We start from the raw sequence: 139,610 nt of genomic DNA on the forward strand, positions 1-139,610 counted from the left end.
GTGCAAATATTTGTATTTTTTAAAAGATTGAACCTATTTATACTTTACGACATACTTTGAATATTCTTTTACTTGCATACACATTTGGTACATTTTTTAAATTAATTTATTCCATACACCTTTAAAGTTACCAAAACACCTCTCAGTTTGTTCTCTCCAAAACCAGAAAAATAAATTTCATACCAAGAACTTAATCAACAGTGCGATTCCTCGCAACTCTACCACTAGAGAATGCATCTCCTTTTAGTTATTGCTCCAACGGATGGGAGGATGCTAAGAGGGTGAAGCGACACAAAATTCTTAAATAGTTAAATGTAATATATATATTTATGCTTGAACATACTGCGAAAAGGGGAGCTACTAAAATTGGCTGCTATGCCAACTTGTGATAGAACTGGAATCTTGAGATATTTCTTATCATTGCAGATAAATGTCGTTGATTCAACATATTTTATCGGTTGCAAAATTATTAAAAATTTGGTGGCTTTAGAGACGTAAGCAGCAAGGAAGCCAATTTTCAAGATGACCAATATGGATGATGTAGATGCCTAGATGGTATCATGGCTTTGGCACCTGTCGTGTTTGAAAAAATGATGGGGTTTCTATATATAGTATAAAAAGTTTAAATTAGGCAATTAGCCCTTCACACTTAATTTATAATTTTTTATTTTGAATAAAAATGTTATTTTATAGTTCTCGCTAACATTAATGTCAAAGGATAATCATGAATGAATGAAATAATAATAATAATAATAATTGACCATGCACAATTAATCCATAACTTAAATATTTGAAGTTTGAACTTGGCTGTTATAGAATTTTACTCTGAGCTCCTTACTGGAAGAAACTGATCAAATAAAATTAGAAAAATTAAAATTTAGCTTTCTGTTTATATTACTTTACGTTGAATATGTGTTTTTTTGTTAAGGGTTAATTTTGGATTAATTCTCTTGAAATGATAATTTTTAAAATGCCGTTTAAGTATTGGAAACCTTAATTTACCTCTCATTTATATAAAGAAGATAAAAAAATTTCATTGACCCACCGTTGTCTCTTGAATAAAAAATAAAAATAATTTAAAGTTTACAATAATTAAGAGACATTTTAAAAATTTTTATTTCACGATGAAATAATTAAAAATTTATCATTTTATTTATCAAACAGATTGTCCAGAACAGTATATTAACTTATGAGTATTTTAATAAAATCAAATTTCTTAAACATATGAATGCTTAGAGTATAAATAACCGTTCCTTTTCTAAATGTGAAATTCAGCTAGAAAATTGATGCATGGCAAAACAAATATATATTCCATGACAATGTATATAAATAAAAAAGTCTATTTTAATCAAAAACAAAAAAAAAGTGCAAAATGACGAACTGCCAGCATTCCTCACCATTCTCTACTTTAAATTATAAAGTAATTATATTATTAAGAATAGTGACATGCTCATACAAAATTTTATATCTTAAATTAGAGTCCTGCTACTTTGCAACAGGTGTTTGGTACCCCTATTTTGTGATTTTGTGATTTAATCATTAAATCTAACCAAAGAGTTGCAAAGGCCTGCATGTGGGTTTGTATGGTTATTAACATTGTTATCCCTGATATTTTCTGAAAAATTAGAAAAGGCAAAAGTTTCTAAATGTTGACATATATGTCCAGTTTGTTTCAATTTTTTTTACAATTAAATCTATTGACCTAATTTGACTATTAGCATGAGTATAGTGTATGGAAAATAATGTAATCTCATATAAAAATTTTAAACTGCACGAAAAATTAACACGCCTTAATAAATATTTTGTTAACATAATATCTATTTAATATACAATAATTATTTGAATATGTCAATTAAAATAGAATACCTAATAAAAATATATTAATTTGTTAACAATAATAATATATGACCATAATGAACATGCATATGCCTAAATTAAATGTTTCCAATAATATTATTAATGAACAAGTTGCGTAATTCGTATGGTATATTTAATTAAATTTTTTATTTTGATATTATTATCGTCTTTGTGTACGATAACTGAATTTCATTTATGTTCTTTCTTTATTTCTAATTAGCAGTTTAGTACCCATGAACTCTATCCTCTATTTTCGTTTCCTTCTTTTCATAAACTCTAACCTAATAAAATAATTTTAATTAAAAACATCATATTTAGAAGTAGATTTTTTGATCGACAAAAATCATACTATTGATTCTCTGGTTTATGCAGTAGTGTGATTTAAAACTTGTTTCAACGGTATGGATGTATTCTATTTGGTTTTTAACATTGACATCTCTATTGTTTTTCAAAAAAGTAAAATAATCAAAAGTTTGACAAATAATTTTGGATAATTTTTAAATTTTAAATTTTATATTGTGATCAATTAATCTAATTTACTATTAAATTAATGACAATATAAGGCCAATAACTTAAAAAAATTAATACATAAAATCTTTTTTATTTTTTGAAAATAATATAATATTAATTTAATCTGTAATAAATAATTTAAATAAATAATAAAATATATTAATTTATCAATAATATTAAACAATTTTTAGAAACAGTATAAAATCTATTTAATCAATAATAAATAATTTTAATATATAATTAAATTTTAATTTATCAATAATAATATGACCAAATGACAATGTTTAAAAATTTGATAATAATCAATTATGGCTTAGTATTCAAATATAAATAATAGAAATATACTCTTAAGTGTAAATAGTAGAAATATTTTGGACTTATAATTAAAATTTCAAAACTTCTAATTTGTTCACTTTTCAACAAATAAGAGGGACTGCAAAGTAATTTACCAAAAATAAGGGGTACCATGCACCCACGGCACCGTAGCTTCGTCCGTTAAATTAAGCATCACTAATTAATGAGAGTCAATTAATAGAAGATATTTTATAGTATTAATAATGAGATAATTTTACAATATCCATAAAATTAATAACCAGTAAATGCCACGTCATTTCGTTAACTTCTCAACCCAATTTCAATTGGGCAAATTTGTCTAATTAATTAAATTTTTTATTTTGTTTAAAAATAAAGGAAAATTCACAGAAGTAGCCATAATATTTTTGTATTTTTTTTAAATTTAACCCCTCAATTTTTTTTTTAACATAACTAGCCAAATACTAATCTTTTGGACTAAATTGCCCTCATCAATTTCATCAATTTTTCAAACAATGTCACTTTCAACAAACCTCAACACCCTCAACAACCTCAACACTCAATAAATCTTAACACTCTCTACACTCTCAACATAACAAAAGTATAAAATCATCAATTGGGAGCATCTTAAATGTTAGTCCATGTTCTTACAAAAATATGAATTTTTAATGTATTAAGTTCAAAATTGATGTAGATTTTGCTATAAAGGTTGTTATTTTTCATTCATAAAGTAATGTAATTTGTTAAAGTAGTTAGATTTGAGTTGAGAAATTAAAAAAAAAATATTGGCAACAGTAGAAACTCAAGTTAGAAACAAAATTCAGGTTATGTACGACAAGTTGAATTATGTGTGACAAGCTAGGCGATATGTGCCTGTCGCACATAAATACCACTATATTTTTATGTGACAGCCACTTGTTGCCTAGTTTGTCACACATAATTCAGTCTATTGCACAAAATTATAGTACGTGTGACATGTATCTATTGGAGGTCATAACTTAAGCTACATGTGTCCTTTTTTGGCATGTAATATGTTGTTTCGAAGTTTACGATAAGACGAATCAAATACACAACTTTTTCACCAGTCTCCCCCATGGTCAAACAAAAAATTTACCTTAATTTAAGTGTGACAGACACCTGTTGCACGTAGAGTTGCTTGTTGCATATATTTTATTTTTGTTTACCATTCATGTAAAATATGTCGCATATTCACTTTATCATGTTATGTAGTGTGTAACCACACTTATTTTGCTTTTTTTACATTTTTCAAGTTTAATGGATTTAATTGTGTTTCAATTGTGTTTTATTGGTTGGTGGGAGACATCGGCGGATGGCCGCATGGAATACATCAATGATAATAATACAACTTTTTTTGTTCGAAAAGATTGTACATTTGATCAATTTCTGACAAAAGTTTATGAGGTTTTGTAGATAAATAATAGGGAATACAGTATCACGATGAATACAACTACGAGATCTAATAACACAATCTATCGTACATGTTCACTACTTAAGGACATATTTAATGACGAAATAATCAATTTTATGTTACATATTGCCTCTTATATAATCAATTATGGATGCATCCCAATATTTATTACTATATCTCCTCGAGTTTAGAATCGACATGTTGAAACACTAGTAGAAACTGAAACGTCTTCATATTTTTTGGTAGGACATCTGGACCATTGGAAAGCCCTGTAACTAGGCACCACTCTTCGATCGATAAACGTATCAAGTGCTCTCCAATTTGAAACCATAATTAATTTTCATCAGCTTCTTCATGTCCCACTTGCCTAAGTAATAGGTTGTGGATTATAACATCACTAAATACATAACTATCCAAGTCCATGAAGTGCCTAAAAGTATCACTTTTGAACAATAACAATTTTTTGTACGTTAGCTTACGTTCGATAGCTTCGATGACTTTTTTAAATTTTGGTGTCTCCGTAATATGGCCTGAGAAATGATCATCAAAGCATGTCTTCATCACACCTGACTCCTTCATAGATTTAGGTGGATTGCGTTTTACCAACTAAGTTTTCGTTATCTATCTAAACTAAAATCGAAATTTTATTCATTATTGTGCAATCTGTAAAATTATTATAATAATAATATAAAATCACAAGTTTAGCCGAAAAAGTACAAATGGTCTTATGTTTTAGAAACAAATTGTGCAAAAAAATTAGTGCAATGGGCATAATGTGCAACCTGAATGTTTGTGCGATGGATGCCATCACAACAATTTTTGTGAGGCGAGCACCTGTCCCACAATAAATCAGATTTGCTTTAGGTTAAACGGTGATTTGTTAGACAAAATTTGGTGTGACGAGTGTCCATCATACTAATTTTTGTGAGACGGGCACTCGTTGCACAACAAATCAAATTTGGTTTAGTTCAACGGCGAGTCGTCACACAAAATTTGGTGCGACATGCTCTCGTCGCACAAAAATTTAGATTATGTGTAATATGAGTTGTTGTGCGACGAGATAAATTTTGTGCGACGACTCACCTATCGCACAAAAAATCAGATTAAATTTAAATTACATACAATCTAAATTTTTGTGCGATGAGTTCCAAGCCATCACCTAAAATCATGAGATGGGTAATGGCCATCGCTCAAATTTCTTGTGATGGGTGCTGCCATCATTTGAATCTTTACGCAATGGCAGCACCTATCACAAGAAATTCCAGACAATGGGTGCCTCAGCAATGCACCAACGCCGGCAACACACCAACACCAACACCAACAAATACTCAACCCTCTATCACCACCAACAAATACTCAATCTACCACCACCACCACAACAACAACACACACAACCACAACACAACAGAAGAATAAAATAAAACATTTATTTGAAACTACTAACCTAGGATTTTTGAACTTTAAACATTTATTGGAATTGATTTCAGTAGGATTGATGTTGTTGGACGTGATTTCGATGAGATTGACCGTCAATGATGGACTTCGATATTACTCTACACTGTCGGTGATAGGTGAGAGATTTCGGTGAGTTTGGGTGAGAATGTCAGGGGTAGTTTGGTCCAAATTTTTAGTGTTTGGCTAATTTTGATAAATAAAACTTGTGTGGTTATTTTTGTAATTTACTTAACTTCTATGATTATTTTCGTAAATGTGCCAAAAATAAACACTTTTGAAACACAGAGGATCACGGTTCGTGGAGTAGAATATTCCAAATGGATAAAATAATGAAAAAGAAACGCTAACTCAACCGCTGCTACAATCTAACCATGGTCAATCTCAATCTAAACATCGAACGGTGCTGGATCAAACCTTAGAAACGAATCCAACCGCTTGCAATAGCTTACAATAAAGAACAGCGGCCTCACAAGCTTTTGCGACAAAGAAGAAAAATTCAATTGATCTCTTCCCGTAATTGATGAATCGATAAGTCAATCTGGGGTTAGGGTTTTGTATCAGATGGAAATGGACTACGTTACAGGGTTTGCTCACAGTCACATGGATCGTCGTCCCACGAAGAGACCTCGATTAGCTTGGGAAAACCCTCAAGCTCACTCTAAGGTACATTTTATTTTTTTAAAGAAAAAAATGATTTGAATAGTTATTGAGGATCTGTTTGTTTCCTTAGGATAAAATAAAATTAATTTTTTCTTTCCGCAAAGGCATATGAATTGGACCTTTGTTTATAATTGAAAGATTTGAATGGCTTGTTTAGATCAAAATTTCTTTTTTTTTTTTTAACTGTATCTGTATTAGTAGTATATTGTTTATCCCTTGTGCTTGGAAAAGACAAATGTTTAATGTTGGTTATTTAATAGTCTGATCTTGCAAAAATGACCAAGAATTTCTCTGTGTTGATCATGTTACTTGACGTGACTTTAGAATTTGTCAAATTGTATATGTCTTCCACTTTATTAGTATTATATCCTTAAAAATTGGGGGAAGATTTTGGAAGTGAATAAATGTGGAGGTGGGCAGAGTTTATGATTTCTTTGTGTATAGTGTAGTATGAATGAATGGCTGTGTGTAGGCTCAGTCAGGAATGTATTGTGGACAAGAGTTGGGGAATCTGACAAGCTTTGGGCCATCAAGGGTACATGCAGACCATGCTAGTATGTTTGTAAAGGGATTGGCTCAAAATGGCACTCCCCAATGGCGAAATGATGACAAAGATGGACATTACCTGTTTGCGCTTGGAGAGAATTTAACTTCTCGCTGTAATTACACTTGATCATTATTTTTGATGAGTTCTTTTTTTTTGTTTTTTTTAAAGTATCTTGCTAATATTTGCTTCTGCTTTATGTGGATGAAGTAGGGAATACCGTATTTTAAATGCATAATAATGATATCTTTCTATTTTTTTTTATTTTTTTTATCTTTTTCAATATTTTCTTTCTTTACTTGAGTGAATTGTGAGGATTTTTAGGGTCTCAAAAGCTTCTCTTATGTGTAGTACAGTATAGGCAGAAGCTTTAAAGAAAATTGAGGCTCAGAATATTAACTGTTTACATTAACCGTTGTGGATTTGGGAATTTTTTTTAAAAAATTTTTATTTGGAATTAGGTTATCTTCAGCAGTGGCATTAATTCTCTGCCATGTGCTAAAAATATAATCTCTCTCCCTCTTGTATATCCACCTCGTTTCCATATAAGAAAAAAAATATTTATAATAATATTTCCTTATAAATCTTATTGCTAATAAAATAAAACGTATCTTGTCCTTTCCCATGGTTTAGTTGCTGTTGAGTTTTTTTTTTTTTAATTACTTTATTATCAGTGTCTTTATTTACTGGGTTTCAATATATGGAAAACCTTTATTTTCAAGTTATTTGAATTATAAAAAAAAAGATTTGCTTATTTATTTGAATTTTTGATTAATCATTTATTAATTTTCCAAGAGTTACTTATTCTCATTTTATTGCCCTCTTGCTTGCAGATAAAATCCTCAGAAAAATTGGTGAAGGTTGGTTTCACTTCTCTAGATTCTGTCTACAGTTGTGTTATTGATTTTGTGGTTTACGTCCTCATATTACTTCTTCTTTTTTTTTCCCCCCCTTTTCCATTTATATGTTTTCTTCCAACAGGAACTTTTGGTCAGGTTTTGGATTGTTTAGATAGGGAAACAGGAGAGACGGTTGCCATAAAAGTTGTGCGAAGTATTAAGAAATACCGTGAAGCAGCAATGACAGAAATTGATGTGCTTGAGTTGCTCAAAAGATATGACAGAAGTGGCAGTCGGTGAGTTTACATTTCTTCCTTGTTATCATTTGTCGTTTTTTAAGGTTTTGAGGTGAATCTTGAGTTAGTTTTAAAGTGCATATATTCTTTGCAGTTGTGTTCAAATAAGGAACTGGTTTGACTATCGTAACCATATCTGTATCGTAAGTATACAACTGATTTACAATGACATGATTTCCCCAATTTGATAATATTTTGGGGTTAAGACTTGGTGGATTTAAATGATCTTCACAGGTGTTTGAGATGCTTGGACCTAGCCTATACGATTTTCTTCGGAAAAATAATTATCGCCCATTTCCGGTTGATCTTGTCCGTGAGATTGGCAGACAACTGTTGGAATGTGTAGCATGTGTGTAATCTGCTATTACTCTTCTTTTTTCCCCGTAGTTGGTAACCATTTTTCGGGAGTTATCTGAGCCAATTCATGCTCGCACAAAGGCACTAGTAGCTTTTCTGTTAAGTTTAATAAATTTTTATTTCTTTTTTGTATTTTTATTTTCGTGGGAGCTTTGATTTCTCTCAAGTGAATTGCTGAGATTTGAGGCTGGATTATAATAGTCATGCCATAAGTGCTTATATGCACACACTCATTTTCATTGTGCAGTCATGCATGATTTGCGCCTCATCCATACCGACTTGAAGCCTGAGAATATACTTTTTGTTTCTCCGGAATACTTGAAAATACCTGACTACAAGGTAGCTTTGCTTATTTTTCAGATGTTCTCAATTGGTGCGTGCCTTTGTTGTTATTAGAAGTCAAATGTTAATGATGCATCTTCTGGCTTTGCAATTGTACTATATTGTTTGTCTTTTGTACTATTTGCCCTTTGATGTTGGTTAATTAGTTTTTCTAACTTTTTAATTTGTAGGTTACGGCCCGATCACCAACTGATGTGAACTATTACAAGAGGTTGCCAAAGTCAAGTGCTATTAAGGTTATTGATTTTGGAAGCACAGCATATGAGCATCAAGAACACAACTATATTGTCTCCACCAGGCACTACCGTGCTCCTGAGGTTATTCTTGGTATGGTGTTGCTTTGTCCTCTTTAGAAATTTCTGTTGTCATTGGATCTCTGGAAGTTCATGCCTTTAATGCTTAACTAAATTTCAGGACTTGGATGGAGTTATCCATGTGACATGTGGAGTGTTGGATGTATTTTGATTGAGCTGTGCTCGGTATGTTAATGTCTTCAGAGTATGTTGGCATGCATTGACAGATATTGCATACAAAATAATCTTTAACATATACCTGTGGGAAAAAATATGTTTCTTTGTAGGGAGAAGCTTTGTTTCAGACACATGAAAACTTGGAGCACTTGGCTATGATGGAAAGGGTTCTTGGCCCGATACCTCAACACATGTTAAAAAGAGTCGAGTGCGTGCCCTTCAAAAAATTCCTGTTATTTTTATCCTTTCAATATACTATTTTTCAATTTGTTTGTCTATTCTTAATTGTTGGTTCAGCAAACCTGCTGAGAAGTTTGTTAGAAGAGGTAGATTGGACTGGCCAGAGGGTGCAACATCACGGGAAAGCATTAAAGCTGTTCTAAAGCTACCTCGTCTCCAGGTGTGTATGATAACATGTATCTTCAAGTTACATCGTCCTTTTGGTTCCAGGGACTTGTTTAGAGGTTCATTACTCATTGCAAGCCTATGCACATCATACTCATCCATTTTTATGGGATATTATCATTTTATCACTTAAGTTTTCTTGGAATATTATTTTACAATCAAAATTTTCTGACAATTATTTTATCATTTTATCTAACGTTTCAATTTTTATTATTTTATCAGCAAATTGTTAAAAATGACGGAATTTTTAACAGAACTCATAATAAAAGTCTATTTTACCCCTAAACTGTCAAGTACAAGTTAATCCTCTGAATTAAAAAAAAACAAAATTAATTATATACAAATAGATAATACTTTTATTAATTGATTTTTTTTATATATATATCTAAATGTGTCTAAAATAATCAATTGATAGAATTGCAAATATATATTAAGATTCTTGAAATATCCCTGTGACATCAGTAACTTGCTAATGGAGTTAGCGTTTGGTGGTAAAGTGATAAAAACTAAAACATTGAGTAGAAAAAAGTAATTATTAGAAAATTTTAATGGCAAAGTGATATTAAAAAAAAAAGAGTTCAGTGTAAAATGATAATATCTTTCTTTTATTTTTTTAAAAAAAAAAACTTCTGGCAAAAGAAAAAGATTACTCAACTGATTTATCATTTCGTTTGTCTTTTTGCTTTGCAGAACCTAGTAATGCAGCATGTAGATCACTCAGCTGGATACCTCATAGATCTCTTGCAAGGGCTTCTCAGGTATGACCCCTCCAGCAGACTAACGGCCCACGATGCCCTCAAGCATCCTTTCTTTACCAGAGATTATTACAGAAGATTTTAGATATAATTTTTTTTTTTTTTGTTGGGTCGCTGTTATTTTGTCTTCATTTCGAGGGCGCACAAGTGTTTTTCTTTGGAGTTGTGTGGCTCTAGTGAAATTGGCTGGTGCGGGTTTCTGTTGGGCTTAGTGAAGGGTGAAAGATTGGGCCAGAATAATTCCTGCTTATGGTAAAATCTCGTGTGTAGCTTTTGTAAATAATCCATTGTGAGCAATTCTTTCTACTGCGGAAGTGTCATACATTCATTATATATCGTCTTCCCATTGTATTGAAGTCTTTGCTCTTATCACATGAAACGAGATTTTGCTTAATCAGGTTTTCCCCGGCTTTCCCTTTATCTTTTAATTATAATTTGTTGTCTCGTAAGGAATCATCATGTGCGCACGGCGCAGAAGCATATATATTTGCATAATATTATTGGCTATCTAGAATTTTGATGCTAACTCACGATTTGAACCCAAGAGATAGGAAACGCCAAAGAACACGAGCAGAAACTGAAGAAAGGCAGGTGTTTGTGGTTGCTAATTAATTAATTATATGGTGCGTGAAAATATATTGTTATACAAAAGAACAAAAAAATGTTAAAAAAAAAAAAAAAGGCAAAATCACTGGTTAATGTGTACTTGAAAGCCAACGAATCGAAAACAATTTAGAGAAGTATAATTCCAAAAATGGTTCCCTCTCCTCTCAGCGTTTTGTCCTGCATTTGCTAGCTCTTAAGACTCCACTGGGAGGACCAGAGAGCACAATAGTGCAATGACTGTAGAGCCAATAAGAGTACCGTAAGAAAGTTCCCAAATCGGATCGTGCCCGGAACACTCCCTTGACTTGAAACATAACTGCGTTGCTGTCTATTTCCTTCTTAAGCTGTTCAGTTGCCGCGAAAGGAAGCCGAACTTGGCTTGTCACCAGATGAACATTTGTAAGCCAAGACGTGCGCCTTGCTGCCGAGAAAGGTTCGACATATTGAGAAGCAATGAGGGTCTTTCCGTAGTAAAGATCAAGGACTACGTAACTGAAGTCTACTTTGACTTTCTTGTTAGGATTTGTGAAGTTAGCAAGCACATTGAGATCGGCGTTTAGCAAAACTCCCACGTCTAGATAGGCTGCGTTTAAGCTGACACTAGACACATCAAACCGTGGGTTATGTGGGCGAAAGAGAAGATAAACTATGAGGACGACTATGCCTCCAAGAATTATGACAATCCAAAAGATTGCACAAAAGCCTGCAAAAAACCATTGGTAGAGCTTGGTTCGACGAGGAGATGGCGCCCGCAAACCTTGTGAATTACGTTGGTGGTACTGATCTTGATGCAGTGGTGGTATTGCTGCCTCTGGACCGTGCGGCTGGCCATGATGCTTTGGTTGTGTCGCTTGTGACCATTGAGGCTGCGGTTTCCATTGAGGTTCCGTCGCCTGATCAGGACCATGCGGTTGCTGCTGCCCACCCGGAGGTTGTGGCCGGACTTCCTGATCCATTGGTGTCATTGACCATGCACCTAGTGGCCAGTAACGCCGATCCTGGCGCTGCTTTTGTTTCTTTGCTCGTGGCACTGGTGAACGCGGTGGCTGGGTATATTGGTCTTGGTGATCTTGGTACCATGGTGTTGTCGTTGCCGCCCCCAGAATAGGTAACGGAGAATGTTGGCGTTCAAGTTGATTTGGTGGTGGGCGAAAATGAGGATTGGTTTCAATTTCACCGCGCCAAGACATGGTGATATGTGATGTGTTGCCAAAAAGAATTGCGACGGAACAACGAAGAGAAGTGAGGGTGATATGAATGAGTTGGTGCTAGGCCAGTGGGAAAGAGGATTACTTCATGGCAACTTCAGGGAGGATTCATGCATGGGGAAGGAATCAAACATTAGCTGAGTATGGGAGGCAAGTAATCTTACTTGATAATTCCCTTTTCCCAAGAGCTCCCTTACTGTTATTGTTAACTTCGGGTACGAGGCATGTCCAAGCAACTGCCTATCGGGCTTTTTCAACCCACATTGATGATAGGGTCCAGACTCCAGATCAGATTCTCGCATTATAGAATCGAGTCCGACCTCCTGAATAAATAAAATAAATACATAGATGTTGTCTCAAAAACTTCCTCTTAACTTACATTGTAGGCGAGTAAATGGCAATTTGCGGTAACTATCAGCCATTTACTAATACAATGTTAATTTAGATTGTTTTGTCATTAATTTTGTTTTAGAAACTTTTCAATTAACAAACTTGAAGGCACACGCGACCAAGTGAAAAGAATGAAGCTACCATTGCCATACTTATGTTTTACGATATTATTATTAAATATAATACACAGCCCTAACAAGTAACCTTTAGGCAACGATAAAGCTTGCCATAATGGCATCTATTACATCATAAATAGCTAAGAACAATTTTATTCATAACACATGTGTTTAGAGAATTAAATAGGATGACCACGATCTCCTCTAAATAAAAATGAGTAAAAGGTTGAGAAGATCACCTCGACCAGGTGCTATGAGCTTGAGGAAATCACCTCGACCAGGTGTTATGAGCTTGAGCAGACCACCTCGACCAGGTACTATGAGCTTGAGCAGATCACCTCAACTAGGTGGTATGAGCTTGAGCAGATGACCTCGACCAGGAATCCAGACTTAGCTCAAATAAACCACCACAAAGCTCATCTGAAAAATCAAGACACGAATTTGATCAATTAATGGTTATTGTCACGATCTAAGGTCGTGAGTGTGGGGTGTTTATAAAAACCCCAAGAAAACCACGCCAAGGGGGGATCTTTTTCTCCTTGTCTCACTGAGAAATTCTTTCTTTTACACTCTATTTCATTTTTCTGTAAATTATTTTAAAAAAGCTTTTGGTTTTAAGGCAATGTTTATTAAGCCATATGAGAAATGACATACTTGGTTTTTTCTGTAAATCCGATAACTGACTTGAGCGTCGGAGGGTTTACGTAGGAAAAACTTCCAGCGCCTTTAAGCATTCTCTGTAATTTCAGGTACTTGTTGATCATTAGCTTAAAATTTATCTGCTCATAGTCGAAGGATCTTCTTGGAGATCAACCACTAGCTTCCCACCAAACAAATTTAATGCTGATGCAGGGATCTGAGATCGAGTCACTAACCAACTCATCCGGATTTTGACATCAACATTTGGCGCCGTCTGTAGGGATCGATACAAAAAGCCAATCTGCTAACTCTATCAATTTTCATCTAGCCAAAACGAAGGCAGAATATTATCATGCACAAATCGCAGCAAGCCCTCTTTTATTTCTGGATTCACGTGAAAAAAAAATGAATTGAATCAGTAAAAATTAAACCAATATTGACATTCATGAGCTTGAGATCAGTAAAATCTGTCTCACAAATTTCATTTTTGCTTGTATTTTCTATTAAATTGATGTGATTACTTTCAATTTACTCATCTCTATGTGTGATATATTGCATCTGAATGATCAATTACACATGCCACAGCCTCGGTATAGTTTGAATTTGTTTCCGTATTGGTAAATTTGTGTATTCACATGACACCGACTTGAGAAATTTAACTTTCATAATAATTAGAAATTAGTTGGTAAGCACGAATTTAAGAAATGCGGAATTCTAATGCTAGTTGCTTTATAGTCAAACTTCTCTCCAGATTAGGGATGGCAATGGGGAGGGGAGGGGAGGGGACCAATCTCTCCGTACCCATCCCCGATATTTTGCGTATGTCCTTGTCCCCTCCCCGTCCCCGTCAGAATTACTTGAGAGAATCCTCATCCCCTCCCCAAATAATAACAGGGGATCCCCGAAGGTCCCCGATCCCCGAATAACTAATATATTTTTTGTTTTCGATTTTGAGTTAATCATATTAAAATAAAAAATTCAAATAAAAGTAAAGTTCGAAATATATCTTACATTAATATCCATTACAAAAGTTATATACATTAAATTAGTAAGTAACGCAACATGCAAGGGATACAAACTTCTTTTACAAACTATCATGAACAAATTAATAGTTTAATATAAAATTGTTACAAATAAAATCGAATTTAGATTCAAAATTAACTTTTTCAATGGTGACATGGACACTTTATAAATGTGGACTATTGCCTTTACAACACAATAGTTAAATCAGAGCAAATCAAGAGCAAATATTAGATTAGATTAGATTAGATATTAAAATTGTGATTCGCTGTGGATAATTATAACATCTAAAAATAAATAAAAAATAGATTTAAGTTTAAAAAATTTAAAGAATATTAAAATTAAAATTTTGGGCTAATAGAATCTACTCGGTCTTTTTAATGTTCTAAATAAAAATTTAGGACTTTAATTAGTTAATTAGGCCTAAAAGTTTAATAATATAAATATTTTGATATTTTTTATTTTTACCAATATTTATAATTTTATAATTTAAATTTTATTATTTATTTACTAGTAATTTTAAAAAATTAAAATAAAATTAAAAATTAAAATGGGAAAATGGGTAGGGGATGGAGATTCCATCTCATTCTCGTCTCCTCCCCGAATAAAAAATTGGGTATGAAATTATCCTCATATTCTCCCCGAATGGGAAAAATCCCCAAGGGTACCCGTCCCCATGAAAATTTTTGCCATCCCTACTCCAGATCATGTGCTTGCTATAAAATTCTACACATATTTCAAGCTTAGAAAAATTAAGATCTTATTTACTTTAAACATGATGGCACATGCACATGATCTAATAACTTTATAAATGCAATACTCACAATTGGATTGTGCCACGGTTTTAGCATATTTGCTATAGATTAATTCTTTTAAAATAAAGATTTGACTACTAATTTGGTGCAGAGATATGGTGTTTTACGATTTTGGAAACATGTGTCAGAGGATATTTGTTAAAAGTGATGACACGAGATCACACACAATAAATGTTCGACAAAATAACTGACAGAATTGAAAAAATTTCGCAGCCTCAAATTGTAAGGAACAAGCTCAGGAATCTACAGAAGAACACTCACGATGGTGAGATTAATTGGATTGGAAAGCAAAGGTAGCAACTAAAATTGAAGGGAGTGACGCTCAAAAGAACATTGTCTAGGAGCAAGGATTAAAATCCAGGTTCTGATTCAGTTCATTCAATATACTCATCAAACTAATTGAGAGCATGAATTATTCTTAATCATAGCTCTATTATACCTTTGCATGAGAGAACATTAGAAATTATGCATACATAGCTGTATGTAAATAATGCTTGTCATCCACATTGCACAAATTCTCATAATTGTTAATGAGTGTTGGAAGAAGTATAATTAGCATAATTTGGATGAGGCCGAGTATTGGTTATTTTGGCTCACTTTAATAATGCTTTTAAAACAAAACAAATGTTTATTGATGATGAGAATTGAAAGGAATATTTTCAAGCCTCAAAGCATTGACAAAGTTGGATTTTTTTTTCCCGCAAATTTTATTCGTTTTATGCCCGAGTTATAATATTGCAAGAATGCAAAGTCAAGCTTGGAATTTGCTTGATGAAATGCCAATCAAATAATGCAGAGCACAATCTCAGGTGCACTTGTTCTTTAACCTCAATTCTATATTTATTCTTTAAAACTAATTATTGATTTAAGATATATGTTAGATCGAGTTTTGACTCACCGTCTTTACCCATTTTCTAGTACAAAAATTTTATGTTACCATATATAATTTAGTTCTATATTATCATAGCACTACATCCCCTTGATATAATGATATGATTTTGTTTAATGGTTTAAACTACCATCTCTTTTATGATTACATGTTCTAAAATGCTATGCTTTATTTTATGTTTAAATCTCAATGTTCATAGCAATAATAAATGAAACAATGAACCTTTAGTAGATGACTTTTATCATATTGATAAATGAATATGTTATTGATAATCATGGAGCATAAAGGATGTTATCCATTAAAAAACCCAAATGCATAAATAAATGACTAGAAGCGTGGCTAAAAGCCCACTTATGTGTTTGATTTTTTGAGCTACTTTTTGGGAAATTTATAAGTTACAGTTTGTTTTGAGATATTTCGTAACCATGATGACTTTAGACACCTGCACACTAGATTCGCTACTATTTAAGCTACGTTTTCGAATCATAATCCTAGTGAATGATATCACGTCTATAATTTGTGTTTGATACTTATTAATTTGACAAACTCTTATTTGACTGGCCAAGTCAATTTTAATACATTTGCGAATGAGGCAAGCTATGCACCCGAAAGGAGACATTGATGCCAAAAGTTGCATCCTAATTAGGTCATAAATTTTAACAAATTTATGTCTTGATGTCTACATGAAAACATGCATTTGTAGCATTTATTTGCGGGTATAGTATTTACCTACTAGTAATTTATTAAATGAGGATAGTTTGTACATGTCAAATTAATAGAGCTCATATTAAAGCTAGTGATATAACTCAATCAACTTGATTTCTCGAAAGTTGCTTAATATGAGAACGATTTATGAAAGGGCAAGCAGGCAGAATTTGCAAGAAATTTTCAAAGGCATAGGGTGCCGAATCCTGCTCAGCCACATGAAGGCGAGCAGGCAAAATTAGCAAGAAATTTTCTAAGGCACAGGGTGCCGAATCTTGCTTAGCCGCGTGAGGGCGAGCAGGCAAAGTTGGCAAGAAGCTTTCTAAGGCACAGGGTGTCGAATCCTGCTCAGCCGCGTGAGGGTGAGCAAGCAAAATTGGCAAGAAATTTTTTAAGGCATAGGGTGCCGAATCCAGCTCAGCCGCGTGAGGGCGAGCATGCAAAATTGGCAAGAAATTTTTTAAGGCACAGGGTGCCGAATCCTGCTCAGTCGCTTGAGGGCGAGCATGCAAAATTGGCAAGAAATTTTTTAAGGCACAGGGTGCCGAATCCTGCTCAACCGCGTGAGGGCGAGCATGCAAAATTGGCAAGAAATTTTTTAAGGCATAGGGTGCTGAATCCTACTAAGCCGCATGAGGGCCAGCAAGCAAAATTGGCAATAAACTTTTTAAGGCACAGGGTGCTGAATCCTGCTCAGCTGATTGAGGGCGAGCAGGCAAAATTGGCAAGAAACTTTTTAAGGCACATGGTGCCGAATCCTACTCAACCGTGTGAGGGCGAGCATGCAAAGTTGGCAAGAAACTTTCTAAAGCACAGGGTGCCGAATCCTACTCAGCCGCGTGAGGGCGAGCAAGCAAAATTGGCAAGAAATTTTCTAAGGCACATGGTGCCGAATCTTGCTCAGCCGCGTGAAGGCGAGCAGACAAAATTGACAAGAAATTTTCTAAGGCACATGGTGCCCAAACCTGCTCAATCGCGTGAGGATGAGCAGGCAAAATTCGCAAAAATATTTTTTTAAGGCAAAGGTTTACCCAAATCTGCTCAGTCGCAAAAGGACGAGCATGCAAAATTCACAAAAACATTTTCTAAGGCAAAGATTTACCCAAACTTGCTCAGTCGCGTGAGGACGATTGGGAAAAATTCGCAAAAAATATTCCTGAGGCATATGTTTGCCAAAACCTACTCTGTCGCATGAAGATGAGCAGGCAGAATTCTCATAAATACGCTAAGGAGAAAGTTTGCCAAAAACTTGATCCGTCAACTAAGGCCGAGCAGGCGAAATTCACAGGAATACACTAAGGCAAAGGTTTGCCAAAAATCTGCTCTGTCACATGAGGACAAGCAGGCAGAATTTGCATAAACTACGCCAAGGCAAAGGTTTGCCAAAAAATCTGCTCTGTCACATGAGGACGAGCAAGCATAATTTGCATAAATTATGCCAGGGCAAAGGTTTACCCAAATCCGCTATATCACATATATTTAAAAAAAAAAATTCATTCATGAGCGGATTAAGCAAGTGCAAGGTTAGAAGCCTTAAAACCTATTCTAGATAAGGCTTAAGACCTTAAAATTGCTTAAAACAGTAGAAGGTTAAAAGCCTTGAAACTTGCTATAGATAAGGCATAAAACCTTAAACTAACGATACCTACTCACCCATATATATATATATATATATATATATATATATATAAGCATGGTTAGCAGGGAAAGCAAAATGTTTTAAGTGTTTAAGGTTTTAAGTTTGTAAAATTATAAACTTTATAGTTTCCAGTGTTGATTCGTTTTACTCTCAACACTAGAAACTTGGGGACTGGTGTTTAGGGAATTAACCAGGGTGACCATGATCTCCTTTAAGTAAAAGTGAGTAAAAAGTTGAGGAGATCACCTCGACCAGGTGCTATGAGCTTGAGGAGATCACCTCGACCAAGTGGTATGAGCTTGAGCAGACCACCTCGACCAAGTGATATGAGCTTGAGCAGACCACCTCGACCAGGTGCTATGAACTTGAGCAGACCACCTCGACCAGGTGCTATGAGCTTGAGTAGACCACATCGACCAAGTATTATGAGGTTGAGCAAACCACCTTGACCAGGTACTACGAGGTTGAGCAGACCACTTTGATCATGTGCTATGAGCTTGAGCAGACCACCTCGATCATTTACTATGAGCTTGAGCAGATCACCTCGACCAGGTGGTATGAGCTTGAGCAAATGACCTCGACTAGGTGATGACCAAGAATCCAGACTCAGGTAAAATAAACCATCACAAAACCCTTCCGAAAAATCAGGGCACAAATTTAATCAATTAATGGTTATTGTCAGTGATGACCAAGAATCCAGACTCAGCTAAAATAAACCACCACAAAACTCCTCTAAAAAATCATAGCACAAATTTGATCAATTAATGGTTATCTTCACGATCTAAGGTCGTGGGTGTGGAGTATTTATAAAAACCCCGAGAAAACCACGCCAAAGGGGCTCTTTTTCTTCTTGTCTCACTGAGAAATTCTTTATTTTACACTCTATTTCATTTTTCTGTAAATTATTTTAAAAAAACTTTTGGTTTTAAAGCAGTGTTTATTAAGCCATATGAGAAATGACATATTTAGTTTTTCCTGTAAATCTGATAACTGACTTGAGCGTCGGAGAGTTTACGCCGGAAAAACTTCCGGCGCCTCTGAGCATTCTCTGTAATTTCAAGTACTTGCTGATCATTAGCTTAAAATTTATCTGCTCATGAATATTCTGCTCATAGTCGGAGGATCTTCTTAGAGATCAACCACCAGCTTCCCACCAAACAAATTTAATGTTGATGCAGGGATCTGAGATCTAGTCACTAACCAACTCATTCGGATTTTGACATCAACAACATGTACTCTTGGTGAACGCTAAATGCACTAGCACTTCTAAGTCTTCCTCATGAATAAAAAAGACAGGTGTCAAAATTTTGTTCAGTTTACATAGATGATATTTACTTTTAACTCCTCTCACGCCCAAAATGCATTTTCAAAACATCATATTATCGGCTAAACCGGACTAATAGAGGCTGTGTTTTTTTTTTTTTTAAAAAAAAAGAGTTTTCAGAAAAACAGCATAAACTTTTATTGAGTTCTTAATATTTTTGTCAAAACAAAAAAACCCATTTTTCAAAAACTCTTTTCCAAACTCGTTACCTCGAGAGTAAGTTCGAAGTCATCATTTCAACTTCACAACATCACTGAACTCGTAACATTGATCATCCAGAGATATGCACCCATGTTTTTGAGATGCATATTCAGTCCTCGACCCTCAGGACATAGGATCCCTGTATTCAGTCCTTAACTCTCAGGAATTGGAATTATTTTCTATTTTCAACACAGATGACTAAGGCAGCTAACTGAATTCAAATCGATGTGAAGAAGCCTCTGCTGCATTCCATGTAATCTGCATGTCTTCCACAATATGTGCTGAATTATTGTGATGCTTCATTCCTTTCCAGCCATATGATACATCTATATTCAAAATTTCTCTAGTTAGATTAATATCAGTGAATCCACAAGAAACAAGCATGAGCATTCAACTTTGGATGGACAACCAAAAAAACAAAGAGGGCACACACCTCCATCTCTGGATTCGAAGCTCAAGTTCAAGTATGAGCATTCTGCTTCCACTTCATCCAGAAACTAGGTTGTATTTTCTCTCAGATGACGGAGGTTCAAGCTGAACAAGAGTACGCAAAAGGGTTGGGGAATTGTTAATGTGAAATATTATATAAAACTCAATCTAGTGATAAGACGAGAATATGGAGGTTGATTAGAGAAAGAGGGGAGGGAGAGAGAGAGAGAGAGATATCCTAAAGAGATTTTAAACCCATGGGGAGAATAATAGAATTACAACTATTTACAGTAAAAGAAAGCTAGCAGCTCAAACCTGAGTGCCGCTCTTTTCAGAAGCTATTATGGTTTTGACGAGATGATGCCAGAGAAAAAGTACTTCCAATATAGTTCTCTGCAGCAGAATAGAGTTAACATACCACCAACAGCATAAACTTCAACCTGAAATAGGGAAATTCAATCATTAACAATGAAGCATGAAAAGACAAAGAGAATCACATTGTCCCCTATCAATACTGCAAATAAGAGAGTCACATAGGAACAATCAACCAAACATGCAATTGATAGATTGCACAGCAACAACGAACACCCCAACTAATTGCATTTTACTAGAAGGGGGTCCGAGGCCTAACATGTTCAAAGACAGTAGCTAAATGACTACCCTGTTTCCTTCATGTCAGAATGAAATCTCATACCAACCATACAGAGCATATAGTGGTCACACAGTCAATCATGGGAGGCTAAATACTTTTATATCATGAAAAAAGAGCATCAGAAAATGTAACGCCTAGAAAAAACAACTGCTGGCAGCATTGACACTTTAAGAAACCACAGTTTAGGTCACTTCCATCGACTTGTTGGCCACAGTGCAAAGTAAGCTCCATATTGTCCCACCGCCAAGCAAATAGACTAACATAAAAGACAGCCCTAATACGGTTCCTTCGATAGACCATCTAAACTTTCAGCTGATTCATACTTAATTCTGCATAAGTTAATTTAATTTAAAAAAAAAAGAAGAAGAGACATGGGTAAAGCTATAGCAGAAACAGAACACCAATGCTAGCATTTCTACAGCAAGGTTGGAGCTCCTATGGCATTTATAAATGGGATGGTGCTGACATCAGTGGTGGGAATGAACAGATATGAAATTATATAAATTTTTAGCCATTCATAAAAAGTGGCACATCCAAAAAAATACATATAGAGTTTAAGGAGTGTATTACCATGCCTCATTTATTTGCAGCATCTTGTAAGTGGATAGCTTCTATTAGTGCCGCTGAAACTGTCTTATCAAGAGTAAAACCCTTCTCCATCATCTGATCCCACAACCTACAAGCTAATTCAAGTTTCTTTTCTTGTACAAGCCCACCAATTAACAATTTGAAAGTTACTTCATCAGGATGTGCTCCTCTAATCTGCATTTCTTCATAGAGATGCATTGCTTCACTTACTCTAGAAGACTTACAGAGCCCATTTATGAGGGCATTGTATGAAATCACATCTGGGGTGATGCCTTGCTCTACCATGTCAAGAAAAACACCGTAAGCCGTCCCAATTTCTCTGCTCTTGCATAGACAATCAATAATGGTAGTATAAAGTATACGATCAGGTGACAGATTCATCCCTCTCATCTGATTAAGAAGCTTCTCTGCCATAGCAGAACTTCCTTCTCTAAGAAAAGCTTTTATAAGAATAGTAAATGTCACAACATCCAGTTCAATCCCCCTTCGTCTCATTTCTTCAAACAGTTTATAAGCCCTTCTAGTTTGACCTCCCTTGCAAAATGCTTCGATAACAGTATTATATGATACTTTATCACGGAGCCCTTTTGCTTCCATCTTTTTCACCATGAACATATAAGCTTTATCCAGCTGGTTAGAATTACAAAGACCCTTAAGAAGTTGATTATAACTATATACATCAGGTTCTATCCCACAACTCTCCATTTCCATCACCAGCTTCTCAGCCTCATCCAACATGACCTCATCACAATAATAATTTAAAATTGCATTATAAGTGACCAAATCTGGCTCACAGCCATTCCGCTTCATAAAACTCTTTATTGCCATAGCCCTACGAATCCTACCAGTTCTACAAAACCCACTAATCAATGCATTATAAATCAATACACCAAACTCAACCTTTCCTTTCATTGCACCAACTGTTCGTTCATATGCTAAATCAACTTTCCCATCCCCACACAGCCCAACAACAAGTGCTGCACATGCTTTATTATCAGGTTTAATCCCATTTTCAATCATATGTTCCCAAGCTTGTACTGCTTTATCAAACTTTTTAGCTTTGCACAACCCATCGATAACAATAGTATAAGTAACAAAATCAGGCTCTCTTCCTTTGCTAACCATTTTATGAAACACTTCCAGAGCTAAGTCAATCCGATTTTCGTGAAACAAAAGATTCAAATAAATATTAAAAGCCCAAATATCAGGCAAATAACCTAGCTTATCCATGTTATCTAAAAGTATGTTAATTAAAGTAAAATTCTTGACCTCACATAAACCTGAGATAAACCTCGAATAAGTGAAGGGTGTTAAAGAGAAACCAAGAGGGTGCATTTGTTGGTAATAGAATTGGACAAGGTCAAAACGAGAGTGGCGAATTAGAACGCCGATGAAACGATTGTAGTCAATGCTGAAAACGCGGCAGTTTGATTGAGTCATTTCGTCGAACACGTGGACGGCTTGGTCGATGAGGCCGGCTTTCACCAAGTTAGAGATCTGGGCGCGGTATATCAGGCGTTGGGCGCCCAGTTTCTGAATCATATCAGGGAGAAATGCATAATAGTGAGCTGATTGTGTTACAGCTTCTGGGTTTCGGCGACTGTGATTTGTGAGTGAGTGAGGAAGAGGCTGACGGTGTAGCTTGTTTCTGCGAGGAGGACGCTGCTGTGTGGTAGACCGATTCTGGCCCAAATGTCAAAATTTTATGCCAAATTGACTAAACAAGCCCAAATTGTATTTTAATCACACCCCTTTAAGGATAATGAAGACTGAAGAGACGGTCGGATACATTCTCACAACAAACCCAAAATGGACGGTGTTTATGAAGAGTAGGCCTTCTGACACCGTCGTAAATTACTTACGAAACCTCTCTTTAATTGAAATTACATAAAATAAGTTGTTATTATTATTATTATTATTATTATTATTATTACTACTACTACTACTTCTTTGAATGAAAATGTGAAGTATGGGACTCATTGAGAGACTTTCTAGTGAATCATAGGGGTGGTTTTCTATTGCAGTTCTATACTTTCTTTATTGTTGTTAGGGTTGGCAGAATATTACCAATTTCATCGGCTTTAATCATTGCCCTGAGTGTTTCTTAATTCTTTTTTTTTTAATAATGTGCCTGCAATAAAAGGAGCTTACTAAGTTACATTATATTGTAACTTATAATAACACAAGAGTTGTATCCAATAACCCAAAACTATTTGATAACTAAATTACAGTTAACTTACTTGGCCAATTTCTAATAAATCAAAGTAAATGTTTGTTCTTGTATAAATAGTCATTGTTTGTTCTTTAATCGTGAGATGGGTTGATTTGGGCCTACTTGAGCAACTCATGTAAATGTTGACCACTTGCTAATTGGTTATAACTAGTTTATAAAGATCAGAAGCAAATTGTGCAAAGGCTTCTAATTTTGCGAATCGTGGTAATTCTAATTTTAATTTGCAACTACATGTTTCGTGGCTTTAATTTAAGCTACGGATCCTACTTAAAGACAAAAATACCCACATTAACAATAAATCTCATTCCAACATTGAATAGATCTATGGATAAGAACATTTGTCTATCTATAATGGAAAGTACATTAAGAATACAAGTTGAAACATCTCTCGACGGTTCTCAACTATTGTTAAGTGAGCATACTTTCTTGATTTAACTACAAACCTGATTTAGTAACTATTTCCAAATGTTGCGAATACATATAAAAAAAAAAAATCTTCTATATAGGCTTCACAACTGAGAGGTCTCTGTAACAATAAGCATGTGCTTGTTTGGAGAGATCATCATAAATGATTAAAGTGTGTACATTCAAAATTCATAAAATATTCAATTAGAGCTACGCTCGTATAAGTAGCGAGATATTGTAACATAACCGAGGAATCTACCATTTTGAATGCCATAATAGTGTATCCCATTACCCTCATCTCCTGGAGAGTAACCACTACCTGAGCCGCAAAAGATGTTCTTTGACCAATAGCTACATAAATGCATGTTACATTTCGCCCATGTTGGTTAATAATTGTATCTGTAACTCCTGCCATTCTACTTGTTTGTCTATCCCAACAATTAATTCTCACTGACCGTGTCCTATAAGGGGTCTTTGAATCAGTAGCAACAAATCATGATTAACAAATCTCATATACGAAAAGCTTAGAAATAATAGCCAGAGCGAGGGATTCAATTAATCTAGATTTAAAAGTTGAAATTTCGCTTCTTGACCATTGATAGGTTTAGGCAGAGATGCAGAAGAACTGAAGAGACACCCTATCATGCTATTTTCAATTGCAAATGTGCCCAAAAAGTATGGAGGCTCACAGAATATGGAGAGGAGGTCAGTCAGTGTGAAAGCAAAGATGTGCCGAGTTTAATGGTGGAATTGGCAAAAAAGAAGAGCAAAGCTGATATGGAGATGATAATGGCGTTATGTTGGGTCTCTTGGCACTCAAGGAATTTTCAAATCTTAAAAAACAAGAAGGAAGACCCCCAGATATCAGTAGCAAGAGCAGAAGCAGTAGTCCAATCCTACAGAAAAATCAAGCAGCCGCAATCACACATGCAAGAGGAGAGAAATGGACCAAAGAATCAACAATGGAGACCTCCACCTCCAGGTTGGTTTAAAGTAAATGTGGACGCAGCTATAATGGAAGATCAAAACAAAGAAGGCTTAGGGGTGGTGGTTAGAAATTCTGAAGGAAAGTGTACAGCAGCAGCTATGAAGCCAGCAAAGTTCCATGGAAGCATTGCTTTCGCAGAAGCTGAAGCCACAAAGTTTGGTTTAGAAATAGCAAAGCAAGCTGGTTGTTTGCCCTTGATTGTTGAAACAGATTCCCAGGAAGTAGTGGATTTGGTTTTAAATAGAAAGGGCACTCGGAAAGAGATATTTTGGTTAATCTCCGAGATTCAAGCCATTTTATTGAGAATGCAGCAGAGCAAATTGCAGCATGTTCTGAGAAGTGGTAACAGTGCAGCCCACTCATTAGCCAAATTATCCTTAAAGCAAGATTCTGTATTCTCATGGCTGGAAAACATTCCAAAAAATATTTTGTCTGTAATCACTGATTTTGAGAAATGAAAGATTCGGTTTCATATCAAAAAAAAGGGTTGGCAAAAGAAGTCCAAATTGGGTCTGAATATGAGCCGAACAATTTAAAAACCACTCAGATTTGGTTTGGATAAAGGCCTAGTAAAAAAGTCTGGGCTTTTTAATTTATAAATAAAAATAAATTAAATTTAAATAAAAAAGAAAAAACTCAAAATATTAAATTATTATTTATAATTTATTATATTGTGTTACTAATATTTTGTATATTGGACTATTATTCTATTATGTATTAGATAATTATCTTTAATTTAAATATTGTTTTACTTTATTAAAATATTATTTAATATTTAATGAAAAAATCCAAGCCTCGCCCAAGCTCATCCAAGAGCCTAGGCTTGCTATGAATAATATTGGCTTGGGCGTGGGCTTGGAGAAGCTTGCGCAAGCCCATATTTGCGAACCCTAATTGTTGTTTATTTGTGTTATGTTGTTATAATTGTGTTGTGTTGTATTATTAGACTTTTTTTTCAATTATAAAGTGGTTTCATATGTAGTAAATAAGATCAATAGACTAAGACCGTTCTGTAAAATTTGTCCAACGACTCATTAGATCTTAATGCATCAGACCATTTTAGTGTCCTTTCGATTTTTAGTCTCCTTTTAGTTTTTAGAAAATTTATAGTTTTAGTATTTGTGTAGTTGTATTTTGTTATTAGACATCGGCTAATTTAGCCTTGAGTCTTATATTTTATCCTATGTGTTGTATTTAGGCCTAAAATGGCCTTGTATTTATGCCCTAGTGACCGTTGTATTATCAGTCATTATTGATTATTTAAATGAAATGTATACTTTTCTATATAATATATATATAGACCTCACTCTATTAAATATTAATGACTTGTTTTTGTTCTTAACAAATACCGAGCTCTATTCAATATTAGAAAGATAGATTTGGATTTTGAAAATTATTTTTACCATATAAAAAAATACTATTCCAAAAAAAAATTGTAATAACATACAATAAATATGCTCTTTAATAAAAACACGCTTTCCTTATCAAGTCGTAATTAAGACGTTTGTCTAAGTTATATAATGTTGTAATTTACAACAACCCAAGAGTTATACCAATCAAGTTAACTGTAATTTAGTTATCAAATAGTTTTGGGTTATTGGATACAACTCTTGTGTTATTATAAGTTACAATATAATGTAACTTAGTAAGCTCCTTTTATTGCAGGCACATTATTAAAAAAAAAAGAATTAAGAAACACTCAGGGCAATGATTAAAGCCGATGAAATTGGTAATATTATTTATGAACTTGAGCAATATAATAGAGGACTGAAGATTGCAAATATTGGGATTATACTGCAAGTAGGCAACAACATCACCCATATTTATAGTTTTGATGAAGTAGTGGTAGGTGAATTAGTAGAATTTGAAGAGGGTACAATAGGCATTACTCTGAATTTGGAATTAAATAATGTTGATGTTGTTTTAAAAGGTGACAATTTAATGATACAAGAGGAAAGTTTTGTAAAAGCAACAAAAAAAAAAAAAAAACATTTGCTCAGATATTAGTAAGGAAGGCTTATTTAGGTTGTGTTGTAAATGCTCTGCCTAAACCTATCAATGGTCAAGAAGCGAAATTTCAACTTTTAAATCTAGATTAATTGAATCCCTCGCTCTGGCTATTATTTCTAAGCTTTTCGTATATGAGATTTGTTAATCATGATTTGTTGCTACTGATTCAAAGACCCCTTATAGGACACGGTCAGTGAGAATTAATTGTTGGGATAGACAAACAAGTAGAATGGCAGGAGTTACAGATACAATTATTAACCAACATGGGCGAAATGTAACATGCATTTATGTAGCTATTGGTCAAAGAACATCTTTTGCGGCTCAGGTAGTGGTTACTCTCCAGGAGATGAGGGTAATGGGATACACTATTATGGCATTCAAAATGGTAGATTCCTCGGTTATGTTACAATATCTCGCTACTTATACGAGCGTAGCTCTAATTGAATATTTTATGAATTTTGAATGTACACACTTTAATCATTTATGATGATCTCTCCAAACAAGCACATGCTTATTGTTACAGAGACCTCTCAGTTGTGAAGCCTATATAGAAGATTTTTTTTTTTTATATGTATTCGCAACATTTGGAAATAGTTACTAAATCAGGTTTGTAGTTAAATCAAGAAAGTATGCTCACTTAACAATAGTTGAGAACCGTCGAGAGATGTTTCAACTTGTATTCTTAATGTACTTTCCATTATAGATAGACAAATGTTCTTATCCATAGATCTATTCAATGTTGGAATGAGATTTATTGTTAATGTGGGTATTTTTGTCTTTAAGTAGGATCCGTAGCTTAAATTAAAGCCACGAAACATGTAGTTGCAAATTAAAATTAGAATGACCACGATTCGCAAAATTAGAAGCCTTTGCACAATTTGCTTCTGATCTTTATAAACTAGTTATAACCAATTAGCAAGTGGTCAACATTTACATGAGTTGCTCAAGTAGGCCCAAATCAACCCATCTCACGATTAAAGAACAAACAATGACTATTTATACAAGAACAAACATTTACTTTGATTTATTAGAAATTGGCCAAGTAAGAAAATTTATCACTAAGTTACATACTTACTTAAAAATGAATAAACCTCAGTTCTAAGAAATAATATATTCATTGGAAAAACAAAAGCTTTTTTATAAGAAGCTTTTCAGGAACAAAAAGAACATTTTCCACTTCAGGAACAATTATAAATTAAAAAAATGATTATTCTTACAATATAATATTAATAATATATTTAATAAGTAATCAAATATTTGAATATTGATTCAATATATTACTCTCTTTGTTATTTCAAATCAAAATTTACTAATAATAATTAATTTATTATTAACAAAAAATCGAATAAGAATATATTATTTTGTAATAGAATATGGGGAAATTAAAAAAAATTGCGTCCAATAGGATTTGAATCTATACTAAATGTTTAAAAGACATTTGTCATATCCAATAGATAACGAACACCTTCCATTCCTATTCCATCTATTTTTTTTTTCACATTTTTCTTTCCTATATTTTCTTTGGAAAGCATAAAGAATGTGTGTATAATTTCAGGACTTTCATGTTCAAACTGACGATGCATTAAATAAAGTTTTATTAATACTTCACTGATTTAATATACTAATTGATATAATTATCATATGGAGCAGGTAGCGAGAATCGTGAAATACTAACTAGGCAAACCCAAGAGGGGGGGTGAATTGAGATATTAAAAATTATTTAATTCTAAAGCAAAACTCAATGCAAATCCAATACAAATTTAAAGCATTAACAGATAAATCAATCACAATATAAAAAGATAAGGGAAGAGAGAGCAAACACAATGATTTTTACGTGGTTCGGCAATCCCCGCCTACGTCCACGCCTTCAAGCTCACCGGGCTTGAGGATTTCACTAAGCTAGCCACCCAAGGCTTCAAACGCTTACAATTGACTTCCAAGGTGTCAATGGACCTTTACAACAAGAGATTATCCCCAATCTCTTAACCCAAGTGTATCCCAACACTTACAATCACTCAAAGTAAAAGATTGCAAATTTTTTTTCTCTCACACAATATTTAAGATTACAAATTAATGCCCAATGTGTGAATAGATGAAGAGAGAATGTGTTTAAAGCTCTATGAAGATTGTATTCTCGGATATAAGCTCAGTGGTAGTGTTGTGATCAACCTTCTTTGGATTTGAATGAGCTTATTTATATCTGGAGCTGAAAATCTAGCCGTTACAAACTGTTGAACAGAAAACGGTTCGCCGTTAACCCTAAACGATTAACCGTTTCGGTTAGTCAAAGTTATCGTTGGGCCAGATTTCAAATAAACGGTTTGCCGTTTAGGATTAACTTTTCGCCGTTAAATTCCAGAGACCTGCAAGATGAACATTAGTTATCTGTTTACACTAAACGGTTAAGGATTTGCATGAAGTGACTTCTCTGGATATTATCGGTTAACCGTTTATAACAAACGGTTCGCCGTTTGTCTCCAGTAACCTGCAAAATGAACATCAGTTATCCGTTTACATTAAGCGGTTAAAGACTTGCGTGAAGTGGCTTCTCTGGATATTATCGGTTAGCCGTTTGTAATAAACGGTTAGCCGTTTGGCTCCAGTAACCTGCAAAATAATTTAGCCTTATCAGGTTTTGTTAATCAGTGCCAGAGGATGACAACCTTCAATTCTGGACGTTATCGGTTAACCGTTTAAATAAACGATTCACCGTTTATAACCAGAATTGCATTTTAAACCAGTTTTTGCAGAGAATCTTTTTCTAATTTGAAAGTCCATCTTTTATGAAGAAAGAATGGAATGATTATTAAGGCTTTCGTTTATTAAGAAATAGCTCCAATATTTTTGTCAAAAACCATTTAAAATTTGTTATCATCAAAATCAATATTATTAACATATTCATGTTAACAAATCGGACTTGCATCGTTAGGTTGGAAGGCTATGAGTTATAGATTGATTCATACTATTTAGTGCCACTAATAAAAATCCGAACATAAGATTTTGGGGTCATTCAGCTCCTTTATGGAAGATTAATATATTCCCAGAGAGAAGTCGGAAGCAAAATAACAAAAGTCGAGTCGTAACATTATGTTATGTTTTTTTTTTTTTTGTCTGAATGAATTCAAAATATTCACTTTCTAGATGAAATTCAATTTTTCAAAATGTAGGATTATAACAATACTAATATTTTGAGTTACTTAGTTAAAGGGTTTTTGTTTCGTTTGAGCAAAGCTAAAAAAAAAAATAAAAGTATATGAATATTTTGATGTCTCTAGTAAACTAAAATGATCATTTAATAGCTATTTTGCTTCAATCTAACTTATAAAAACTAAAATTAAAGATTTAGTTATAATTCGATCCAAATTTTTCCATCTTTATTCGTGGATCCTTTATTTATAGTTAAAAAAATTGGAAGTACAAATCCAACTAAAAAAAAACATGTTTCAAATCAACACTTAGATGCAAATAATGAGAACATATATTTTTCCTCAAATCTTTTATTTTAATTTTAGGGTGAAAGGATTCAAATTTAATCTTTTTAAGAAATAAAGTTTTTCTTATTGGAATATAAATTAAGTTGAAGGATGCTCTAACTTTTAAAGGGATTAATTGAAAGAATTTTGCTTTTACTACTAAATCATGGGCCAATTTGTGATTGCAATGGTTGATAAATAAGATACATCTGTTGTACAAATGAAATAAAACAGTTAATTAAAAAAACAGTTTGGTGTTTGATTAACTGTGTTGTTTTGATTGCTGTGAGTTTGAAAATCAGAATACATGTGTATGATAATTTTTTTATGAAAGAATTTTTTAATATATAATAAAAAAATATAAATAAGTTTAAATTGTCTTTTTTTTTTGTTCTTTAAAGTATGTTTGATAAATTGCATAGACATGTCTTTTTCCTTTTTAGAGCACAGAAAATTACATAAAATGAAAAAAAAGTCAATAAAATAATGCCTAATGAACTTCATAATATGTTACATAATATATGATAAAAATTCATATAAATACATAATCTAAATAAAATAAAAAAATAATATATATTACATTCACATTAAACGTTTTATAATAATAGTCCTTAAATTTTCTATTCTTGTGATTTAGTGCCATTAATATTGTAATACTCATCTTGAATGTCATTGTCTCTTACTAATCCTTCATCAAATATTGAATTACGATTATTTTCAATATTGTCAAAATAAGGATCATATTGTGCATGCCTTCTCATAGAATTATGCAATGTTATGGTTGTAATGACATAATTTTTATTAGCATAATTTGATTGTAATGGTAATATGATATCTAATGATTTATAATTTAGGCTTTGTAGAATAATAAGACATAATTACTTTTTGTTAAATATTAAGATTATAATAGAAACTTTAGAAAGGTTTGGTTGTTTATTTAATAAGGGGTAAAAGCTCGTTTAGTCCCTATATTTTGAAGTTAATGCTCGTTTAGTCCCTATATTTTTAAAAATACCTCAAACCATCCCTACCATTAAATTATTGACACTTTTGCCATTATCTTTTGTTCCTTTTAACTTATTTTTATAATATTGCCCTATTATAATAATTTTTTAGACATTATTAAAAAGAAAAAAAATAACCCTATTATAATAATTTTTTTAGACATTATTAAAAAGAAAAAAATAAATTACCACTTTAACACCAAAAAATAAAATAATATATATTAATTTTTGTGGAACACACTCTTGAGTTAAAATATTAATTTTTCTAAAAAAATTGATAATGTAATTTTTTACGATATTAATTTTTTAGACATACGTGAGCTTGCACAAAAATTAATATATACCTTTTTTGTTTTTATTTTATTTTTGAGTTTAATTTGATAATTTAATTTTTTATTAATATCCAAAAAAGAAACATTATTGTAAAAATATAATATTGTAAAAGCAAGTTAAAAAAAAAATAATGGCATAAGTGTCAATATTTAGTAGCAGGGACGTTTTGAGGTGTTTTTAAAAATACAGGGACTAAATGGACACTAACCTCATAATATAGGGACTAAACAAGCTTTTACCCATTTAATAAGTTGCATGTAAAAGTAAACCCTTAATTGTTTTTAAAAATTACTATCAAAATGAAGAAAATTATTAAATAAGCAGATTTTATAAAATTTATCAAATAATATTTTTTGTCAAAAATGATGAAATAAATAATGTATTGAGTTTCAACCTTACCATCAAACGGGGCCTGTGCCTAGTACAATGCGATTATTGTATAAAAAATGGGAGCGCCTTTTGTCAAACAAGGGAATTGAATGTTATCAAGATAGTATAGAAATTCAAAATAATCATGAAATGAAAATTTAAAATTAGAACATTAACATCTTTGTGAGATGTCCCAGTGCAATTCGAATAGGAAGAGTTATTTAATTTAAATAACTAAATTTAATAATTCAAAATAAATTCTTTCATTAAACGAATTTTGATAGATATGACTAGATAAAACAACTTAAGTCATAGCACAAAAATAAATGCATTGTAAAAAAAAATTATCTTTCTTTTTTGCTTTTTTTTAGTATTTTCTCCAATAAAAATCAAATAAATAGAAAAAAAAACGAAAGAATAATTGACAATGATACTTTAATTCTAATTCTATATCATCATAGGAATAAAAATAGTCTTCTTTTTATTTTTCCTTTCAATACAAATAACAAATATTTTATTTTTATTTTTCAAATTAAAATCTAAATAAATCATTTTTTTTTTTTTTGGGTATGATTCCCACCTTTTATATGTTTTTACAGTATGGGGCATCAGAATTGAAAAAAAACAAAAAAAAAAATGTCCCGGCTGGTAAAAGTGAAGTAAGGACCTTGGAGGCCTAATCAAGATCAAGATTGGTATTTTGCTTAAAAGCTTTTCAACTGTAGGGAAAATGAGTGAAAACCTTTATATATATCTAAATTTAGATGGGGGCCAGATATTGAAAGCCACAAGTTTTGTCATTTTGTTTATTTCTCGCCCAATTTCCTTGACCAACATTTTTACTTATTTATTTGTTTTAAATTTTCAGCAACCAATCCCTTGACCCCAAGCACAATCCGCCATGTGTTTTGTGTTAATACTAAAGACCATGTTCCATACGCCCAATTTAATTTATTTTTAAATACACATTTGAATCAAATTGATTCCTATCCATTATTAAAAAAAGATCAATGGCTCCCTTTCCTTTCCTTAATTTATAGTCAAATAAAAATGCACATAATAATGTCCCAACGGTTTGGTTGATTAATTTTTAAATAATTTTATTTGTTTAGCCATCTAAATTTGAATATTGAAAAGATAAAATAATTAAAAAATAGATTTTTTGGCTTCGTCTACCTCCTTATCTTTTTAAAAAAATTATTCAATATAAAAAAAGTGCTACTGCTAATTGATGAAAAATCCTTTTAAACGCAGGTTTAAAAGTATTTGTTTATGTAAAAAACAATTTTTTCGATTACGCTTTATATAAGAATGTACATCGCTTTAAGCATTCATTTTTTAAAATTTAATTTTCTCTATTTTTTTTTAATGCAAACATATTCATAAATTAACTAGTGTATATTTTAAAATAGGGCCATTCTTGAGTCGCCAATATCCGCATATTCAAAGATGGGCAAATCGTAGCATGACCAAGTTCCTGGCAAGTTGCCAAGTGAATTGCAGTATTTCACTTCTGCCATCACACATGATCCAAAAGAGTCTTCCATTCATACATCTCTTTCATTGAAGCAAGTGTCACCCCACTTGGTTTTTGTCCCCAAGCCCAATGTGATCCCACGGAAACTTCAACTCATCTCCTAAAAATTTCTCTTATAACTAGTTGATTTCATTCTTCAAATAATAATATAACATAATCTATTATATTCGAGATGTTTTTGGGTCAAGATTTCAACCACAGTCTATATCCAATTAGATGTTGAAGTTTAGCAAACTTACTGACTAACACTCACAGTGCTCAGTCTGTCCTTTGATTGATTGTTTCTGGTAATCACAGTTACTGGAGCTGTATTCATGAGTAAAGGCTGGCTGCGGGTCTTGAGATTCTTCATTTTTGCTGGCACCGGCTGGGGCCGGTGGCAGTCTGATTTTTGACTTCAAAGGCTGGACAAGTTTCCACAAATGGCACCACTTATCACAAAAGTGCGCTGGATTGTGTTGTTTCATGGTAGTAGTTATTTGGATAGAGCTTGTTTGAATATAATTTTTATTTAAAATGTTTGAGTTGTTTGGTTGTCAATTAGAATTTTCATAAAAAATTATAAAATTATTTTATAGATTATTTTTTAAAAATTATATTATATAACGAATAAAATAAGATTGTGACAAAAATTAAGAGTAGTTTAGAAAATTTAACTTAAAAAGTTTTTCTTAAAAATTTTAAATTTGAGATTTTCCTAATAAAAATAAAATAACTTATTTAATTTTTAAATCAATCGAATCATATTTTAAAATTTTAAAAAGAGTTTGTAAAATTAGATAAGTACTTACGATCATTAAATATGTCTTGTCAAGTACACACATGACTCTGAATATTCATTCATAAACCAGATAAATATTTGTTAAAACCAAATCCGAAAATTCGCCCCCAAAAATCATTCAATGCAAATATTAGATGATATTGATTCGACTACAAGAGTCATCATGTCAATTACATTAAAGACTAATGTTAGCACCATTAACCTACAAGGCAGCTACTGATAGAATTTCAGGAAATGCAATCAACTTCATGATTCAATCTTTTTTATGTGCAGTGAGGTTGAAGGCGTGTGGAATACATTCATTGTACTCTTAAGTAACGGACGCGTGACGCTAGCGCTTCTCTCTAAAATTAAAATCGATCTCCACGATTTAAATGACATCACAAGACTTGACATGCAACCAAAATATGACCATGAGTCCATGACCATCCGATAATGACGTGTCACTTTGACTTGTTCTTCTGTCTGAAAAATTAAAAAAAAGAAAAAAGAAAAAGAAAATTCCAACCGAAGCCTCCACGCACGCGGCCACTTCTACTTAGTTAATAGCGAGTCAACAACAAACAACAGAACCCGTTACATCAAATCAACTCAACCCAATCTCTCTCTTTCTTTATTCATTTTCAAAACATTAAATTACAGCAAAGACTCTTCTACTTGATCATTCTTCTATTAAAAGTAAGTCTCTCTTCAACAATCTCAACTGCAATAAAATAATAATAAAAAAACAATTAAAAAAAAAATGCATACGTACATATGGTCTGGTTTTGCTTCTTAGAGCTTTTACTGGGTCATAACTTCATTCATTCGTATTTGATTTTTTCTTCTTCACTCTATTTTCCTTTCTCAATACTGTAGTCAGTCAAGGGCTTTAGGTGAAGGAAAATAATTTTTTTTAAAAAAAAATACAAATTAATGCTAGTTTTTGATTCCAATAGTGGCTGTATTTTGTCGAGACTCAATTTTGTTACTTTCCATGGCATTACTTGTAACAATCATTTAATGGGAAGGAGTTAATTATCGTTGAATTTTGTAAAGTTGTATTGAAATGGTAGGAGAGGAGGATAATAACAAACACGTAGACCGGCTATCCGGTGGCAGTGGCAACAGAAGAGCTTATTTGCGGTCGGTCTCTTGGACTGACCGGTCACCCAATAAGCCTAATCCAATTCCCAGACCCCAACCTAATAGTAAAGCTCGGTCTTTATTGCCGCCTCTTCAGCCGCTTTCAATCAACAGGCGGCCTGTTGAGCAATGGCCAAGGGCTGGTTCTGATGATCTTGGTGTGTGGCCTAACCCTCAAACTCCCAGAGGGTCGGTTCAACTGAACCCCCTTGAGAGTTCTAGTTCGGAGCTGCAGCCTGTGAAGGAATTTGAGTTTAAGAAAGATAAGCTTGCATTTTTCGATAAGGAGTGCTCCAGGATCGCTGATCATATATATTTAGGGAGTGATGCCGTGGCCAAGAATCGTGGGATTTTGAGGCAAAATGGGATTACTCATGTGCTTAATTGTGTTGGGTTTGTTTGTCCCGAGTATTTCAAGGGCGATCTTGTTTATAAGACACTTTGGTTGCAAGATAGTCCTTCGGAGGATATTACGAGCATTCTCTATGATGTGTTTGATTACTTTGAAGACGTTCGAGAACAAGGCGGGCGAGTTTTTGTACACTGTTGCCAGGGAGTGTCGCGGTCTACCTCTCTGGTTATTGCATACCTCATGTGGAGGGAGGGCCAGAGTTTTGAGGACGCATTTCAGGACGTCAAGGCAGCAAGAGGAGTAACTAATCCGAACATGGGTTTTGCTTGCCAGCTTTTGCTGTGCCAGAAACGAGTGCATGCTATGCCTGCCAGCCCAAATTCTATGCTTAGGATATACCGGATAGCACCACACTCGTCATATGATCCTCTTCATCTTGTACCAAAACTGTTAAACTACCCGGTTGCCCAAGGTTTTGACACTCGTGGTGCTTTCATTGTGCTCGTTCCTTCTGCTATATATGTGTGGATTGGGAAGAACTGCAGCGTGATGATGTCAAATAGGGCAAGAGAAGCTGCAAATCAAGTAATTCGCTATGAAAAGGCTCAGGGTCAGATAACAAGCATCAAAGAAGGGGAAGAGCCCTTGGAATTTTGGATGCGCTTGTTAGAGGACAATTCTTTGCAGATGGTTGCAACAAAGAGGAAGTGAAAAATGAACAAGTGTCATTTTCTGGTAGTAATAAGATTGCTACAGTGATGCAAGATGGGGCTGGCGAAATTGATGAGTATGATTTGGATTTTGAACTTTTCCATAAGGCACTGGATGGTGGGGTTGTTCCGCCATTTTCAGTCTCGAATGCTGGATCAGAAACTTGCGTCCCCGCCAGAGAAAGTGGCTGGTGCAGATTAAGACGTAAATTTGTTAATGGTCTTATGAGAGAATTTGTTGCATCCAAACTGAATTGTGCCACTTCCGCAGTGAATGATGAGTCAAATATGATAATAGATACTGGTAAGGCATCAGAAGATGCAGTGTCGCTTGCCGGTTTTGCATCACCGTCATCACCCCCAGCCGATGTGTGTGGTTCTCCAGATTCCTTTGATTGCTTCCCGAATGTCAGTCCTAACAGAATAAGGTACGCTTGTAAAGAAGTGGAAAGCTCTTTTTCTTTTTTGGATCCATTATTTCCACTAACACCTCCTAGCGGTTCACCGGATTCTTTTTCTTGTTTTCCTGGCAGCAGCCCACAGCTCAGTTCTAAATCTCCTACCCTGTCACCGTCAACATCTGATTACTCCAGTTCATTTACCTTTTCTCCATCATCTTGTAATTGGTCTGACTTGTCGCGGCAGCCTTCTCCTTCTGGCCTCGAAGCTACGGATAGTTCACATTCTCTGTGTGAAGAAACTGCCTTTTCACTCTCAAAGGTATTTTCTCCCAATCATACTTCTGGAGTGGCAAATTCTTGTTTCCCATGTAAAGGGAACTTTCCCTCTATTGCAGAGCGTAGAGGAAGTAACCCTCCTCCCCGCTTGTTACCATCTGCTGGCAAACCATCTATAGTCCCTAGGAACCTGGTAAGGTCGTGGTCTTTTTCTTTAACTGACTTAGAAAATGATGAGGTGAAGGATATGGATAACAACCAAATTGTGCACGAAGGCGATAGGGAGGAGCTAATGTTAAATGCTGACCTCGCCTGTGCCAGCAATGATTCACATGACAAAATCAAAGACAAGAAAGAATATGATAGAGTCCATTTTTCGTTAGGTACAATTGATAAGAGAATGGGAGTGGCAAACCCAGTACTATACCAGTGGCCTGCTTTGAGTAAAGTGGAGAGTTCTTCCTTTCAAGTCCTTGATTCTAGATCAGTGTATATTTTGCTGGCTCCAGATACGAGTTTGGGCACAAATGAGTCGGGTATTTTGTATGTCTGGCTGGGGTGTGAAGTTCTGTGTGAAAAAGGGCAGAGTCAATTGGTCAGCAACAATTGTACTTGCAAGCATGGTCATCTTCAGCTGGAGACCATCGGTCACAACATTATTAATCAAATGGGTTTGCCAGCGGATGCGTCTGTTCAGGTACTTTCTCTGCCTACCAAGGTAGTTTCTCTTTTGAGGGTTCGGCTATTTTGGAGTTCACACGGTGGAGCACGAATCTCAGCCACACACACGTAAAGTGATAAATAATAAATAATAAGTTATAATAAACTTTTTACTATTTATTAGTTTACGGCTGAGATTCGTACTCCACATGGGTGAACTCCAACATAGCCATATGACTTAAACAATCCTGACATGTTGAGAGAGACACATCATACTTTCTTTCACATTTAGCATCACTTCCAACTTCCAAGTCATATCAGCAGCTCTGTTTTCAGTTCCTTATTTAGTGTATACATAAAACCAAGAAAATTACTAAAAAGAAGAATCAGAGATTTTACTGGAGTGAGCAGTTATTAGGATGATGGTGATGGTAGATATCTCAATTTCTCAGCAATAATGCCAATATGCCTTGTGATTTTTCTTTATTCCTTTTCAAATTAGAGAGATCAGATTCACCATATGAATTTTTCCCCTGATCTCTATTATCTGCAGCCTGAGTGAGCAATATTTCTATTATTTTGTTACTTCAGATGTGTTGTAAAATGTGCATCACTTCTTGAGAAGGAAGAAACATCTTCACTTTTCAATGCCTTTAATCACCTGGAGTTTTATACTTCAGTCTTAAATTTTTCATCTTAGTTACACTAGTTCTTGGTATTGAACACCATGTTATGTGTATTTATTCTTACAATATTGAATTGTTTATTGGTGATTAGCAGTCTTCTGATATGATATACTTGGCAGAATTTGTCAATGATTAATCATTCTCTTATATTATTGAATTGTTTATTCCTAATTACTCATTTTCGACATTTTTTGATGGGCTGAATTCATCTGAAAAAGTTTTACATGGTATGTGCAGATAGTTAGAGAAGGTGAGGAGCCAGAGCAATTCCTGAACCATCTTAACTGTTTCTCATTCCAAAAGGCAAGCAATAGCGCCAATCGTTGAGATGTCTGGGAAAGGTGCTATTTTTTCAAGAAGTTAGCTTGTGATCTTTCTTAGCACCCAGTGGACGTCAGAAATACTGCAACTAGCTAAAGGGAGTAGGCATCCTGGGCGGTCCAAGTGAATAAGGTCTGCTCGTGTGATGTATTGAGAGGAAATGAGTTATTGCAACAATGCAGTATGTACAGAAAACCAGCCTGCATTACTCATTAGAAGTAAATAATACCCTTTGGAATAAGTGAATTAAGAGCATTTCTCTACCAGTTATCTTTTTATTCGTCCTTTGGCTATACTCAGCACCGAAGGTGTTGCTAGTGGAATGGCATGACAAAAGCCGTTTTTTCATTTAAAGCTATACTTTCAGTGATTTTATTGACCTATGCTGGTATTCATCATGCATTGGTTTTCTAAATTTTCATTCAATAGGAAAATTAAAAGCCTTTCGCCAGTAAATTGCAGTTGGTAACATCCCAAATTCTTGCTGTCCCTTTGCATGTATATCTCTTTGGATGCCAGCTTAAAGATGGCAGTTATCCGCACCCTGCACTGTGGTTGCTCGTTTCAAAAGTAATTGAACGATAGCATTCTATGCAATCATCTCGATGCCTTTTTTTTTTTTTGGGTCATCTCTCCCTTTTGGGAGGTCTACATCTTAATGCCGGCATTCAATTTTGCATAATATGCTTGCAAGTTTGAGTAATAAATAAAAATTAAAATGAATTACTTCAGTATTAAGTCACTTCAAGTAAGTGGATCTTACGTACTCCTGAAGACTTGGGCAAAGAAATGAAGAATCATGAGGCTGAATGGACTTCCCAAAGGCCTAGGAATGTAATGACTTTGTCCAAACGGTCAGCACAGCTCATCGATTTTCTTTGACGCACCTTCATCCGTGGAAAGCTGATATTGTATTTCGTAATTTCAGTGGCTTTGCGTATATGGAAGGTAATCGCAATAATCAAACATGGATATTGAATTTCACCACCTTAAATATGTGTTGGTTAGACGTGGAATAAGGGAAGATTGCGAAGAAATTTTCTAACTGCTCATGCTTTGGCTTAGTATATTACTGTTTAAACAAATCTAGCCATGTTACATGTTCTGTACAAAAGTTGGCCTTCTGCTGGCTCATATGGCTCCCAGCAAGATATCACCCGAAACAAAATTCTGCAATCTCATTTGCAGAAATTAACAATACCTTGCAGGGTTTATAATCTAACTGAAAAGACCATGTTGAAAGGCATGTAAATAAAAACTGGATGTGCACGTAACTCAGAGTCCGTTCTCTGATCTAAGAAAAGCCATAGTTGGACCCAGTGCGCTGCTTCTCAAGGCCTTGTACGACAACCTGTGGCCCGAACTCTGTTTTGACCTCTCTTTTGCACTCTGATCATCAACATGGGACAACTCTGCCTTCTTTGCAGATAAAGCCAGATTAATTTCTTCCCATGCATTCAATTTTCCATTTTCTGCACAGATACAGATTACATTGTGGGAGCTCATTTAAGTGTATCATATAATTTCATGATCTTAACACTACAAATAACTTGATATGTAGACTTTAACTAACCTTGAGTGTGTGCAGGGGATTTTTCTTTGTTACTGTTGTCCCTCACATTTGATACAGCATCCTGATCTCCCAGACGGACTTCTCCATTTCCTTCAAAGATATTAAAACACGTGGTGAGAGCTCTTTAAGAGAATTACATATCTAAGCACCCCAAAAAACCTGATATGTAGCATTGAACTAACCTTGTGCAGGTGCATGGGCTTTTCCGTGTTTCCTGTCGTCCCTCAAGTTCATGACAACATCTCGATCTCCCACATGAACATTGAAGTTCATGACAACATCTTGATCTCCCAGATGAACTTCATTGAAGTTCGTGACAAAATCTTGATCTCCCACATGAACTTCATTGGCCTTCTCACCATGCTTGATGATACGGACATCAAGTAGTAATGAAAAATCTATCTGAAGAAAAGCTTCACTCATCAGCTTTTTACGATGAAGGTAAAAATTTAAACAAAAAAAGAAAAATCAGCAGATGCAGCTTGGCCTTGGTTTTGCTGGATTAGAAGTTAAAAAAAATATGAAAAAAAAAATACTATTGCACCACAACTGTCACAACTATACCATACACAAGAATGCAACCTCAAACACATTGGCAGAGCATCCGTTTTGACATGTAAAATCCAACATCAGCAATGTAATTTGATTACCAAACAGTAACAATATCACAAAAACAAAGCGGAGTCCTCAACTGATATTTCTTCTTGGCGGTAAAGCAACAAACAAACAAATAAATATGATATCCATGCTTCTGGCCTTCTGATTTTATTTTAGAGATGCCTTTTTATGGTTTAGACTTATTTTCATCTGTTTTCAATGATACTTCATAATGTCAATCTTTAATCAAAGAAAAATAGCTGGCTGAGCACTTCAGCCATATTTAACAATATTAACATTTTTTCACTACTTAATATATATGCAGTGGAACCTTATCCCAAAGTACTAAAATGGAGAGTTATTGAAGATTCATGACGTAGATAAATTTACCTTTAAAGAGCCATCTTCTCCATAAAGGGTTTCTGACTGCAGTGCAGGCACATTTTCATCCGTCTTCTTCTCAAAAGCAAGTGGATATTCTGGAACAGGTGCCAGCAAAATCTTGTTGGTATCAGAGTCATACCATGATATCTTCCCAACCTACAGGAGGAACATGGTCAACAATGCATCCTAAGTTGACATAAATATAAAATACAGACTAAAATTCAACCACAGAAAGTGCTGTACTCGGAAAGAGGAAGGTTCAGGGGTCCAAGACGATGTTAGCTCAATCAGACGATATGCGATTACATCACCTTCCTGCAATATATTGAGAATAATTAGCATTTAAACCTATGAAGAAGTTAAGAATGAAGCAACTACATCATGCCTAACATGTAGGGCACATGGAAAAAATTCAAGATATAAACTAGCAGTTTTGGAAAAAGTTTTCGCGCGCACACAAATGCAAGCAGTAATATGAGAATTTGCACGAAATGAACCTTAGGCAAACTAATGTAGGGTGGAAGCTTTTCAAATTCCATATCCTTGCCAATGGAGATCTCTTTCTCAAAACTAGGCATTTCAGAAAATTGATCGAAATTTTCATAAATGCTCTTCTTAGAAAATGCAGCCTTATCTCTGCCCCATTTTTGACCCTTCTTCTTGCTGGTTATTCCATTCCACTGATAAGTTTCCTAAAGAACGTATCAAAATACAAGTTTAGCATAATAAATTCGACCAAATTTGAAGGAGTCTCAGACAAACTATAACAAATAAAAAGAAGCCAATGTAAATCAAGAAAACATTAAATTTTTCCAATTGCAGAGCATCAACAACAATAACAAAGTAAACAGAAATTGGAAACAAATTAACAAAAACATACCAATGGAGTTTGATTTTGCTGGACAGTTTGAATATCATCCACTGGACAAAGATAAAAAGTCAGCTAAAAGTTCTATTCTAGAACATGAACCTCTGACATCAGCAACTAAACTCATGCCAGAATCAGTAAGAGTCTCCATCCCATCCCAAAGCACACACATACAGAAAGAAAGAGACAATGAGAGCATCAGACCTTTACCGAGAGGTTCAAAGCGAATATGTCCAGGCCTAATTACAACAGGAACAACGTCATCATCAGCATCACCATTAGGACCTGGTTGTTGACATCCATCAGATAATCTTTTATTATCTTTCCCTTGTGAAACAGGATCTGGTTGTTGATGTTCATCAGAAAGAATTTGACCATCTTTATTAGGTGATTGGAGAATGACTTTGGAATTTAATTGCTTCTGATGCAGCTGAAGAGTTGAATATAAAAAAAGGAAAACATATTACCAATGCAGGCCATATAACAAGTACCATTTTTGAAGAGGCAGATTGGTGAATTGTTATACAATCAAATTTGTGAGTTCTCTCTCACTCTCTCCTCTATTTGGGGTGCGAATGTAAGCAAAACATAGATATTGATCTTAATGGTACATTACATTTCATAATTCTTTCAAATGCAAAGTACCTCCATCTTTTCAATTTTGGCTTGTTCCCTTAACCATTGTCTCTTGGCCTTTTTGCGTCGAGCACTTCTACTAGGGAACTGAACACACAAATGGGAATTAGTAGTTAAGTTTATAAATGATCACCATAGACAATATGATCAGCTAGGAAAACTGTGTTAAGCTTAAATTATGATGACACAAAACATACGGCAACTTTTCAAGTCAAGCCCCAGGAATTATTGAATATATCTACCAACATCTAAAAATGCTGAACAATATGTAAAACAACCAGATACACAAAAACCAGCAGAACAAAGGGAAAGATTTCAGGGACATTGGAAAATAGCAACATTGGATCTCTATTAGTATCAGGAGACTGAGTGGAAAACCGCACATTATTTCAGCCCAAAAGTGTGTGCCCAACTCAACAAAGCCACAATCATTGAACCAAATGTAAGGCTGCAACAATTGTGCAGCTTCAGCCTAACCATGCCATTTATAAGCTAAGGATCCTATACTAAAGATTGAGTTATCATGCCCACAAGCAAAAACGGAAAACTACAGTTCCGAAGAATAAATCAGTGTGAACAAACCTTTTTAGTTCCAACAGGTGTAGAGGATACATCCACATTCCCTTTGCCATTTTCTTGAAGCTGAGAGAACCTAAAAAATGGAAAAAGAAGGGGGGGGGGGGGGTTGAAAGCTTCTGTAAGCTAGAGCAATGAGAGTCAATAAATGAAAAAAATCATAAGTAACAAAGACTGCAAGACTCAGAATTACCTCTTTGCATCAGGTACACATTTACTAATGCAATTACTTGTTTCACCAAGTTCAGGGGTCCTCCACTTCTCCTGGTTTCCCTGCACATCAGATGACTTGTCCTTCTTCAACAGACTACGATCACGAGAGCTCCTCCCACTTTTCACTTCACAGACATTCTGAACATCCTCAAAAACAACCGGAGTTTCTTCAGCAGTCGAAAGTTTACTCTTCTTTCTCCTACAATACAGATACAGTAACAAAAAAAGGGAAAAAGAATGTGATCAACAATTACAAAAATGAGTCCTACTCTGAAAATATAAGGTTCCAGACATACTTTGAACCCTGAAGTTTCTTGGATGCCTTTCGCTTCTTGGAAGATTTGTTCACATCAGGAGTTTGTTCCAAACCCTTCTCGTGATCATCCTCCTCTGACTCACTGTCACGACTTCCTTTTTCCTGATAAAATTCCTCATTCGCCAGAAGCTTCAAACCCGTCTGTACAGGTTGCTTCACTATTTGAACAGCATCTAAGGCATCTGCCCCGCCATCGAGGGTAATTAGTTCACTGGAGGCCTCTCTTTTCCTTCTCACACTGTAAGAAAACAATAAATTAAAACGCAACAGAAGTAAGAAAAAACGCCAATAAAAATGTAATCTAATTCTAATCAATATGAACTGACCAGACGACGTCGTTATCCTTGAAAACGGCAGTGGACTCAAACGGTGGCAAAACAAAGCCATCCATCTGGAGCAAAAATTGCAGTAATAATATAATAAGATACACAAATGAAGAAATGATGATTTCCACGTAGGAAATTAGGGAGGGAGAGGGGGTTAGACTTACAGAGAGGACGAGGCCATGAGGGGAAGAGTGGTGGAGGTGGAAAATGCGAAGGAGATAATCGGCGAGATCGGAGATGGTTTTCAAGTGTTTAGGTTTAAAGAGAATCCAGCTTTTCTTCAGTCCTTCCTTCTTCTGTGCCTCGCTCAGAATGTGCTGTCCTTCGAACACCACTCGCACTCTTACTTTCTCCATCATCTCCTCTCCTCTCTGCTGCCTAAAACCCTCAACCCTTCTTCTTCTTCTTCACTTGCTCTCACTTTCGAGTTTTTATGTAAGGAAATGCTTTTGTCACACTATATTATTATTATCAGTAATATTCATATTAACTAGAAAAAGTTGATTCCGTCCCATTCCTCATCAAAATTTTTTTCTGACTAAAATTGTACTCTTACACTATTTTTTATTTCTCTCTTTTTTTTCCGAAGTGGTTTGTTTTTAAGCAGAATTAATATTTGCCCCATTTGGATTCCTAAGATTTTTCTTAACCTCGTCTGAGAACGACGATTTTTTCTTTATTTTGTTTAAATAATGAACAAGTAAATGACGGTAAACCATTGCCTGCTTTAGATAAGCGCTTACGCTATATTATTTCAATAATAATAATAATAAATCTAAGTGCCAATTTAAGTGACAGTTAAAAAAAGTAATGGACAATTGTATTTTCGTTGAAAGGAGAAAAAAAACTAATGGAGATTGGTATATTATCAATCTTTCTCAACCTCTAATTTCCATTCGGTCAACCAACTATTACAAATTACAAACTAAATCAATACCCAGGAAACTTTCTGTTGGCATTTCCTTCGATTTTTTTTTTTTTAAAAAAAGATTATCAGCCATTCATAAGATCTTTCTTTTATTGAATCCCGGTGATCCTTAGAGAAGCAGCAGAAGATTATTTTTTTTCAAGCATCAGTGCAATCCTGAATTTCAGAAACAACTACATACATATCCTTCCTTTAAAAAATTGTTAAACTAACTCCAGGTTATGTTGCAGGAAGATTTCTCAATAGCGAATCAACCCAATCAAGCTGTCGAAATATGATGCTTAATCTTGAAGATTACTGGGCAGGTCTAAGATCTCTGTCTAGTCATTCTTCAACAAATACCATTTAAACGGGTATGAAAAGAATATACAACAAATTCACCAATCACCTACAACAAGCTGTGCAATCCAAGCAAAAGACAAAAAATTAATTTACATCAAAATTTTGCATAAAATTTATTCCATTAAGATGTTGTTTGTTTTGCAGTGATCCCTCTCTCTTATCAGCATTGTAGGACATGATAATAAAAAATCACCCACACTAAGTCTTGAAAAATAAATAATCTTTGTGAAAAGCTAAAGAAAGCAAATTTATCTGAGTAGCCTACAATTGCTTACAGAGGCAGTGTAAGTTGCCATGTGAACTGAGTCAAAAAAAGAATGATGTGCATCCTTTCATTCCCGAAGAAATGGAAAACCACTGTAACTTTTTTCAGAGCTTAAACAACCTTTTTTCTATAACCCAATCAACTCTATAACTCCTCTTATAGACCCCTGCAAATCATGAAATCAATTGATGTGAGATGATAAGATGAAAAGTTATCAAACACTAATGCAATAGAAACAGAAAAGCAATTTTTCAAGCCATAACAGAAATAAAGAAAGAAGATTGAAGACAATAATATGATAAATTATTCTAAGTCCTTTGCTAATGGGGCAAGGAAACCTTGGTGAAAACCTGAGATGAGCAGGCAGCACTTGAAAATATTAATTTTGTACTGAGTTTCGCAATTTAGGAGTCCAGTAGAAAAAAGAAAGCAACCATCGCAAAACCAAAGGACCTATCTCTCCTATATAATTTGTAAGAGAAGTAAAAACACAGATCATAGCCTTCGAATAGCATCATTATGAATTCTTCTATAGGAAAAGTTATCTGACTCCACCAAATAAGAGATCATCACCGTTAAGTTAATCTAGGATACGTTAGATAAGGAAGAAAACCTGTTGCATTAGCCACTGGCCTTGAACCAGAAAGGCTTTTGTAACCCCAAAATCATTAAGGCAGATGATGCTTTTGAATCAGAGTAAATGGAAAACAAACTGCTAACCATATTAGCAATGAAAACTCAACATTTACAGTAGTTTCTACATCAATTTGTACTCAGCAAATAGAGTTTCTCTTTTACTAAAGAATTAGGCAAGACGGGAATAAGACAGTCCAAGACAATTTCAATCTAGTAAGCCCAATATTTCTTCAGTACATGTACATGCATATCACAATTTGCAACTACTAAGCCACATATTTATGGGAGCTATAAAACTATCATAGCCTATCAAGCACTACAAATCGGCAAAATGGCAGCTAAATCTGCTTGAATAAATTAAACCTAAAAAAAGATATTTGATTCCATGAAACAAAAAAAAGAAGCAAAATGCATGACATAAATCTTGAATAAGGTTGAAATAAATAAAATGTTATCCAATAACATTGGAGCACATCCCCATTCAAAAAAAGAAGAAGGCTCAAGCAGAAAGGATTAACTTTTGTTATACGCACAAATAAAATCCTGGAAACCATTTCCTTGAAATTGGGCTCCCAAGAAGAACTATGTGCGACAAAAGGGCAAAAAATTAAGCATTGAACGTAAGATTACCTGACTTTCTTGACGAGGATGGCTTTGAGCTTGCGAGCAAGGTCCTGGGATCTGATTTTGCGCTCGAGATTCTTGCGTGCCAACACGCGCTTCTCTGAATTCTTGATGTGGTGCCTTTGCTCGCGCTTTATCAGCCGTTCGATTCCGCTAGACTGCATCTTACGCTGCATCCATGACAGCGCCTGCTCCAAGTTCCCGTTGAATACCTTCACTCTGATCCCCCGCCATTGCTGAACCTGATGACGTTGGCACTGATTCCGACTGAATAAGTTTAAGCCTTGACTCGGCTGCGTCAAGTAACCGGAAAGCTGCCTACCTACCGAGTTCATTTTCCTTTTTCCCTTGCTTCGTTAGGGTTGAGGACTTTTATTTTATTTTTTCTGTGAACATAGCGCAAAGCGGTGCGTTTGGAAGTTAAAAACGGCAGCAAGGATGCCGTTTCTGTCTCCTATTAGCCGTTATCGATTTTCTCAGGGCTCTTAATGCAGTGGGAAGTGTAAAATTCTCCTACTATAATATTTATATGCTTATTTAAGGATAAAAGGTATGAATTTTACTCTGTCGGTTTCATTCAATTTTGAAGTGAAGGGTAAAATTTTCATTCCTATAAATAGAGGTGGGAGTGAATTCTCATATAAAGATTCTCTCCTGATTTGAGTATTTTTAATCTTTTACAGATGTTGTGTCATCTATATTTTAGTATTAGTGTATGATTAATATTTAACTACTTTTTCTTTTGAATTTATTAACCACCAATTATGTTAATAGAACTTGCTCAGATAAAATTCATATCAGGAGAGGATGTTAATCCATGGATTCCACACCTTTTTTTTCTTTTTTAATCCTTTCCTTTTAATAAAAATATATCTATTTAAATAAAATATTAAATATAATATAGTTTTATTTATGAAAATAGAATAGTGTTACACTTATTTAAAAATAATAATATCATATTTATTTAAATGGTATTATTATATTATTTAATAATATTATTAGATTCACATAAAATTAATAATATTGCCATATAATATCTTTATTTAAAAATATAATAATATTATTATTATATTTATTCAATTTTAATAGTATTATATTTATTTAATAATAATAAATAACTTATTCTAAGAAAGTATTAATTTTGTACTATATTAATAATAATAATAATTAACTTATATCATCAAAATTAATTATAAAATAAATAGTCTATTTTAGAAATATATATTTTTATTCACTTTGTAATTAAAAATTACAATTCTTTAAATAAAGGTAAAATTGTAATTTAGAACAATTTATTCTCAATCCAAGAATAAACACATAAATGAGATTTTGATTTCTATTTCACACTTCTATTCCTATGTAAGTAAATAACATAATTCCACCCTTATTCCACACTTTCAATTCTAAGATTTTCACTATTCAAGATTCTCAATCTAATCTCTTAAAGTAATAAACCATATGGGATGTAGTCATTTCCAAGGCTGGGCAACAATTGGATTTGAATAGATTTGATCTGATCCAATCTAGACCATACAAATTCAGATCATATTCATATATTGCTTCAAATACAATCATATATGATTTGTGTTATTCAATCAGGTTTGATTCAAATCAGATTGGATTCGGATCAATCCAAATAATCGATCAAATTCATAGCTACAATAATGCTACTTAAAAAAAAAAACGAAAAAGATAATATAAAACCACAAACCACAAACGTAAAAATCCTTAATCCTTAGTTCCATATATTTCTAAACTAGCAGTAGCCATGACCATAACAAAGCACAAACCAAAGAAACCACAATACCATATCAAATAAATGTCAAATTAGTTGTGTTTACACAACTAATTTCTCCATCTCTAGAAAAACCCAAAATTTGCTATCTCACATTCTTCGTCATTATCACCCACTTAACTTTCACCTTCTCCATTTTTGTTTTTGCCTTCAAAAGCCACCACCTAAGATTGTTCTTCTTCATCTGCTACTTGTTCTTTGTCCTCCTCCTCCTCACCCTTAGCCTTGGTGACTTGCTCGGGAACAACATCTTAGTAGCAGATGATATAGAAAAGAAAGAGGTTTGAGAAGCTAGATATTCCAATGGCTTCAATGAGTTTTGGAGTGTTGATGACTCCATGAAAAGTGAAAAGAGACGAGGTTGAAGATGAGAGAGATGGCTTTTATCCAAAATCCTAACTCACCCGAACTAATCTGAATCCAAACTTATCTGAAATATTCATCCGATTCAAACTATTGTCATATTAAATTTGACGTTTAGATAGATTTTTTTCCCAATTTAAATTATCCATAATTCAATCAGATTCCGAATCTGATCTAAATCCAAAATTACTAGCCCAAATGATCTCATTTAGGTCTCTGATTTAAGCTCTATTTGGTATAACTTTTCAAATATAACTTATTTAAGTAAAGGTTTTGTTAGTAGAGTATTTACAAGTAGAGATTTTATTAAAAAATAATAATTTTTTAGTTGTCAATGAGATCTTTTATTAAAAATTATAAAATTACTTTAATATGTATATTTTTTAAAGTTATGTTATAAAATAAATGAATTAGGATTGTCAAATAAGTAAAGGATATTTTAAATATTTTAACATTAAATTTTTTTTTTTAACTTTTACTCTCAAAAGTCTAAAATTTGAACTTTTACTAGTAGAGTCAAAATAACATATTTAATTTTCAAAAGCTCTACCTAAAAAATAACCAAACATCATTAAAATTTTAAAAAGAACTTATAAAATTAAATAAGCACTTATAATAACTTGATAAGCTATATCAAACATGCATTTATTAGGTTTCTTGTAAAATGACATAATTTGTACATTTGTATCAAAAAGGTTAACCAAAATGAGATCTTATGGTATATGTATTTATTGTTTTCTTTTTAAATGAAAAACGGCATAAGATCATTTGAAAATATATCAAACATATTCTCAAATTGTGAGGGTCAAAAATCAAAATTTTATAGTGTAAACGCAATTTGATCATTTTAATAATGGCGAATAAAGGAAATAAAAAACTTTATTTAGGAGACCAAAAAAATGAGAATGTATCAGTTTTACATCTGTTATAAGAAATAAAAATGAATCTGATTTATTCTATGAGATTTTGTTAAAATTGATACACTAAATAAGTGATTTTTTTAAAAAGAAAAAGTATATGTTTAGAACCCATACAGAACAAACTCTTAAGTTTTGCGGGTCAAAACTAAAAATTCAAATTTTAACAGTAGTTTAATAGTTTTTTAATCACTTAATGTCAATTTCAATTGAACTTATTTGGTATAAATGAAAGAAGTAGAACGCTATAGAAGAGAATGTAAAAAGTTGAAGGACCTAAATTACAATATCAACATTTCTTTGGTTTTGATTTTGATCTGAAACGACTCGCTTCTATGACCGTGAGTGAGGAACCTTCACCACTACTGCCACACTAAACGAAGTCGAAAACGGAAAATAAAAACGAAGCTGGCTTTCAGTCCAAAGCGGGCCATGGCTGAGCTGAGACATTCCAGCTCGTTGGGAAGCCGAGCCGGCTCCTCTCCAATGAAGCGCGACGACACCGCATCACCTCTAATTCACGAACAGCACGCGGACGACGACGACGACGGTCGCTCGAGGCATCTATTCAGAGATCGTGTCCGCTCGATTTGGTCGTACTTCCCTTTCTTGAGTGATGATCCCAGGGTTTCTCAACAAAACTCCAGGATCTCTTTGTGTTTGGCGCTGTTCGTTGTTGTAGCTGGATTGATCTCGATCTTATCGATCGTCAATCATTTGGTGAGTTACCTGCTTTTATTTTGCTTCGGCATTTTTTTCTTCTTCAATTTTAGTGGTCAGTGTTCCAAGAATTTATTGCTGCATGTTCTTAAAAATTTGCTATGAGAATTTACTGATAAAATTGGCGTTCAGAGATGCCGTGATATGTAATTCAAATACCTGCTTTGCTAGATGCTGAAGCTAATTTTGCATCAATGTAGTCTTTGGAATGGCATGAGATCTGGCCTCTTTGGGCATAAAAGCACTTTTGGCTATTTCAAACGGCTCTTTAGTCTGAAAAATACTCCATAGCGCACTATAAATTGCATCCAATATCCAAATGTGAGATGTTTATGAATCTTCGATTTAGTAGCTTCTTATTGATTTTTTTTCTTCTTTTTCTTATATTTCTTAATTTTATTGTAGAATGCTCCATACTTGTGTAAAAAAGATGGCATTGTTCTTCACTGCCCGCGTGTAAGTTTAAGGACCTTGTTTTCCAATTTCCTATCTTCTCAGCTTCTGTGGTTTTGATGATTAATACCGTTTATATTTTTGCTTTTTATGTTAATTTATTTATTTAAATTCTATTTAGGTCAAAGAGGCTCCTTCTCTATGGGAAAATCCTTACTCTGCAACTACTTCTTGGAAGCCTTGTGCTGAGCGTCGTCTTGGTGGTATATCAGGTAGACTCAGGCTCTTTAATGAATAATGCGTGGGTATTTTCTTCCCTGGTTTTTATTGTCATATGTAATGTAGGCAGTTTTACAGAATGGTGTATAATTTCATCAAGTAGGATAATCACTTGAGGACAAAGTAAACATCATCCTTTCAAGAAATATGCCCTTTAATACAGTTTGAATGCACTAGTACAAATTATACTATGTATTTGTAAATAGTAGCTGAAACATATTTCTGGGATTCTTTACAGTTAAACCTGATTTTATAATGAAAATATTTTGGCTGATCGTGTATATTGAGAGGGGTTTAGCTATCAGAATTACCATCCATCATGACTCATTTTATTGGACTTAATGGACTCATTTTAGCAATTTTATGAAATATTCATTCACTTATCTTTAAATGTGTTCCCAAATATTCCCTGTATTTTATTTGCCACCACAAATACAAAATGTAGTTCTGGAGGCAAATTTGTGTTTCATGACATTTTATGCGGGTGTGTCATGCAATTCATATTATATCAACTTTTTCTGAAATATGGTTATATGTTTCTATTTCATGTTCTAGCTTGTCTTTTGCTGTTAATTTTATTAAAATTTTGAGTTGTAACCTCTATCAACTGCCTTGCAGAACTTCCTCCTGAGAATGAAACAAATGGTTATATATTCATCCATGCTGAGGGTGGTCTTAATCAGCAACGAATTGCTGTATGGTTTCTGTGCATTCCAGTTATTAACTGATTGAGATTTGTTTTTCCTCTTAATGTTCTACTTCCATATCACCATGTATACTGCCTAGCCAGAAGGTTTAGAATAACTTCTAGTTCATTTGCCAGATATGTAATGCAGTTGCTGTAGCCAAAATCATGAATGCAACCCTCATCTTGCCAGTATTGAAGCAGGACCAGATTTGGAAAGATCAAACGTAAGATGGCTTCTTGTTTTTGCTTAAACCTGTGTGGTTATTTCATGGCTTACAATCACGGCTTACAAGATTGGTGCAAATAGACTAAATGCACCTCATCATGCTATTAAGGGTTATCATCATCATCATCATCATCATCATTATCATTATCATTATGCAGGAAATTTGAAGACATCTTTGATGTTGATCATTTTATCGACTACTTGAAGGATGATGTCCGAATTGTCCGTGATATCCCAGACTGGTTTACTGACAAATCAGAATTATTCTCTAGCATAAGGTTCAATTCTTTCACTGTCATTCATTAAATCACTATAAATTAAGTCTAGGTCGTTAAGCTCACAATAATATGCAAAACTAAGATTCACTAAGTCACAGCTTGCCAGTGAATGTAGAAAGGGAACAGGCCACCTGCTAGACCTGTTTAAAATGAGCTGAATTAGCTCAGGGACTTGGTTGAGCTGTCTCATTTTGAAACTTGGTTTTAAAGTGCTTTAAGAAACGTATTCCTCATTTTTATCATAACATGAGGGTGTGATGGGAGGGAGTCAACTTGTAAATGGTAGGAAGGATAAAATGACCTGAATGTTGGAGTTCGCCATGTCCATAATCAAAGTTTTATCTACGTAAGCTGTTTTTGACCTTTTTGAAAGTGATGTGAGGGCATGATTGAATAGGGAAACAAATAAATGCTTGTTGGACCTTTCATTTTCTGAATCTTAACTTATGCTTCTCGGTATTCATTCACAAAGTTTTTAATGTTTATGCTAGACGAACAGTAAAAAACATTCCAAAGTATGCTCCTGCCCAATTTTACATTGACAATGTACTGCCTCGAATCAAGGAGAAGAAGATAATGGCCCTAAAACCTTTTGTTGATCGACTTGGGTATGAACACTATGGATTCGCTTGGCAGTTGACTATAATTTAGTTTTGTTTTTTGGAAAATTGCGACTGAAATGTTACTGAATATGTCTTGAGTGGTGCAGGTATGATAATGTTCCTCCAGAAATCAACAGGCTAAGGTGCAGGGTTAATTATCATGCTCTGAAATTTCTTCCTGAGATTGAGCAGATGTCAGATTTACTAGCATCAAGGATGAAAAATCGCACTGGCAGTTCAAATCCTTATATGTATGTGATCTTGGTTTCTGAAACTTTGTTGAACAATGTTGCAAGTTATTACTTTTCACTGTGTTACTAACAATTTTCTCTTACACAGGGCTCTGCACCTTAGGTTTGAGAAAGGTATGGTCGGCTTGTCATTTTGTGATTTTGTGGGGACACGGGAGGAGAAAGCTAAAATGGCTGAGTATAGGAAAAAGGAATGGCCTCGACGCTACAAGGTGACCTAGAACCACCAGCTTTATTGGTTTAATTGGATCATAAAAGAAACGTGTATCATCTCTTACCTTTGTGATTATCTGGCTGGCAGAATGGTTCCCATCTATGGCAACTGGCCCTGCAGAAGCGGAAGGAAGGACGATGCCCTCTTGAGCCTGGAGAAGTGGCAGTGATTCTTCGGGCAATGGGTTATCCCAAAGAAACTCAAATTTATGTTGCTTCTGGTCAGGTTTATGGTGGCCAGAACCGGATGGCACCACTCAGGAACATGTTCCCAAATCTGGTAAGGCCTTTGAATTCATTTCTTATGCAATGCCTTTCCTGGATTGGGTTACTATAGAGAGTTACATTAACCGTTCATTCCAAATGATGGAATATGGCATGTTTGGTTTGAAGAAATGAAAGGAAAGGAAAGGAGAGGAGAACAAAGGAGGGGAGGGGAGGGGAAGGAATAAGGGGAAAACAGATTAATTTTATGTCAAACCAAACAATGAAATTGAGATTGATTCTCTTTTTCCCTCATTTTCTCTTCCCCTCACTCCTTTCTATTCATCTCTTCTCCTCTCATTACTTCCAACCAAACATAGGCTAATTGTTTAAAATATCTTTTACTCTCTTTTTAGGAAGTTCAGATTGATTTCCCGGGCAAAGATTATGTTGCTATGGGTTTTCTGCTTCTGTATTTATTTAGTGCATCTTATATATGAGCAATGCTATTCAAAGGGAAAACAATAGAAAACTTATTCAATATTGCTCAGCCATCATCATAAACACATGATTTGGGGGGAAAAATGAAGTTTTACTCTTTGTACATATCTGAAGTGAAGATTAAACAGATCAATAACTGGCTAGCTATACTGTATGTCCATATATACATCAAATGAATGGATGCAGGTACATATATTAGAAATTGATCTTCCAACGTTACTTGTAATTTGGGGATTGAGAAACTCTGAGTCACTTTTGAACTCATGGTAGTAATCTGAAATTTTTATGGTATGTGAAGATAAATATGGATTTGACCATGGTGAGACTTCTTGTGTTGGATTGTCATTGAAGTTGAGAACTATCATGACAAGGTTTAGTAACAGGTTACAAAGGAGGAGTTGGCAAGCCAGGAGGAGTTGGCTGGTTTCAGGAAGCATGTCACAAGCTTGGCAGCTCTTGACTTCCTGGTCTGCTTGAAGTCCGATGTGTTTGTAATGACTCATGGAGGCAACTTTGCTAAATTGATAATTGGGGCACGTCGGTACATGGGTCACCGTTATAAGTCCATAAAACCAGACAAGGGGCTTATGTCTAAATCTTTTGGGGATCCCTACATGGGCTGGGCCTCCTTTGTAGAGGATGTCGTTGTCACCCACCAGACGCGGACTGGACTGCCGGAAGAGACCTTCCCTAACTATGACCTCTGGGAAAATCCTCTGACTCCTTGCATGTGTAAAGCCTGATGACCTCCTGGACTTTTATTTTTTTCCCTTTGACACTGATCTGTCTTGAGGTGCTTCTCTGGGAAGAACCTGTAATCATCATTTGAAAAAATGAAATTTGTTACTCACAAGCTACATGATAGTGTGGCCAATACAGTTATTAGCTGGGAATGACTTGAGACTTGTGATATACGTATTGAGGTGGCACCTGCTGGAGTCGAAATTCAACATGATTGTGGTGAGGAGTCTCTTCATATGTCCACTTGTGAATCTGTTTGTAGAAGCACTAGGCAGTTTTGTCTCCAGACAGATGGATAATCAGTAGCAGTTTTGACCCGAGGACATCAAATAGTTTAGTTTCTGTTCATCTTTATTATGTTGTGTAAATTTCAAGTGAAATGTGCGATATGGCTGTTACATTTTTTTGGACATTGCCATTAAAATTGTAAAAACTTTCCAGTAACAGAATAGGAACTGAAATCGTGATTGGTATAACTATTTTTTTATTTTTTTATTTTTTTCCTTCTTGGCTTCTCACATCACACGATCTATTGTCAATTTCTGGATGTGTTTTGGAAGTCATTTTATAAAAAGTGCTTTCTAGAGAAAGATGTAAATGCTTGTAGTGCAAGAGCTGGTCCCTGTTGTCTTGTACATCATTGTTTTCAAGCTTGACTTGATTAAGGAAATTGGCTAAAAGCAGCCAGGACAATTCTGTTGAATTACAGAGATTATGCCTGCTATGGTAGATTGAGATGGCAATGTTAATGGTCTCTGGCTTGTTGATGATCATTACTTGGGCTCATGGGCTTCAATTCTATTAAACAATTTCTAAACGTGATATTTTGTTATCCTTTTAAGGGAGTCAAGTTGACTCGAACATTAGGAATTCCGTTGATTTGGAGAAAATATAACCTAGCAGCTGCCCCAAAATCATAAATAATTAATAAATGTTAATAAATGAGATTCAGCTACCTTGCAACAGTTGTAAGGTACCACATATTTTTTTTTTGTAATTTCAATCCTTAACCGTTGGATTTAATGAAAAGAAAATTTTAATGGTAGAAATTTATCTATTTGAATATTAAAATTATGCTTCCTAATATTTAACAAAAACTCAAAAAAATTAAAGAGTTGAAAAATTTTTTAGCACATAAGTCTGGATTGTTTCAAATTTATGTTGTTTAAATAGTAGTGAGTCTTAAAAAGTAAATTTTATTTTAATATTACATATTTTATTTAAAAGAATAATTTTTAATATAATTTATTTTATTGAAAATAAATATTATTTACTCATTTTATTTAATATTATTTAGTTATAAGGTTATTATTATATTTAATCTTTCAAAAAAAATAAAAAATTTTAAATAAAATAAAATAATCAGTAATGAGCATTAAAATATATATAATTTTTATTTTTTATTTAATATTATTTAGCTATAGACTTATTATTATATTTATTCTTTAAAAAACTAAATATATTAAATAAAATAAAATAATCAATAGTGTCTTAAAAAATAAATATAATTTTTAATAAGCATTTATTTTATTTTATATTATTTAGTCATAGCTTATTATTATATTTATTTTTCAATATTATTTATTTTATTTAAAAATAACTTTTTAACATTGTTTATTTTATTAAAAATGAATATTATTTAGTCATAAATTTATTATTATATTTATGCTTTTTTAAAAGTTAAATAATATTAAATAAAATAAAATTACATTTTAAAAGGTCACCAATCAAAGCACATAAAATTATAAATAAACTGTAAATAAAAAAAATAAGGAGTTGAATGAAATTTGAAATCATAAAAGATAAAAATCGATGGAACCTTAGCAAGATAGTTGGATCCAAATATCTAATAAATGTAGCCATATCTTTTTTTTTTTTTTAATTTCAAATGTAGCCATATCTAATTATCTTCATTGTCAACTGATTAATAATTATAGAAGCTTAAAACACACATTTACAGCGGAAAAAAGCAACATCCGGTCTGAGGAGGGTAACTGTTACTTTTGAGAATGATCGGGAAAAAGAAAAATGCAAACTAATTAAACGACACGTGGAGCAAGAACCAAAGTTTCTCCAACAACATTACACGGCACAGAGTCCTTGTTTTGTTTTCTGTCGTAAAGAAAAAGACAACGTCACACGTAGGTGGCCGAGCCGACAAACGCAGATAATGACACGTCCCCAAATAAAATCTTTCCCCTCATCAAGATGTATCAAGTAAAAAGCCCGACAATTCCGTTTCAGTCAAAATAATTTCGCATTTAGTAATTAGCAACGACGAAAGCAGCGCCGGTGCCAATGGAGATATTTGTATTGAATTTGAGCGCTGTGTGTTTGTACTTGGCTTTCTTACTTCACAGGTGTTTCTTCTACCTTGTGATTACTCATTTGGTGGGCCCATTGATTTCACCATTTTGGTCCGTTGGAAATCTTTTCCAAGACATCAGGAATCGTATTAATTTTGCGCCAAATTGTGGAAAAATGTGTGATTGTGTTTGTTAATGTGATTAAAAAAATTCCACTTTGATGAAGTGAAAATGTTTCCAAATTCAGGGTATCATCTATATCAGAAGCTGTACCGGTCCGTGCTAGCTCACCGCCAAGAGGTTGGAACTCTTATGATTCATTTTGCTGGACCATTTCAGAAGAAGAGTTCTTGCAAAGTGCTGAAATTATTTCGCAGCGTTTACGTCCTCATGGATATGAGGTATAAGCATTATACACAGCATGGCCAGCAGCTAAAAGCTTAATTTTTAAGCCATTTTGGAAGTTATTTTTATCATTATTTTTATTTTCCTTGTATTGTGAATTTGTGATAATGGACTGTTGGAATTTGGAAACTAAACTTGATGTTTCCCTTCTTTTTGTGTATGGATGTAGTATGTTGTGGTGGATTACCTCTGGTATAGACGAAAAGTGAAAGGTGCTTACGTTGATTCTCTTGGATTTGATGTTATCGATGAATGGGGGAGGATGATCCCGGACCCAGATAGATGGCCATCATCCAGAGGAGGGAAAGGGTTTACTGAAGTAGCCAAGAAAGTACATGCCATGGGTTTGAAGTTTGGGATTCATGTCATGAGAGGCATAAGTACTCAAGCATTTAATGCAGACACCCCTATCTTGGACACTGTCAAGGTATTACTTCTCTTATTTATGTTAAAGACATAAGTTCTCAGGACTGTGTGAGGTGTTAGATCCGAAGGTTAATGATTGAGTCTTTATTTTTTCTTTTCATCAGGGAGGTGCCTATGAGGATTCAGGTCGACAATGGCGGGCAAAAGATATAGGGCTCAAGGAAAGGGCTTGTGCATGGATGCAACATGGCTTCATGAGTGTAAATACCAAGTTGGGAGCTGGAAGAGCTTTCTTGAGGTCACTGTATCAACAGTATGCTGAGTGGGGTGTTGATTTTGGTAATTTGAGAATTACTTGAAAGTCATCCTTCTTGTTATGTCATGATGAATACTTGAAAGTCATCCTTTCTTGTTGTGTCATGATGAAAACTAGTTGAAGTTTCAAATTCCTTGTAGGTAGCATCCATTTTCCCTAGGAGCCATTGTTATGCATCATCAGATGCTAAGAGCCATTTTTTTTTTTGCCCCCCCATGAAAGCATCAATCAGGCATTAACTTTCCACCTAGGCTAAAGGCTAAATCAAGTCCCAATTAACCTGATGAAATTACCTGGCTAAGGTGCTGGCTTTTGATTTTTCTGTAGCATTGGTTAGTGCATCTTCTTTTTTAAGTACCATGCATCAATCACAACCAAACTATAGCATCACTTTATTTACTTTCCTGGACTGGCTTCATCTAATCTTTTCTAATTTATATCCTTGGTCTTATTGCAGTAAAACATGACTGTGTATTTGGTGATGACTTGAACATAAACGAGATAAGCTTTGTGTCAGAGGTACAGATTAGTGCCTGATAAAATTAGCGATAATCTCACTAAATTTTTTGGGGCGGAAGTCATACATATGAAGAGCATTTGTGCAGGTTCTAAAGGAGCTCGACCGCCCCATTGTATATTCTCTGTCTCCTGGAACCGGCGTGACACCAGCTATGGCCAAAGAAGTAAGTGGATTGGTCAACATGTACAGGATCACTGGGGATGACTGGGATACATGGGGAGATGTGGCCGCCCATTTTAATGTTTCAAGGTAAATAAAAGAGATACATATGCATTAAGACCTTAGAATTATGCTTCCGTTTGAGCTATTTTATTCCTTGTCTTCATATCTCTGACATGTTTGCAATTGCTTTAGAGATTTCTCTGCTGCCAATATGATAGGCGCCAAGGGCTTGCAAGGGAAGTCATGGCCTGACTTGGATATGCTGCCACTGGGGTGGCTCACTGATCCAGGTTATGTAAATTGGAAACTAGTTCTCTCTTTCATCTGGAACATTCTTGGACCGGTTGATGACAGTGGGATTGATGACAGTGGAGTAGCATACAACGCATATCTACCACTCAGTACTTTTCTGCATGTATTAGTAAGACAAAGAAATAATGAGATGGTAGCTGCTAACTCTAGGCTTGTTGCTCAGCATCTGTCTAACATATCCAAACTCTCAGCCACATGACACAGGAACTAATTGTCTTGCATTCCATCCCTATAAAGCATATTATTCTTAAGTAGAAATGTTTTAGGAGCTAGCAGCGTTGGTTCTTGGAGCAAATTTTGTGTCATAAGATTCCTAATCATGAAATTGAAGTACAGAGGGTTTATGTCTTGTGATTTCATAAAGTTGCAAGTGATGGTTGGTTAGCTTGGCAGATTAAATGAAAAAAAAGTTTCCAGAATGGATGAGAATCCATAAAACTAACTTGGATATTTTCATGTGTTCCAGGTTCAAATGAAGGTCCACATAGAACTTGCAACCTTAATCTAGATGAGCAAAGAACTCAGGTATGCTTGCATACTTATATTTGAGTTAGTTTGTTGATATTTAATAGACTAGCATTCTTTTCTCACCTTCTTCATTTTGCTTAGCAGATGACTTTGTGGGCTATGGCCAAATCTCCTCTCATGTTTGGTGGAGATGTAAGAAAACTTGATGAGACTACATATTCCTTGATTACAAATCCTACGGTGCTGGAGATAAACACTTTTAGCTCAAACAATAAGGAGGCATGTGAACACATTCTTATAATTGTGTCGGAAGAATATTTTCCTCTAGCATCGTACCTAACTTTTTGTTGCATTACAGTTTCCTTATATTATTGGAACAAAGGGAAATACTAGGAAAATTAAGGTCACCCCTCCACATCTTTCAGAAGTCGCTGAGTCAAATACACATGTTCTGGGTCTCACTAGCTGTAAGGATCCAAAAGCAAACAGTTGGTCAATTCAAGCTCATGACCAAGAGCTTGAAGAAATCTGCTGGAAAGGAAAATCAGGAAACAAAATTGGGGAACCTTTATGCTTATACAAGAGTCGAGCGCTTTTGTCTTCGTAATGTTTATTTCACCTATTCATTATTGGATTTATCTGTGTGATTTTGTTGTCATTACTTGCACTTGATTAATGATCATGATTTTCAACTTAATATGAATGCTGATGTAGAGATGGAGAGATGATTTACAAGCAGCAGTATCAGGGGAAAGTTCATCTACTAGCAAGTAAAGGCGTGGGGGTGTGCTTGGATGCTTCTCCAAAGTGGAAGCTTACTTCTAAAGAGTTGAGAAGAGGATCATTTTCTAAGTGCAAAAGAGATGCCAACCAGGTACCCCTCGGTGTCAAGTTATTTTACAAAGATTTAATGGTTGTTCTTCTACCATGAAAAGAAGGAAAGCATAACCAAGATATGTCATTAGAAGTTCTAGCTATAAACATAAGATGCAAAAAACAATCAATTCATTTTCAGTAAGAAACATTTACAACAAGAGGTTTTCAGGAGACCTTTTGTCTACCACTCCCAGTCATTACCAATTTGATTCAACTAAGCCTTAATACTAGCTGGACAGGAAAGTTGATAAGTTCTCTTTCTTGGAATTAGAACTTGAGGTTTATGAGCTTAACCCTATTCAAATAAATCTAGCCATATATGAGAATCAAACTCTATGACTCATCTCAATTTTTTATACTATTGATATTTATTCCGAAGTGAAGTTTATATGATTGAGATTTTAACTCAAAACTTTGCAGATGTGGCAGTTGAACCCCAGTGGAGCCCTCATTAGCAGTTATTCAGGTCTTTGTGCCACAGTGAATTTAGTTCAAGGTGATAGTTCTAAGCAGATTTTCTACATGCTAATGACAAACATCTGAAAATTGTTTTTAAGATGATGATTCTGAATGGCTAACTTATGTGTTATGCAGCTGATGTTGGTTCTGGTGGAATTCGTTCTTGGATTGCAACTGGAAGAGAAGGTATTTCTCTAATGCTTTATCTTATGGCTTAGAATCACTAAAAATGCTCATTTGAGCACTTTACAAGTAGAATGATAAATGAAGGTCAATCACCCATTTGAAAGCTATTTCACTTCATTGAGGGAAGCTAAAATGTAACTAATTATGACGAAGACTAAGGAAAGAAAAATGATTTTGTTTTTGCTTGGAAACAAGTCTTTTTAAGAGACTTGTTTGTTGGTTGGGAGCTATCAATACCTCAATCTTTGAAAAGGGTAGCTTCTCTGATGGTTATGCTTAGTAAAGGAGACAAGTCATTCTCCAGAATTGCTTCTGGTTAATAATCACTTTCCTTATCATTGTATCTTGCTCTTAGTGTTCAGCTTCTTGTCACAATTCGTGCTGAATTATCACATCCCTGCAATCTATTACTCTTGTAAAACAACGGGGTTGATGTTTTTTTGAGCTGAATTTGATTACTTTGTTTCCTTGCTTATTCAGGAGAAATATACGTTGCTTTTTTCAATCTGAACACTGAAAAGACACTAATATCTACCAAGATATCAGACCTAGCTAAGGCACTACCTGGAAAAAACCTCAATGGAGCTTCATGTAAGTGCCGAGAAATTTGGAGTGCAAAAGACTATGGAGTGTTACAACAGACACTATCAACGGCAGTGGGGATGCATGGTTGTGCACTATTTGTTCTGAATTGTGATTAGTGTAGAGGAAATTATACCGCATTTTCCATCTACGGATTTCCCCCACAGTTTTTCTACAGTTGTTTGAATGTACTTGCACTTTTCACCGGCTGAATTATTTAGTTTACTTCTACAGACTACCCCCGAGTTTTCTGCATTCTTTTTCCTCAAATCGTTTGTATGCACTCGCGCACATTGCACCCGCTGAATTATATATGGAACTTAATTGTATTTATTGATTTTAGTAAATTTAAATAATAATTTTAACAAAATTATTAAACATATAATAAATTTTCTACTATACAAGTAAAAAATCATATTAACATAATTTTTAAGATACAACAGTTGATATTTACCAAATACTTTAGTGTTACAGTTTAAAGTTATATAGCGCGTTTGGAGCAATTGTGTTGTCACTGCACAGCTGCTCCACATGCCATATTCGAGGGGAATATTTCCCTAAAATAGACATGGGGAGTAGCTGCGCGGTGGCGGCATAGCTACCCCAAATGCGTGTATAGTTATCCAACTTCAATCATAACCCACTCTAAGGTAGCATGACTCTTTATGCAGATAAAGGCCGGAATCTAGATGCATGGCTGAAAACTGTAACGTATTATTCACAACAAAAAACTGAAATGACTGAGCAGAGTCGTTCAATGTCGATACGACATTGTGGGTGTGCCAGATGATTTAGGTAAAGTCTCTTGGTTCTCACAGAGGTGTGGTTCTAATTCCATAACGAGTAGGGCATGGATCTAGTTTCCAGCTTTGCTTGGAGGAAAAAGAAAAAAAAATAAAACAAAACCGAGCCTACAAGTAACCAAAATTAATGAGTCCTTGGTGTCATTGCCTAAAGATATCCTACGCTGAGAAACTTTTTGCTCAAAATAGCCTTAATTCATTTAGTTCTTAAAATATTTATTATCCGATTATTATCTAAGTTGTAAATGGTTGATGGTCGTGTGTTCTGAGTTGTTGGTGTTCTTGATTGCCCTTGTTTAGAAGCTCATTAGTTAATAATAATCATTTTCCACTTTTTTCTCTTATTGTTTAGGGTCTAAATATGCTAAAAATGGAAAAAAATAAATGCTCTCTCTCTTTAGATAACTTTTTGGATTTTCTTTTTTATCCACTGAATCAACTTTTTTGACCTTTGTCCTCCTTGTCTGGAAAAGTGGAAAATGCAAATAAAAAATGTTTTTGGCGGTAAATGACTCCCTCAAAAATAGGTAAAAGTTCGGATTACCTCATCTTTGTCTGGAATTTCTCTTCTTTAGAATCTATAAATACCATTCTATAGAACTGAAAGTTACAAGCAACAATGAAGTTCTTTGCATTGAGCATTCTTTGTTTCTTCTCTAGCCTACTCCTTCACAGGTACCTCTTTTTCTTATTACCACTAACATTACAGTTACTTGCAAGACACTCTTGAATGCGTAGGAAATGAGAAATGAATGATAGTATTTGTTTGTTATTTTTTATCAGTGAGTTAAAATTTTTACTATGATGAAACAAATAATTAGGAGATGTCTTGGAATTCAGGATACCGTCTGTAAATGCAGCAGACAAAGAGACAGAACATGCTGCCTTACCGCCCAGAGGCTGGAACTCGTATGATTCATTTTGCTGGATCATCTCAGAACAAGAATTCTTGGAAAGTGCCGATATTGTTGCTAAGCGTCTTCTTCCTCATGGATATGAGGTAATCAATTGCTCCATCTCGTAAGGTGGCATAATGAACTTACGTAAATGAGGCTTAAATTTTCTTAACGTGTGTAAAATGATCTAGACAAACTGGGAAGGGCATGACGCAAATAATATCGGACTAATTAATGGCCTTTTTTTTTTTTTCTTTTTCATTGTGTGTTTTATGTAATGTGATGCAGTACGTTGTGGTGGATTATCTCTGGTATAGAAAGAAAGTGAAAGGTGCACATATAGATTCAGAAGGGATAGATTTGATCGATGAATGGGGAAGAATGGTGCCTGATCCTGAGCGATGGCCATCTTCGAAAGGTGGGAAAGGGTTTACAGAAATAGCAAAGAAAGTACATGATATAGGTTTGAAGTTTGGGATTCATGTGATGAAAGGAATTAGTACCCAAGCGGTTAATGCTAACACCCTTATCTATGACTATGACAAGGTATCAACTCATAAAATTGATGTCAAATATGCGAACCACAGTAGGAACTGCTCTGTTTGACGCATTATTGTCTTGATATTTGATCAGGGAGGTCCTTACATGGAGGCAGGTCGCCAATGGCGGGCGCAAGATATAGCCATCAAGGAAAAGCCATGCGCATGGATGCCGCATGGATTTATGGCCGTAAATACAAAGTTGGGAGCTGGCAAAGCTTTTCTGAGGTCACTGCATAAGCAGTATGCCGACTGGGGTGTTGATTTTGGTACATTTGAACAATTTCCTTCCATTTTTATTGCCATGTTACTAATTGTTCTCAATCTTTTCTCTCGTTTAATAAACTCTTTCTCCTTTTGTCTTGCAGTGAAACATGATTGTGCATTTGGTGATGACTTGGATGAGGGTGAAATAGCCGTTGTGTCGGAGGTAAAAAAATCCTGCTTTTGGTAAAATCAATTAGTCATAAATCTATAAGTTTACAAAATAATCACATTAAAAAAATACAGACACACTTTTAAACTGCATAAAATTATCTTTTAATGAACTATAGAGTTATAAAATTTAAGAAAGTTAAAAACTAACTTTTCTAAGCCTCTTAATTTAAAAAAAACATGGGCACATAAAAAAAAAGAAGTATGTCCGCACTTAAAAAAAAAAAAAAAAAAAAACCTCTTTTACAAACTTTGAGGTGATAATCCTTATGACATTTCACCGTGCAGGTTTTCAAGGGGCAACAAAACCGTCCAATTATCTATTCTTTGTCTCCAGGAACAAGTGCAACACCAGCTATGGCACAAAAAATAAATGGATTAGCCAACATGTACCGGGTAACTGGGGATGATTGGGATAGTTGGCCAGATGTTGCTGCCCATTTTAGTGTTGCAAGGTAGATTATGGATTCCATGAGAGCTTAATCAGAATTTTTTTCCCTCCTTTTTTTTCAAAAATATGTGCTTTGTTTATTATTCATTATTCCATATAGGGATTGAAATGTGTCACCTTTTGCTTCAGGGATTTCGCTGCCGCTAATATGACCGGCGCCCTGGGCTTGAAGGGAAAGTCATGGCCTGATTTGGATATGTTACCACTGGGGTGGCTTACTGATGCAAGTAATATATGTTGGAAAATTTTTGCTCTCTTTCATAAATATTCAACGAGATTCCGTTATCCGAATTATGTAGCATGCTTGGACACTCTAGTTTTTCAAATTTCAAGAATGGATGCAAAGTAATTCACAAATTAATCTTGATGTTTTCATGTTTTGTCAGATTCAACTCAAGGTCCATACAGAGCTTGTAAACTTACTCAAGATGAACAAAAAACTCAGGTATGCTTGTATATGCAAATCTGAATTGGTGTTTTGATCTTTGGTAAAAGGGCTCATTCATTTCGCCTTCACACAGATTACTTTGTGGGCGATGGCCAAATCTCCTCTTATGTTCGGAGGAGATGTAAGAAAGCTTGATGACACAACGTATGGTCTGATTACAAATCCGACTCTGCTGGAGATTGACCATCATAGCTCAAACAATAAGGAGGCAAGTACAGGCAACACAAACACACATAGTTAAGACAGCAATCTGAAGAATACAAATTTCCAAATGCTTCATATCTAATAGATTTTCTCTCGCCTTTAATTACAGTTTCCTTATATTAATGGAGGAAAAGGAGGAGCTACTGGACCAAGTGCTGGAGCTGTTGCTTCGGGAGTTCGTTCTTGGATTGCAACTGGAAGAAAAGGTTTGATTTCTTTGCCAGTTATCTTGGTCACGTTCGGCTTCGGCCTTGAGGATTGAACATCACATATTAAAAATTTTATGTTATATGTGCATTCTTTTCTTAATTTACATTCCATAGTTTGATTGTTTCTATCTTTGCTCATCCTCAGGAGAAATATACCTTGCATTCTTCAATCTGAACAATGCAAAGACGACGATTTGGGCCGAAATAGCAGACCTGAGCAAGGCAATCCCTGGGTGGAAAATAAAGCCTCCATGTAAAGGGACTGAAATCTGGAGTGGAAAAGACTTTGGAGTGATGAAAAAGTCTGTATGGGCAGAAGTTGAGACCCATGGTTGTGCACTATTTGTTCTTAATTGTAACTAGTGTAGAGGAAATTATATTATAGCCCAAAAAAAATAAAAACTCCTACTGCATTTGTTTCAGAAGTTCAAATCAAATTTTCTTGGTAAGTGATTGATCCTTCCAAATATGCCCATATTGTGTTCTTCGTATAAACGTATTAAGATATGTTTCAAATTTGAAATCAAAGTGTCGTAATTTTCAATTCACAGTAAATTACATTTTTATCATTTCATAAATGTTGTTGAAGAACCTAAAGTGAATTACACGTCATGCATGATGGCAGCAACAGTATGTGCTATATTTTAAAGGAGGCAAGACCGTGCTTGGATGGATTAATAATTTCATATTTGATATTCAAATTTGTTGTTTATTGCCCCCACAAAAGTAGGTACACAGATATTAATGGCTAGGAAAGAATATTAAGATAATTTTTAGAAAAAAAAATTGTGAATTGTATTAAGTTCAATATAATGCACCACACACACACACACACGCACATATATATTAATCCGAACTTGTAGATCACATATATTGCCAAAACTCGCCCAAAAGAAAAGAGACAGGTGATTGATAGTTTGATACCCAATTTCTCGCATGAGGAGACTTGACACCTCACTTTCGAAAAAGAAAAAGAAAGATGGTTGCCCTTTTCTTCTCTCGTTGAGCAACATCAACTTACTCGAGGCATCGCTTGGAGTAGAGAAAAAGAAGGGTTAGTGGGGAGGGTCTTAGTCCACGTTGAAAGATACATTATTGATGTTAAAGTATTAACAAAAGAATATGTAGCTTTAGCAGCCGATTAGATCACTAACCATTGAATCATTAGTTTGTTAATGATCATTTTCATGGTCAGAATAATCAAGATAGGGACATAGCTTTTCAGATGAATGGCTTTTTATTATAAAGACAATCTCATTTGGTCCGAAAACTTTCTTCTTTTGGTGGCAAAACAGTTAAAGTTAAGAAATGATAAAGGAAGCAGATTTTTTCTTAATATGTATAAAACTTCTACAACTTTTTAGCTGAAAACTACTCCCAAAAAAGGCACTTTGGGAAGTGGCCTTTGTCATTGAACCAAATTCATCAAGAGGAAATGCCGGTTGCTGTAATATTTTACATAAATTACTATCTAAGTTCACAAAGTACCATCTAAGTTCTATGTAATATTTTGCGACTATCATATGTTGAGATGACAAAATTTCTGATCTTGATAATAAAAGGTTAAAGTTCGAACCTCCCCTCGTGTAGATGGAAAGAAGATTAAATTGCTATTAGTCTAAATAATAATAATAAAACTATGCAATATTTTATTAAGAGTATATATTATACTAAAACCAAAATTGAGAGACGTATTCTTTTAGAAATATCATATTACAAACAAGGGTTTAAATTCGAAATTCATATAATTTTAATACAATAAGGGATCTACAGTCTATAACTTTAGAATCAGTCTCTATAAGATTGCACATTTCACAAGGTAGAGAGATTGTGATAAAATTAAGATATTCCTGCTTACAACTATTATTTACAAGAGAAGAAATTGAATACCAACTGGCATACATAATCTAACGACATATTTGACATTGGCTGGGCAGTCAACTTGTAACGGCTCTGGGTTATTGTTTGTAGCAGTACCTTGAAAGCAAGAAAGTTTGAAAGTGTAAGAAGAAGATGACAATTTTGACTTTTCCTCTGAAATGAAAAAAAGTTATTTAATTAAGGCTATACATAACATCTAACCAAAATTATTGGGGTTTCCAATGATAAAAGACGAATGTAATAATGTATGTTAATTTTTTTTTCCAATTTTTATGAATCAAGAAAAGCAAAGCAAAAGGCCGAGTGGTCAGGGCTGCTGCCCTCCAAGTTGGAGGGCAGCAGTTCGAACCCCCACAAAAATATTGAGGGGGTATTTCCTTCCTCAATTAAAAATTGAGTGAAGGCAGTCATCTTCCTTACTCATGAGTGATGAGTGAATATCCCTCGAATATTTGTGAGGGTTAAAATTTGGGCAGAACTCCATTAGCATTTATGTAAGTTGGTCTCAGTAATAGTCTGATTTGTAAATATCAGTTATACTCTCATATAATATGAGTTGTAATCTGAACAATAATCTCATGTAATAAAAAAAAAAAAGCAAAGCAAAGTACAAGAAGCAAAATAACTGTTTGATTATGATACAACCAAGAATTCTTTACAGGCCTATCTTACTACAATCACTTCCCCTTTTGTCCCAACCTGAACTAAGCCGGCAATACAAAGCAATTTCAACAGCAGCCGCCAGGATGCTCAGACCTGGCTTTCTTTTCTTCTACTTTAATATTCATAATAGAATAGAAAAAAAAATAGCAGTCGGGTTCTGCGGATTCACTTTCCTCCATATTCTACCCCTCCATTAATATTATTTATTTGTTAATTAACATTCACATATGTTACTATTAAAAGATTATTTTAATTTTAAGTCGTAGATACATATACTTTTTTTTTTAATATTTTCAGATAACTTTTCCTTCATTTATTAGGTGAAAAGTTTCGAGTTTCACCATAAATTTGTGGTAAAAAAAGGGGAAAAAAAACAGTACACTTCCATTGCCCCCTAAATTTTGGCAGACGTGGTTGTATCGGAACACGACTATGACGTGATCTATTTTTGGCGCGATGTATTTCTGTTACCTATATATAGAATAGAGAACAACTTTCTCAAAGACACAGACAAAAGTCGGCGCAGTTTAAGGATCTTTCCCATTTGCTTGCTCTACTCCTCGCCCTTTGTTTTTACTTAAATTAATTTTCTTCACTTCCACTTCCTCCTCATCTAAACATGAGCCTGAAACTTTCATCAACCCTAAACACAAGTCGCCGCTCTTTCTCGTCACCTTTGTTTTTCTCAAACGTTAAACGCACGCCAATCAGTAATATCAGGATACCAAGAAACCGTTCCGTAAAGTCTTTTACTTGCGTACACGAACGCAACCCGGAACCCATCGCAACAACAAGCACTAAACTTCAACTGCTGGTGTCAGAATTCGATTCATTAACGGAACCCATTGACCGGGTCAAACGTCTGTTAGATTACGCGGCGGTCTTGCCGGGGTTGGACGACTCAGGGCGCGTGCAGGCGAACAAGGTGGCGGGTTGCGCCACGCAGGTGTGGCTTGAGGTAGTGATGGACGAGAGAGGAAGAATGAGGTTCAGAGCCGACAGTGATTCAGAGATTTCAAAAGGGTTTTGTTCGTGCCTGATAATGGTGCTCGACGGGGCCGAGCCGGAGGAGGTGTTGGGCTTTAAGACTGAGGAATTGACTGAGATGAACGTTGGTGTTGGGGTAAGTCATGTTGGGATCAAGGCGGGGGCGTCCAGAGTCAACACGTGGCAGAATGTGTTGTTGGCTATGCAGAAGAGGACTCGCTGTTTGGTTATGAAGCGAGAAGGGAAAGTCTTTGCTGGTTGTAATTGCTTTAATTAGTGAATGGCCTTTAATTGACTTTGATGGTCTATGTTTTAGTACTTCGAGGCACAATTCATGTCATCATGTATCCTGTTTCCTCCACCTACAGGCTGCTGGCAGCTGATGCTTTGTTGTACATGAGCTTTTAATTTTGTTACAAACTACAAAGTCGTTTGAGATAATTCAGATGTAGAAACTGGGCTCCAAAGGCTATGGATGCCTGGATGCAGACAGCAAATGGAGGGTTTCGGGTATACACATCTTCAATCTTGAATCTTGATGATGCAGCTTTTACACATCTTCAATCTTGAATCTTGATGATGCAGCTTTTGGAAAATTATTAAGTTCCGCCAAACAAGGCTATCAATTTGATGTGTAAATCATTGACTATGAGATTGACTGTATATGGATTTGTTATGGATGAAATCATTTTTTATATGTTTTAAGTCTGATACTTTCCCCAAAATAAAAAAGAAAAAGATGCTTCGAGAGTGTTTGGTTCTTCTGAAGTGTGATGTTACGCAATTTTTAGCTCTATCAGAGTCAGGATATTTCATTTCTATCGCATTCACTTTAATCTTCAAGATGAATTCATTCAACTTACACCCAGGATTCCGTCACAAGCTATGAAGCTGGATGATTCATTCAGGTTAGTTTCATCCAACATCAAAACAACATAGTCCTCACAGGTTATGTGGATTGCATTTGCGGATACCAAAGGCAAAGAAGTTAGTAGTAGATAGGCTAGTATCTTTGTATCCTTCATTCAGCTGTCAAAAGGAGATGAGAAGAATCCTTCTTATCTCTAAGCTGGACGGGTTTCAAGTTCTGAACGTTGCATATGCAGTTTTGCACTTTCTTGAATGCCATTGTACGTGTAGGGCTGAGTGTATTATTTCTAGTTGTTTTCTGCTTCACTCAAACACATGGCTCCCCTCGTTATTATATTTGTCATACAAGTTACAAATATTCACTTACCCTTCAAAATTTTCTTGATGAAGAAATCTGCTTGCAGAAACCCTGAAGTGTCAACACATTCTTTCAGTTCCTACCATAAAGTACCCGGAAAACGTAGTTATTTCTACTCTATCAACTCACCTTCTCTCAATTCCTTGAGAACCCTTTCTCTTACTTCTCTCCACAAAGTAAAATCCAAACAAAGACACCGCAGGAAAAAAAGAGAAGCACATAGATGAAATCTCAAGGGACAGATGCCGCTCACTAATGGCATGAATTTCAAACAAGTTGCTGCTCTTCCTAGCACCAAATGTTTGTCCAAATCCCACTTCTTTACCAGCAGAATCAGAAGCGTAGACTGTAACGAAGTAGCTTGCTTCAGGCGCATCATTCTCAATCATCGACCCAAGGCTATGATTCTACTGTGGCTGCGGCATCATCAGCATAAGGCCTTCTCACAATGGTGAATTGGCAGGTCCTGTCTTTGGTCATATCATCCTCGGTCTTTGACCATGCGCCGTCTACTTGGCTTGCCGGTGCATAGCACAAAGTCACCTTCACTTTCTTGTACAAGTCATCGGTTGCCCGAAAGCTCCTATTCAAACTCCAGCTCACTGTGATCTTGTCATCCCCTGCTTTCAAAACTTCAAAAATGGAACAATACAACAAAAATCTTTTAAAATTATTATTGAACTAACTAATATTCGTCTCCTTTTTAGATAAGCTTTAGCTATTTAAGAGATAGACTGAGAGATAGTAATAATTCTTGGAACAGAGGAGAATCGTACATCGCCATTAGAAGACTTTACTAAACACAAGAGTAACATAATTATAAAGAGACGTGAATCCATCGAATTCCAATGAAAATGAACAAAAGTTTTAATGTTTGTGTTGATTTCAGAAAATTGTAATAAGAGGTTGATGCAGGCTGCCAACCCATATATAAATCGGTGCCGATATTCTTACAACACTTTGTACAAAACTTTGCACAAAACGGTGCGTTTTGTACAAAGTATAAAACCCACTTTTTGCTGCAAAGTTTAACAACAAACACACACACACGTAAGGGGAACAAAACTCAGCGTCTCTCTCTCCCATCTTCTTTCTCCCTCACGAAACCTCACCAAACAGCTCAGATCTTTCTCTCTCATCCCCACGCCAGTAACAGTCTTATCTCTGTTCTCCCTTGTCGCGTAAATGATGAAAAAAATGTGCTATAAATGAGGGAGACGCGTAAATTATAGCATAAGCTCAATATTTAGGGGCTGTAATTTTTTTAAAAATTCTTTTCAAATAATGGCAAATACAATTTATTCAACAGAGTAAAATAATTTGAGGAAGCAAACTAAATTTTCCAGGTACTTCATCAAACAATCAAATCACAACATGAAAGCTTGAAATAAATATGATTCCCAAAGGCATCAGGTTTTGCATAATTTGATTCTAATTTACAACACTCAAGCAAAAGACCAACACCATCCATAGGTAATTCAGCACAATATCTTAAACGAGTTAAAGATTTCAATTAGAGCAATGAATTGAAACGGGTGAGAGAGAGATCTTATGGTTGCTGCGGGGCGAGAGAGGTTAGAACTGGGACTATTAGCGGCGTGGAGACTGGAGAGAGAGATCCGAACTATCTTGTGAGGGAGAAAGGAGGCCAGAGAGAGAGACCCGAGCTGTCTTGTAAGGAAGAAAGGAGGATGGAGGGAGAGAGATCGGAGCTATCTCGTGAGGAAAAATGGAGGAAGAAAGGAGACTTCTGTTGAGTTTATTATATAATATTATATTAATAAGGAGATTTCTTGCTGTGTGGAGAATGAAGCTGCTGGGTTTTTGTTGCAGTGAAAGGAGGCAGACGCGAGTGGGAAAATGATGTTGTGAATTGGCGTGCTTGTGTGTTGTTTGGTGCACGTACGAAGAGCATTTTTAAAGCTGCACAAAACGCACCGTTTTGTGCAAATCTTTGCACGCAAATTTATGAGAACATCATTTTCTTATATAAATATAGGTAGCTACATATTTATATCGATTAAATTTCACTAGTCGAAGTCTTGGGAGACAGAAAGCCTTTACCCTTTAGAAACTTGTGAAAGATGATGGCCCATTAACATGCCCGAGAGGTGTACCCAACTTTTAGCCCATATTAGTTAACTGACTCTCTGATTTTTAGCCCATTTTAAGAGGTAAGAGCTAAGACAGATGGCCCATTCAAATGCCCAGTAGGTGTAGAAGACTTTTATACCATATTTGTTGACCGTCATAAAGTTAGGTACTTAGGACTCATTTAGGATTTTTTTTTGCGAGATTTAAAAGTTATTTTGAAAAGTTACAAATTAATTTTATTATTTGATAAATATTTTCAGAAATCACTTTTGGTAAATTTACCTTATCTTACTGAAGATTTTAAAAAGTAGGGAAAAAGTAGATTTTTAAAATCGGATTTTGAGAATTAGTTTTATACTTAATTTCGTGTTTATCGTCATATATATTATAAAAATCTAAAATTATCCATATTAATTAGAAAATAAAATCATTAACCTTAAAGATATTATTATTATTATTATTATTATTGCCAATTATTAGTAAGATAGCAAAATAAAAAAATAAAATTAATAATATTTTATTTATTTTAATTATCAATTATTATATGTACATAATAAAAAAATATTTTATATACATGTATGTGAATATTTAAATAATTTTTATTAAATATTATACTCAATCTAGTCATTTACATTTTTACAACAGTTTAACAATAAGATTTACTAAATATATACAATTGCTTTTAAAACCACTTCTAAAAATAAAATTCACCAAACTTTTAATTAATTCTCTTCACAGTTGATTATTTCTATAACACAGCTAACAACAATTATTTTAAAAACTATAACATTACCAAACTGACCCTTATTGATTTTATGGTTGCTTTTCAATTCTAATTTTCTAAAATTTTATTTACTTTTTAAGACAAGATATGATGACTAATTAGTAGGGGACAAATTATTAAAATTATTTAAATAGGGCAGTAACTCAATGAGCTATGACTATGAGGGTTCATTAGAAATATTATTGCCCTTTACCAAATATTTTGGAAGTCCCCCAATGTCAATAAATTCTAGACTCTAGAGTATGTAGCAAAATAAATAATAAAACAAAAATTAGGTAATTTTAATGGGAATAAACAAAATAAAGCAGTTTAATAACTTGCCGAAGCAACTTTGCCATCATATTTATCTAATATATTTAATGAATGAAATTGATTTCTTATAGTAATTTATTAAACTCGTGCATAAAATTAAACTAGTGTTTGTCTTTTCTATTATTTAATGAATATGTGTCCTTTTAAAGTTCATTGAACAATCACTGGCATTGACCATCTTGAATATAAAAAGTGCATCTAATTTCTATTTTTAGATTATTAATTTGCCTAATCTGACTTGACCACCAACACATGATAAAGACTTGACCAAGGTATAATTAGAGCTTGATACACTAATTGAACTCTGCATAATAAAATCAGTTGACTACAGCTAAAAGCGGTCTGTTTCTTGCCCATATTCTTCTCGGCAATTAAACTTTTATGACCTTTTGTTTTGTACCATATTTTTTGCATTTGACATGGTGAGTAATGATTTAAGTGAAATGATTTAAGCAAGGATCGTTGCTCTCGCATTACTGATTGGATCATAGAGAATCAATTTCAATCTCACAAAAGAACAAATAAAAATTAAAATATTTTATGGATGCCATTAAAATTTAACTTAATGACAAAGTTTCCCTATAAATTTGCTTTAGTGCGGCGCATATTACTTTTCTTATATAGATGCCAAGGGCTTGTTTGGTATGTCGGATTAGATTGGATGAAATTGGATAAGATAGAATTTGATTGGATAACATTTAATTATATATAATACTATGTTGTGTTTGGTGCAATATTGGATTGGACTATAAATAATAATGTCTTGTATTTGGTATGCCATGGGATTGACTAGTAACTAGTAATATGTCTTATATATTAATTTATCAAAATTATCTTAGATTTATTGTAAAATGACATGGAATATAATCTAATTTAAATCCATAACTATTGGTAAATTTATTTAAAAAATGCAAAATCTTCCATTATTTTTTTTTTATATTTAACATATTATAGTTTTTAAACTTACATTTTACTAAATAATATGATCATAAATATGACAAGAATATCATCAACAAATATAATAAGAATATTAGTCCATTAAAAAAATTACATTACAATGTCACTAGCTATATGTAAGAAAATATGACATATCATTGACATAAGAGAGATTTCAGGAAGATTTAGCACGATGGAGAGAGTAAAAGAAGTTGGGGATTTTGCTCTCTTTAATTCATGAATAGTTGACGATAAAATTTTAGCTTAAAAAATATAATCCCAAGAGTTACTCTTGGATGGAATTTTGCCACTGTTGGGGATTAAGTGGTGCGCCAATTATTACTATCCTACCTTCACTTTTTTTTTACACCAAATGTGATATAAGATTATTTTATATTAAAATTATCCAATCACATAATGTATAACTAAAACCAAACGGGCCTTAATGCTATCATGTTATGTTTGAGATAAAATAACGCAATATTTGAGAAATATTTATATTACAAAACAACAGATGACATTACAGAGGCGGAACCAGCAAAATTGAAAATACACCAAATTATAAGCCTATTTACGTTTTGCTCCCATAAATTTTTTTTAAAAAAAAATTATGCCAAAACCTACTCATTTTTCCGTTTATACATTATGGTTCTTATTGTTGGTCCATCAATTTTACATGAGCCAACTTAGATTTCTGATTTATGCATTTTAGAAAACCAAAATCCTATTTATGCCCTTGACGTTACCTCTATAATTAAAATGTGAAATTCATAAAAAAATCCCATTTTTTATTGTTCCAATCTCAAATTATATTTAAAAAAAAATTCCACTGATCGCTTAATGTTTTAAACTTTATTAAAAATACACCAACATTTTTTTATTGCTATCTACATGAAGTTTATAAATTGTTTCATTACTTTGCTTTTTCCTTAACACCATGAGAGGAGTTAACAAACAATTACCAAAATGATTATTTTACCCTTAAAGGTCGTGGATTTTTTTTTTTTTACATTGTAAATAAGGAAAAAAAATGAGTCGTATATCCTTAAATTGTCCTCATATAAAAAATATTATGATACTTTCAAGTTGTATCGTTTATTTTTTCCAAATTTGTAATATCTGTTCATCCACCAAATCATTAGTTTTCGTTATAAAATTAACAGAATTGTAGCAAATTGACCATTTTACCCTGAAACTCAATTCAACGTAAAAGGACATAAGAAAATTATTAGCCATATATCTTAAGTTTATCCTATTATAAAAAATACTATAAAAGTTTGAATTAATTTGATTGCCCATTCTAGGTCACTACGTTTGTAATTCATATTGACTGTCCACTAAAACGTTAATATTGTTAGAATATTTAACAAATTTTAAGTAAAATGACCATTTAACTTTTGAATTCAGGGGCATTTGTGACTTTGCACCAATAATAATTTATATATATATATATATATATTACTATAAAAAAGAATTTAAGATTGGATTGATTGGATGTACATGAATTAGGTTTGGATAATTTGTGAATTTAGTTTAATTATATAAATTTGTGGAGATAAATGGAGAAAAGCAATTAGATTTTTTTAATTAAGAAAAAATAGAGTTTTAAGGGTATTTAATTGAATATTGGTTATAAAAAATAGTTTTTTTTATAGTTTTATATTTAAAACTATTATTTTATTTTGTATTTAAGATGTTAAAACTTGAAAAATATCCTTTTAATGTCATTAATTATAAACGATAGTTAACGTTTTAGTGCACGGTTGATATAGATTATAAAATTAAGGTAGGAAATTGAACAAATTCAAATTTTTGCATAACAAGTTAAATTTAAGATGAATAACTGATAATTTCTCTTTTATTTTTTATTTAGCATGTTAAATAAAAAAATTACCCTATGACATCATTATTTTCTAACCGAAGGTAATGATTTAGTAGATGAATGTTATATATTATAAATTTAGAAAGTATAAATAATAAAACTTGAAAATAATATAGTATTCCTTATAACATAACAATCTGAGAGTAAATAATTGATAATTTTCCTGTAAATAATTAAATAAGATTAAAAAAACAGTAACACAGACTAAAACACTAGTCTCGAAATTTAGACCCAGCAAACTCAAACTGTTAAACCAATCCTCAAAATCAAAAGTCAATGATCCAATCCTAAATCCACCAGCGAGCATACAAAGCCTCAACCCCTCCAGTAACTCATTAAAACTACCATCAACAACGCCTTTATTTCCATTTTTATCAACTAAATTGTTGTTACTACTAGTATCAGCTCTGCATTTTGCGATCTCTTACCAAAAGTGATAAATGAATCATACGGGTCAAACTCATTTTGGGGCTTGTAGATCGGGTCCGGATTAATTTGTACAAGATTGGTGTTAGACCAAAATATAAAAGGCCCAAACCCACGAAAAATATAAGCCCAATGAAATTATTTTATATAAAATAACTTAATATTGTTCTCTATAAGAATGACCAAGATACTAACAATTCTAACTAAAGTGTCTAAATGCAAGACACGACAAAAAAAATAAAAGTGTGATTCAACAAAGAACGACGTAGGTCCATTCTTGACAAAGAACGACGTAGGTCCATTCTTGACAAAGAACGACCTAGGTCCATTCTTGACAAAGAACGACCTAGGTCCATTCCTCGCAACGAACGACCTAGGTCAATTCCTCACAAAAAATGACATAGACACTTAGAAAATATTTATAAGTAAAATGCTCAAAGGGCGAGTCTTCGAAAAAGTACCAAAGACATGATTTAACAAAGAATGACATAGGTCTATTCTTTATAAACAGCGACCTAGGTTCATTCCTCGCAAAGAACGACCTAGGTCCATTCCTCGCAAAGAACGACCTAGGCACTTAGAAAATATTTCTTAATACGCCTAAAGGGTAAGGCTTTGACAAAATGTCAAAGGCACGATTTAACAAAGAACGACCTGGGTTCATTCCTCCTAAAAAACGACCTAGGTCCATTTATCACAAAAAATTACCTAGATACTTCGAAAATATTACTAAATAAGAGCACACGAGCTACTTGAAATGGGCCTACGGGCAAATACAGAATGAGCTTACGGGCAAATACACATTCTACGGAATGCGCCTACGGGCAAATACACATTCTACGGAATGGGCCCACGTGCAAATATACATTTTACGGAATGCGCCTACGGGCAAATATACATTCTACGAAATGTGCATATGGGCAAATATATGCATTTTACGGAATGCACCTACGGGTAGAATGCACTTACAGACAAAATGTTGCAAAATCAATCCTTTTTGTAAGGAACCAATATAAGTGCCGAATTTAAGTTAAAAGTCCATTAAAGGTTAACAGCCCAAAAACATGACAAATGTCCAAAGATTACTTGTCATGAACAAGCTTGACACATAATGACATGTGTTTTTATGCATGAGTTTTGCAGACACTTGTCACTAAGACAATGCTACGTGCCATGATGGCACCTCCACCTCATGGATCAAATTACCTATATAAATACCAAGACTCTCCATTTGAAGGTAAGAGAAAAAAAAGGGTAAGGAAATGCTGTCCCTCTCTCTAAATTCTCTCTATACAATCAAATTTAAAAGGCTGACTTGAGCGTCAGAGGGTTATTGCCGGCAACCCCGGCACCCTTTGATAATTGTTTCTTTTTGCAGAACAATTAACGATAAGGAGACATGTAATTTGAGACATTCGCCTCAAGGAAAAAATAAGCCGCCGAATTCGATTTAGAAGAAAGCTCGAAACACAAATCAATCGCTATAAATTGAGCAAAAATTTTACATCAATAATTAGGATTTACAGATGTGGAAAAATAAGATGGATTCGAACTCAATACTGTTCCTTGGCCCTTAATAATATGATTTATTTTTGTTACCATCAAGGGTATTAATATTATGATACTTTAGGGGTTAATGTGTTAAATGTCTGAATTATCCTCTTCGCATTATCACAAGTTAGCAAACTTGATGTATTATTTGTCAAAAAATTTGCAACATTGTGTTGACAAATGTCCAAACCATCTAACGGTGAAATATCTCATCATCCGCACAAGTGATTCATTTATCACAGCCATCATTTAGCACTGACGCTCAAACGGCCTTGTCAAGAGAGCATCCTGACCGTTTGATTCGAAGTGGAAGACACACAATCTTGGCCCCACAAACACAGTTTAAACACATTCTCACGATCCCACTAGCCGGGAGCTACAATCTCTCTCTGATTGTACCGTGCTAACCACTCCCCGAACACGCGCGTGGTCACGTGACCTCCCAATACCAACACACGCTCTCTCTCTCTCTCACCGCCCCACCCTCCCCTTTGTTACATTTTGTTTCACATTTTATTTCATCTCTACACTCTTAGTGTTACATTTTTTTTTTCCCTTCATTTCGCTGTTGAAAGGAAAAAAAGAGGAAAAAAAAAAGAAACTAAAATTTCGTTCAAAACTAGCATACAACAACAACCGTTAACTCATCTTTGCAATCGCATGCTGTCGGAGCTACGGCTCCACTAACGGAGCCCCAGCTCAAGATAAATCAAATCAATTTTTAAAAATTAATTTCGCAAACCAGCATCAGATCTCTTCATCTTAAAGATGTCCAAAAAATGGGGTAATATCGGCGCCTGGGCCGCCGAGGCCGAGCGAGCCGAAGCCGAAGAACGTGAAGCCGCAGCCGCAGCAGCTGCATCCGGAGGCGCCGCAACGCCCGCCGAGTCGCAAAGCTTTCCTAGCCTGAAAGAAGCCGTTAGCGCCAAGCCCAAGAAGAAGAAAATGTCTCTATCGGAATTCACCATGGGCGCATACTCCGCCTCCGGCGCACCTGACCGCTCCTCCAACCGCCTCACGCCCAACGAGATGATCCACCTCCCTACTGCTCCCAGAGAACGCTCTGCTGAGGAAATGCAGCACGGTCGCCTCGGCGGCGGCTTCTCCTCCTACGGCCGGCCCTCACGAACCATGGGCATGGGAGACCGCAACGACTCATGGGGAGGTGGTAATAGACGACCGTATGGCGGATTCGACGAAGAGCATCCACAACGCAGGGGTCCACCTCCTAGGGTTTCGGATTTGGACCAACCTTCGAGAGCCGACGAAGTCGATAATTGGGCGATGGCCAAGAAACCATTTCAGCCGTTACATTCCCAGGATTCTGCCCGTCAAAATCGGTACGGCGGTTTAGGTTCTGGCGGTGGTTTCTCACGTGCCGATGAAGTTGATAACTGGACAACTGCCAAGAAACCGATTATGCCCGCCAGATCCTCTACATTTGGCTCTGGATTTGCTCGTGAAACCGTGCCGGAACCTGATCGATGGACTCGTGGTGGTGGTGGAGGATATCCTCATGAACGGTCCAGATTGAATTTGGATCCGCCGAAACTGGAGGCTAATGATACAGTTGTCGTGAAGACGAATAGACCAAATCCTTTTGGAGCAGCAAGGCCAAGAGAAGAGGTATTGGCGGAGAAGGGATTGGATTGGAAGAAACTGGAAATGGAGATGGAAACAAAGAAGGCCACGAGTCGACCCACAAGTGCGCACTCGAGCAGGCCCTCAAGTGCCCAATCGAGCAGGTCGGAGAGTCAGGGGCTGCAGGGATTGGAGAATGTGGTGAAGCCGAGTAGGCCAAAGGTGAATCCATTTGGAGATGCTAAGCCTAGGGAAGTTTTGTTGGAGGAACGGGGTCAGGATTGGCGTAAGATTGATCTTGAATTGGAGCGGCGCAGGGTTGATAGGTTTGTGTTTTCATATTGCATTCTCTATTTGTCCATTGCAAGTAACTGCACTGCTATATTAGCTTTGGTGTTGGTGTGTTTGTCATTAAATGTTGTTGGTGGAGATTGTCTGATTGTAATTATGTGATTGTTTCAGTGGGGTGATTTTGGTTTCTTAATTGATGTTAGAACGATCAGAGGACGTAGTGTTCACTGGTAACATTTTGAAATGTGACATAACGAATAATTGCTGAGGATGACAATACATTAACAGTTTGGAGCCATTTTCATCCTGGAGCTGTAATGTCATGTGATTGTTTTTCCCAGTTAGCTGGATCTTCTGGTCCATGCATAATGATTTGACTAACAAACCTTGTTTGTTGGTTTATATTGTATTAATGATGTAATACTTTCTAAAATTTCATTTGGTAGGCCTTTTCTTGAAATGGCTGGTGATTATTGCCATCAATGTGATTTGAGCTGGTCCAATGGTTTTTTATTTATAATAAGTTGTTGAAGACTAAGGTGGCTTTCTTTTGTTTTTTTTTAATATCTGAAATTTTAATAGACCTGAATTATGAATAGAGTTGAATGTCTGAATGTGAATGATATGTTTGTTTTTTTGTCTGCATTGCTAGAAACAAATATTAAGTTGTTTTTTTTAACTTAAAAAATTTGAAAGCTGATATTTTTACTTTTGTGTCCTTACAAATTATACATGTTAAACAAATAATAAGCATATCAAAGGACTTAAATAAGATAATATATTATCATAATGTTCAATTCAGTACAACTTTTTCTATTCTAAATTAGTATAGGTTAATCAATTTTATTGTAGCTTATGATGTTTTTATATGGAAAGTATTCATAAAAGATTGTGAAGATAAATAATGCTAATTTGAAGAAAATAAAAAGATAAAAATAATAATAGCGAAACACTATATTATCGCAAGTTCTAGAGATGGATAATAATGTTATTTATTAAATTTTATTTAGGTAAGGATGAAAATTAATTAATTAGATAGGAATATTTTGGAGAATCTCTTTTAATGATATCATTTAGACTTTTTAGATTAAACAAAAAGGTTAAAAAAAAATTGGCTTAATAACTTAATGACTGAAGATTTTCATTAAGTTGAAGAAACAAACGGACTTAATGACTTAATTGATTGAAATCAAGTCAATTTAGCCATTAAGTCAAGAAAACAAGCAGCCCCTAAGGCTATAAAGAAATATCTTCACACCCTTTAGGGTAGCTTTTCTGATCATAATACATTAGTTATGTTTTCTAGCATATGCCGAATACACTGAGGCAGTTGTCTTTGATAACTTTCCCATATTGGAAAATGCAAAGACGTCTTAGCTAATAGTTTGTGAATTGGATCTATTTGTGCCCTATGAAGTGAAGTATATGAACCTGAAAACAGGTCATGTGGAACTGATTTATGGAACGTCTTCCTGGTACTTTACATAAGTCATAAAGTGTCCTGATGAAAATTACTATTAATAGCTATTACCTACTAGATGCATGTAAAGCAGCTACTATCATTCCTTTCATGTTGTAAACGATTGCCTTTATTTGCATTTCCTTGTCAGATTTTGTTTATGGTTGAACAGTGGTTTTTGATGATACAAATTAAGCCCTGAGTTTCACTGTGCTGCACAATATGGGCTATGAATTTACTGTTTTGAAAGTTTAATACAAGATAGCTTTTTGTTTATATGTTGAATTGTGGCGTTGACCAACCACGATTAGCATGCAAAGACAAAACATGAAGGGCAACTTGGTCAGATTGCTGACACATTTCCTTGTCAGATTTTGTTTATGTTTTCTAGCTTATTGTTCAAACTGGTGGCCTACATTTTTTTCCCTTGTTTGGTGGGAGAGAATAATTGCATCCATTTTCTTTTTCCTATTAGATTCAACTGATACAATTGTAGGCTAGGAAAAATATCTTCCTTGACTATCTGTTGTGGGTTTTGACTTGTTATGCGAGTTCCATTGCATGTGTCACACGGTGTCTTTTCCTTCGTATTATTAGTGAGTAATGTTAATGCATCTTGGTGTCTTTCTGAGTATTGACACGTTTATCAAGCTTCGTGATATAAACTACCTCTTTGTTATGAGCAAACTTTTTGTCTTTTAAAGAGTTACTTTTTGCTTTGATTTAAGTTTTGTGTTTTATCATAATTTTTGAATGAATCAGATTACCTCATTTATTTGGCAAGTTAAATCCTTTGGCTTATTAATATTGGGGAATAGTCCAGTGGAACTGGATCTGCCCTGAAGTTTATGTTGTATCACATCACATGCCCATATGTGAGTCAAGGCCTACTTGAGTTGCTAATTATTGGCAGTATGTTTTTGTGAAGATCAAAGAAACTAAAGTTTTCTCTCTTTTACTCCTAACCTCTGGGTTCTCTTTGTCTTGGCTGCTCAATACGTGCCTGTGCATGCAAGTGTATGATAGAGATAATTTGCACCTGATTCCAGTGGCCTGTAGTTTAAGCCACTTGATTGCTGAGCTCTCCTGGAATTCGGCATTTGTTACATAACGTATATAATTGTTATATATTGCAGCAACTAGCATGATCACTTGGGTCTAGCATAGCTGCACGTGAAGCCTTGCCTGGTAACCTAATTGATCCATCTCTCTTAACTTGTAAGATTGGCTTAGCCAATGTGTGGATGATCCATAGATTTTGCTTAATCATTTTAAAACCTGATTCTTATTCCGGAATCTCAACATTTAGTCTCAATGTCAATGCCTTTTGGAGTTCTTATTTCTTTGGTGTCAAACTCACTGCTGATACTTGATTGGGTGATCTACAGTGTACTTGTCATGTATTGGCCTCTAATGTAATGTAAATGTTTCAGGCCTGAAACTGAGGAAGAAAAGACGTTGAAAGAAGAAATCGATTATTTAAAAAAGGAACTTGAGATTAACAGGGAATCACTGCAAGAGTCTGGAGGAGAGCAACCCAGTCTGCATGATAATATACTTAGCAAAGAACAGGAACTGGAAATGCTTGTCAGAGATTTGGATAGCAAAGTTCGGTTTGGGCCAAAAGCCGAAAGGCCTGGTTCTGGAGCAGGTAGGGCAGCCGGCTTTCTTGAGAGACCGCCTTCCCATTCTGGGTCATTTGATGATTCTAGGAGCATGGAATCCTTGGATAGACCTCGTTCACGGGGCATGGGGGATGCGTGGACAAGGCTTGGAGATGACAGGAGAGCATTTCAAGGCAGAGAAAGAGGATTTCTGGGCAGCAGAGACTTGGACAGGTAAAGTGCATTTTTTCATGTTTTCCTGGTCTTGTTTTCGATCTTAGCAGGGTGGCTGGCCTGTCGCCTCTTCTTTTATTTTGTATCTTTCTAAATGTTGGAGAATGGAAGATCTGAGGGATGTATGAAGTATGAACTCATATTTCTCAACATCTTGGATTGCATTCCCTTGCGTATCATAATATATAAAATAGTTTTAATTTCGGACATGGAATGCTGATATCTTTGCTAGTAATTTTCAAGTAAAAGAAATTTAAGACTGAAAATCGTTCAGTAACGATGTTGTATAAAGAATTCTGAATTAGTTGTCAATTAGTGTATGATTACAAAATTGTAGGCGTTCCAAGTTTTATTTCAGTGGAGCCCTTTTGGGGCTTTCTCATTGGAAGATTTTTGTTCAGTTTCGTTTTTCCATTTGGCTTTTTTCGATGATAATGTGGACAACTGTTACCACAATCCACATGTAAAGATTTTTTCTTTATTGGTTAATGCACTTTGCTGTTTCTATTTTTCTTTTCTTTTTCTTTTTTTGATATTAAAACTGTCAATGACACTTGATCTATTATTTTTCAAATAAATTTATGTTAAAATGGCCTCATTAGGCCTTTTTTAAAACTCTACTCCATTTTCAACTGTTAAGTTATTAGCGTCTACTTCCGTATCCCCCAAATTTCTCTAATCATGGTCTTCCTATACAATATTAATGACAGTACATAATCTTACTGCTGTGTTCTTTGCTTCAGATTCTAGTGTTCTGGATCTGATTGTAATATCTCAGACGTGACTAATGTTGTGTGCCCTATTTGTGGCAGGCAAAGTTCAAGAGAGAGATGGTGAACAACTGGCGGTGTAGATTTATTATCTCCCATGCATTTTGGCAGATCAGAAACAAATAATATTTTCTCTGACTTATTTTAATCTATCGCTTGTTTTTGCTCTAGAGAAATGGAGCTAGGACTATTGAGAACCGGCGTCAGCAAAATCTTGCGTTGATCTATTTGTTACTTCTTGAAGTTGAAACTAATGTAAAATTGCAAAAATTTTCCCCACTTTTTTGTCTGTTCTGAGGCATGAGCCTGTATTGTTCTTAGGACTCAATTTTATTGAACAATGTGGGGCTCGCTAGTTCAATTTTTGTGACAGTCGTTTTGAGTGTTATACAGTTAAATCTTTGGTTTATTCTGTAAGTGGATGCTACTCTTATCTATAAATTTTAATCTCTTGCTACTGTTTTTTTTACCCTATTTATCTGGGCAACTCTGAATTGATTAAAAGACCATTCTATAAATAATGCGGGTACTAAAGGAACATGTTCCCTGGAGCCAGCAACCTTCTAAGCGATTAAAACCTGCACCTCTTAAGCTCTTCATGATATTGTTGTATCATACAAATTGCGAGAAATAAATAAAAGCTGGACCCTGCAGGTTTGTTTTTTTTTTTATCTGTTCTTAAAAAAAAATCGTGTATTACTTTATTTAAAAAGAATAAAAGAAAAGAAAAAAACGATTACTAATTGTAATGATGCAGTTGTTATGGTGGGTGTTAATTAATTGAGTTGGTGAAGTTTCATATGTTGAAAGTAAGAGATCTTGAATCTTGTTTACATGAACAGGGAGAGATTGAGTTGTTTTGTTATTAAGCTAAACTGAAAAATGATAAATAATCATGTACTTTCTATGAATCTAATGGAAGCAACCAAATAAATAATACGAATAATATAAATAAGCCAAAGTTTAAAGTGACAGAGAAATTAAGGAAGGAAGTGTGAGACGAAAGCAGCAGAACCCTCCATGAGTTTTCATTAAATTCTCAATTGCAAAGGGGGCTACGTATTTATAATGGCCTTTGCACAACAGATGAGCCTTTAATGTTTGATGTTTTGCCAAGTGTCTGACTATTCATTAACTTCGCAAGTTTGCACCAACAGATGATTGGTTGCATTGCATGCATGAAAGTGCAAACATATATGAGAACAATAAAACCAACAGAGATGGCGCTTGTCGTTACTATATTAAATTTAAGCTTACTAAAGATTATCATAACATAGTTCAGTTATTAATTGCTATAATTGGACTATAGCACTTAAGCAGAAGCAGATTTTTGCTTAGAAGGGAAATGCGAGTAGCCCAGGTTGAAGCTGTCCATGCATGAGATAGCAGCATCAGCTGGAGACGGAAAGGGCCTTGGATTGATCCGACAGTGAACAAGGTCAAGAATTTCAAAGCTTTGAATTTGATATTTGGTAACGTCAGCTCCCCTGTTTGTTTCATGGGTCTCCATTCTTATTGTTATGACTTTGCATCGAATAAAGGCTACTACCAGCACTACAAATGTGTGTCAGTGTCACTTTCCGGCATATTCCAGTTTCAAAAAGACATGGGCAGACCAGCAGCATTTGTTTCTTCCTTCACCAAATGGCGTAACTTCTTCCGCAAGGCATCGGGGACGGATCATTCTTGATTTTGTAGGTTAGTTTAATTTGTGTTTTCAATCCTCAGCCTTAGCTGTGGCGCATTCGCCACTTTTATATTCTGTTCTTTCTAATGTTTTTACTTACTTTGTTTGGTATTGAGATTGGATATCTATAATTTAAAAATTATTGCATTAAAGTCGTAGATAAACACTAATTATTGAAACTTAAAAGTTAAGTTATTTTAATCTATCATTTATAATATGGTGAAACACCTATAATATCTTTATTATTTTTATCAAAATTATATTTAAAAGTCATATTTATTAGATAACACTAATTTTTATTTCATGAATATAACATTTTTTTCTACAGCACCTTAATTAATTCCAAGGCCTTAGTCTTATTGGGGATAAAATTGTGCTATTAGTTTATTTGCTAACTAAAGCGTGTTTGATAAACATTTGATGTTGTGATGTTGAGTTAATTTTATCGCATACCTATATAATTATACACACACACACTATATTTGTTAATATAATTATATTTATCACACGCTATCAACTTTTATTCTATAATTACAATTTTTTTTAGTAGTTATGACTTAAAAACTATAATACCTTTATGCTATACAGCCTAAGTCTTAATGTATATTAATTAGATGATAGCTCTTCACTCTTTGCCGTTTGTATTGCTACATCTATAACAGTGAATTAATTGGTATAAAATTAGCTTTACGATATATGTCGTGTTTGTTAATTTATTTTATATTAGAAAGAAGCGTAAATGCATGATGAAAGCTACTTGCATCATCAATTTAGGGACCTGTTTGTCTGGAATTGAACCAACTAAATTCATTATAGACAATTTAGTAGCACACGGATGCAATAAGTGAAGTTGGGGTTATATTTTGAATTCAGAACAGCCTGTTCCCATTGTTAGCCATTGTGGCTGTGAAACAAAAGTTCTAGTTGAATATGACTTTTCAATAATATTTTATACAAAATAATAAAAATAATAAAAGTATTTTATCTCACAATTATGAAATAGAAGTTTATCAAACACTTTGGACTGAATTTAAAAGTCATAGGTGCTCCACATCAATATAGCGGATAAGCAATGTTTGATTTGCTTTCTCTAATCCTCGGAGCGAATTGATTGGACCCTTTTTTTTTTTTTATGGGAACCTGTATCATCAAGTTGACATTATTTTATTTTAGTACCCTGCTAATGCAACCATATTATATTACAACTAGTAGTTGAGGGTAATAGCAGCACATTAGTTTAATTGTTTTCTTAAAGAAAGTACTAGTAACATCTTTTGTCTTACGATTCTTAGATCCAGTTCAAGAACCATAAAATTTCTCTATCTCAATCTGGAACTAGCAATTCAGTAACTTTGTTTTTGCTTGACCTAAAGAAGGTCTAACAATCAAAAGGATAAAGCCTCCATGGACTGGTTAAGAATTATCAGAAGGAAGAGATGGAGAGGCCTCTGGAAATTTAAGAAGAGTCTAATAGCATTGATGAGAGGCATCGTTTTGGTTGTTCCGTTTCTAAGTTCCTCGAATGCTTGTAGCTTTCCAGCAATATATAACTTTGGAGATTCGAATTCGGACACAGGTGCTGTCTCTGCTGCATTTGGTCGGGTACCTTTCCCCAATGGCAAAACCTTTTTCGGTAAACCTTCCGGAAGGTTCTGTGTCGGCCGTCTGATCATTGATTTTATAGGTAACTCTAGTTGTATATTCATTTTATCCATATTGCAAGGAGATTTTATTATTTGAATTCAGTAATAGGTCTAATAATAGTAGGATTGAAGGTCTGTTTAAGATGAGGTGTTGTGATTTTTTAGTCCACAGTTGTTGTGACATGGAATAACTAGCTGTTAAGTTTACAATGGAAATCTAGTTCTTGCTCCGATATGATCAACTATGTTTCTGGTTTTGAGTAATATCACAAGGAACAAAATTTATGTGCACTTTATATTGCACACTCCCATTTCCCACCGTACAGCTGAGAGGTTGGGGCTACCATTCTTGAATGCATATCTTGATTCTTTACAACCAAATTTCCAACATGGAGCAAATTTTGCTGCTAGTGGATCTACAATTCAGCCAGTGGATGGTAAATTATTTGGGGCAGGTTTTAATCCTTTATCTCTCAATATTCAACTGTCGCAGTTTGAACAGTTGAAAGAACGATCTACGGAGTTGTACAATCAAGGTTAGAGATATTCAAACACTAGGGAAACATGAGAATTACTTCTTTTGATTAGTCTTGATGCTTCTTTGGCCTTATGAGTTCTATCTTTTCAGCCAAAACCTCACAAATCAAAAGTAATCTCCCGAGACCAGAGGACTTCTCAAAGGCACTTTACACGTTAGATAGTGGACAGAATGATCTTCAATTTTGGCTTGAATCAATGAGAGAGGAGCAAGTTAAGGCATCCATCCCCAATATAATCGACCACTTTGCTTTGGCTATTGAGGTAAGCAGCTCCCACAAGATGCCCCATTATGAAAGTTGGCCCTAAATAGATAGAGGAGGGTATTCCCTAAAACAACCAATTTGCTTTTGAATTGTTACAGAAACTTTATCAAGAAGGAGCAAGAAAATTTTGGATACATAATACTGGTCCCATTGGCTGCTTGCCCTCAATGGTTATTAAGTATCCTCCGAAGCCTGGCAACGCAGACCAAAATGGCTGCATTAGGCCTTTCAACGAGGTGGCACAAGAGTTCAACAAGCAACTTAGAGACACAGTTTCCCGACTAAGAGCCCAACTTCACGATGCAGTGCTCATTTATGTTGATATTTACTCAGCTAAATTTACTCTAATTACTGAAGCAAAGAAACATGGTATGTTGAGATTTATATAATCATCTGTGATTTCGTTTGACTGTCTCATTAAACTAGCTTAAGATAGGGAACATGTTTGATTCAATTGCAGGCTTTGTTAGCCCATTTGAGTATTGTTGTGGGAACTGGAGGGAACATGATGCTAAATGCTGGGAGAAAGTTATAGTAAATGGAACTTGTTTGGGAGAAATACGTCGACGAGACCAGGCATGATGAGCAGATATCTGATGGCAGAGTTCTGCGAACTGGTGTGTCCCGTAAGAGCCTGGTATCCGGGGGAGCAGGAGCAGGAATATCTTGCTCATCCACGAGCACGTCATCCGCGAGGCCAATTTCCTATAAGAAGCATAAAGCCATTTTTGCTGTATTCCTGCTAAGTGTTAATTCGAGGAGACCCAGTCAATGACGGTTGGCGAGGCATGCTCTCCAATCCGAGAATCTAGGCACGAAGGCCACGCAACCACCCACAACTACGGAAATGGGGAGTCCACGTTCGAGAGGTGGGAGGATAACGAGCGCGAATGGAGGGGAGGCCCGAGCTCAGAAGTAGCCTATAAAAAGGTAGCCAACGAAGGTAAAAGGGTTAGCAATTTTGAGATTATAACAGAGATTAAGGAAATTCTAAAGAAGAGAAAACTACCAAAAAACCATAAGATCTGTGGCAAGCGTTCCCAGAGCCTTCATATCTGACTTGAGCGTCGGAGGGTTTACGCCGGGAAAACAACCGGCGTGCTCTGACTTGTTTCTGTGGACGCAGGAATACTTGGAGAAGAAAGCATACGAGGAGAGATCCTGATCGAGGTGAGGTTGATCGAGCAGATATCCTGATCGTAGGAAGAGCGTAACTAGAATCTCGCATCAACAGAACTCAAGTTGGTGCGGCTATATGTAATGATCCGTCAAAATATATTAGCTGGGATGGCATACATTATACTGAATATGCAAATCACTGGATAGCCAACGGGATTATGGATGGCTCATTCTCGGATCCTCCTGGTTCAATCCCCAATGCATGTATGCAATCCTAAAAATGACCAAAGGGATCAAATCCAGAGTCACTGGTTCCGTAGACCAGCGACTTATCCATTGGCGGGGTCTATTCGTCATGATAACATTTTATCCAAATCATTATACCGAAATTACAATTAGGGAATTTTGTTTTTGAATAAACAGAGGACAGATCGAACTTGAATAGTAGTAATTGGTGCATCATTTTGCGGATTACGCTACTGATCAAATCCAAATGCCAACCGTCTTTTGCCTGTCTTATCCTGACACAAGAGATGAATCAATTAGACTTTATCTCCCATAGTGTATAAGTAGCCAACGGATATGATTCTAAAACCTTCAGAAAAAGGAATCAAAATTAAAACATGTTTTAACGAGAAACTGCTACGTGCCAACCCCAGTGACAATTTGATCCGTGCAATCACTTACCCAACTTGACACACCAGACAGCCTCACTAAAGATAACAAAGCTAAAGCTCCAAAAAGTAACCCACGTCACTCAACAAACTCTATCCAGCTGATTACGAAAACAGTTGCCTTTTCAGATTAAAATGGTTCATAACCCTCCCCAGATTGGATTTCACCATGTGTATGATAGCTTTGATTTTTTGCATTAAAAATATATATAATAATGATGAGTTTTGGATAACTGTTACGATACAAATGGCAAATATGCTGATTTCTCCTTGGTCAAGTTTTCCTTGTAAGGACACTTTGATCAATGTAGGAAACTCCTTTTATCAAACCTGTTAATGCGGCCATTTTATCTTAACTTATTATATACGAATTATCCAAACATGGCCTAGTACTTCAAAATCGATACCCTCCAAGGCAATTAGATCTGTGATAATTAAACTTAGCAAATCCTCCTCCCCAGAACCGCCGGAGTAATTAAATATATCCCCAAGGATAAGATTAACAAGATTCTAAAAATCATCATCATATCACATTAACCTTCTAGTTCCTGCATTTACAAAGCTGCCCCCAACAATAAAAACCAATCAGAACACTCAAATGCCACTACATTTCTAGAAACGTAAATTCAAATATTTTTTGGCCCCGTTGCGCAGCACGCACGCCTCAACCTCAAGAGTCTTTATATTCCAAATTTCCTTCAGCGTTACAATAGTAATACTCTTCGCCCACTGAGCCCTTTTGAATTCACACTAGCCTCATGGGGTCACGTTCCTTTTCACCTCCTATCACCATCTTAGTGCTGGTCTTATTGAACTTCACTCCCTGTTTGGCCTTGGCCAAAACCAGTCAGTGTAAATTTCCAGCCATCTTCAACTTCGGTGACTCGAATTCAGACACCGGTGGCTTGTCCGCAGTCTTTGGTCAGGCTGGTCCCCCTCATGGCATGTCATTCTTCGGCGGCCCCGCCGGGCGTTACTGCGACGGCCGCCTCATTGTTGATTTCATAGGTATACATAAATATTCTTGTTTAATTTGATGGGATTTTAAGGAAAAAAAAAAGGATTAATAGTTAATGTTACACAAAAATTTCTTAACAAGGTAGTGAGGTGTCCGATGAGTAGAAGAAACAATGTGTTGTCTTTTTCACGTGGAATGTTTGATAATATCCACCGACGCTATCAAAATCAAAATCAAAAGCTTCATCCACTTTTAGATTTGGTCCCACGCTGTAACTTCTAATGTAGAGCACGCATGCAGCTTGTCCCTTTTTTTTTTCTTTTACTTTTATCTTCAATTATTTCAAGCGTGACAAAGATATTTTTAATCATGTAACATTTTATTATTTATTTATTTACTTATTTATTGTGAAAAAATAAAAAATTTCAGCTGAGGCCTTTGGGTTACCGTACGTGAGTGCATATCTTGATTCGATCGGCAGCGACTTTTCTCACGGAGCCAACTTCGCGACGGCAGGATCAACGGTGAGGCCCCAGAACACGACTCTTCGGGAAAGCGGCTTCAGCCCCATCTCATTAGACGTTCAGTGGAATGAGTTTTATGACTTTCATCGTAGATCCCAAATTGTTCGCAACCATAGTGGAGCCTACCAAAAATTATTGCCTGATCTTGATGCAGCTTTGAAAAGGCTGCCTAAGGCTGAAGATTTCCCTAACGCCTTGTACACATTTGACGTTGGCCAAAACGACCTCACTGCTGGCTACTTCGCTAACATGACCACCGATCAAGTTAAAGCATACGTCCCTGAAGTTGTCACTCAGCTCCAAAACGTTATCCGCGTAAGTCATGTGTATTATTTATTTGATTATTGTTTAGTCGTTATTCGATGATTAATTGTTAATTACATACATACAGTACATATACGGGCTTGGAGGTAGATACTTCTGGATACACAATACGGGTCCGGTGGGTTGCTTACCGTACGTATTGGAACGTATTCCGGTGTTGGCCTCACAGGTTGATGAGGCTGGGTGTGCAACTCCTTTCAATGATGTGGCTAAATATTTCAACAGCCAATTGAAACAAGCCGTTGTTCAATTACGAAAGGATTTACCATCCGCTGCTCTCACCTATGTTGATGTTTATTCTGTTAAATACGCTCTCTTTCACCAGCCCCAGAAGCACGGTTAGTATATCTTTTAATTCATTAACTAATTAATTGCTGATCGTAGGTCAAAAGTAATTTATTGCACCTGCACAGGGTTCAAGCAATCGATAAGGAATTGTTGTGGGCGTGGCGGGAGGTACAATTACAACATCAATGTGGGGTGTGGGCAAACCAAAATGGAGCACGGGAAGCAAGTGCTGCTGGGGAAGCCGTGCGACGATCCTTCAGGTTATGTTGTGTGGGACGGCGTTCACTTCACTCAGGCGGCTAACAAGTTTATTTTTCAACAAACCGCTGGTGGTGCATATTCGGATCCGCCAATTCCTCTGAATATGGCATGCCATCGAATTGAATGAATAACTGTTCAAGCACGTTAATGAATTTCATCTGCTCTTCCTCTAATTGTAATTTCCATTTATGCAATGTTAATCTTATCCTATATCTGACCACTACGTGTTTAGTCGCATAAAACCAAAGTTCAAATAGGCAAATTGTGTGTGATAAATGCGGCTCATCATAATTAAGTTTCTAATTTATGGAGACCAGGTCATCACAACTAGCGGATAAATTCTTTATTACTGCTTTGCTTTAGTCAACCTCCACTCTCTCATCTTATATCAATCTCCTCAAATTTCGTCCATCTGTCTCTGTTTTCCTCTTCTTTCATGGAGCCTTGTTACCTGAAATACATAACCCTTAGCCTTAATTTAGCCCTATCCATATCTGCAGTAACATCGTTGCCAAATTCTCCCAAAACTAAAACATCTTTAAAGACTTGTAATTTTCCTGCCATTTTTAACTTCGGTGACTCCAACTCCGACACCGGCGGTCTATCAGCGGCATTTGGACAAGCCCCATATCCCAATGGAGAGACATTTTTTCACTCCCCCGCCGGACGTTTCTCCGACGGGCGTCTGATTATTGATTTTATAGGTACTCAAATCTTACTTCCAAGTTCTTTTTTTCTTTTTTCATTTCATGTTTTAACTCTCCGTCCTCAGGGTAACATGCATGGTTAAATCAAATATTGTTGGCTAGCTTGAACCTTGGATCTTTAATAATTTCTCACGCAAACGATAATTGTTGCACGAAAATTCTCGCAAGAATAAAAAAATTTAAAAAAAAAATTCTACCACTCTTTTAATTTTCAAAATATTCGAGAGGCATAGATCTCAAGAACATTGGTCCACGAACGGTGCAAGTTTTGACGGTCATGAAAATAGCTAGCGACACAACAGATTTGGATTATTGTTCTGTAATTTTTGTGAAATCAATTATTATATTTTAAACAGTGCAGCACGTGATGTGATACCAATAATTAAAAATGAGAAACATGCATAATGATGATTTGACTTTTTATCACCCAGATATTAACATTGGGTAGCTATAATTTAAATATTATATTATTAAAATATTTAATAAATACTAATTGTTATAATTTAAAAATTAAGTTGTTTTGATTCATTATGGGTATGATGAAAAATTTATAATTTTTTTAGTTAAAATTATTATTCAAAAGTCACATTTACTATATATTATTAACTGTTTTTATAAATTTAATTTTTTAAAATAATTATATCTTAAAAGTTACAATACCTCACAATCAAATAGGGTCAACGTTTTTTTTTTTTACGTTAAATTGGAATCTTTATCAACAAAAGTTAACTTGAATAGTTGCACGTGAGTTTTTGCCGGACATAATTCTTATCATCGAGGGTGCTGCAATCTAATTAAATTTAGTTTAACTGAATCTATTTTATTGTTAATTAGATTATAATTTGTATCTTTGAAAAAAAAAAAGAAATTAGAATTTGATTTTACAGCTCAAGGATTGGGACTCCCTTATCTTAGTCCATATCTCGATTCTGTGGGGTCAAACTTCAGCCACGGAGCTAATTTTGCCACTGCTGGCTCCACCGTTAGACCTCAAAACACAACCATGTCTCAGAGTGGATACAGTCCCATTTCAATAGATGTTCAATTTGTTCAGTACTCAGATTTCCGTCGAAGATCTTCAGTATTTAGAAAACGAGGTGAACACATTCATGCGTAATTACCTTAATAAGAACATTATTAATGTCACTCAATGTATATATATTGCTGGGACAAAAATGGATTTAATCTTTCGAATATATTTTACTCTGGCAACAGGAGGGGTTTATGAAAAATTGCTGCCCATGGACTACTATTTCGCCAAGGCTCTGTACACGTTCGACATTGGCCAAAACGATCTCACTTCTGGTTTCAAACAGAACATGACGTTTGATCAAGTTAAGGCTTATATTCCTGATGTGCTGCGCCAGTTCTCCAATGTCATTAAGGTAAAAAAAAAATAAGACTAAGACAAAACAAGCAGACCCGTTTTCTTTTTCTTCATGAATAATAACAAGGTTGTAATTATTAATGTTGTTTTGGTTCATTGATTCAGAATGTGTATGCACAGGGGGGCAGATCATTTTGGGTTCACAACACTGGCCCATTGGGCTGCCTCCCTTATACTTTGGACCGCTTTCCAATAATGGCGGCCCGGATTGATAACCACGGCTGCGCCACCCCGTTCAATGACGTGGCTCGCTTCTTCAATAGTAGATTGAAAGAAGCTGTGGTTCGGTTAAGGAAAGATCTTCCTTTGGCTGCAATTACCTACGTTGATATTTACTCTGTCAAACATTCTCTCATCACTCAAGCCAAGAAACTAGGTAATGAGCTAGACATTTTCGCTTAATATGACAAATACAAAACCCTAGTGAGAAGTCGTAAAGTCAGTGGTCATCGAATATTTTAGCTTTTTTCTTTCGTTATAATCTTTACAAATTAGAAGCCAAACGATCTAAATTCTTTGATTATAAAATTAATAACTTTGTTTAGATTATATTGATAATTTGTCACGATGGTTGTTGTGATGTGTAGGTTTTGAAAACCCTTTGCTAGCCTGCTGTGGGCATGGTGGGAAGTACAATTACGACAAGAACAGGAAATGCGGGAGCAAGGTTACCGTAAATGGCAAGGAAATAGTGGTTGCAAAATCCTGCAAAGTTCCATCAGTTCGGATAAATTGGGATGGGGTCCATTACACAGAAGCAGCCAACAACTGGGTTTACGATCAAATTATTAATGGCTCGTATTCAGACCCACCGATTCCAATGAAAATGGCTTGTCGCGTAATGGACCACTGATTTTCCTTCGCCTTTTTATTTTTGGGTTATTATCAAAAACCTCCCCTGAGGTTTAGCGTATTCTCAGTTTGAGAGATTGTATTCGCGTATTATCAGCCACCTCCCCTGACGTTAATAACCTGTTTGTTTGACCGTGTATTGACTAAAAAAATGACGAAAATACCCCTATCGTGGGAAAATATCTTTCTGTACACAAATTAAAGAATTGTGCGTTGATAATAACATGTATGTTTTGGCGCCAAAATGGTCAATAAAAATACCAAATCATCCTTTGGACTTTCTAAAATGACTTGGATGAATTAAACAAACAATTACAATTTTTGTTAATTATTGGACAAGATGTGAAATATTGAAGTTAATACTTGAAATTGAACTGCAGTTGTTACTGACATTATTACCGTTGTCTTTAACGGTTATATTGCCAATACCAGTGGCTATATAACCTGCCATAAACAAGTTAAATAAGCAGCATACACTTTGAACTCAAACTGAAGAGAAAAATTAGCTTTCATTTCACTTCAAAGGCACCAACCCAACACTACCAATATCACTTCATCTCTTTATCGACCATCTCTGATATATTCATCAATCAATTAAAAAACTCAGCATTATTCAAAGCTGGAACATTCTTGCACATCAATGGAGTCACAAAGTTCAAACAATTCTGTTCGATCAAGCACATTTTATGAGCCTGCTTGGAGGAATACAATCAATGGCAAGCTCATTAGGTTCTCAAACAAGATATGCAAATGCTATATGAGAGCTGATTTGAAGATTTCAGAATCCGATGACAATCCACATATGCTTTACTACCGTTGTGCCAAAAAAAATGGTTGTGGATATTTTAAGTGGTGGGCACCAAATAGAGATGATTTTAACAATGGAGCTTTATTTGAAGGATGTGTGTCAACAGATGTATGTTATGCGGTACTATCTAGAATTGAAAATGACGTGAAGACAATGAAGACCATAGTGGAGAAATCACGAAAATCTACGAAGGTTGCAACTGTTGCTAAGGTTATGGTAGTATTCAATGTGTTATTTTTTCTTTTCAATGTTGCGATGTACCTTATGTAGTGTGTCACCAAGTCTAATGCTTTCTAAACTAAATGTTCCAGTGATGACTAAAATTTTTTTTGTTGCTTTATAACTCAAATGCAATAGTGTTTTCTAAGTGAAATATATTTATAACTCTAATTTGTAATGAAACACAAAGTCAATCATGCCACTCATATATTTAAAAAAAAAAAAACTAACTGAGTTGACCTATTATCAGCATCCAAATGTGTTCGAGCAAAAAATAAATTGTAACTACAAAGTAAACAATAACAATTTCTGAGCATCTGTCAAAGACCATTCACACATCTAATTATGTGATATTCCAATATCACTTGTAACCAATCCATCAACAAATAAAACTGAACTTAAAAACATCAAGCAACCAAATGTAGTAATATGATATTTCAATATTAATAAAATCCAGCAACAACACAAGTGTTAACTGTCACTAATGGCTGTGAAACAATCAGCCAATACAACATCAACAGCAGCCCATATTTACAAAAAAATCAACTTTCAACAGTTTGTTAAGTTTTGACTTAACTGAAATGCTTTGTTAATGGTGTGAGTATTTTCACTATCACACAGTTCACAAAAAAAGAACAAAAAGATGATACAATATCTATACAATTTAAAGCTTATACAGGTAAGGTAAAGTATCATCTCATCCTTCCAAAAAATTTGTAGTCTGGGATTAGTCTGGGCTCTGTCATTACTATACAAAAAAATTTCTTACCACCAAAGCTGTTGCTGCAGGATTTATCATCTACAAGCTCTCTATGATTGGGTTAATTGTCCTTCAATAATAAAAATTTGTATTAGTAAGTATGAAATAGTTTATAAACAAATAAATTAAGAAAAGTGAGTTGCTGAATCAGTAAATTCAAACCATCATCATGGACAAATTCTTGCGTTCCAGATTCAATGACAGCTGCTGCCTCAAGTTGATTCTGGGCTCCTGAGCTCTGTCCTTTTTCATTATTGATCCCCGATCCATTTCCCTTGAGTTGAAGTGTAAACAAATCATGAGATTATTAAACAGATATATAAGTTGGAAATTTAAATAAAGAGAACTTCAAAACTTATAATTACACAAAGTAACCTGTGTTGACTTTAAATTTTTCTTCTTTGTCATTTTTTTTGAACCCTTATCAACTTTGCATGTCCTCACATTATGCCCCCACTCTTCGCAATTACTGCACCTAACACTGGAACTCCTCTTGAATGCCCTGTTTTCATCCGCCTCTCTTCTCCTTTTCGTTTGAGGCCTGCCAGCAGTTCTAATGATTATAGGTGGAAGCATGTTATCATGCAATTCAGGAGGCCACCTACTTTCATCAGGCACTGGATAGTACTGATGCTTATAAGTCTTCTTCAATGCTTCATTCTTCAATAAAGGATGCACAAAATCATTGACGTTGTACCTCATAGCATCAATGCAACATAGTGCATGAGCACAAGGCAAACCAGACAATTGCCACTCCATACAATCACACTCCTTAGCCTTTAAATTGACAACTTTTCTTTTGGAAACATCCTCCATAACTTCAAAGGTATCATTATGCCCAAATATAACTGACATGGACCTGGACTTCACCCTTCCATCTAGTATTCTCCTCCTAACTTGTGGTGGCACTTCATCTTGACACATGATAGCCTGCTCATACCTTCTATGAATCAGATTCATCACCTTTCTTCTTATCTCTTCTACCATCCTAACAATAGGCAATCCCCTAAAATTATTGATCCAGTTGTTGAATGACTCTGACATGTTGTTAGTCACATGGGAGCATTTTGTGTGCGTTGGAAATTTATGCTTAGCCCAGCAACAAACTGGAATCTGCATCAGCCAATCATGTGCTGCAGAATGAATATTATTCAACTCAGACATGTGAGTGTTGAAGTCTGCTAGGTTTGAACTTCTACAAGCTTTCCAGAATGAATTACGTAATAGTACACCAGGAAATTTCTGCTTGAAGTTAGCATATATATGCCTACAACAATACCTTTTTAAAGATTCAGGAAACACTATCTCCAAAGCATTTAAAATTCCCTTTTGCCTATCACTCATAAAACACAACCCACTACCATCATTACAGCCTATCTGCTCATATAATTTATTCATAAAGTACACCCAAGAGTTAGTATTTTCACTCTCAACAACACACATTGCTAGTGGATAGATACCATTATTAGCATCTATACTAACTGCAGACAACAATACACCTTTATATAACCCCTTTAGATGACAACCATCAAGCCCTATAAACTGTCTACACCCTTCAAAGAACCCCCTCCTATTTGCATCAAACATAACAAAGAACCTTTTAAAATGAGGGTTCTGCCCACCACCTAACCAATCTCTATCTATAGTTACAGTTGAACCAGGATTAGAGATGAGAATTGCATGCATATACCTGTATAGTTTAGTATAGCTGGCCTTATGGTCCTGCCCTAACAGCTCCAATGCCTTGTTCTTAGCCCTATACAACCGCTGATTACTGCATTTGATACCAAATCTCCTAAGTAGCTCACTTGCTATTACTTCAATGTTTAGCTGAGGGTTGGCTCTAAATAGATGAAGAAATGTTGCAGCAATCCAAGTTGAATTTGCTTCGTAGTTATCACTACCTCTAGCACAAATGTGTTCAGGCCGGAATGTTTTGATTTGAAAGTGTTTACCATTCCAATTTGGACTTGCGTGAACCCTCCAAGTACAACCTACTGCTGCACATGCCAGTGTGACTCTACTCTTTTCATTTTTTACCCTTTTCAGCCTAAAACCATTTTGTATCGCAAAAACTTTCACCACATTCCTAAACTCATCCACGTTCTTATACACTGCTCCAACCCTCAACATAATCCGTTCCCCATCTATATTGAACTCAAAACCCCCTGAATTGGCCTCATATCTATTACATGCATCATGAACTTCATCATCTGACAACATATCTGAGTTTGAACCACTATCGTCTGCTGATTCGTAGTCATCTAAACCAGCATCCCAAGTATTATTATTTCCAGCATCATCCCCACTATCACTGTCCACCATTTCTTCACACCCTACACAGTTATCAATAGTTATATTCTTGGCTGACCCATCTCGTACAATCTCAATTGGCTGCCGCTTTTTGAATGAATCTTCTACAATAACACTACTGCTCTCAAATTCTGAAGTTATTACGGCTTCATTCAAGTCAGGCACTATAATTTCATTCACTTCAGCAAGGTCAAACCACTCAAATTCAGCCTCTTTATCCAATGAAACAGGGAATTGCTCAACTGGGGATCTGAAACCATAATCTCGTTACTAAATGTTCGAAACAAGTTAAAAAAAAAAAGAAATAGAACTACAAGCACATTGGAGCCCAAGCACTAATCTAACTGACCAGAAATGGAAAATGGAAAAACTTATGAACCACAATGGCTTCATCAAAAACTTAAAATCGACTATAAATAAGAACATAAACCAAAAAACATAATGAAATAGGAACTTGACCTGGAAAAACACGGCTTCACCATGCTGGCATTTTACACAACGAACAGCTTTAATTCGAGGAAGAGTTGGATCCGCAGCCACATCCTGCAAAACTTGAGTGCGCTCACCGACAAAGTGATTTACCTCATTCCTATAGAAGCAGTTATTGTCAGCAAACTCCTGCAAAGAATTGGAAAGCCATACAAATTAGGGGAAAAAAAACACACCAGCAAAACCCTCCTATTACTTACAGTCAATAATGAGCAGATTACTTGTAGCACCGCCCATAATTAAATTTATCAAAGAACATACAGCATTTGGAAATATATTAAAATTATATTAAAATTGTGCAGTTAATGTTGAATGACTACTTGGCACCTACCATTGACCAAATTAACAAAATGAATAAAAAAGGTAAAAATAAATAGAAAAAAATTTAGAAAACTTTGAAAACTCCCCACAGAAGGAAACACTTTCCCAAACAAGATTGATATTAGACAACAACAATCAACAGATATCGGGTTAAATTGCCCATTTTCTGAACGTGCAATAAAAAATATCCTTTTGACATTAATATAAACCAAAGCATGCAACCACATATTGAACTTTTTAAAACACTCTGCTAAGTCACCAACTAAATAAAAATAGAGCAACATAAAAGTATTAGGGTTTCGTAATATTGATGGGTTCAACACTAATTAAAATAAAAAAGAAGAGAAAATTAGAGAACAAATAAAAAAGAGAAGTTGCCTGGTGATCGCAGTTGCGGTAAGCATAAAGGAGGATATTTTGATCTTTGTCTTCTTATGGCACTCTTTCTCTACTAAAGCATAACAGAGATGGAGAAAATGGGTGGAATTTTGTTCTCGGTAGTGTTGGAGTGTTGGTTTGAGCTAAGCAGGGAGATGTCCATTTCTCTTTCTTTTTGGGTGGATTGATAATATCTTGTGGTTAAATGCTTGCTTTTGGTTTTTACTCAATGGATATAAACGAACATCAAATCTCTTTTTTGGTGGAATGGTAATATTTTTTGGTTAAATGCTTGATTCGATTTTAAACCCAATGGATTTAAACAAATTTCAAATCATTCTCAGAATCCAATGTGATAATTTAAAGTTTGTTAGAATTTTTTATTATTAATGAGTTCTATTACCATTTTATCCTCACCAACTCAAATTATACTAAATGGTATACTAACGTCAGGGGAGGTGGCTGATAATACGCGAATACAATCTCTCAAACTAAGAATACGCGAAACCTCAGGGGAGGTTTCTGATAATAACCCTTTTATTTTTCTAAAAGCACTTTTCAAAAGTTGTGTGTGGAAGAACCAGCTTTTGCGCATAGGAAAAAGGTTTCGTTTTTTTGGGCTTCGTTTCTAGCTAACGAGAGATACACTTTGGGTGTTTGGTCCACCATTTGGCCCAATTTATGTAAGGTCTCTATCTTTTCGGTGCATTACATGCACGTGGCAGGCACGTTGTAATGGTTTTCTTTTTTTTTTTTCCTCTTTTAGCCAAAAGGTGATGGTGTTAAACTTAAAATTGTGTTTAAATTTATATATTTGAATTTCCCCGTTTAACAAAATAAGAAACCAGCAGTAGATTCCATTTGCGCTATATATGTATGTACACACACACACACACACACACAAAAGCTATTATACTGATTGAGTGCAACTCTGCTTGCTTCCATTACCATCAATTGTATTTTGCACATGATCCCAAATATAAGCTGTCTTTGCTGAACTAGACATGTATGTTGATATTGCTCACCTTTTTTGACGCACATAGCCACATACACACACAAATTCAGAAAATGATAACCATAGAAACTACATTAAGTATGATATAAACCCTAGATTGGTATTGAGATTGGAGAAATTATTGGGCATGGAATGCATATGTAATCCAATCTGGCTTATCCTATCTTTAATAATTCCAGCTCTCTTCGGGGCCCATGTGTTGGAGACCAAAACTCCCAGTCTCATTGACCAGCGTCCCAAAAATCCTAAGAGACTAAGTGATGATGATGTGCATTATCATATGATATCATGATGGTACTGAAAAAGATCACTTATCCACTCATCATTTTCATTTTACTCTACCTTCCAAGCATATAGAAACAAGCAAAACCCGGAAGACACCCCTGCTGCATTATCATCATCATTCTCTGCAGATGATGGATCATGACTGCAGAATTCGGCCAACTTTGCTGCTGATGATTCCGGAGACGAAGGAGTTGATTTTGATGCTGATGATGATGTAACTGCAACTGGCTTGAAAATGAACAAACCATGCCTTGGACCAGACCCAAATAGCCAGTCATGAACATCCCAATAAACTTCAACTCTAGTTTTGCTTATATTGATAAACTCATTGCCTCTGAACTTCCAATGCAGATGCCTAACATGCACCGCTCTCTTCCCATCAACTCTTATTTCCAATTCAGGATCAAACCCACCTAGATTGCTGTCACAATTGATGTTATTATTACACTCAACTGAGATATCATGTAGTGGTGCCTTCTCTTGAAACTTAACTCTTGTAGAGAATTTCTTCTTACCAAACACATGTTCCTTTCTTGAAACCAACGTAGGTTCAATAAGAGAAGGCCTGCAACCTGTCTTTCTAAAGGCGTCTTTTTTCAAATCACCAAGAAGTAAAACAACCTCTTCTTCACAAACAATGGCAACATAGTAATCCGATCGTGGCTCTGTCTCCCCATTGAACTTTGCAGCTTTAAGGTCCCAAAAGATATCAACAGCTCTACTGTCTACTGTAATGTGTTTGGAGCCTTGTTTTCTCCAGAAGTACCATGGCTTCAGTTCAACTTTACACCGATAATGTTCATCTCCATCAGGTCCTTCAACAGAAACAGAGAGACCATGTAGCAGCAAATTCTTGCACCAGGTGACGGTGATCAAACGACATTCACCAGCAAGCTTTGTTCTATAAACAGACATGAATACACTCTGCCCTGACCTGGCTACAGTAGCCGGATCATCAGCTTGCCTTTCACCAGATGAAAAGCAAGCAGGAATTGCAATTGAATCATGCATGGTACTTGAGAGAATGAGCAGAGAGAATTGATTTGGTTTATATAGAAAATGGGAAATGGATATATTTTTAAGTGGGAAGAATAATATAATAATGAACGGATCAGGATCTCACCCACTAGATCTGACGCATTGATGCTGCCAGAGTTTCTGTTGGCAGCTTGTTATCATCAAGAGGAAAATGCTCAACTTCTAAGCTGGCAGTTTTTAAAGGATGGAGGCAATACTAGAATGATGGAAGGGAAACATATTTTCTATTCAACTAAATGAAACCCAAGTAATCTTATTTCATCAGTTTCTTTCTTTTATAATTTTTCTTTCTGTTTGTGCCAAATACGAATGCACCTTTTCCGTCTTCGATGTGGGTTGGCTTCAATGATAGGAGTCATCCCAATAAAATTAAATTAACTTTTTCGTGCATGGTAAAAAGCGAGCATACACTTTTTCAGCAGATTTGAAGTTTATGTGAAAATGCACCTCAAAAAGTAGCTCATATAGGAGAAAAAGTGGGGCCCTTTCATGCATGAGAGCATGTGGGTGGGCGCAAAAATGAGGCTGGCCGAATATGTTAAAAAATAAAATAAATTTGGAACAATAATAATAATAATACATTGCCAAACGAAAAAGGAACCATATGCCTGGGTTTCTTCTTCAGCTATATTTGAAATTTGGGCAAAATATTTAGGGGAAAGCGATTCTGAAATCCCAAGGATTCTGCAGAATTTGCAGCATATCCTCTCTCTATCTTGAATTGAGCAGTGACATGGAGATAAGTACATAGTAATCTTCACTTCTCTGGATGTGAACATAAAAGATTAAAAATAGATATGCTTCATTATATGAAACGCTCTCCTACAACTCACTTATTCATACATCTACATGATTAATGATGATGTCTGAGTAATGGTATGACGTAATTCGTAGATCCCTAGATCCTCTTTAATTGGGCGTCTTCAAGTACCTTCCTAAATTCAGTTCATTAAAAATGCAAATGGTGGCAGTGAAGTTAGGAATGAATACTAGATGCTGACGAAATTGAACTTGCATTCATAATCAATTAATTCTCAACAGTTTTTTCCTACAAAAAGAGATCCGAATTTTATGTTACCAATCAGAAACATCACCGCCGAATGACGCTGCTCTTTCACTGTTGACTGATGTTGTGTGCAACTCCACAACATGGAGCCCATCCTAGTTTATCGTAATGGTTCCAAATATACAAGAGAGAGATACTTTGGAGTGTAACTAATCATTGTGGCTAGCCCAGTTACAGAAAACTCAATCAGCTGGTGCATCTAAAGCGGTTTAAATCAATTATCATCACAGTGATGTCATCCAAACTACCCCTACTCATGGCAAGGTTTGCGAGCTCCTTGCAAGCAGCCATAAGTCCTGAAGAAGCAGGACTCTTCTTGTAGTCAGTGTTCTCTTGACTTGAGGACTCGGTCTTTACATTTATTCGCTTGATTATTGAAATTCTTCTTGACTTTGAAGAAGGTGATCCAAGTTCAGAAGCAAAGTCATCTTCACTAATTGTCTTCTTACATCTGGGTGACAGACTTGCATCTTTTGCTTGCTTGACCAGCGAGACCCTTCGTATCTTTGAAGATGGACTTACATTCACACAGCCATAGTCCTCATCATCGTCTTTACTAAAATCTCCTAAGGTTCCTATTGCTTTCCCAGCTAACAACCGTTTCACAATATCAACAGCTTCTTGGTTACCAACCTGGGAAAAGAAGTCAGAGGTCAAAATAAAAAATCAAGCGAAGTTATAATCATCTTTAACAGTAACATAAAATCCACATTTCTGTGCACAGTGCATAACATAAGAAAGCAACACATTGAGGATCTTCACATTACAATTAGATTTATGGCTTAAGTTGAGAAACAAGCCAATTTCATTTTAGAAGGATCACTTGACTACAACCTTATGTTAGAAAGGAAAGTATTTCAGACAGGCACAGGTTACTAAAAACTTTACTAAAAAGAGACAAGAGTCTGATGGCTCGATTTGTCTTCACATTTTGTAGATTAAATAAAAAAAATTTTGCTGTAGACTTAAGTACCTAACCTACCATATTGTCAGCTTAAAAAAAACCGTTGGTATTATGCAAAAAATGAACCATACAAAAGACCTTTTTTTTTTTTTTTTTGGGATAAGAACCATAAGAAGGACCTTAAACAAAAGAAGATTAAACCATTTTGCACAAGCAATTACATAAACAAAAAAAACACAACCGGCAGGGGCACAGCAGAGTGCCACTTCTTACCTCATCCCAGAATCCATCAGAAGCCAACACAAGAAACTCCATGTCTGAACTAAAATTGAGAATTTTTGTATCAGGCTCAGCCAGTACCCAGTTCTTCAGATGAGCATTTCCTATACTTCTCGACACAGCAAGTATCCCATGAACTCTCCAAGCTCCTCGGTGGAATTCGACGTAGCCCCCCTGAAACACATTATCAATAAAAGCCATCAAAATGAATCTGAGCTCCACACTTCTAATTTTGACCACTCAAAAATAACCCACCTCATTCTCTATTCGTTTGCGTTCATCCTCTCTCCCTGCTTTATGATCATTTGTTAGGGCTTCAGCCACTCCTCCCCTACAGAGGACAGCTCTGCAATCTCCCAAGTTTGAGACTACAACATCATGCCCCTCGATAAAGGCTGTGACGCAGCAGGCACCACTGACTAGACCCTGCATTTATTCACACACTGATTCAAACATATCTGCAAAATAAAACATGAAGAAATATAACAGAAATGGTTAAAAAAATGATGCAGGCATCTCCCACACACACACACACACACACACACACACACTATGCAAGTTCTAAGTTCAGAAGGCTATAACCAAATCAGCCAATCTAATGTATTCCTTCTAGCTCAAATCTTTGCAGCCTGTTGGTGTCTATTTAACAATATCGGTATAAGAAATACCAGAGAAATGCCATTAAATGTAATAGAGATTGCCAGCATACAGTCTAGTCTAAATACAATAAACAAAAGGATTCTTAATTTGGTCATATGCGGCCACAGGCGAAGGAACGTTGATCAGTTTCATTATTAGACCAATGTCCCCTCTATAACTGTATTTAGCCAGCAGCTTTTGTGGACAAAGTATAAAGGAAAACTTAGGAACGAAGATTTCTAATTTCCAATTTGTTTGGGTTGACTTGAATTTAAGATGTTCATATTGAATCTTACCTAATAATTTATTTCAATTTCAAAGACATTGAATGAATAATAATTGCTAGGAAAGCAAAATTCACTAATTCACCAAAAAAAAAAAAAAATAGACAATTACCTGTTTCAAAAACTCCGCGTCTGTTTTAAGATAACCAGCTTTAACAGCTTCCTCCTTATCTCCTGTACAAGTCTTCATCATTTCAAAAATATTCGTGTGCAAATTCTCCGCCACAAACTCTGCAGCCATTTTGCCTCCATGTCCATCATAAACACCAAAGAAACTCTAAACATAAGCAACAAAAGAATGTCTCAGCAAAACAAACAAATAAAAGAAAGAAAAATAGGAAAATAGGGAAAAAAAAAAAAGCGATTACTTTATTAGAGTTGCCATGCAAGCAGGAAATGATCTTGTGGGTATCTTCCATGAACTTTTTCTTGCCTTTGAGGGAAGAAACAGCGACGCCAATCCCACTGAAAGAAACGGCATCGTCTTGAACTAGGGGCGACGTCAAGTCTTTGAACTTGAGCTTATCCCTTTGGATTTCTTGCAAAACATTGGGGATCTCAATCTTGGGCGGTCTCTTTCTCTTTAAGGAAACACTTGAAGAGTTAGCAGCGTTTGGCTTCTTCTCCATTTTTGCTTCAAAAGGTGAACGCGAGTTGTCGTCGTCGGCCATTGCAGTTGTTGCTGGAATGCTTGGCATTAAGACGTAAGGGAGAGGGAGAAGAGTGCTGCTAACGGCTATAAAAGAAAGAGGGGGGAGAGAGAAACAGAAAGGAAAGGAGAGGAGTGTTTGTTGTTTCGTTTTTGTTTGTGTTTGGAGTCAAATAAAAAGGTCAAAGGGGATAGCTTCCGCTCGAGCCGTTGGGCGATGGGGGTAGTCTAACTATTAGTGGGTCAAACTTTGAATGCACACTTGGTCGGTTGTGTTTTGAGAGACGTGGGAGGGAAAACAAATCCTCCTAAACTCCGTCCTAAATTTGGCTACAGGCTTTTCTTTTGTGTGAATTAATAATTATTTGGATATTATCATATCAACAAACAATTTCCTTTGAAAATATTTGCTACTGGCATGCCCACGAATCATTGATATCGCTTAAATTGAAGTTGTTTAATTTATCTCTTGCGTAATTTTAAATTTAAAAGGCCTTTATATTATTAAATAATTATAAATTTAGGCAGCTTTTCTTTATAAACTTAAAACATCTTAAATCCATTATTTTTATACTTATGACCTTGAAAATATTATATATATACTTAAAGTTGTATATATTTACAGTGTTATCTAGTACAATAATTTTTGTATGTTATAAATATTTATATGGTAAGCATTTGATAAATAATTTATGAAAAATAATTTTCATAACATTATTTTTTTACAACTTAAAATAATATTTATAGTTTAAATAAATTGTTATCTAACAGTAAAAGAATTTGTTTAAAATTCAAATTGAATGTATGTTAAATATTTAATAACAAGGAAATTTTGAGATTATGAGCAATTTAATAAAAACATCTAATAATTAGATAGGAAATAAATACATTTAATGAAGGTATTTGTCAGAAAAAAAAAATTATTTTCCTTGCAAATATTTTATCATTTAGATAAAAGTTAAACTTTACTTTTTGTCTTAGGTAAAAATGTCTTATAATAACACTCCAATACAAAAAACAAATAAGGTATATATTAAAACATCTTAAATTAAGGTAAATTAAAACTTCAGATATAAAAACAAACAACCCTTGGTTTTGAATTTTGAGAAGAAATTTTGAACAATTTCTCTTTTGCGTCTGTTTGGTATGACTTATTTAATGACCATAAGTACTTATTTAATCTCATGAGTTATTTTTCTTTTTCTTTTTCTTATGTTGTTTGGTTGTTTTTTAAGTAAAACTTTTGAATATTAAATAAATTATTTTGCCTTTATTAGTAAAAGTTTAAATTTTCGGCTCTTAGGAGTCGATGTTGAAATTTTTTTAAAATATTAAAATATCTAAAATATTATTTCTTTATTTCATATTCTTATTGTATTTATTCATAACATAACTTTAAATGACTTGTCTACTAATATAATTTTATCATTTTCAATAAAAGTTTCAATTGATAATTAAATAACCAAATTTTTTTAGTAAAAATTCTGCTTGTAAAAAACTTACTAATAATTTTTTTTAAAAAAAATTATATCAAACAGAAAGTTTATGTTCCACGTGACGTTACGAGATAACGTTATTTATAATTATAATTTATATGTAATTAAAAAAAATTATATCAAACAGAAAGTTTATGTTCCACGTGACGTTACGAGATAACGTTATTTATAATTATAATTTATATGTAATTCGTTTGAATAATATTTAAAACTTAGGAAAGAGATATGACAGGACGCCGATTAAACGAGGGAGTTGACGAGTTGTATGAATGAAATTGAAGTTGAAAACCAGCCGCACAGTTTTCATCGGAGACACGAACTGTTAAGTCTGTTGTTACCTTTGCTTTTCGCTTTGTTGTGTTACTTAGTGGTGCATAGAATTAGAAGAATAGAGAGATAATAATTTAATAAAGAATGCTGCTCCTCTCTGCGACCGCAGTCACTCCCAAAACTCCACTCTCTAAAGATCACACATGCTGTCTCCTCTTTTGCCCCAATTATCATCCCAAATTCTGCGCCTCACTCAACCCCAAGCCACTCACCACCTCCCCTAAATCTCTCTCCAGCAACGGCACCTCCCTCCGTCACGTGACTCGCACGCTCTCCAACGATGACGAGCCTCCTGCTGCTGGGTCCCCCATGGTCTCCTCAGCTTCCGCCGTCGCTTCCGCTATCCGTAGAACCTCGACATCTCCCATCGAGTTCCTCCAGACGATCGAGACTGATCAGAAAAGATGCAACTTAGTCCTCCCCAGTCCCGATTTTCAGCGACTCTGCGTCGAGCAACTTCACCTCTTTCGAAGAATCGTCGATCCCGACGCCGTCCTCTCGGTCCGCTTCCTCTCTCATTCATTCGCCTCTTTCTTTTTTATCCTTTTTTGTTTTGTTTTGTTTTGTTTCCTTCATTCAATTTCCAATTTTCCTTCTTTACAGGTTTATGTGAGACCGGCTGGCAGTTATGTAATGGACAGGTTAGAGCTGCGTAGAGTGGTTAGCTATCCTGGTGTGAACGCAACGGACATTGTTGTATTAGTTGGCAATTTCAACATGCCCGCTGGATTACGTGCTGCTGAAGCTGCACTTTCTAGCCAACAAGTTGGACTTACTACTAGTTATTAGTTATAACTAACTTTGTCAAATTCAATAAGATTTTGTTAATCTTTATTTTAATTGTTGAATTTGAATTTTAGGTTCAAGTCGTGCCTGAGCAGAGAGCGGTGGTGTTCCCTATGGTGAAGCACCCATTTGTTGTGGGGTTCTTGGTTGCGGAGCTGCCACTGATGGAATTGCAAATGTGCGGGACTGAAGAGCCCGATGCTGCTATTGGGTTTCAGTCATCAGAGGAAGTCTATGCGTTCCCTCCCAGCTTCGATACAGAATCTCATGCAATTGAGAGTTTTGATCATGAGAGAATGAGAGTGTACAAGTTTAGTGCTGACCAGAGACTGAATGCCATTAATATATGTAGGTCTCTTGCCATGGCCTATGTAATGGATCAGGTATATGGGTTGGGTTGCTATTAGAATGAGCATATCTTCAATCTCTCATATATGCTACTTGAAACTTGATGCATTTAGCTTAGTTCTTGCTATGATGCGTGCCGCCCTGGCAGTCTTAGCATATGATATTTGAACTTCCTCATGCTTGTAGCTAATTTGCACACTACTAAGCCTATCAACCATATTGAAATGCAATTTTGACTGTATCAGTTCATTTACAATTTGCTTGCTATTTTCTCCCCAGAAATCGATGTTACTTCAACAATCTTCATGGCAAAATAATGCCAGGATGAGTAATCTGGTTGAGCAGGTAAGCTGATTCTCAAACTGTTGTGCACCTATTTATTTATTTATTTATTTTTGGTTTTTGGTGTTTTTTTTTTTTTTTTTGGTGTGGGGGTTGGGGGGGAGAAGGTTGTATTTGTTTAGTAAACTTATTCTCCTGTAATTAAACTTTTCTCAGATTCGCGGTCCACTGTCCAGCATTCAGACTTTAAGTAAAATGTTATCCCTTCATATGAAGAGAAGCGAGGTTTGCGCACTTAAGTGACCTGGGATTCCCCTTCTAATTTTCTTTTTCTGTTTGAAAAGTTTAAGTATAAAATAGTTCTTGCAGATATCTTATGACATTGTTGAAGATATTATGGTCCAAGGTGATCGTTTGAGAGGTACCCTTCAAGAGCTCCAGGATGCTGTTTTTTTGACAAAGGTATTAGAACTGCACACACAGACTTCTAAATACAGTCCTTCACTTTGACTTCTTTTTCAGCATTCTACTCAGATTTGTTTTTTGCTGTCATGAAATGATATTATAATCTTTTCTTTTTTTTTTTCTCATTTACTTTTCCTGTTGTTTGGGCGTAGCCGCATAGATCTCTACTTTACCAGGCTTTTTCTTTTCCGTTTATTACATACAATACAAGCTTCTTATGAGATTATTTATGAAGTTGGAATTTGAAAGCTAACTTTAAACAACTTCCCTTTGTAACATTGATTTTTTGCTACCATTTGGGTTGAAGATTGTACATCTGATATTGTTTTTTATACTTATTAGGCTAATATTGTGCGCTATAATGAAGAAACACTGAAGAAAATGAACAATTCAGCGTATTCCCATCCAGAGTCAATCAGGTCTCAATTATCTAATAACTTTTCAAGAGAGAATTCTGGCAATAAGTTGCAAAATTCCTGCAAACCATTATCACTGGATACACCTGCCAAGGATTTAGAAATGCCCATGCCACCTCTGGCCCTTGCTCCTTTGAAACAAAATGGAATTAGGTATGCTTTAACTTTTCTTGATATTTTCAATTTCATTGCCTAGCGTAATTCGATTTCAAGGTATGCAAAATAATTTAACAGTGTTCATTTGATTCACCTCATCTCAAATTTGGAAATTTCTCGTTCGCTTATTCTCTTCATTCATGTCAGGAAGACCGTGCAATGTTTCTGATGTGTTGGGAGATTTGGTTGAGGCTGTGAGGCCTCTTGCCCACATGCAGCAACGACAGGTGGAACTAAGCGAACTTTCGCAATCTTTGCTAGTTGCAGTAGAAGAACCTGCTCTACGTCAGGCTCTGAGCAATTTGATTGAGGGTGCACTGTTGCGTACCCAAGTTGGGGGTAAGGTTGAAATTGTGTCTGCTGCAGCTCCAGCTGGTGGTGCTTTAGTAGTAATTGATGATGATGGACCAGACATGCACTATATGGTAATAATAGCGAACTTTGCTGCTAATTCCCCTCCCCACCTCACCCCAATATTGGATTAGAAGTTGAGAACTCTGTTGTTGCATGCTTTGAACATATTTCTCCTTTGTCCTTGGAAGCTGTGAATTGTGTGTCCCTTTTTAATACTCGACAGTCAAAAGAATATCATGTCATGGTCTGAGGAACTCAAAACTTATGGTATAATGTTACGCTGTTGCAAGAGATTCGGGAATCATAAAAGATTCTAGCATCTAATCCACTTTTTTAGACATGGGATTCTGAGTTAAGAGTACCTTGCTTATTAAATATCCAGGCAGACATTGCTATAACCCCCATTGCCTTTATCATATCCAGTTTGTCGTGTTATGAATTTATTTTGTTGTTGGACATGTATGCTGCAGACGCAGATGCACTCACTCACTCCATTTGGATCAGAACTGTCCTCGGAAAACATGGTTGAAGACAATATGACGTGGAACTTTGTTGCTGGGTTGACAGTAGCTCGGGAGCTACTTGAGAGCTATGGCTGTGTTGTCCGTGTGATATCACCATGGAAGACAGATGCTGCCCTTGGATCTGGGGGAACTCATGTAGAACTCTGGCTTCCTTCTCTGGCTCCACTATCTGATCTTAATGGCAAATCAAATGAGACTTAGCTAAAAATGGAACTGCATTCAGATTTTTCCATTCAACAGAAAAAATCCTGACAAAAGCAGGTTGGTAGATTATTGTCTGAAATTCAATGAGATTCTGTACAGATTGCTTGTATTTTAGCTGCTGTAAAGGCAAGGTGTAGGTAATGAAGGGTTAGGATTTTTAAAGCATTAAAGCCCTGTGAGTAGATGAGTTGCCGTTGCAGCTGGATCATACTTGTAGATAAAAGAAGGTTGAGGAAAGAAGATGTAGCATTTGAACAATTATTGTTGTCTTTGGGCTTTGTTCAGGTTTTGGACAACTTGAACGGGCCACGAGGCTGGCCTGTTAGATACTGGGCTTTCAGTTTAGTATTTGTTGCCGTGCTATTGCGTGGACCGAATGGACTGGTTCACATTCCATGTTTCACGCAAATAATTAAAAGTCGGTTAAAACCGAGAGAGAAGAGGGAGCTGGTTTCTTGCCTTAAGTTTCGGCAATGATAGAATTAGTTACTTGTTCAGAGAAACCGAGGGCAAATTAAACACAAGGTCGTAAATAATTTGTGAACGACTATGACTTAAATTGTTCCATGCAATAGTTTAATTAAACTCAATTAATTGTGTCTTACGTCAAAAAAAGATATTTTAATCCGCAAAAAAAAAAATTATTTATTGAAATTCAGGACGAGTTATGTATATTGGATTCTACTCTTTAACATTTTTTTTTTTTGTATGGAATAAGATAGAGAATGACATGTTGTTTATTTTTAATGGGATGGAAATAAAAATCATAATGTACATACGAAGAATAATTGAAAATATGAGTCATCAACGTCAGGGTCAAGTCAAGAGACCTACGTAAGAAGGAGAACATGGTGCAGCCCGACCCACCGCCTCGGTGTTTAGTAGCCAAACAAAACAGTGGACCTGTCTACGTTACAGATTCTGTAACAAACATCTCCCGTCATCCCACCATCCGATTTTCTTTTGTTTAGTTTCTCACTCCACATCCAATCACATCCAACGGCTGATGCTGCAGTCTGTACCTTACAGAATCTGTAACGTAGTTTTGTCCCAAAACAGTGGGACGCGTCAAAGACTTGATTTGATTTGATGAAGGAATCCATACGTAATTCCTCCAAAAGTCAACCACACACAACCAAACCAACAACAACCGACTACATCAGTATTCCGAAATCTTAAGCATGAGTTAGGTGCCACGTGTCTCGTCGGGTCGGGGCAACAAAAGTATTTTTAGGAAATAATAATTAAACAAACAACAATTCTAGTTGTTCCAAGAAAAAATAATTACTATCAACTTGTAATGTCAATTCTAGTGCCATTGATTGCATGCCCCGTCTTGTAGGTTACCAGAATGGCCGCCATTTAATAGCCAATAGAACAACCCCAAGCAAGATTGAGGGCGGCTTCATCTCCTCTCTTGTTAACGTTTCAAAAGGTTCGACGCTGTTACGTACTCATGTCATCGTGATCACCACTCAGCCGTCAAAGTCCACCCTCTTTGAATTCTCTCTCTCTCTCTCTCTTTTTTAAAGATTTTATTTAACAATATTTTCTTTGACGTGCAATGCGACAAGCCACGTTGGAATTTTATAATTAGGAAATGTACTCACAAAAAAAAAAAAAAAAAAAAAAGGTGAAAGTATGACATATGCTCTATTGCAAGAAAAATGCTAAATATTATCAGCGTAATCACATTGAAAATGTAAAATGCACACCATCATAATTGGCGGGTGACTATTTATACTACTTAACTATTAAGTCAATATCGTCCCATATTTTCTTAAGTCATTGATCGGGGGGTCTTTTTCTCTTTAACACATCGACATCATGGCGTCGGAATTTTTGGATTGAATTTTGTTCACCTTATAGAAAGAGATCTATCTACTGCTTTTTATTCCTGGTCATTTGGTTAAGAAAATGTTGCCATGAGTGAAGGCAAACCGAGTTACAAATTTTACAAAGCGTGCACGGATTGAATTTAATTTGCTGGACCAATCTCAAATTTTTTGTACTGCCAAATTGATAAAGCAATTTGGGTCCATTCTTCCTTCAATAGACCATATACACAGCCAACCGGATTTGAAGTTGAACAGCTACTCTGTCATGGTCACCGGCCCCCTTTGTAGATCTACATAGCTATTAAGCTAGCTGCTTTTAGCCATTCGTTTTTCACTTTTCAAGGACTTGCTTAATTAATTATGTCTTTCTTTTTTTTTCCTTTTTATTTTTCGGAAGCTAATTAATTATATTTGAAAATGCGTTTGTTGTCAAAAATTTCACTAAACCATGTTTATCTTTACAAATTTAATTTAATTTTATTTTATTTGAAGTTTGAGGCCTTTCCCACTTCTCCATATGGAATGGAGAGTGCCACAATCCAAATTACAACGCAAATCAAACACTAATTGAAAATTCGACGCTAAAGTAATTCACGATATAAAAACGCACGCACGCAGGCAGATGTCAAGTCATATCAGCGGTTATTTCCTTCGAGCATCACAAAGTGGCCGCAGCAATATGCATCTGCCAAGTGTTATCACCAAATCAAATCAATCCAATTACAAATTAGAAAAATTACAAAACAATGGAACAAAAACCCAGTTACCAAGGCAAAAAGCCTTTTTGTGAGTTGTACTTTACCTTTCTCTTGCAGTGAAAATTATAAATAAAAACAAATTCTGATTATTCTTTTTCTATTTTTCAAAAATTCTCTCGCGAAAATCTATAGCATTCTCAACAAAACACAAACACCTAACTTTGATATATCCCTCAAAATCAGGGGAAAAAAAAAAAAATCATTCAGATACATTTCCAAATTCGCTCGATCTCATTATTGTTTGCCCAACTTTGACTTGAAAAATACAAATAGCTATAAAATCTTCACCTTTGCTCACGTTTAATAGAGAACAGGGGCGATCAGGGCAAGTGGGTTTCTTGTGATTTTTAAGTTTGATCGTTTTCTGCTCACCAGATCTTGTCACACTTGTTGCACGGTTTTTTCGTTTTGCAGGTATTTACATGTTCACTCTCTTTTTATTTTTCTGCTTTTTAAGTAATTCTACAACTAAAAATCAGTTCAAAAGCTGGTAGCTTTATTGATCGGCATCGCTCGTATGCTGCTAAAGTTTCTTTTTTTTTTTCTTAATTGGTTTTTTTTTTTCCGGTTCTTATGTTAACTGTGTTTTTTTTGGGGCGAAAAAAATATATTATTATTCTCTTTTAAAAAAAAAAAATCTTCAGAAGTAACTTAATACTTAGGTTTATGTTTGTGGTCGTGTAATTCTTTGTGTCTTTGAATGTAAGCAAAGGTCAGTTGTTTGTCTAATCTGGGTATTTGGGCTTTTGTTGATTTAAATAAAAGTTTTGATTTTTAGTGAAAAATGGGAACATGGTAAGTTGAGGGTTTGAACGGGATTTTTGGTATGATTGTTTATTCAATCAAATGGAACATTTTTTATGATTCGATGAATTTAGTTTCTTGTAGAGGATTATGTGTCGGAAGCACATGCTTGCTTGGTTCATTTCGTGTTTTCAGGAATAGCTGCAAATTTATTGATTTCGTTTCAAAATCTTTGTTCTTGCATGTGTGTATATATTTGACAATGGGGATGTGAGATTGTGATTATGCCACAGAGTTAATACATTACCGCATAGGATTACCTTGTGAAGACATTGAAAAGGGGGAAGTTCTCGATTTCTTTCTTTTATCATCTTAGATTGTGGCTAGTAGAGTAGTAACATTGTTTTGTCAATAGTGAGCACCATTTTCCGGTTTCATGTTGTTGCAATAGATGTTTCTCTGGATTTGTGAGTTAATGTTTCTTAATAGACCTCTTTTCTTGTAACAATGTATTGAATACAGCAGGTCCTGTTTTGCTTCCACAAGGATCTGTGTCTGTTTTATGGACTGTCAAAGCAATGCTCAGAAGTTGTGAAAATCAGAAGATTTTAAATAAAATGGGAACTGCTGCTCGCAGGTTCTGAACTTGTGATTCCTTTCATACAATAGTGAACCCTATTTTATATTTTTATTTTTGACTCGTTTTAGATTTGATAACACTATATAATTTCTGTTTGCTGCAGTTCGATTAATAGAAAAACAAATGAGAGTATGAGGCTGATAGTAACAACATTCGTTGGAGTGGTTTTTGGGTTTTTCATAGGAGTATCTTTTCCAACACTGTCACTAACTAAGGTACCTAAAGTTGATTTTTATTTGATATTTGCACTTTTGTTTTTATTCAGAGATATGCTTATAAGAATGCCCTTGATTATATTTGTACTTTTTATTTTTAACTAGATGATGGAACATTCACACTGTTTCTCAATTCTGGCAGTTGACTCTCCCATCCAGCCTTCTTCCTACCGTGGAATATGTTGAGGACCAAAGATCAGGTCTTTCAACCCAAAGATTTTTGAATGTCTTTAATCCTTTGAACCGTAATAATGGCAGCTCAACTCGAGCTCAAGTTTTGAATGATACATCAAAGGTAATGCCACCTATCCATGGTTTTTTTAATCTAGAACAACAGATTTTACATGGCTAAATTGTTTAATTGGGGAGCTTATTGCCAGTATGGTTACTTCAAAATTTTGTTTTGTGACCAGTTTCTTAATTTCTTGACTATTAAAGAGTTTATTGTAATTATTGTCAATAAACACACATTGGAGATCCCTGCTCTGTTTTCCAAATAGATAGTTTCTTCAGGTTGGAAAGGGCTTTAAACACTGCTTGCTATGGTGGTTTGCAGCTTCACAAATATGATAAAAGTAGGAAAGATTGAAAAAGCATATAATAGACAAATAGACAATTAAGCGGTTGTGAAAAGGGATTTACTGAATAAGTTTAAGAGACCCAGCTTTCAGTCTTGTTCCTGCATCTCAGTCTTCAGACAATTGTAGACCTTAGGAGGTCAAGATTAGGGAATCAGATATGCTAATAATATTTTTTTGAAGCTTGTATGTAAATTTTGTTGGCAGTCCCATCGTCAAATTGGTTCTTGTTTTCTCCTATTTCTTGCCAAGGTTTTCTCTGCCTTTCCAAAGGAGGTTGATTGCTGGGTTCTTCTTGATTTTTCTATTATTTGGTACAAAAATTCTACATAATTGATCAGAGCAGTATTATAAGTGGCTGAAATGGATGAAAAAAATCTGGACATGCCTGTATTGGTAATTACTGAGTAAAGAAATTGTACTTTGATCTTACCTGTAGTTGTTGATAAGGTGGCTCCTTTTAGGTACTCTATATTACTGAGCTTAAATGCATGAGCTATGTGGTACTTAAGTTAGGCCATCATTTATTTGTTTCATTGTTGGCATAAGTGTGGATAATCTTAAAAGTCCTGTTTCGAGTGTTCTATACTTAGTTTCCACATCCATACCTTTTTGGTATGCTCTCTTTGCATCAGAGTTGATAATATTGTTCTTATTTAATATTCGTGTCCAACGCTGATTACAAACTCTTAAGAATTTGTTGTTCCTTGTCAATTTATTTGAGCTTGCATTTTGTGTTTCCTTTTTTATTCTGGCACAGATTTGGGTTCCTACAAATCCTCGAGGTGCAGAAAGACTACCACCAAAGATTGTTAGAGCTGAATCAGATTTTTACTTGCGCAGATTGTGGGGTAATCCTAATGAGGTGTGTATCTGACCACTTTCATGAGCAATATAATGTTGCATTGTTTTTTCTAGTCCTGGGTGAATGCTTTAATGAAGACACCATTGGCAACCTCTTGGTATTTCTAAATTGTTATTGTTTGCTGGCAACAACATATCTGATGAAGTCTGCTACTGCAGGACTTGACCAGCCAACCAAAGTATCTTGTCACCTTCACTGTTGGTTATGACCAGAAAAATAATATTAATGCAGCAATTAAGAAGGTTGGTTTCTGCTTTCCTCCCACCATTTTCTTTCTTTGTGTGCATCTTTGTGTCACTAATATCTGTTCCAAACAGTTTTCAGACAACTTTACAATTGTTCTCTTTCATTATGATGGCCGCACAACTGAATGGAATGAGTTTGAGTGGTCGAAACGGGCTATCCATGTGAGTGTTCGGAAGCAAACTAAATGGTAACTATCTATTATTATCTTCTATTTCATTTTAAATCATGAATATTATATCTACTTTTGCTGGTAAGCTTGAATATAACATATTTATTATCTGTTAGTTCAATCTTATGTTTTTGCATTTGTCCTAGGTGGTATGCGAAGCGGTTTTTGCATCCTGACATTGTGGCATCATATGACTACATATTTATCTGGGATGAAGACCTTGGCGTTGAGCATTTCAATGCCGAAGAGTGAGTGATAAACCCGTAGCTTTAATTGATTGTCCTGTTTCAGTATATTCATTTCGTGACACACCTTTTGTTTAATTTCAGATACATAAAACTAGTGCGGAAGCATGGTTTGGAGATTTCGCAACCTGGTTTGGAACCAAACAAAGGATTAACATGGCAGATGACAAAAAGAAGAGGTGATCGTGAAGTTCACAAGTAAGAATTGTGGGATTATTACCAAAATTCATCTAGTCTGGTTTATTGAATGATTTAAGTAACAATTTTTCTTTGTTTGCTGAATTCATTAGAGAAACTGAGGAGAAACCAGGCTGGTGCTCTAACCCACATCTACCTCCCTGTGCCGCGTATGATAAGCTTTGATATTATTTTTGGATATGCATTGATTAGTTCGCTGACATCTTATAACTGGATGAGTTATTGCACGCAGATTTGTAGAGATCATGGCACCTGTGTTTTCGCGAGACGCTTGGCGTTGTGTTTGGCATATGATTCAGGTATAAAGGATTTTGCTTATTCATTTAAAGCCTTAACTGGTCCTCAATTATTTTCCCATCCCATTGCTTAGTTATTATTATTTTTTCGTGGTGATTTCAGAATGACTTGGTCCATGGGTGGGGCCTTGATTTTGCCCTCAGAAAATGTGTAGAGGTTAGTGACCTGTCTCATCTGTCTTTGATTATCACTCTCTCTGTGATCATTTGCTATTGCTGAAATGCTTAACGTGAATCTCTTGAAAAACAGCCTGCCCATGAGAAGATAGGTGTGGTAGATTCTCAATGGATTGTTCATCAAACTGTTCCCTCCCTTGGGAACCAGGTAATTGGAATAAATAATTGGCTACCAATAAGTCCATCTATGTCATTTTAAAATTTGTGTATGCTGGAATGAAATACTTACACCACTTATTTTTTCTGTAGGGAGAGTCGAAAGATGGGAAAGCACCATGGCAAGGAGTATGTGAAATCCTTTCTTAAATAATTTTTTTATTATTGCACGCACGCCGACGCTTACAATGAACTAATTTTCTTCTATGCCAATGCCAGGTAAGGGAGAGATGTAAAAAGGAATGGACCATGTTTCAGGGTCGGATGGCAAATGCTGAAAAAGCATATTTTCAGGCACTGGGAGCTGATACTACGGATTCCTCAGCTCATTAGGGAACATCAATGTAAAGAGGCTGACCGTACACAATGACCGCCATTCAGTACAGTGCTTTAGGGTTTTACGTATATTGGCAGAATCCAATTTCTCAATGTAATAATTTTTTTTTTAATTAACAATTATTAGATTTATGGTATGAAAAGAAAATGATCACCCAGTTTTCCACCTCAAGTTCTGCTGAGATTTCAGTCATTCTGTTCATATCATTCCTTCATTTCAATGTTGAATGCTCTATCCTTGCTTCCCTTGAATTATCTTTCGCACACCTTGTCTCTTCCAATGCTAGACAAGATACGTGACGCGTTTCTTGACACAAACGGAAACAGAAAAGGTCCAGGCATTCACATGCCTTCGTGAACGGGACCAGAATTTTGTCTCTCTGCACACCGTCAACAAGCTCCACATATTTATCAAGAAAGTTCCTGGCGCCATAGGTGCCTCCGTGGATGTAATTTTGCCCACACGTTTGGGGTGGAGGAGTTGTTTACCGCGCCATAATTTCAGATGATAGGGAAAAAGTTCTCAGATTTTGAAAAGATCGACCGACTCGTAAAAGCTTCTTCCCATGATTCCTTACCACAATGACAATCCGGCCAATGTTAACGTTAAAGCGGACAAAAACGGTAATTTTGTCTTCGTGCTTGTTAAAGATACCTCTTGCTGTCGTGTTCTCGCTTTTGTTGAAAGCTACAGGTTAAACGTTAATTTTGTGATGTGTTGTTGCCATGTTGATTTTCAAGCCCGCGTTCACGTTTCTTCGTTATTCCTTTTGACTTTTATGTATTGGGCGTGTAATTAAAATGATGCCTTGTACATTTTCCTTGCACGGTGTTCTACACGCTTACAAGAAAACTAGTCAAATAATATGACCCGCAGAGAGATGTCAATGCGCACAAAACCATAAGAGAAAGGCACGCCCGACTCTCAGGGTCTGCTCTAAGTGAATATGATGATGATGTCTTCTTTTTTCCCCTTTTCCGCCTCCAACGTTAAGAGTTTATTAAATTGTGGGAATCTAGCTGCTTATTAGGCAAAACCCTCAAACTATCAGTGTCATTTCTTTGATCAAAATGGTCTTGCTGCTTCGATGGGTTAGATGTTAGATTTGAACCGTTTGATTTCATCCTCAGAGGGGACCACCCATCTTAGACGGCAGCACATTGAATTAACAGGTTCAAAACAGGGACAGCAAAAAGCGAAGGCTTCACAAAAATCATACGAGGCTCCGGGAATCAAAAGATTCAAGAAACTTCTTGACAAGGCGCAAAGCTGGAAGGTCACTGCCACAAGGCATCGCCTCATTAGCTCTCAGAAAGTATTAGTGCCTTAGAGACACGTGGTTCGTGGAAGTTACCCTTCATGTTCCCGTGAAAAGGCAGCACAACCGCCCAATTTTATTTTCTTTCACTCTTGTTGAATGTTTGATTATCATCACTATTCGGTCATCGAATCACAAATCTTTCACAAAATTTTACACGTGTCGCCACGTATATAACCGACTGGCCCCACCATGGTTAAGATATTTAACCAGGGTTAAGCACTCTAGTGGTTAGGATGAGCCCGTCTGCCCGTGTTATATATATCATCCTTCGAAAGCCCAAGTTGGGTTTATGTTGTTGAAACTGTTATGTGGAAGTGGAAGCAAATTGCTTGCTTCTTTGTCTTCTCACTGTTGTTGTCTCTAGCCAGAGCCAAAAGCCAATTCTTCTTCTAAAACTCTTAGCAAGAATAGTTATTGCGCCAAGTTTTAGAAGAAAAAAGTGTTTTGCTTTCTGGCTTCTTGAAAACAAAGAAGATAAATTTTGAATTTTATAACATGGGTCTCTCAAATTTCCCTAGTGCAGCTGAGGGGTTGCTACCGGGACTGGTAATGAACACAGTTTTGTCTGTGGCTTTGCTGAAGAACATGGTGAGATCTTTGCTTCAAGGGATGGGAGCTGCTAGTGATTCTTCTTCTTCAAATGTCGAGGATGAATCAGATGGATTCATTAGTTCTAACTCAGAAGATGATAATGCAAGAGAGAGGAGAATATCAGTAACCCAGTTCAAGTCTTTGTGTGACAGCAGGTCCAGTTCTAGTAGTACTGTTGCAAGAAGTAATGGTGGCAGCACCTCCTGTTCAGCTGCAATGGAATGTTGTGTGTGTTTAAGTAGATTCCAATCTGATGAGGAGGTGAGTGAGTTGTCTTGCAAGCATTTCTTCCACAGAGGTTGTTTGGACAAATGGTTCGACAACAAGCATAGTACTTGCCCTCTTTGTCGATCTAGTCTCTAGATTGGAGAAGCTTTTGGTTACTTAGTGGGTGGGTTCAGCTTTTTTAATGCAGGTTTTCACTTTTTAGAAGATACAATACTAGTCCTTCTATATTTTTGGTTGTACTTTTCTTTGTCTCTTTTTCTCCCTTCAGGCTTCAGGTTTGATTTTTGCTCAAAATTAGGGAAATGTTATGTGACAAGCTAGCTTTTGCATTGCTATGTTTCTGTACGTTAACATTATTGTGTATTATTGGTACAAGATGAAGGGATTGAAGCAGTTTTAAAAATTCTTAGTCTTGAGTTCCTTCTTCTATTAGCAAGTTTAATCCTTGAGAGAAAAACATGCTATTGGGTAATAGTATTTGGAAATAGCAATGATATGGTATTGAAAGATTCTTAAAAAGCTGCCATTTTTGGGTGGCTTTTTAAGGCTGTTGATGGGCCCGTACCTTTTTTTCTTTACCCCCCTTTCTTTTTTGTTTTGCGTAAAGATGGAAACCTCGTTTTGATGAAGTCTCCATTTGTCAAAAATAATCTTCTGGAAACATTATCTGGAATCATGCTGCCAAACTTTGTCAATTGTCACTCTTATGCAAAAGGCCAGCTATTCACTCATGTTCTGGTTCTCATTTCTTAGCAGAAATGATCAATTGGGAATGAATAACACACAAACCATCCACAACAAACTAGCTTAAAGGTTAGACCTTTTTCGAAGAACCTGACTCGGGCTTGAAAAATAATCCACAACAAACTAGAAGCTGGAGGATCAATAAGAGGTCCAAGTTCTTGGTTTAATTAAATGTTCTACCAATATTGGATGCTAATAAATATAACTAGGTAGGTATAGACTGAAGATCTTAGACCACAAACTGGGCCCTAAACCTTCTCATAGGATTAGGCGATTAGCATCAGCCATTCAGCTGGCATTTTGGATCTGAAAAATCTTATTCTGAAAACTCCGCGGATCAAACCAGTAAAATAAAAAGATCTTTAACCGAAAGCCTGTCGAGCTTTGAGCCTTTTACCAGAAAAGAAAAGTTTTTCAGGACACGATAACGATCGGTCATTTGGCACTTTATTGAATCAAAATAAGTACAAATCATGCAACTGGTTGCATAAGCTAATTTTCTTTTTCTGTTTTTGTTCAATGGGGTGGCCTAGTTCCATAATCTGCACAAATAAAGCTTCAATCCACTGTTGTGTTATCAGGGACTTCTATGGTTTATTTAGTAATTCTGTTGATGGTTCAACATGTTCTCAATAATCATTCAGTTTCAAACTATATTTGATATATGTGACAGAAGAAACGGGAAGTGAGGGTTGGGAGAGAACACAGATAGAATACAAACACTATGTGGATATAATTACTTGAAAGAAATTATTGGCTAGTACATATCGAACTTAAAATGCAAAGAGCAACCGTAACACAAGCCGCTCTAACGCTTTATCGGGCATGGAAATTGGTATCAGTGTACAAAATAACCACGATTTATTGTATATAATCAGTGATGGGCAACTCAATAATATGGTCCAGACATCTCAGACCTCTGCTTGCTTAATAGAAACTTCTTGTGCCCATGCTGAATAAATTCCTCAGCCTCTGCATCCACGGTTTCTTCTATCTTCTTCTTGTTGACCTTAGCATGCACAGGAATGCGAGCAGGTTCGTAATTTACTACACGAATCCTCCTCGGTTCCTCAGGAGCATACCCCATATAGTCGTTGAACGTTGGATTACTATATTGATAATGTTGGCCTTCAGGGAATGGCATCGGCTCCAGAGTGGTAGCATAAACTGGGTAACCATCTGACATGGAACCATAAACTAGGTAACCGTTTGATGAATCAAAGCTTTGATATCGCCTGGCGTGATGGTGCTCGTGTCGATGATGCTCGGGTCGATGATGCTCAGGGCTTCCATTTCCATACATCATTTTTGGTCACTTTAAATTTGTTTGCCTTCAGATACGGGGTTTTGAAGTTGGGTTGTATCTTCTGTTTTCCCAGCACAATCAACGGCATTTTATAGTTTAACATTATGATTCCTGGATGATAAAGTTGAATCTAATACCATTTCTTTTGTCATGATCAAGGATGATTTCAGCCACTTTTATGGACTACAAAAGAAACTGGAGAGGACAAATTGGACTGAAAGATCAACCAAGTTCTGATATTATTGGGGAATAAGGAATTTTTAAAGCAAATCTTTTCATTATTCGTAGCTTTAGTATCCAAAATAAAATATGGTAGTCTTTATAAGAAAAATGGTGAAGAATCTATCTTACAGACACAACTTGCAAAACAGAAGCATTCCCTGCATTGAATCGTATCCAGTCATGTCATCAACCCTTTTGAAGTCGAATTCTTTTAACTGTAGGTGTTCCTATTTCTGAGTTCATTAGTTGGATAGTTTGGCAGTATAAGCAAGTTAGGTAGCTGTATAAACAAGATTAATACGAAGAAAGACTGGGTATAGACTTTTCTATCAGCTGATGCCCTCCTTTTCTGGCTTTAACAATCATTAGATTCAAGTTGTTGTTTTCAATTGCCCTAAGCAAATTTCCCTCATCTTGGCAAACATTAAAAATGGCATGGGTGATAACCTAAAACGAAGACCGTTTACAGACATTTATGTCATGTTGATATGTTGTTAGTATTGTTGAATTGAACTTAATAGAACTAGACTAGTTTAATATGCTTGAGTTACTTTCACAAAGCCTTTATCAATCTTATTCAACTTTTAACACACTTTTATCAAAACATCCTAATTTTTTTGGTGAATTGCACCATCCGTTTAAGATCTTAAAGCAAGTAAAGAAAGGAGTATCAAGAAAACTCTCAGCTCAGCCAGTCCCAAAGTTCTTAGTAACTAAAGGGCGTCTTATTTGTATTACTTGATTCAGCAGGTGGCAGAAACGCCCTTTTAAAGTACAAAAGCAACATATAATGACACAACAACCTTAATTTTAGAACATCAGCAGAAACAGAAACATCAAATGCAGCCTTATTTTGATGGAAGTTTGAAATTTTCCAGTACAGTCTCTTCTTTACAGACTCTTCCACTCAACTTTCTGGTGGTCATTGTGCATCCTATTGGCAAAGTCATCATAGCTCTCGCTTTGGACACCATAGTTTTGCATCCTTATTCTCCCAGGAACTGCTTGGTAAGTCTCATATTCAGCATTCACCATCGTGCTGTTAGGCATACGTCCAGGAGCCATTGTAGGACAAGTCATGCCAGGGTACCTGCCTTCTGAGGCATAACTGCAGTAGCCATTGGTGCTAGACCAGCCATTTTGGTGCATGTATGGGCTATCCCAAGCATTATGGTACTTAGGCTTGACATTCCAGCCACCATCTGGATATGCACCATGTGTTCCAGAACTGTATGTCATATGCTGCTTCGAGTAATGAGGAGGCATCATGTGCATGCTGGAATAATTGTTGCGGTATTCATTTTCCATGTCATAGCTGTCCTCGTGTATGGCATAGCCATTAGGACCGTAACTGACGTTTCCAAGCATGGTTGCTTGCTTCTTGCTTAGTACTTGAAAGCTCTAAGATTTCTGTTTGCTATGCATATTGCTGTGAATTCAGGCGTTACTTATAGCTAAGTTTAGAATAAGACGAGAGAGCATCTCATGCCCACACTTGCGGCATTGTTTAAATTTGATATTTCATTTCACTGTCTTCTTGTGTCTCATTGCAATACCAGTGGCACCGAAAGACTAAAGTGTCATTTCAGAATTTATTCTCCATTGACAAAATATGCATGGCCCTGGATAATCCAGGTAAAAGCGAATGGGGTACATCTATTTATAAAATGTCCACGCTGCATTCACCGTAGCAAAGCAAAAATTGAATAACTGGAACAAATTCAAAACCAATTCATCAATTGAAATTTGCCGATCAACCCTAGCACCAACTGGTTGGTGCAGATGGTGGGAGTCTCAGCTATTTCCAGATGTAATTGAGAAGCCAAATGGCCATCCGAACTGTTTACAGTGCTAAGGATCGTCCACGTCGAAGCCTTCACACAAACGATAAGGATCTATGTAGCTAGTTTGGATTTTGTTAACGCGCACAAATGTTAAACCCCATACAACCTCACATCACAGGGAATAAAAATTAAATCACAAATTGCAGATGTCTGAAACATCTAAGAAGAAGTTTGTTAATAAAAAATAAATCATAAATTGCAGATGTCTGGAACATCTAAGAAGAATTCAACAAACTGAGGTTTGTTGAACTGAAAAATTAAGGGCCTGTGAAAACGGGCGCGAATTCCATTACTGTGTGAAGGTAAATGGCGTCGTGTATGCAGCCCCCCTGCACTGCCTGTAAGGCAACTAACAGTTTATGAGCGGTCCAGCATGTAAGTTCTTTTGTGGCAAGAGTGGGGGAGTCAACATTATCATCAATAAATGGTCTATAAAACCAATCAGACGATGCACATGTGGGAGTTAAATGAAACACGTATAAATAAATGTCTCAAAACAAAACTTCCCATCGCAGGGATATCGCAAGAACCTCAATCTACTTCTGAGTATATTGGGGATAACATGTCATACAATTGCTAAGTGGCATAACCTGGTGAGGCTGCAATCACCTAGCTGCTCCTATTACAGTGAGATCCCCCCTCAGTGAATGGATATGCTTCCAACATGAATAAAAGCCAAATCCAGAAGTTATATACAAAAAAAAATCCACCCTAAAAGTTCCATCTAATTGTCCAGCTCTCCAAACATTTCCCGAGGAATTAAATGAATTCATCTGGAAATATCTCATGCCGTGTTAGTAAAACACCAGTGTCATAATAGTTCAATGGAACTCTTCATGAGGAGTCACACAAGCAGCACCTCCGACTAATCTTTACAAGACATGCATCTAAAATAACTGAAAAAAATCACCCACTTTCTCGTAAGCAATTTCCAGGCAAAAGAAATTTATACTTATCCGCATTCTCCAAAAGATAAGATGGCAGATGAACTGCTGAAAAAGAATGAGGAACTGGTCCCATTTTCCCAATGATTTCCTTGAAAGTGTACTCCTCCGGAAGCATATCAAATAAATCGGCTCCTTTGCAGATTACTTTCTGAATTCTTTTATGATTCAAAAAATAGGAGAATCGAACTCGGTCAAAATGGCTGTATGCTTTCATCTTAAATGTGAACTCACTGATATGGCGGAAGCAAAAGCTACAGTGCCATCCTGCATCTGCCAAGATATCATCTGACTGGCGATAATGTGCATACCGAGTTTTACCAGTCTGATAACGATGTACTGAAGCTCTCCAGCTGTTATTATCCACAAGAAACTCAAAAGAATAAAGATAGTTCTTAAGCCGAAGATGAAGGACTGGAGGTATGTCATCGCACCACCTCAATAGATTAATGGTGTGTCTGCTTGGGATCTCATCCACATCTGACATTATCAACAAGTCATCATCCGTAATACCAGCAATTTTGAGAAGTTGATCCAGTGCTACTCGCTGATATGCCTCCTCAACAAACGGGTTTTCTCCTTTCTTAAATCTACCTCCAATAGTTCCATAAGTCAATCGGGGATCCACAAATTTGAACTGATCCCGATGAGCGGAAAAAACTAGAGGCTTTGGTTTTCCAGTGAATGTCGAATTAGACTCCAGGAGAACAAACTGTGTTATATAAGGATACAACTCCTTCCAGCGTATTGTAAGAATGTCCAACTCATTGCTGAACAAAACTGCATCATAAACACGTCTTGGGTACTCACGAATTCCCCAACCATGAAGTTTGCAGAGTCTCTCCATTGATACATTTTCATGATAATAGTGAGGGATTTCATGGAAGGGTTTGGGCGGGGATTCCCATAGTGGCCGCAAGAAGTATGAGATCTTCTGCCCATGCACATAGATGCCAAAAACACATGTTGGGACAAGCGCAAACAGAAATATATAGGTCTTCAAATCCAAGCCACGCATAATGCAGCGGATTCTTGACATGCTCAGACCTCGATTTGATTCCTGAATAAAGAGTAAACTCTTAGCACTCAAACTCATATATAATCAAATATAATACCACGATCACATCTAAAAGTTCAATTGACCATATATAATTCATCACGTACACAAAGCAGGGCTGTGTTAAGACGTAAGGAGGAAGAAAAAAAAAAAGTAAAGTGCATGAACTGTAATGTTCTGTTAAATCCCCTTAAAGGAATATAGAAAGTAAAGAAAACTTGCTTAAAAGTTGTTTTCTTTTTCAAAGTATAAATACATAAACTTTTTCTCTTTTTTCTGTTTCTTCAATGAGGAGATATTACACCAATAAAGAAGTTGCAACCAAAGTTGCCAAATTTCCAACGGATAATTTTATAAGAAGAGACTAAAATATTATATGCAAATTGCAACTAAAGTTTCCAAATTTCCAAGGGATAGCTTTATAAGAAGAGATGCAAAAATTATATAAATCAGGAAGAGGAAAATAAAAAACAAAGTATCAAAAGTTAATGGTAAGGTAAATTCACTATCTGCCCTTGGCAATCAAGTCCAGATATTTTGGCAAATAATACAAATAAAAGTGAAAAACAAAGTATGTCATATTTTAATTCTAGATTAACAAAAATCCAGAGCACTAACCAAACCCAGACGCATCAATTACTAGAATCAAATCAGCAACCAAACATTTCAACAAAATTTTAGCACAACATGAACTTCACTGTAAAAAAGCAAAATTTTCAAATAAATTGAAGATTGCAATCAACTGATGCTCCTGGCTCTATCAGATGAAAGTGATGCAATCAGACCAAAGACACATAAATTGTCACATTAGACACAATTCAAAACGCAGAACCCAGCCTTTTATGGCCTAAGTCTACAGTAGCCAAAAACCTAGATCCAAAATTTAAAAAAAATATTTTTTTTTCTTCCCCACATTTTTCCATACCCAGAAATCATTTATGGAAAATCAGCAAACAAAACTGAACGAATCAAGCACTCGACGAAGAGGGTTCACGGTTTCACAAAAGTCCCAGATGGGGAAAATTAAATTTAAGGAAAAAATAACTTTAAAAGAAGAAAAGAAAATTGAAAAATACCTGGCCACAAACATTGCCGCAAATATCATCGCTCTTTTTAGAACAGTAATGACCGCCTTCATTCGTCATCATCCACCACATTCTTCTTCTTCCTTTCGTATGTTTTGTTCTTTTTTTTTTCTCCTTCCTTTCGTCTTCGATAATCACGAACAGATCGGCTCCCGTAATGACCAAAATGCCCCCTGTCCCCAACTCTGCCTCTTCTTCCTTCTCAAACCCCTCTGGCCCTCTTCTCTTCTTCTACAATCCGGAGGTCAAATCGGGAACAAACACAAAAAAGTTCAAATCTTTAACTCCACCAGTCGATCCCTCGAACCTCCCAATCCAAGAGATAGAGAGAGAGAACGAGGGGTGTCTAAGAATTGCTAAAATAAGCGATTAATGGAGTGGCGTCAATCTAAATTATTAATATCGAAGCCCCCCAACAAGAAGTAATTACCAATAATTAGCCCCCAAAAAATAATTAAAAGAAAAGAAAAAATGAAAGGCTGTGGCCTCTCTGTTAATGGGTGGCAGTTGTAAAGAATTTGTAACAAGAAGAGCGAGCGAGAGAGCGAGCCGTTTCTCTTGTCTTGTCTTGTACCTCAACTTTCCACTGCTTCTTTGTCTGTTAAATATTTCAATTTCTTTTTCCCTGGTCGACGGAAATACCCATGCCTTATGCACAGGCTGGTGGCATAAGCAACGGTCTTTTTAGTAATTAAGGATTGAGGGTACGGGTTGGAACGTTGGGTTGGGCCGGGCCCGGTCCCCACGCGTCTATTGACTGGCTCAAGACAACCCCATGTCGTGTCTTTCTTGATTTGCTGACAACAAGTCTTCTGCAAAAACCGGGTTCGTTTTTTAACATTAAATTTGATTCCAAGTTTTCTTGTCTTGTTAAATTACTCGTCGCGGCGACACATGGCACCCTTGTGCTTGCTTTCCGGACTTTTATCTTGTTGGATTCGGTTTGAACTCGTTTTGAATTACTAAGTATTGGAATAAATTAAAATTCACATGGGATAATTTTTGTCAACCAAAAAAAAGAACGAAAATTCTAACTTCCTAGTAGATCCAAATTGTTTATGAGATTATACTTTAAAAGAATTTATTTATGAGATTCACCATTCAAAAATTAAAATTAAGAATTTTCATAAATAAAAAGATAAACGCATAAAGATTTTTGTTTAGTGTTGCACTTGCAATACAAATAAGTCGAATTCACTTTACAAATTATTTGAGAGACGTGTTCACCTTTAAAAATAATTTTAGAAAAAAAAAATTCATAAATCATTAACTTAATAAAATTAAAATTGAAAGAACACGTGTTGTTTCTGTAATAATTGGAATATTGATGTTCATAATATTACTATTACATATAAGTCAATTCGTTTAATGAAATTTCAAAACGGGTATATAGATGTTCAAGAACATAATTTTTCTTATATCGGATTATTTAGCGTGGGTCTATCTATTGAAAAGTTATAATTTTAGAATCAAATGCCCTACGGGAAATTAAATCTTTTATTGAGAAAAAATCAATAGACGTTAGTTTGACACATTCAAGTCTATGATTGGGAAGTTCGGAACCAGGTCGCAAGGGGGACCAATAACCAATCGGTTTGCTTTGGCGAAAATGTGAGACGGCGTTTTGAGGGAATATGGGTCCTACCATGAACATGTTATGGGATTTTAGCTTTTTTTTTAATTTTAATTTTTTTTATTGGGGCCCCCTAATTAAGGGGTCGGGTTTCGACAAATTTTTATGAACAAAGCACATGGTTTTAACTTTTAATCATTGCTTATTATAACATAAAATTACCATGACACAAATTGTCCAATACATTCTTGTTTTCACAATTTTTAACTACGTTTATTTCACATTGTTGATTCTCCATTTGTTTTTTTTTTTTTTCCCCTTTATTTCAGGATAGGCCATGTGATTTGCTTTTTTTTTTTTTTCCTTTAAATTACTAATAACGTTTGAGTTTAACACTCTACGTTATCCAACATTAGGACATTCTCAATTCATTATCAAGTTTATGTTAATCTAATATTCGTCATGACTATAAGTACGTACAAAAATATAATTTTTATTACTCCCATATCAAATATATATATATATATTTTTAAAAGTAATATAATTCCTTAACACTACAATGAAAAGTTGATATTATTAAAAATATATCATAGCTTAAGGGTCAATGAAGCATAGCTTAAGGCCAGTTTGGTAGTGTTGTAACTTTTAATATAATTGTTGCTGGCTATGCATTAGAAATAATAAATTGTGAAATAATCAATTAACAGTTTAGTAAAATTTATTTTTAAAAGTATTGTGAATTTTATAATACAAATGATTGAACTGGATATAATATGAAATAAAATTTAAATATATATTATCTATATATTTTAAAAAATTTACCTAACACTAAAATTAATTTTCAAAATTACTTTTGGACTTAAAAAAAAATCTCAAATGAGCCGTTAAAGATGTTCATCTCATTGTTGGAAAATTAATTGAACATGTTTAAATAATATGTCTTAAAGGTGATATCTAATCAGCACATTCCCTCTATTATGATGGCACTTGATATTGACCAAGTGCCAATTAATATGATTCTTTAATCAAAATTTAAGAAAATAAACATAAAGTTTAAACCAAATCCCCCACCCAAAAAATAATTATGGTAGCAATTAAACTCAAAAAGTCATACTATAATTAGTTGCTTAATCCTATGAAACATTTCTCTAAATCTTAAGTCATTGAAATTAAATTTGATGATATCTTAGTAAGTCTCAACAATTATTTTTTTGGGTTATTTTCATCAACTCAAGATAATATTATTTTTTTGGGTTATATATATATAGTTTAACAAAGATGTAGTCGAAGGATTTGCTCAAAATGTGGGTGGTTGATAGATTCCAAAGTTCCAAGCAGAGAGAGTATAAACCATAACAATCATTCAGACATTCACCATAACAAGTCTTATTAAGAGTTCGAGGGGACAATTAAACTGAACAATGGTATAAATATTGTTAAAATACATTCAGGATCATATCGATCATTAATGCTTAAACCAGACCCATATAATATTTTATTTATTTTTCCATACCTAGACTTTCGAGAATAACAGAGGAACATTCAAATATTGTAAAAATGAAACAATCATTTCAGTCTGCATTGACTTTAGAATTAGGAGGAAGCAACCCATTAATGCATAAACTAAACACAGCCAGTCAAACACAGAGATAAACAAATAAAATAACAAAGAAGTTGCCAGTCGAAGAGGTTTTAATTTAATTACAGAGACAAAAAGGAAAGATGAGATTTTAAATGCGGTCGTGGACCGACCGAACGAAACCCAGCAGCACATGAATGAAGTTTCAACTTCCCCAGTCGGAACAGAAAACTTGCCGTCGAAGAATTCAAATTTCAGTTCAACCCTCTTAAAATGGCAAAAACAATACAACTCTCTCTCTCTCTCTTTATTTCGAAGAAAAGAAACAGAAATTACGCGGCACATCATCTGTTAAGTAATTTGACTGAGATACGATATGGAGGCTCAGGCTCTTCAAATCCATGTCACCGCATGGACCGCTTCTAAATTAACGCACAAGATGTCTAGTTTTCAATAGAGAACTATACAATATTATGGTGGTATTTCAGTGCACAAGATTTCTCCGGGTATATCATCAATATATAAACTTATGTACAAAGTACAATTTAATCAGTTATTCGGTTTAGATATAAACAAAATTTTTTTGTTCGATACTTCCTATTTGAGAAAAAAAGAAGAGCCAAAGCCTTATTATTTGATAAAACTAATTGAACTCTTTAAAATACATCCAAACTTTCATGAGTATCAATTTTTTTTTTTACTAATCGTACGGTTGTTTGATGTTGTCAATATAAATGCCTTTAATTATTTAATTAATTAAATAAATTTAGAATCATAATTAATTAAAAAATTAATAAAAATTCTAAAAATTATTTAATTAATTAAATAATTTAAAAGCATTTGTATTCTCAACATCAAACAACCATCAAGGCTAAAATAGTAAGATAGCAAAATAAAAAAAAAATTTGATATTCAAGAGAATTTAGATATCTTTTGAAATAGGAAGAGAATTTTTATTAATTTTTTCAAATATCAAGAGGTTCTCTCCTTTTTCTCTTCCGACTTATTTTCAAAGAAGCTACATCGTATTCTCTCTCCTTCTTCTTAGTTCCGAATCTTAAATCTTTCACCTTCAAACAATTCGTATCTGCCGCATGCCATGTCAGGCATCATTCTTAATAAGTGATCGACGCGTATATAACTACAGTAGTTCGATAATCAGTCAGGAACAAAAGTTTTACCTTATAATAAAAACCAATGAGTCTCACCAACATATAATAATATAATACCCACTCCCTCTTGATTCTTAAACTTAAAGATAGTAAGTCTTCCCACGATCCTTTTCATCATGGGCGGATGTAGCATGTGACTGGTGGGGGCTCAAGCCCCCACTGGCCAAATTTTTTTTTTTAAATAGAAGAGAAAAATATTTTAATTTTTTAATTAGTCCCCGTTAAATTCATTAAAATAGTCACTATAAAATATAAACCCCCATAAAATTTAAACTTTGACTTTTAAGAATTATAAAAACTTATATTTTAATTAAAAATAATGATAGCCCACGACTCAAAATATTTTATATTATAAAAAATAAGATTAATTCTTCTAGTTTCTATAATAATAATAGAACGAACGTTTTCAATAATGAAACTCATGAAAAATCATCTTTGGAATGGATGGGATAAATGATAGTCTAGTTGTTTATATAAGAAACAATAAATTTAATAATATTGATAATGAGTCTATTACATAACATTTTTAAAATATAAAAATGCGTAGAGAATAATTATAAATGTATTAGAAAATATTTTATATATTCAAAATTTTAATTTTTTATATTTTACTATTATTTAATTTAGCCCTCGGTAAATTATTTTTCTAAATCCGCCACTGCTTTTCATGGGCTCCAATCGAAGCAAAGACTTAAAAGTCTCGGTGCATGTGCTTTTTCAAAATTGGTTAAGGCATCGGCACTTTGGCATCTCAGTCGTCTGTGACCTAATAATTACCATTGGCTTCGGTTGAGGTCGGGACTCGGCCAGTCGACACTCCACAAGGCGATGACTCATGGTCATGTCAACGCGTGAGCTCCGTTTCATTCATTTTGATTTGCCAATTGCTGCCGACCCTGTCCCATTTTGCATTATTAATTAATTCTTGCTTTGATTTCTAATTAAATTATCCAAATGCCCTTCAAAAATTCAGGATTTTCTACCATCCTTGTTTACATCAATAAATAAATAAAAATAAAACAAGAATGTGTTGATTGATAATATGATGTGCGTACATGTGTTTCTTAGTTACAGCTAATATATATATATATATATACACATGTATGTATCCGAAGTCCTGACGAGGATTTCAACTCTTTTAGATGGTATCAATTAGTTAAATGATGAGTCGTCTTTACGTTAAAAAATTATTACATCCGAGTTTGATTCGACTTATACGTACAGAGCTACATGCGAGAAAAACGACACTAAAGTTTTTGGAGTAAATAACACTCAATTCGATAACAACGTAACTTAATTATATAATTTACAACCAGTGATTGACATTTTTCTCCAGTTTGTTTTGCAGTTGGAGTTACGTTCTTATGTTTATATCTTCCTTGATCTCTTTCCTAGATTGGAAGAAGAAATTTTATTTAGAAATGACAAAAATCCAATAATAAGTTGACGATGCGGAACGATAAGAGATTGATAGTTAAGAGAAACTAAATTTTTGAATAATAAAAATTTTATTAAAAAAGTTTAAATGGACAAAATCAAGGATTAGAGCCCTTTTATACTAATCATAAGTATAGTAAATTTATAAAAATAGGCAATCTTGAAATATTATCTTATAATAAAGTTCTCCTAATTAAAATAAGAAAAATAAAATAAATGACAGCGAAATTCGATATCTAAAAAAAGATAAAATCCTGAAAGTAATAGAAAAAAAAAACTACAAAATGATTAGGGAAAAAATGGAATTTTCTGTTTAATTACGGAAAAAAATTTGATGTAAATAGTTCTGAATTTGGTTTCTCTCATCGCAAGCTTTGAAACAATACATTATACACCTAAAATAAAAATCTGTAATCCATGTTGTGACCTCCAGAAAATACCCTGTTCATCATGTGCAACCATCCCTCGTCACTAACTCACAAGCTAACTAACCCGACTGGTTTCTCATCAAAATTGAAACTTTATTCAGTCGATGCAACAAACATACTTCGGATATAGAAGGGAGCATTTGGCAAGCTCTGCTCTCCTTGTTTGACTGGTAAGGACATACCTCGAGTGATATGCTTAATTAATTTGCATTTCTTTTATTTGGGTATTTTGTAATTATTAATTTGTGCAGGGATAGGCGTAGGGCATACTTACAGGCCAATGAAAGAAGTTCAATTAGTTGGAGATTCCTAAACGAATATAGAAGGTGGGGGAAAAAAAAAGACAGTTTCCAGGTTTGACCAGCTGGATATAACACCATTAAAGAACAAATGAACTCTAACAAGCCTTACAAAACAATGCAGCACAAAGAGACTTTCTAATCCACAATTTAATATATCTTGGCATCCATATATGTAATGTTGGTGGTTCCTAGGCCTTACAGCTTAGGTGAGAATTGAAATTTTGATTGCCGTTAATCGGGGTTAACATCTGTCAAAACAATGTGATCAACGGTCCCACAGCAAGGATATCATTTGCCATATGAATATGACAGCAATTCGATAGGTGCAACGGCTAATTTTGGCCAGTTAATCAATTATGTACGGTTTTAACAAGTAGATAAATAAAGTCGTGGGTGGACTAAAAAGGGGTACGGGATTTAGCCATTTTGGTAGAGAGGCAGCGGACGTGTGAAATGATATTTTGTGCGATGGAGAAGAGGTGTGAAAAAAGAAGGGGTTGGTGAACAATGCGAAGCTTAGTTCGTTCAATTCAGATATAATGAGTATCAATTATCAAATGATGATACACGTAAAACTCGCGTGCGGTATTTGATTGAAACCATATTCTGCAAGTTAGATGGCCAATCTTTTAGATAATATTCTTTTAAGAATCAGTAGTCGACATTCAATTCTTGTCCCAAAAAAAAAAAAAAAAAAAAGAACGAATCACATTTCAAACCATCCCGGCCCACTTCTTTCATTTCCATCTCAAGCTTTACACACCATTTCATCAATAATTTAAAAAACTCGGCATTTTCATTCAGCTCTCAAAGTTGAAACACACTTGCAGTTCCATGGATTCCCCAAGCTCCGACACACTAAAATTCGAAATATGGCTCAGTCAAATATATTAAATCCAGCAGCAACTGAACTTCAACAGTCATTACTGGCTGAAATTCAATCAGCCAATACAATTCAGCAGTAGCCATTTAACATCAAGCAGAGGCAACATTGGCCTTGTTAATGGTGTGTGTTTGAAAGTATCACACATTAAACATAATGGAAGACGACTCAAACTTACATCTACCTACATCTATGGTTGAGTAAACAATGATGCAATATCTTTTCAGTTAAAGGCTTACGCAAAAAAGATGACGTATCATCTGATCCTTCCAAAAAATGTGTCAAATGGGATTATTTTGAGCTCTGCTGCATGCCATTTATCAATAATATTTCCTGTCTCACACGTTGTAGGATTCATTAGCTAGTAACTGATCAGGCCTGAGGTAATTGCCCTTCATGATTAAAATCATTTAGTTAGTACGTATCTAATTTTGGTCAAATGAGTCAAGTACAGAATGTAAATGAAAAAAGAAGAAACACTCACCATCATCATGTACAGTGTTCCGAGTTGCATTGGCAGTTTCAGTAGCTAAATCCTCCTTGATTCTTAGTGCCTGATCTCTTCTCCTCCTTGATTCTCAGTGCCTGAACTCACTACATTGGCATATAACACTCTGTCAATAACACAAGACAAACAACATTCCAAAAAGCAATTTCCGTTTCGTCAACAACCTTATAACAGACACTGTCATCCTGTACCAATTTCTACAACATACACCCTTAATTGTGCATCAATCATTTCTGCTCATTCAAATGTCGTTAAACGGGAATTTAAAGTTAAATCAGAATACATAACATAACTCAGACTTCCAGCAAAGACGAAGGGTAACAGGAATAACTAATGCTTTTGGTTTAAAAACTCTCTGAATTAGTCGCCACCCTCCTTTCACTTTCTGGCCACCATTGTGGCCTCACCAGCTGTCGTTGGTGGTGACTAGCCACTGCCGGCACCACCCCTCACTGCCACCCAACCAGCTGGCAGCCCATTTGCCAAACATTGCCGCTCCAAATCGTAATCCAAGTTCACAGCTTCCCCATCAAAATCTACCATTGCCATCCACCCTTAGCACCATGCATTTCCTTTTGGCCGCCGCTCGCTCTCACTCTCAGCCATCAACCGGTCCTTTGACTACAACAGCCTGCAAAAATCTAAATCCGACCCTTCACCAAAACCCTAGCTTGCTTTCTCTTCACCAAACACAAACTCTTGCAGCTGCCCCTCTCTTCCTTGGCTGCTCACTCCTTCACAGATAATGGTTGCTGCCCTCCTTTGTTGCCTCCACAGACTCCACAAAGCCAACAAACATCCAACTCCCACTTGGCGGTCACGATTCCAAACCTGCCTTGTACTCACACTTCCATGCAAAACCCTAATCCACCTAAATCTATCCACACACGTGGCAATATGTATGGTTTTGACAATCAAACAGCCCATACACCATTCTCACATCCTCAAGGCCAAACCCGCAACCCCATTACCTCTTCTAAGCCTTCTTATGCCTCCAAAGTTAACCCAGCGGCTTTCCTTAACCCCACTGCCCCTCATAGACCTCAAAAATCTTTCGTTGATATTGTTGTAGGCTCCTCCACACCTTCGATTCTGGTTAAGCCTAGCATTCTACGCAGAGGTGAACCTGCTGTTCACTTTTCTGCTACTGAAGCCCTATCCATGGCCAAACCTTTCAAGCTATCTCTAGTGGGTAAGTTCTCTTTTGACCGTCTCCTAATAAATGTTATAAGGAAGTCTTTTTTCTTCGAGCTTGAAAGAGTCTACTCAAGTTTCTTTGTTAGACAATAGACATGCCTTGATTAAGTTTCAGGCCTGCAGTCAGAGGAAGATTACTCTCGAATTTGGCTAAGGCAGTCATGGTATGTCAATGGTAGAGCTATGAGGATTTTCAAATAGTCCGCTGCTTTTTGCTGTTCTCAAGAGTCTCCTGTTGATCCTTATGGGTTTCTTTGCTTATTTACTTGTTCGCTTCATTCATTGCAAGAAGCCTTATATTCAATTGCTGCTATTATTGGTAAGCCTCTTCATGTTAATCATGCTAGGGCCTCTTCTAATAGTTCCTTTACTGCTAGAATCTTATCTTGGTGGAGTATGAAATCTTGCGGCTTTATTGCCGCATATATGGATTAGTGGGGGTGATTTTTGAATTTTGGTAGGATGTTGTATTTGAGAGGGTTCCCGATTATTGTG

At 35.3% G+C, this 139,610-nt stretch overlaps 18 protein-coding genes and 1 pseudogene across 26 annotated transcripts; 12 read left to right on the plus strand and 7 right to left on the minus strand.

Moving 5' to 3' along the window:
• Positions 1 to 5,932: 5,932 nt before the first annotated feature.
• LOC18045696 (serine/threonine-protein kinase AFC1) lies at positions 5,933 to 10,537 on the plus strand. Of its 3 annotated transcripts, XM_006438157.2 has the most exons (12): positions 5,933 to 6,226; positions 6,696 to 6,882; positions 7,601 to 7,627; positions 7,749 to 7,902; positions 7,997 to 8,045; positions 8,137 to 8,251; positions 8,507 to 8,598; positions 8,772 to 8,928; positions 9,016 to 9,080; positions 9,182 to 9,279; positions 9,369 to 9,471; positions 10,167 to 10,537. In XM_006438157.2, exons 1-12 carry the CDS (start codon positions 6,125 to 6,127, stop codon positions 10,314 to 10,316), a joined length of 1,299 nt encoding a protein of 432 aa, XP_006438220.1. In that variant the 5' UTR covers positions 5,933 to 6,124; the 3' UTR covers positions 10,317 to 10,537. The 3 variants fall into 3 exon arrangements, with proteins under 3 accessions (XP_006438220.1, XP_024042139.1, XP_024042140.1); XM_024186371.1 differs by lacking the exon at positions 6,696 to 6,882 and having other exon boundaries at positions 6,143 to 6,226; XM_024186372.1 differs by lacking the exons at positions 5,933 to 6,226; positions 6,696 to 6,882; positions 7,601 to 7,627; positions 7,997 to 8,045; positions 8,137 to 8,251 and having other exon boundaries at positions 7,813 to 7,902.
• A 445-nt stretch (positions 10,538 to 10,982) lies between these two features.
• LOC18045697 lies at positions 10,983 to 12,141 on the minus strand. Its single transcript, XM_006438158.2, has one exon. The coding sequence runs from the start codon at positions 12,025 to 12,027 to the stop codon at positions 11,002 to 11,004; it is 1,026 nt and encodes a 341-aa protein (XP_006438221.1). The 5' UTR covers positions 12,028 to 12,141; the 3' UTR covers positions 10,983 to 11,001.
• A 7,656-nt stretch (positions 12,142 to 19,797) lies between these two features.
• Positions 19,798 to 23,220, minus strand: LOC18045698 (pentatricopeptide repeat-containing protein At1g13040, mitochondrial). The gene is made up of 4 exons (XM_006438159.2): positions 21,435 to 23,220; positions 20,528 to 20,652; positions 20,217 to 20,317; positions 19,798 to 20,109 (listed from the first exon to the last, which is right to left on the minus strand). Exon 1 carries the CDS (start codon positions 22,992 to 22,994, stop codon positions 21,441 to 21,443), a length of 1,554 nt encoding a protein of 517 aa, XP_006438222.1. The 5' UTR covers positions 22,995 to 23,220; the 3' UTR covers positions 19,798 to 20,109; positions 20,217 to 20,317; positions 20,528 to 20,652; positions 21,435 to 21,440.
• Positions 23,221 to 35,233: 12,013 nt separating this feature from the next.
• LOC18043483 (protein-tyrosine-phosphatase MKP1) lies at positions 35,234 to 39,362 on the plus strand. Its single transcript, XM_024185851.1, is given in 4 exon segments — positions 35,234 to 36,717; positions 36,720 to 37,200; positions 37,306 to 38,146; positions 39,033 to 39,362. Coding segments are annotated over 4 exon segments (2,496 nt in total). The 5' UTR covers positions 35,234 to 35,633; the 3' UTR covers positions 39,123 to 39,362.
• A 778-nt stretch (positions 39,363 to 40,140) lies between these two features.
• LOC18043484 (coilin) lies at positions 40,141 to 45,362 on the minus strand. Of its 3 annotated transcripts, none has more exons than XM_006438161.2 (14): positions 44,770 to 45,362; positions 44,606 to 44,670; positions 44,260 to 44,517; positions 43,944 to 44,162; positions 43,757 to 43,826; positions 43,184 to 43,261; positions 42,749 to 42,968; positions 42,551 to 42,591; positions 42,168 to 42,362; positions 41,914 to 41,985; positions 41,677 to 41,826; positions 40,872 to 41,091; positions 40,690 to 40,779; positions 40,141 to 40,588 (listed from the first exon to the last, which is right to left on the minus strand). In XM_006438161.2, exons 1-14 carry the CDS (start codon positions 44,962 to 44,964, stop codon positions 40,392 to 40,394), a joined length of 2,070 nt encoding a protein of 689 aa, XP_006438224.1. In that variant the 5' UTR covers positions 44,965 to 45,362; the 3' UTR covers positions 40,141 to 40,391. The 3 variants fall into 3 exon arrangements, with proteins under 3 accessions (XP_006438224.1, XP_006438225.1, XP_024041620.1); XM_006438162.2 differs by having other exon boundaries at positions 42,743 to 42,968; positions 44,770 to 45,361; XM_024185852.1 differs by lacking the exon at positions 43,184 to 43,261 and having other exon boundaries at positions 42,743 to 42,968.
• A 444-nt stretch (positions 45,363 to 45,806) lies between these two features.
• Positions 45,807 to 47,912, minus strand: LOC18043485. The gene is made up of 2 exons (XM_006438163.2): positions 47,407 to 47,912; positions 45,807 to 46,306 (listed from the first exon to the last, which is right to left on the minus strand). Exons 1-2 carry the CDS (start codon positions 47,733 to 47,735, stop codon positions 46,297 to 46,299), a joined length of 339 nt encoding a protein of 112 aa, XP_006438226.1. The 5' UTR covers positions 47,736 to 47,912; the 3' UTR covers positions 45,807 to 46,296.
• A 2,863-nt stretch (positions 47,913 to 50,775) lies between these two features.
• LOC18043486 (protein PECTIC ARABINOGALACTAN SYNTHESIS-RELATED) lies at positions 50,776 to 56,300 on the plus strand. 2 transcript variants are annotated; one of them, XM_024186424.1, is made up of 11 exons: positions 50,776 to 51,195; positions 51,601 to 51,651; positions 51,770 to 51,860; positions 52,486 to 52,562; positions 52,691 to 52,779; positions 52,940 to 53,059; positions 53,551 to 53,667; positions 53,769 to 53,912; positions 54,001 to 54,124; positions 54,214 to 54,405; positions 55,214 to 56,299. In XM_024186424.1, exons 1-11 carry the CDS (start codon positions 50,908 to 50,910, stop codon positions 55,571 to 55,573), a joined length of 1,653 nt encoding a protein of 550 aa, XP_024042192.1. In that variant the 5' UTR covers positions 50,776 to 50,907; the 3' UTR covers positions 55,574 to 56,299. The 2 variants fall into 2 exon arrangements, with proteins under 2 accessions (XP_024042192.1, XP_024042193.1); XM_024186425.1 differs by lacking the exon at positions 51,601 to 51,651 and having other exon boundaries at positions 55,214 to 56,300.
• A 1,399-nt stretch (positions 56,301 to 57,699) lies between these two features.
• On the plus strand, positions 57,700 to 62,742 carry LOC18043487 (probable alpha-galactosidase B). Its single transcript, XM_006438168.2, has 14 exons — positions 57,700 to 57,931; positions 58,125 to 58,278; positions 58,452 to 58,709; positions 58,813 to 58,987; positions 59,422 to 59,483; positions 59,570 to 59,733; positions 59,839 to 59,936; positions 60,425 to 60,483; positions 60,571 to 60,705; positions 60,785 to 61,029; positions 61,141 to 61,300; positions 61,723 to 61,798; positions 61,897 to 61,947; positions 62,428 to 62,742. The coding sequence occupies exons 1-14, from the start codon at positions 57,870 to 57,872 to the stop codon at positions 62,646 to 62,648; spliced, it is 1,920 nt and encodes a 639-aa protein (XP_006438231.1). The 5' UTR covers positions 57,700 to 57,869; the 3' UTR covers positions 62,649 to 62,742.
• Positions 62,743 to 63,951: 1,209 nt separating this feature from the next.
• LOC18043488 (alpha-galactosidase) lies at positions 63,952 to 66,942 on the plus strand. Its single transcript, XM_024186310.1, has 11 exons — positions 63,952 to 64,007; positions 64,173 to 64,332; positions 64,517 to 64,774; positions 64,862 to 65,036; positions 65,136 to 65,197; positions 65,491 to 65,657; positions 65,783 to 65,880; positions 66,040 to 66,098; positions 66,175 to 66,309; positions 66,415 to 66,511; positions 66,660 to 66,942. Exons 1-11 carry the CDS (start codon positions 63,952 to 63,954, stop codon positions 66,875 to 66,877), a joined length of 1,485 nt encoding a protein of 494 aa, XP_024042078.1. The 3' UTR covers positions 66,878 to 66,942.
• A 2,647-nt stretch (positions 66,943 to 69,589) lies between these two features.
• Positions 69,590 to 70,660, plus strand: LOC18044435 (sufE-like protein 2, chloroplastic). Its single transcript, XM_006438170.2, has one exon. The coding sequence runs from the start codon at positions 69,678 to 69,680 to the stop codon at positions 70,320 to 70,322; it is 645 nt and encodes a 214-aa protein (XP_006438233.1). The 5' UTR covers positions 69,590 to 69,677; the 3' UTR covers positions 70,323 to 70,660.
• Positions 70,661 to 71,398: 738 nt separating this feature from the next.
• On the minus strand, positions 71,399 to 72,744 carry LOC18044436 (annotated as a pseudogene).
• Positions 72,745 to 79,807: 7,063 nt separating this feature from the next.
• LOC18044437 (eukaryotic translation initiation factor 4B2) lies at positions 79,808 to 85,654 on the plus strand. Its single transcript, XM_006438173.2, has 3 exons — positions 79,808 to 81,165; positions 84,023 to 84,427; positions 85,240 to 85,654. Exons 1-3 carry the CDS (start codon positions 80,027 to 80,029, stop codon positions 85,262 to 85,264), a joined length of 1,569 nt encoding a protein of 522 aa, XP_006438236.1. The 5' UTR covers positions 79,808 to 80,026; the 3' UTR covers positions 85,265 to 85,654.
• A 2,508-nt stretch (positions 85,655 to 88,162) lies between these two features.
• LOC18044438 (GDSL esterase/lipase At3g27950) lies at positions 88,163 to 90,727 on the plus strand. Its single transcript, XM_024186311.1, has 6 exons — positions 88,163 to 88,568; positions 88,854 to 89,063; positions 89,156 to 89,328; positions 89,429 to 89,699; positions 89,791 to 89,892; positions 90,573 to 90,727. The coding sequence occupies exons 1-6, from the start codon at positions 88,289 to 88,291 to the stop codon at positions 90,725 to 90,727; spliced, it is 1,191 nt and encodes a 396-aa protein (XP_024042079.1). The 5' UTR covers positions 88,163 to 88,288.
• Positions 90,728 to 91,416: 689 nt separating this feature from the next.
• On the plus strand, positions 91,417 to 96,655 carry LOC18044440. The gene is made up of 9 exons (XM_006438176.2): positions 91,417 to 92,131; positions 92,511 to 92,920; positions 92,997 to 93,267; positions 93,343 to 93,599; positions 93,810 to 94,182; positions 95,073 to 95,282; positions 95,401 to 95,570; positions 95,678 to 95,948; positions 96,160 to 96,655. The coding sequence occupies exons 1-9, from the start codon at positions 91,882 to 91,884 to the stop codon at positions 96,423 to 96,425; spliced, it is 2,478 nt and encodes an 825-aa protein (XP_006438239.2). The 5' UTR covers positions 91,417 to 91,881; the 3' UTR covers positions 96,426 to 96,655.
• A 5,950-nt stretch (positions 96,656 to 102,605) lies between these two features.
• On the minus strand, positions 102,606 to 108,021 carry LOC18044519. The gene is made up of 6 exons (XM_006438178.2): positions 107,591 to 108,021; positions 107,335 to 107,499; positions 106,555 to 106,725; positions 106,294 to 106,473; positions 105,312 to 105,749; positions 102,606 to 104,005 (listed from the first exon to the last, which is right to left on the minus strand). Exons 1-6 carry the CDS (start codon positions 107,918 to 107,920, stop codon positions 103,061 to 103,063), a joined length of 2,229 nt encoding a protein of 742 aa, XP_006438241.2. The 5' UTR covers positions 107,921 to 108,021; the 3' UTR covers positions 102,606 to 103,060.
• A 1,581-nt stretch (positions 108,022 to 109,602) lies between these two features.
• On the plus strand, positions 109,603 to 113,858 carry LOC18044520 (chloroplast sensor kinase, chloroplastic). Of its 2 annotated transcripts, none has more exons than XM_006438181.2 (9): positions 109,603 to 110,198; positions 110,301 to 110,462; positions 110,558 to 110,866; positions 111,111 to 111,176; positions 111,330 to 111,398; positions 111,474 to 111,575; positions 111,921 to 112,147; positions 112,302 to 112,575; positions 112,975 to 113,858. In XM_006438181.2, the coding sequence occupies exons 1-9, from the start codon at positions 109,782 to 109,784 to the stop codon at positions 113,227 to 113,229; spliced, it is 1,881 nt and encodes a 626-aa protein (XP_006438244.1). In that variant the 5' UTR covers positions 109,603 to 109,781; the 3' UTR covers positions 113,230 to 113,858. The 2 variants fall into 2 exon arrangements, with proteins under 2 accessions (XP_006438244.1, XP_006438246.1); XM_006438183.2 differs by having other exon boundaries at positions 111,483 to 111,575.
• Positions 113,859 to 115,797: 1,939 nt separating this feature from the next.
• Positions 115,798 to 120,865, plus strand: LOC18044521. Of its 3 annotated transcripts, none has more exons than XM_006438185.2 (15): positions 115,798 to 116,242; positions 117,095 to 117,209; positions 117,316 to 117,427; positions 117,570 to 117,722; positions 118,766 to 118,870; positions 119,029 to 119,112; positions 119,188 to 119,303; positions 119,432 to 119,533; positions 119,615 to 119,728; positions 119,821 to 119,877; positions 119,961 to 120,027; positions 120,128 to 120,181; positions 120,275 to 120,349; positions 120,451 to 120,486; positions 120,577 to 120,865. In XM_006438185.2, exons 2-15 carry the CDS (start codon positions 117,151 to 117,153, stop codon positions 120,688 to 120,690), a joined length of 1,248 nt encoding a protein of 415 aa, XP_006438248.1. In that variant the 5' UTR covers positions 115,798 to 116,242; positions 117,095 to 117,150; the 3' UTR covers positions 120,691 to 120,865. The 3 variants fall into 3 exon arrangements, with proteins under 3 accessions (XP_006438248.1, XP_006438249.1, XP_024041187.1); XM_006438186.2 differs by having other exon boundaries at positions 117,098 to 117,209; XM_024185419.1 differs by lacking the exon at positions 117,095 to 117,209 and having other exon boundaries at positions 115,799 to 116,242.
• Positions 120,866 to 121,461: 596 nt separating this feature from the next.
• Positions 121,462 to 123,179, plus strand: LOC18043691 (probable E3 ubiquitin-protein ligase XERICO). The gene has a single exon (XM_006438188.2). The coding sequence runs from the start codon at positions 122,511 to 122,513 to the stop codon at positions 122,967 to 122,969; it is 459 nt and encodes a 152-aa protein (XP_006438251.1). The 5' UTR covers positions 121,462 to 122,510; the 3' UTR covers positions 122,970 to 123,179.
• A 4,236-nt stretch (positions 123,180 to 127,415) lies between these two features.
• Positions 127,416 to 130,649, minus strand: LOC18043694. The gene is made up of 2 exons (XM_006438191.2): positions 130,028 to 130,649; positions 127,416 to 128,954 (listed from the first exon to the last, which is right to left on the minus strand). The coding sequence occupies exons 1-2, from the start codon at positions 130,106 to 130,108 to the stop codon at positions 127,857 to 127,859; spliced, it is 1,179 nt and encodes a 392-aa protein (XP_006438254.1). The 5' UTR covers positions 130,109 to 130,649; the 3' UTR covers positions 127,416 to 127,856.
• Positions 130,650 to 139,610: the final 8,961 nt, after the last annotated feature.

Source organism: Citrus clementina, unplaced genomic scaffold (genome assembly GCF_000493195.1).
Source record: "Citrus clementina cultivar Clemenules unplaced genomic scaffold, Citrus_clementina_v1.0 scaffold_4, whole genome shotgun sequence".
NCBI lineage: Eukaryota > Viridiplantae > Streptophyta > Magnoliopsida > Sapindales > Rutaceae > Citrus > Citrus x clementina.

Bases quoted from the DNA above. Each gene is read 5' to 3' on its own strand.
- LOC18045696 (XM_006438157.2), top strand. From the start codon at position 6,125: ATGGAAATGGACTACGTTACAGGGTTTGCTCACAGTCACATGGATCGT. The intron at 8,252-8,506 runs GTGTGTAATCTG...TTCATTGTGCAG, and splicing joins ACTGTTGGAATGTGTAGCAT to TCATGCATGATTTGCGCCTC. The intron at 8,929-9,015 runs GTATGGTGTTGC...ACTAAATTTCAG, and splicing joins TGCTCCTGAGGTTATTCTTG to GACTTGGATGGAGTTATCCA.
- LOC18044440 (XM_006438176.2), top strand. From the start codon at position 91,882: ATGGGGTCACGTTCCTTTTCACCTCCTATCACCATCTTAGTGCTGGTC. The intron at 93,600-93,809 runs GAATGAATAACT...CATCACAACTAG, and splicing joins ATATGGCATGCCATCGAATT to CGGATAAATTCTTTATTACT. The intron at 94,183-95,072 runs GTACTCAAATCT...TTGATTTTACAG, and splicing joins TCTGATTATTGATTTTATAG to CTCAAGGATTGGGACTCCCT.
- LOC18043484 (XM_006438162.2), bottom strand. From the start codon at position 44,964: ATGATGGAGAAAGTAAGAGTGCGAGTGGTGTTCGAAGGACAGCACATT. The intron at 42,592-42,742 runs GTCTGATGCTCT...ATCTTTGTCCAG, and splicing joins CTTTGAACCTCTCGGTAAAG to TGGATGATATTCAAACTGTC. The intron at 42,363-42,550 runs GTATGTTTTTGT...TACGTTCTTTAG, and splicing joins AGCAAAATCAAACTCCATTG to GAAACTTATCAGTGGAATGG.
- LOC18043488 (XM_024186310.1), top strand. From the start codon at position 63,952: ATGAAGTTCTTTGCATTGAGCATTCTTTGTTTCTTCTCTAGCCTACTC. The intron at 64,333-64,516 runs GTAATCAATTGC...AATGTGATGCAG, and splicing joins TTCTTCCTCATGGATATGAG to TACGTTGTGGTGGATTATCT. The intron at 64,775-64,861 runs GTATCAACTCAT...ATATTTGATCAG, and splicing joins TTATCTATGACTATGACAAG to GGAGGTCCTTACATGGAGGC.
- LOC18043485 (XM_006438163.2), bottom strand. From the start codon at position 47,735: ATGAACTCGGTAGGTAGGCAGCTTTCCGGTTACTTGACGCAGCCGAGT.
- LOC18043486 (XM_024186424.1), top strand. From the start codon at position 50,908: ATGGCTGAGCTGAGACATTCCAGCTCGTTGGGAAGCCGAGCCGGCTCC. The intron at 51,196-51,600 runs GTGAGTTACCTG...ATTTTATTGTAG, and splicing joins TATCGATCGTCAATCATTTG to AATGCTCCATACTTGTGTAA. The intron at 54,406-55,213 runs GTAAGGCCTTTG...GTTTAGTAACAG, and splicing joins GGAACATGTTCCCAAATCTG to GTTACAAAGGAGGAGTTGGC.
- LOC18043691 (XM_006438188.2), top strand. From the start codon at position 122,511: ATGGGTCTCTCAAATTTCCCTAGTGCAGCTGAGGGGTTGCTACCGGGA.
- LOC18044520 (XM_006438181.2), top strand. From the start codon at position 109,782: ATGCTGCTCCTCTCTGCGACCGCAGTCACTCCCAAAACTCCACTCTCT. The intron at 111,177-111,329 runs GTAAGCTGATTC...AACTTTTCTCAG, and splicing joins TGAGTAATCTGGTTGAGCAG to ATTCGCGGTCCACTGTCCAG. The intron at 112,148-112,301 runs GTATGCTTTAAC...CATGTCAGGAAG, and splicing joins TTGAAACAAAATGGAATTAG to ACCGTGCAATGTTTCTGATG.
- LOC18043694 (XM_006438191.2), bottom strand. From the start codon at position 130,108: ATGTGGTGGATGATGACGAATGAAGGCGGTCATTACTGTTCTAAAAAG. The intron at 128,955-130,027 runs GTATTTTTCAAT...CTCTTTATTCAG, and splicing joins GCGGCAATGTTTGTGGCCAG to GAATCAAATCGAGGTCTGAG.
- LOC18044435 (XM_006438170.2), top strand. From the start codon at position 69,678: ATGAGCCTGAAACTTTCATCAACCCTAAACACAAGTCGCCGCTCTTTC.
- LOC18044437 (XM_006438173.2), top strand. From the start codon at position 80,027: ATGTCCAAAAAATGGGGTAATATCGGCGCCTGGGCCGCCGAGGCCGAG. The intron at 81,166-84,022 runs GTTTGTGTTTTC...TAAATGTTTCAG, and splicing joins GAGCGGCGCAGGGTTGATAG to GCCTGAAACTGAGGAAGAAA. The intron at 84,428-85,239 runs GTAAAGTGCATT...TATTTGTGGCAG, and splicing joins GGCAGCAGAGACTTGGACAG to GCAAAGTTCAAGAGAGAGAT.
- LOC18045697 (XM_006438158.2), bottom strand. From the start codon at position 12,027: ATGTCTTGGCGCGGTGAAATTGAAACCAATCCTCATTTTCGCCCACCA.
- LOC18044519 (XM_006438178.2), bottom strand. From the start codon at position 107,920: ATGCCAAGCATTCCAGCAACAACTGCAATGGCCGACGACGACAACTCG. The intron at 107,500-107,590 runs GTAATCGCTTTT...GCTTATGTTTAG, and splicing joins TGCATGGCAACTCTAATAAA to AGTTTCTTTGGTGTTTATGA. The intron at 106,726-107,334 runs GTAATTGTCTAT...GAATAAATGCAG, and splicing joins ACGCGGAGTTTTTGAAACAG to GGTCTAGTCAGTGGTGCCTG.
- LOC18045698 (XM_006438159.2), bottom strand. From the start codon at position 22,994: ATGATTCAGAAACTGGGCGCCCAACGCCTGATATACCGCGCCCAGATC.
- LOC18044438 (XM_024186311.1), top strand. From the start codon at position 88,289: ATGGACTGGTTAAGAATTATCAGAAGGAAGAGATGGAGAGGCCTCTGG. The intron at 89,700-89,790 runs GTATGTTGAGAT...ATTCAATTGCAG, and splicing joins TACTGAAGCAAAGAAACATG to GCTTTGTTAGCCCATTTGAG. The intron at 89,893-90,572 runs GTCGACGAGACC...ACAGAACTCAAG, and splicing joins AACTTGTTTGGGAGAAATAC to TTGGTGCGGCTATATGTAAT.
- LOC18044521 (XM_006438185.2), top strand. From the start codon at position 117,151: ATGCTCAGAAGTTGTGAAAATCAGAAGATTTTAAATAAAATGGGAACT. The intron at 119,878-119,960 runs GTATGATAAGCT...TATTGCACGCAG, and splicing joins CATCTACCTCCCTGTGCCGC to ATTTGTAGAGATCATGGCAC. The intron at 120,487-120,576 runs GTATGTGAAATC...TGCCAATGCCAG, and splicing joins GGAAAGCACCATGGCAAGGA to GTAAGGGAGAGATGTAAAAA.
- LOC18043487 (XM_006438168.2), top strand. From the start codon at position 57,870: ATGGAGATATTTGTATTGAATTTGAGCGCTGTGTGTTTGTACTTGGCT. The intron at 58,279-58,451 runs GTATAAGCATTA...GTATGGATGTAG, and splicing joins TACGTCCTCATGGATATGAG to TATGTTGTGGTGGATTACCT. The intron at 58,710-58,812 runs GTATTACTTCTC...TCTTTTCATCAG, and splicing joins CTATCTTGGACACTGTCAAG to GGAGGTGCCTATGAGGATTC.